This window comes from Dermacentor albipictus, chromosome 9 (genome assembly GCF_038994185.2).
Source record: "Dermacentor albipictus isolate Rhodes 1998 colony chromosome 9, USDA_Dalb.pri_finalv2, whole genome shotgun sequence".
Taxonomy (NCBI): Eukaryota; Metazoa; Arthropoda; class Arachnida; order Ixodida; family Ixodidae; genus Dermacentor; species Dermacentor albipictus.
Genome location: NC_091829.1, coordinates 14324977 through 14434623, shown reverse-complemented (window position 1 = coordinate 14434623; position 109647 = coordinate 14324977). Strand labels below are relative to the sequence as shown.

At 43.6% G+C, this 109647-nt stretch overlaps 3 protein-coding genes and 2 pseudogenes across 3 annotated transcripts; 1 reads left to right on the top strand and 4 right to left on the bottom strand.

Moving 5' to 3' along the window:
• Positions 1 to 1095: 1095 nt before the first annotated feature.
• LOC135903631 (sulfotransferase 1C2-like) lies at positions 1096 to 5893 on the bottom strand. Its single transcript, XM_065433939.1, has 3 exons — positions 5682 to 5893; positions 3867 to 4145; positions 1096 to 2000 (listed from the first exon to the last, which is right to left on the bottom strand). Exons 2-3 carry the CDS (start codon positions 4065 to 4067, stop codon positions 1245 to 1247), a joined length of 957 nt encoding a protein of 318 aa, XP_065290011.1. The 5' UTR covers positions 4068 to 4145; positions 5682 to 5893; the 3' UTR covers positions 1096 to 1244.
• A 232-nt stretch (positions 5894 to 6125) lies between these two features.
• rictor (rapamycin-insensitive companion of Tor) lies at positions 6126 to 81373 on the top strand. The gene is made up of 27 exons (XM_065433938.1): positions 6126 to 6277; positions 6360 to 6407; positions 6951 to 7107; positions 10663 to 10985; positions 13958 to 14127; positions 18076 to 18143; positions 19508 to 19575; positions 19728 to 19810; positions 22300 to 22387; positions 23167 to 23257; positions 31255 to 31321; positions 32474 to 32554; positions 33786 to 33886; positions 34501 to 35302; positions 43465 to 43629; positions 45023 to 45178; positions 46460 to 46569; positions 50565 to 50745; positions 51297 to 51403; positions 52392 to 52911; positions 53368 to 54002; positions 54653 to 54806; positions 59492 to 59678; positions 60872 to 60976; positions 62838 to 62973; positions 64173 to 64311; positions 73362 to 81373. The coding sequence occupies exons 1-27, from the start codon at positions 6223 to 6225 to the stop codon at positions 73440 to 73442; spliced, it is 4878 nt and encodes a 1625-aa protein (XP_065290010.1). The 5' UTR covers positions 6126 to 6222; the 3' UTR covers positions 73443 to 81373.
• Positions 81374 to 85362: 3989 nt separating this feature from the next.
• On the bottom strand, positions 85363 to 87927 carry ATPsyndelta (ATP synthase, delta subunit). Its single transcript, XM_065433937.1, has 4 exons — positions 87707 to 87927; positions 87335 to 87488; positions 86851 to 86939; positions 85363 to 85563 (listed from the first exon to the last, which is right to left on the bottom strand). The coding sequence occupies exons 1-4, from the start codon at positions 87839 to 87841 to the stop codon at positions 85441 to 85443; spliced, it is 501 nt and encodes a 166-aa protein (XP_065290009.1). The 5' UTR covers positions 87842 to 87927; the 3' UTR covers positions 85363 to 85440.
• A 6225-nt stretch (positions 87928 to 94152) lies between these two features.
• LOC135903628 (U3 small nucleolar RNA-associated protein 15 homolog pseudogene) lies at positions 94153 to 95810 on the bottom strand (annotated as a pseudogene).
• Positions 95811 to 107424: 11614 nt separating this feature from the next.
• Positions 107425 to 109078, bottom strand: LOC135903627 (U3 small nucleolar RNA-associated protein 15 homolog pseudogene; annotated as a pseudogene).
• Between the last annotated feature and the right edge of the window lie 569 nt (positions 109079 to 109647).

The window sequence follows — 109647 nt, the reverse complement described above, 5'->3', positions numbered from 1 at the left end:
ATCACTTACAGAGACCAATAAATACACACGGCTGTCTGATCGTCCTGCGAACAGAGCTTGTGGTGGTCGTGGTATGTATATCATGCGGCATGCCAGTTTCAGGGCCCCTTTAAGAAGGGCACTAACAAAGACAACAAAAGTTGGTTTCATGAGTTCTGCCTGAGTCGCCACTGATATCACGCAGTTGCTCGAGCACAAATTGTGAAACAATAGCGTATGAGCCATAGGAAACGAACAGTCATGTCGGCAAAAAAAAAGAAAAAAAGCAGGATATGTATTGTGATAGGTAACCCCAAGCGCCACAGCACAAGGTGAAGCTAAGTTGCAGTTCGGCACATAATAGGATCTCTTCTGCTTACAACGGTGCACGCACATGAACATTCCGCTTTACTACGATCTTTGCACTATGAACAGCATTGAAACGCAATGTAGAGACGAAACGTTAAAGGGACTGACAACTACACCAAATGTTCCAGGATAAGGTGCCAGGAGAAACAGCCGAGATGTGCTTGCACTTTTGCGACAATCCAGCAGTGCACGAACACTTTGCCTCCACGATCGATGGGTCCCGGAATGCGTCGGCGATTCTCACCACAATCTCGTGCGGGTCCGCTGTCACGCCGGAGGTTTGCACACACGCGCGACCACTTCTACTTAATTACTCTTTGTACCACTGGTGCCGACTAAAATGAGGTGCTCGACGTCCACTACCCGTTCTCCCCCCACAAAACAGCGCGAATTAAAATCGCAGTGCAACAAACTTAATGTTTTCACCAAGGAAAGCGTACGCGGGGACCTCCGTAAAGCCGCCATACTGCACAGTGTAGCCAGACCGGGTCAGGCTCCGCAGCGCCCCCTAATGTTGATTTGAGTTGCCAATACAGCAAAAATGCCGAAAAGAAACATGCTAATTTGTGAAACGAGCTCGTACTCACAAAATACCGCCAAAAACACCTGTACACCGTTTTGTGTGCAAGATTTTGTGCCCTCACGATAATTATCATCTGTCTTGCGTGCACTTGGGTAATACATTCCTGTCAGGATTCTGTGCCCGGCTCGCTGATACGTGCGCTTGCCGTTCGTGAGCTGCAAGTACGGGGGCAGAAACCACCGTGGCTGAAACTATACCGGGTTTAAAGAAAAATAATACATGCAACATAGACGTCGTTTATTTTGAAGGTGAGGGGCAAATGAAGCCCCGAATGGCGCAAATATAGATCTTTCTTCTGAGTCACCATGTCGCCTCAAGAATACGCTGCCAAGCACTTGTATCTGGACTGAAGTTTCCAGAGGTTCATCAAGTCCGATCCTTTCGTCTTCTCCGCTATCCTCACCTTCATCCTGTCTCGGTGCTCCAGGGTGAAAAGTTCTTTCCAACCATTCACTTTGCCCGACCGAAGAGCGCGGCAGAACCGATCGCCATCTTGCAGGAAGCCAGACGCGAAGACGCCTTCAACAGCCGCGGGAGGCGAAGTCGACGCAGTAGCAGACGACGAATCCAAACCCTGTTTTGGAGCTCCGTACACTCGTTTCATGTAGTCGAAGCTCGACTTCTCGCAGACGTTCGCGAACACACCACAGTTTTCCAGCGCTTCGCCGTACTCTTCGCCGAGGAAGTGGCCCAGCTTCAGTATGACGGCCTCCCTGTCCGCTTTCAAGTCTTCGAACGTAACGAAAAAGACATTGTCCTCGTCTCGGTGGTCGTAAGCGCTCCGAACGTGGTCGAAATAATCGCCGAAACTGAACTTGCCCTTCACGAAGAGATCGAAGAATTCGTCGAAATTCGAACGGGGGGCCACGAGCGCAGGCGGCTCTGTCAAGCTGAACTTGACGCGGTGGTATAGGGAGGCACAGCAGTCCCAAGGGTTCCGGGCGACGTAGACGTACCTGACTTTAGAGTGCGAAACACCCCCGCGAAGTATCTGCAGGTGAGTCTTCAGTGTCCTTGGCCCTGCAGGAACCATGAGGTCGGGATCGCAGCTTCGTCTGCCTGCAACGTTCTGCGGAAGCCGGACAAGTGCAATGTTCTCAGAAAATGTTTTTTTATATATACATATTATACTGAGTATCAATTAGAACGCCGAGTACCCAAAAAATGTCTTCGTTTCAGCAAACATATGATAATATTTATAATCATCATAAGACAACAAACAAGGACACCGGGGACAGCATAGGGAAAATTATATATATATATATAAAGAAAGTAGGTATATGAAAGTGCACGCGCACGTAAAAAGGAAAGATCTTAATGAAGGCCGGACCCTGGCCGAAACGTTGAAATTAAATCTTTGTTCTTGCCTTTTTAAGTGCGTCTGTACTTCTTTCTATCTATTAAACACCGCATCCGAAGAGCTACTTCCTTCACACACACACACACACACACACACACACACACACACACACACACACACACACACACACACACACACACACATATATATATATATATATATATATATATATATATATATATATATATATATATATATATATATATATATATATATATATACGTGGACCACCTCTAAAACGAAATGACCTGTATTATGAAATGTTCAGCATGTCCGGGCCAAATTCATTCCTATCTTTCATAGGTTTTGCAAGCGCCCTTACTGCGTAGACTACTGTATACAGTCGGCTTCCATTAGTTCGACTCTTACTGGACCGCAAGTTTTAGTCGAATTATACAAATCCGTATACTTGAATATCCGAAAGGTCGAATTTACTAACGGCAGCAAAATGAACGAATTCAAATCTTGTTTATTGGCCGAACTTATGAAGGAGAAGAAAGGAAACCGCGGTGCCCGATTTGTATTAGTCATATCATTACAATCCAACAACCAAGGACAGCATAGGGCAAATTGCTTGTACCTATTAATTGAATTAAAGAAATGAGAAATTGACGGAAATGAAAGGCAATGAAAAAACAAGTGGCCGAAGGTGGAGCACGAACCCACGTATTCGCATTACGAGTGCGATGCTTTAACCAATTGGGCTACCGCGGCGTGTACATAGCACCGCCTGTGTACATAGCAAAGACGTCGTCATTTCTACAGGACAGGTTGCTGCCGTCACTGTTATCACCTAGACAACCAGTTAACCGAAGCCGCGTGCTTTCGCGTACCTACTAAACAAGTTTCGCTTCCATATAATAACGTGTGGTTTCTCGCCGGTACATTCCAGTGCGTTCGAATTAAGCGAAAAATCGAATTAACGGGAGTCAACTGTTCAACGAATTTATCGGCGGCTTATTTGTTGCCCTTACAATGAACGAACGTAGCGCCGCCGCCTCCGAACAGCGGCGCGCGTGAAGGACGCCGTTCGACGCCGCAACAAAGACGCGGAAAATGCCGCGAACCTCGGTGCTAAAATTGAGGTCGGCTGCGGTCACACATTCCGTCGGAAGAGCAAGGTCACTGGCTTATTTCACTAAGTACCTCTTGAATTCATGTTAAAGGTTTTCTCTCGCTGCGTGGATGTACTTATGCCCCTCTACTGTGAGTGTATGCTGGTCGATGTTTTACAGCGAAGTAACCTGTATAACGAAGGGTTTCAGGTGTCCCAAGCGCTTCGTTACTTAGACGTTTGACTGTATTGCAAATACTTGTTCTTCAAAAGTTCCTTTTTATAAAGCTTCATGATTGTCCCTGCCTTTCATTCGGGTTTAAAATAAAGAAGGTGCTCCTTGGATGTGTGCGTAACCATTCCTTCTTATGCCCAATAAGTACACTAGAAAAATTTATGTATTTATCTATTTATTTATTTCAGGTCAGTTCGATTCTTTAAACTTAGAGTTGTATAGATTCCAGCTAGTAAGAGTATAATGTAAGGTACATTTTATACAGAATAACTGTTGAGTGACGTACGAGTCTATCCAGGAAGGGTGTGCGCCTCATGAACTCGGCGTAGTCCTGGGCGCTTTGACCGGAGTTGAGGATGAGCTGGACGATCTGTTGGACCCAGTGAACGCCGCAGCCGGGGTATGAGACGAGGATGACGTCACCGTCTTCGCCAACGTAGCGCTGCGATCCGCAACCGTAGTGCGAGTACAGGTCACGCGTCTCCATGACAGGCACCGGGGGTAGGGGACTGGTCGCCCAATCAGCTTGTTGCACCGCGTTCACACTGATCCTTTGGCTGGGTGCCTGCAACGAAATTCCATTGGTTTGTTCTACAGTGAACTAGAAAATTTCTAGTGCACTACAGTTTGTTCCAACGAGCATAATTTCGACGCGGAGGGTCCGTAACAGGGAGGGACACGTGCGGAGGACGGGGGCTATAGAGAAGTGTATTGAGAGAAGTGAGAGTGAAAGAAAAGTGAAAGTGTATTCAAGATGAAATAAACATTCATTCATTCATTCATTCATTCATTCATTCATTCATTCATTCATTCATTCATTCATTCATTCATTCATTCACGTGCAAAGGTATAACACTGCTCTCAGTTCTTTATTTTTTCATATGGTAACTTATATTTTAAAGTACTGAAAGATAAGACAATGAAAAACAAGAACAAGGAAGACAACGAGGCACTTTATTACGGCAGCTATGAATGTCGATACATGGAACTCGAAAGAAACAAACAAACAAGAAAAAAAAACGGTAATAAAATGACACATTACCGTAATCTACAGAAAAACCTTGAAGAAATTCTTGTCCTTTTTGTTGGGGAAAACTGACTATGTTATATATATATAAAGATTATTCATATAAAGATATAAAGATGTGAGATCAATATGGTGTTCCACGATCCAATTCGGTTTCCTTCGTTAGGTAAAAAAAAAAAAAATGATGCTGAAATGTGCGGCACTGCGATATAAGCACGCACCATATCTGAGCACTCATAGCAATTCCCATGTGACATTTGTGGTGCTCTTACTGTGTGTACTTTGACTTCTGTCGTGTCGCAATATTTGCCGACCATTTATAACCAAGCTAGCCGATTCAACTATGGATGCATTTCGTCAAGCATTTTCTAGAAATAATTTCATTCAGTGGCCGGAAAAAGCATGAACTGTGTTTTCACAAAAAGAGATATACAGGAGAAAAAAAAAGAATATGAGAGAGAGAGAGAGAGAGAGACCAATGTACCTGCGCCTTCCGCCTTTGTTAGCGTTCTCCTAACTTGCGTCTTCCTTTCGTTTGCTACGCGTTGCTTGGTGTGTTCGAAAAGTCACGAGAGTGCCCATTTTACTTCATACTTGCAGTCATATACTTGAGTGTCTCGATGAGCTATGAAGTGCAGCTCTTATGAGCACATGCGTGCGCCTATTATGTACTGTAGCACTCTCAAAAGCTGGTATCACCTGCATCACTATACAAAGCTAATACTGTGAAGGTTTTTAACAATTCACGAACAATTCACGTTTATTTTTCCTGCCTTTCGTCTTTACAGTGGACATAACTATATTTAAAATAAGTTGTCACTCCAATCTGACAGTAAGGGTTTCTCATCGCGCTGAATTGTACGTAATTAACATTTTATCTGGAGTTATTAATCGAATTAACCAACCAATACGGTAGGCACAAAAACCAAATGACAAGATAAAATCTGAATATTGTTATGAAAGCACCTTTTGTTATTAATGTCGGCCGCGTCTTAACAAACTAAGCGTAAAATGCTCCGAGGGAAAACACCTATACGGTATAAACTTGCCCTTGGGCAGTGCTTGTTAACTTACCGCTTAGGCGAGTTGTTTTGATCTACGGCGGTTTTTCGATGAAAGCCTGCTGCACATCCGGTCTCGTGCGTCAGTATATACATATATATACTTTTTAAATTTTGCTTTTCTTTTTGTTCTTATACATATCTCAGCCGCCAGATGAGCGCAAACGCTTGTCCGCGTATGTGCGACAAAAACCGAAACTGATTGTTCCCTGTTCGAACAACTGGCTTTGCAAAGGCAGAAACGACCATTGTATCAGATGTATTTCCGTCAAGCGGTGGGGTAGACATTATCTCACATCGCTAGTTCTTTAATTTATAACATGCTGTTCGCGTGACTCAGTAACTGATAACGTAAGGATAGCGTGCGCTGCCATAACGTATCTTATCGTACACGTACTCGTAATTTTTGTATCTCCTTCTTGGAACCGTTCTTGTGATTCTGGAAAAACACGAGGTGCAAAATACACAGGGTGCAAGTTTCCGTTATTTTACAAGTTCCCTGCTTCGCCGCATTTGGCGTCGCCGTGTGCAAACCGGAACGCCTCCCAAAGAACATGGCGCATGTCATGTTCCGACAACGGAGCTCTAGAGGTGGCCGTTCATTAAGAAGTAAGCTTGTTAAGATATTATTGGCGCTGTTTGTCGTCTACAATCTCTTACGATGAATCACGTGTCAATATTTTAATTCCAGGACGCCATGACAGCGAGGAAGAGACGGTTCACCTTGATTTAAGCAAAGGTTAGGCTTATCAGCTTATGAAATAAGTTGTCCAAAACATTTATGGTTGTGTTTCATCGCGCTGTGCTTGGCATGTTTGCTCGGTGATAGCTTTGACAGTAACGTTTTACGACTTCACAACTGACCCGCAGGACCGGGCCAACCGTTTGGTAGTCGTAAACGAAACTTGTTGCGTCTCGAGCGTTTGTTTATTTTCGAGCGTCTTGTACCGTTATGTTCGTCGGAGTTGATCCTGCGTTACTTTGGCATTTTGTCACTTGTTCGCGCTTGTATTAATTGAATCACCGATAAAACTTACAGCATCTCATTTTTTTCGAGTTGTACGAGGCCATTGATTTAGGTGAATCACTGAATGAGACGTTTTGCCTGTGTGCTCGTGGAAGTTTCCTCTCTTAGAAACTCGTGTTAAATAGTGTCACTAGCTCAGTTTGGTATGTCTCTTCTGTCGTCCGGTTTCTTAACGTCACGTAACAATGTTCTCGTGTTTTGTAACTCTCTCTCTATCTCTCTCTCTCGTTGCTCTAAATCGTATGAATCCCACAGGCGTGGCGGACAACCTGAGGGAGGTTCTCATCTATTTGGTGCGCCAAGACGGCAGCAAGCAGAGGAAGATAGCCTACCTTAACTGTCTTGTGAAGCTGAGCCCGAAGATAACTCCAGAAACAGAGCTCGGGCTGACTCTTGAAGATTTATTTTGTTGGTGAGTTTACTGCGTAACACCGCCATCATTTAGTTTCGTTCTCACACTTGTTTATGCATTATGCGGTGACACGTTGCTTTTCAATTGTGGAGCAGTGTTGTTGTTACGGTGACCTAGCGGGAATTAAATTGTTCCTGACGCCGATTGTATTGCATGATGTGGTATTAAAGCATTGCGATCGCAGGGCTTTCAGTAAACCAGGAACGATCTCTCATTACTACTGGGCTAAGGGAGCAGATGTGGTTTTCGAGCGTGGACACCAGCCGCATTGAAACCCTTGGTAAAATTTATAAGTGCCTTTCACAGCCATCACACATGTAGTCTCTCATCCATATTGGCCGTCGTCGCTTTGCTGTCTGTACTAGTATTTATTTTGTAACATCCTTATGCAGGATTGGACAGCTGTGAATACCCTGGCGGGTATTCAACGATAGCAACATGTTCTTGATTTTGCTCTTAGAATTCGTAAGTGAAGGCTGCTGTAATAATATGGTTCTGTTCTCTGAATAATGCCTATTGTTTAGCTCTTGTTCCTTGCTTTGGTTTCTTCATGAGAAGCTGCTGTAGTAGAGCAGTGCTAAATACTGCAAAGCTTTTGAGGTAATGCAAACTTTTTTACAACCGTGATCAGGCAGGTGCTCTTAATGAAAGGTGGTAACAAGACTAATGTGTGTCTCTGGACTATCTTGTGTATCACAGTGCAGAGGAGGAGCTCCAATAGAATTCACTGGCAAGCCGCAAGAAGTGCATTTTGCTCTGTTTTCATTGGTCACTGACTAGCTGACTATATGCCTCCTTGATAAGACATTCTTACTTTAATTTTTGTGCAATAGGTCGCATGACCTTGGTAAGAGTGTTAATCATTGTTTACTTTGTTGTGGGCGTGCATTATGGTGTTGAAGTAAAAGCGCTGTCTTCAAGGTAGTGCTTTTTTTTTTAGATTTCTTTGTTTTTCTTGTATACATATTTGGTGACCGTACATGGTCACGACATGCAGATTCATGGGAAGCAATCAAAGTTTCATATGCCAAACGTTGGGCATCGATGCTTGAGGAGGGCAAGGGGCAAAAAGATGTACTGTTGGTATCGTAGAGACATGGAAAAAAAAATGTCAATTTTTTTTTGTATAGATCAGGAAATATCTTTTAATTCAGTGGAGGAAATGTGGTTTTATTTCCCTTTACTTTATAATTTATACATTTCAATTACCACAATTAATTTACTCTGTGATTTTTTTTGGTTTCATTGTCTGCTAGTTTAATTGGATAAAAGATAGTAATATATGACTTCTTTCAATTATCTGTTAATGTTAATACTCTAAGCTGATTGATTTAGGGACATTTATTCAGTTTTTGCAGATTTGGTGCGGTCCTGTTGTGTTGAGCTCCTGGTAATATAAAGTAGTCTTTAAGAGCACTTTAGGACTGTCTTGAGGGGGGAGGGGGTCTATCTTATTGGGTTTGTTCATGAGTATGTGGAGATTCTGTCACATTTGCACGCTTGCTTTTTTTTTTTTGGCACACCTGTAATTGGAAAGCTTATATGGAACATTCTGTTGTCCTCTTGGAAGCTGAATGTGCTAACTTCCTAGCATGGAAATGTTGATAACCTGATCAGATTGCGAATTTGATTCCCTGCTTTAGTGGCTGCATTCCAGTGGGCGCAGAGTGCAATAGCAAGCTTCGGGTGTATGTAAAAAAAAAAAGAGACCCTGGGTGGTCAAGATTGGTTCACAATGTAGAGGGCTTGTCCATAAAGTACTGAGACTGCTTGCTGTGCGGCGCTGCAGTCGCCAGTAGCGCGCTTCCCGGAAGCGGGATTTGTGGGGAGGTTCTAAGCTAAATAATGCACTGGGTGGCAGTTGCGTCTGAACTCTGACGCAGTGAGGATTTGAAGTGGCGCAAAAGCTGTTTTGAGTTTTTGTCACAGCAGAAAAGGTAAAAATGGAGTGTTGTGATTAAAATTTGCTTTTGCCTGGGCAAAACTGCTTCTGGCATGCTTGCCTTGGTTAACGAGGCCTACAATGTCGACGCCCTTTCAAGGACCCAGGTTTATTAGTGGTGCACTGAGTTCAAGAACGAACGAGAGACCGTTGAAAACGCGGAGCGATCTGGATGCCCTTCAACGAGTGGTTTGGAAGAAAATGTGGCCAAAGTAAAAGGTCCCCTAGACTCCGACCATCGTTTGAGTATTAGATTAATCACTGAAGACTTCAGCATGTTCAAAACAATGGTTCACAAAATTATTTCTGAAAATTTGCACATGCAGAGATTTCTTCAAAATTTGCACCAAAAGTGTTGAGTGATGAACAAAAACAATGATGAGTTAACATTTCCTGGGAGATGTTGGTGCAGTTAGAAAGCAAACTGGGCTTTTTAGACGGTGTAATAACAGGCAATGAAGCATGGGTGTTCCAGTACGATCCCGAAACTGAGTGTCAAAGTGTGGTTTAGCACACTGTGAACTTTGTGCGCCCCAAGAAAGCGAGAATGTAGAAGTCCAAGGTAAAGGCGATGTTCACTTTTTTTTTCGACAAGTGTTGGGTGCTCCACAAAAAATTTGTACCCCCGGTACGAAGCTTGGTGCTCCACAAAAAATTTGTACCTCTGGGATGAAGCGTCAATGCCGTGTTCTACAAAAAAGTCCTTGAGCGCCTTCACAGAGCCGTCAAATGGAAATGACCAGAGATTGCCAATCACTGGAAGCTCCAACACGACAACACTCCAGCCCACGCTTTCTTCGTTGTGACCGCCTACCTGGCCCATGTAGGGGTTGCAACCCTACCACAGCCACCGTACAGCCCCAATGCGAGCCGGGCAGACTTTTTCCTGTTCCCAAAGCTCATGAGAAGCCTGAAAGGTCACCGTTTCGATGATGTTCCTGCCATCCAACGCGTTATCACAGAGTCTCTGAAAGAGGTTACAGCAGCTGACTTCCAGGGTGCCTTTGCAGAGTGGGAAACGCATTGGCAGCGGTGTAATAATGCCTAAGGAGACTATGTTGAAGAATTTTAGTAATATGTACCTATTGGGTCAATAAATTCTTTTTACCAGCCCCAGTCCCGTTACTTTATAGACAAACCCTGTATGTGTTGCTTTGGGACATTAAACCATATAAAACAATCTATCTGTCTGTCAATCAATCTACTGTAAAGATTGAAGTACTGGGCGAGCTCTTTTGTTCATTTTTGCTGCTGCAAAGTCTACATGCACACAAGCCTACACTAGCCTCGGCTATTGGCCCAACAGTTTTAGGCACACTGTGCATGTACGCGTTGAAGCAGTTGGAGCAGACTAATGATCTACAGAAGAAAAAAAAAACAGACAAGGAAAGGTAGGGATGACTTTAGCGCTTGTATCGTCCCTACTTTTTCTTTGTCGATGTTATCTTTGTTCTGTAAATCATGAATAAATCAAGGGTATACTGTAATAAACTTAAAGAGGTTTAAATAAATCCAGAATGCTGCACTGTATGTTGGTTTGTAGCCACTGTGTTGTTTTGGGATTTTAAAGCTCCTTTAAACCTATAATCAAAGCATTGACCTGATTTTCGCAGTCTGCGGGTGCTTCTTGTACATGATGCCAGTGAAGTGCGGGCAGGATGCCTCCGGGCTCTGCGCCATCTCGTCAGAGACATTGATGCCGCTCGGGCACTCGCGGCATCGCACATTCCACGCCTCGTGGCACGTGCACTGGATGCTGCCCTGGAGAGCCGCACAGAGCGGCTTCAGGCCTTGAGGCTGGTGCGACGTCTGGTTGCTGTGGCGCCACTTGAGCTGCCAGCTCAACTTGCTCGCAGCCTCGTCGCCGTGGCAGCAGATGGCGCCAAGGAGACTGATGACCTTGTTCGTGCCTGCCTGGCCACCATTTGTGAGCTAGGTATGTTGTTAAAGTAGCTACTGTGTACTGTTGTAGAATACAGAGGTGAGCCGGTTGGTCAATGATCACGATAAAACAGTGCGAAAAACAGGACAAGTGAGAGGACATAGATGGTCTGTTATACACTGTGTTGCACAAATAATAGATCCAGGTTTAAATGCCTCTTATGGCTAAGCAGCTGCCTCATTTGCTCTTGAATTTTGCACAGAGGCGGCATTGCATAGTGCATTCTGTTTAAACCATGTTTGAACATGATCCTTGCCTGTTTTATCTAGAATAAATTGGAAGACCTCAATATAACGAATACAGATATAACAAAGGTAATGTGTTGGTAGTGGCTCCATTGTAATGTTCGACTGTATGTGCTGTCTGAAGTGACAAACTGAAGTGAGAGGTGCTGATTTTATCATCAACAGAATGGTGGCACTGCCTTCAAAGTTCAAAGTTTATTTAAAATCAAATGTACATAAGTAAACGAAGTACTTCGATGGATCTACCACTGCTGAAGCACTGCAATGGTAGAACCAATGTGAAATATGTCATAATGAACAGGGGTACTTATGTAGGCACCCTAACTGTGTCGGTAGGTTCGGAGGTCTTGACAGGTCGAGCACTACTACCAGCCTCAAGTTAGAGGCTCACAAAGAGATTGCGCCACATTTATGCAAGTAGGCTGATGATATGTGGGGTATTATGGCGTAAGGGCCACCGATGAGCAAAGGGTGCCAAGCTATGGTATGATGTACTTGATGATGCAATTAATGATGAAGGGTCACGTGGCTGTATAGACCCTTTCCAAGGAGCAGCTTGCTCTAGAGGAATGATATGGTGCTTTTGGTGCCGTGCCGTGCGTTTCCTCAGTGAAAGTGCGTGAAGGTGAAACTACTACCGCTTCTGCCCTGCTATTGTGTGATCTGCTGCTAAAAATGCAACTGGGTGTTCACTAACACACTGTGCTCCATTCATGCTGCTAAATGTGGAATGGTAGAGGGAAGATGTGGGCAGTTGGCTGCAAAGAATAGTGAGTGGCATATTAAGGAATGGAACGAATCTGTGTGGCCAAGTTCACGAACCACTACCAAAGAAGGACTGGATTGCCTGTATTGCCGGCCCTTCACAATGCCTGGCTTTCCTCAAGGATAAAAAAATTCGCTCATCCACCAGTGCTGTATTGCCCTCCAAAGAAAGTACAACCCCGAAACTTTAGCAAGAGTGAGTACCACTCATTACGCAGTGGCAAAAGGAGTAGTGCTTCTTCATTCCTTGCATAGTAAGTTTGTTGTACGTTGTCTGTACACATTCACCCCAACAGCCTTATGTGAATGGGCACACTCTTGAATCAGTGTACCGAAGCATGGTTGATGGTGACTACACGAACAGCACATGAATTTACGAATACGAACTTTCCCCAACTGTCCATAAGTTAAGCAAGTACCGTAACTAGAAATAATATGTCTTCGCTAAATGTGAATGAAAAATGCAGAAAATCTATATTTCAAGCCATTGTGTTTGGCAAGAACAAATATATCGCAACTGAGCACACTTGCAAGCGATTAGGCAGAAAATAAACAATGAGATAGTAACTGCACCAGGGAATGCTACTGAGTCAGAAACATGACATGCCGCTGCTTCAAAGTTTTTGCCAAATAAAGAACGAAGAGTGAAACACACAGATTCTGATTTAATTCCTGATTCTGATTTTCAAAGAATGTGCATATAAGCCACCGAAATAACTGCATACAACAACGGTACAATCTTTGCAAAATTATTTTTGTGGGTGCACTACTCTCCACATCATATCTTCAGCAAACGGCTCTTTCCTCCCCCTCTTCGGCGATGCTGAATGCTGATAAACCTGGAGTCACACAATGGACGTGATTACTGATGAATTTGGCACGTGACATGTGACACGGATTGGATCACTTCACAGCTAGCATTTGCACGACAAAGGATGACAGTGCGGACGGAGCAGCCCTCGCATGGGCAACTGTGATTGAGCAAATGTGACCGAGCCGTATCTCGAAGCACTTGGCGCGGACCGAGGGAACACTTCGGGCATGGATGACGTACGTATGATCACGTGATATGCGATCCGCAAGCTGAAATGGCGACTTGCTCCATCGTGTGAAAGCTTTATCACCAGATTCTGCTGTGGCTAGGACAGCTGTTCAGCGCAGCTCATCGTGATTCAAGTTCTAGTTCACTGGCACATTAAAGTGTGGTTTCACTGCAGTGTGCCATGCTGCTATGGAGCTACACTACAAAGTGAAATTAGCATCTCATGTTGTCCTGAAGCCACATTTCAAGGCGAAATTCACATATAATTTGCACCCTTACTTCACTGTTCCACTTTTTACATTTTTCTTGCGGGTTACGTGTGCAGAAATACCGTATGTGTCCTCTGAAACTGTGGCTGAAGCTTTGTGTTGTCTGCTCAGTCACTGTCTCCTATATCTGCAGATACAAAGGTTTGCTTAGCTGCACTAGTCCTCATGCACATCCATTATTAACAGAGGCAAGCAATGAATGTGATCATGTGATCAAACGTGGTGGTACCAGTGGGATCACTGTGAGAAGGTCTATAGGGGACTAAACATAGTAGCAAAAAAATGTAAACATATTAAAATAATGACTAACTTGTGAGATGTGCTAATAACCTGAGGCCAATAGAGTGATTTGGCAGCAACACATATTTGTCCTGTAGGCAGATTCACCAAAGTTGACTGAACCGAAACTTGTTTTATGTTAAAAGGGGTTAAATTGAGTGAGACACAAAAGATTCTACTATCATCTCACTGTTAGCACACCAATCTTCCCTAAATTTGTAATTTTCTTACTTGCAAGAGCTTTGCTCATGATAAATATAACACTTTGGACACCTCAACGCAATAATAGATCTCTATAGCTTAACTAGTTGCCTACTTCAAAGTATTGCCTACTTTGAAGTAGTAAACATTCTGAATGCTGTGCAGCATTGCTGAACCCAAAGCTCTGCGTGGACACTGGTGGCTTTCGAACATTGCTCCAAAGTGTGCTTGACTGCCATCACCCGCCCCTGGCAGAGGCGATGCTGGGAATCATCTTCCACTCTATAAACGATCCAGCCACACGTCAGCTGCTCAGTCGTGATATTGATCTTGAGGTGAGTTGTGTTTTGAGGTGATTACTTATTGCTACAGTTGGCTTCAAGAGTAACTAGGGCAACTTTCTTACCATGTTGGGGGAATGATTTCTTTAGAACTCTGCATCTGTATGAAAGGGCACAAATGACATTCATTAAACAAAAACAATCTCAACTGAAATGCATCAACAAACACTGATACAGTTAACTGTATCAGCAAGAGCTGTATCAATGTTGTTGCTTGTGATGTCAGCGGTTATATTAATAGAGGCCAATGTTAATTGAGGCCATATTTTTCTATGTCACGCACTTTAATGATGGATCCCTCAGACTGATGGAAACAAATCTCGGAGGTCGTACCTTTGCATACTACAAGCACACGAAGTGATTTTAGGAACTGGAAGTATTTCATTGCCTTCGTGTTTACAAATTTTGTTGAGATATGTGATCTTCTGAAAGTCTTGGAGTTGCCCTTCAAAGGGACACACTAGAAGTAAATGCAAGATCAGACAGGATTGGTACTTCTCTTGAAATTTCACGCATGCTAGATACGGACACAATTAAGTGATGCAGGCGATGCTGTGTGTGTCCTTTATTAGTGGGGCAGCTTAAACTGGCAGCTGTCACATCATTGCCTTGCGTCATTGATTTTGGGCTATTATTTTGCAGGAAGAACCTACAGACATAAACAGCTTGAGGTTTGTATTGTTCTTGAACACAGCAATGCCCCTTCAGTCACAAGTTATGACAGACTGTCAATAAATATATCAAAGTTGCTCAATTTCATTGCAAAGTGTTTCAAACTGCATTGAAAGGGAAGATGGTAGGTTGATGGTTTATGCACTTTCTAGTAAGTATCATACCGTATTTACTCGCATAATGATCGCACTCGCGTAATGATCGCACCCCTGAATTTTGTCGTCAAAATTCGATTTTTTTAATTTCCCGTGTAATGATCGCACCCTGAACTTGCCGCAGCGATATGTCGTGTGCCAAGCCTAGCTAATAATGATCGTGCTTACCATCTGTCGAATGCTATGCGAACGACTCGTCTGCACGCACCAAACATGCTTAAGTAGATGCCTCATTTCATTACTTTCATCACTTTCCGCACTTCCATGGCAAAAAGAGGTACAACCAAACTTGCCTTTATTATGGGTAGGCTTTATAATGGTTGTAGTCAACAAAAACAAAAAAGGCACCTTTCGATTCTTTTCATCTGCACTCGTGAGCACGCAACAAACCGCGCGCGGCAATGATAGTAGCCACGTTTACACTGATACGTTAAAAGTGTACCCTATTCATACGCCAATGCTTGTAACACAGCTAAGATATTCGCCCACCCTTAGCGGAAACATGCCGTGTTAGGATAGTAGTGAAAACAGATGCCGCAGTTTCCGCAGCACGCCGGCCATGGGTTTCTGTCACTGGCAGCTAAGCGCGCCCATCTGTTTCTGTCCCCTCTAAGTGCACATGGCTACGTTATTGCCGCAAACATGCCGATATTAACTATATTATTCATCACTGACACGGAAGAAACTGGTTCAATGCACGTAATGTACTCACGAGAAGAAAAAAAAATAGAGATCGCGTTCGGCGCGTTCGGCTTGCTCCGCCGGCCGCCATTTTTGTTTTGGTGTCCCGCACCCGCATCCCGCAGCAAACGCGGGACGAAAAAAAAAAATTTTTTTTTCCGCGGGAACTTTAATTCGCGTAATGATCGCACCCCTGAATTTGGGTCAATCTTTTCTGACAAAAAAGTGCGATCATTATGCGAGTAAATACGGTACTTACAGGCTAATGAAATCCTGACTTATTGCACAGTCATTCAATTCGCATACATTTACAAAAAAAAAAAAAATATCACGAGCTCAAGGCACATGCACAAAAAGTAATTACTCTCTACAAGCATTGCGAGAAGAGAAAGTACTATACTTTCTGCATTGCTGGCAGAGTGTGGCATGCCGGATATTTCTTCAAATATGGTAGTGGTTTCAGTAAAATGGTCGTGCGGGGCAATGCTAGGCACCTGATGTAAAATAGATTCACATTAGTTAAGCTCAGGGTTGTATTTACCCAAACTTCAATGCCCTTGGTTTGTTCCTTGCCACCACTTGACCAAAAGGGAACATACAGATCGAATACATGACTGTTGTACACTTTGACTGAAGGAGATATATGTGTAAGAATTAGCAAGTGACTGTTACGAACTTGACTGGTTGACAGCCTTTATATTACTGTGTATGTTGTTCTGATCTTCATCCCATCAGCTGTGCTATTTGTTCCTGATTCTTGACTGGCTGCTGTCACAGCCTGTGACATCACGGGAGCTTATGTGACATGATTTAAGGTGCAAAAAAAAAAAAACAGACTCGACATGAACGAAAAGGGCAGATGCGGGACAAGTGCTTGTCCTGTGTCTACCCTTTTCCTTTGTGCGACATCCGTTTTTTTTTTTGTGCACTTAAATCATGTCATATATGCACCAACTAGGCCCTCTAAAAGTACTTTTAAATTGTCGGAGCTACTTGCAAAATTGGGGGTTTGGCGTTCAGTGGTTGTCATATGTTTGAAATAGCTGTCCAGGGTCGGTTTCTTTGTTAGTGCATGGTATTTGAAGACAAAATATTTCGATTGCACCATTTCTTTTTTTTTATTATTGACTGCTTCATAAATGCCTTTTCATTGAGGCACTTTTGGAATATGAAGCTGTGCTAGGCTTGCGACACACGGGCACTTTCAGTAGGCTGAAACTTACTGCTCGCCATATGTCATCTCAGCAGCAGACGAAGGGCCCTTCACCAGGTTTGTGGATTGGAAACAGACAAGTACGGTGTGCAGATCATCCATTGTTAATTGTGTCTGCAAAGTGTCATACTGTTACGTCGCATGAAAACAGCTGAAATTTCAAACCTGTGCATATTTCCTCTCAAGGGAGCCCCGCTTCCTGCCAGAGAATGAAGGACGCACGCATAAATGCCCTTACACCAGATGCAGTGCCTGCAGTGCCATTGGTTGTGGCACGTGACTTTGGTAAATTGTCCAGTGCAAAACTCGTAAAACCGCCACTAGAAGCGAGCAAGAGAAAAAAGAAGGGCGGTGCTCATGATGTAATGCGACGAGGTCCCGACGAGAAAGCAGGGAAGGAATGTTGCCTGTGGATGCTATTTGAGGCAAATGTAGAAAGTGTCAATGTTGACAGTGAAGCTCGCTTCCTAGCAACACGGTGACGCAACTTTTAAAGCGAAAGCTTTACTGGCCGTGAACTTGCGATTTCGCCATGGCCGTGCTCCGAGGAGGCATGTGACGTCACACCGCGTTCCTCATCACGCCATGTTCCTCGTCATTGCGTTCGCCTCCGCTTGCTTCTCCAGCTGCGTCGCATGCCTGATAACATCTCAGAGGATTGAAAAGAAGAGCTCACGTGCGCCGCAACCACAGTTGAGGCGGAAGTATGGACGGCGACAATTCTGATAAGCAGGAGGAGGCCTGGAATTGACATTGGAACGAGATGAAGAGGAAACGAATCGCCCAGGAAACAAGCGAATAGCGCACCAGATGACTGGCTAAACGCCGCAACATAGCTAGACAACCAGACTAACCTGGACTTGCAATCAAGAATAACCAAGGCTAACCATGCTATGCCTTAGCTTTCACTACGTATATCCTGGCATAGCCGAGCTAAGCCACTGCCAATTTTTCAATTTCTCGTATCTCCTCTAATAATGAACCAATTTGAAACGTGGTTGCTGTAAAACACCCCCTAGGTGTCACTTTGCAACTTCTAACGTATAACCAAAATTTCCAGTGAAGCCTGCTGACGGGCCCTTCAAGCTGCGGAAATGTGATATTTGCACTATAACTTTCAGTCTTTGTGTAAATCCATATTTGGTTGGCAAGTGTATGGAACATCCATAACTTACTTGTGAAATGTTGCTTGCATTATTTTCTTCCCCTATCCCCCTGCAGTACTTGGTCGCCCCATTCACGGACAGTCACTTCAAGTATGCACCGGACACACCAGAAAACAACTTGGGGTGTGTTCAGTTCTGTTGGCTACCTTGAAACAATAATCTGTGCGATGCTTGAGTCAATGTAGACCAGATTCAGTGAAAATGTACTATTGCTTCGCAACATCTTCAACTATTCTTGACTTCAGTCCTGCTATATGCTTGCAAATACTGCATGCTTCAGTTGTACACAGAGTGCCCAAAGCAAATTGACTTCAAAGATTTGACGTAAAAGATTCATGACTTCAAAGATGATTGGAATTGTCCATGTTGCGAGGCATTAAGTAGGCTTTCCAGATCGCTAAATAAAGGAAAAGCTTCATGATTTGCCAAATTAGCCAAGGCGTAGCTAATATATGCAACCGGTAATTCAGTGCAGTCAGATCTGGCAGTCCTAATCTCAGGCTTACATTGTGTTGAGCCTTGCTGCTAAAAGTGTTTGCATGAGCTTTTAGTCAGTTTATAATTTGAAAGTTTGTTGGGCAGTTGCACTGCTTCAATTGACATTTACAAGCAATGTAATCTGCATGTAACTTATTGCAGGGAATTGATCAATCCGAGTTGGACACAGGACATTATTACTACGCAGATGTTAGATTGGAGCATGGTGATATGGGAAGCCTTTGTCGATTAAGGCACTAATGCTTGCTTGAGCTATTGTCTTAACACTGATTAATCGTTAACTTTTGTAATTCAGTTTCTAATAAACATTTCACATTTATATTTCATGGTTTACTTTTTTTTAGATGTGAGAGTTTGTGTATACAAGTGTGAATGCTCAGAACTGTAATCTCCATTTGCCAACACTACTCAGAAGATGTGATGATAAACACCCAGCCACACCTGCTGGCAGAAAAAAAGAAAAAAGAACACTGTTGAATCTCAGTTTAACAAACATAGATATAATGAATTATCGAATATAACAAAAATAAATTGAAAGTGCTTCTCGCTAGTATCAGCATGTCGCAAATGTATGCTTATAACAAAGGTTGGACATAATGAAGGTATGATCTTGTTGTATGTGACTTTGTTATAGTGATGTTCGACTGTAAAATAAGAAACTATGCACATTTTTTTTAAATGCCACCTATTCTGCATTGTTGATGGACTGACAGCAAAAACAACAGTAAATGATTATTGCTTTGACTTTAGTTGTTGCTACACTTGATTATCTACATAGGTGATTAATTGATGAATTGCTAGTTTGACGAGTTGGGTTAAAATTTCGAACCAGTAGCCAGCCATGATCGTTTGCGATCCTGAATCACTTGTGTTTACTTTGTGTGCCTAACATGTAAATGAAATAGTATAATTGCCTTGTGTTAGTCATTATGACGCCTTCCATGAAACAGCTCAAACCTCAACCTTAATTTGTATCCTTCCGACTACAGGTATGACAAGGTGCTCAGGTTTCAGTCAAGTAGGATAGCCATGACTTCAGTTCTGAGGTCCTGGCCCGGTAAGCCTTTATGTTACTTTGCTGTAGTATTGTCCAAGGTGGCCATACATTTCTGTTATGAGCTTCTTGTATAATGGTAATTTGAAATGCCTGCATTGTGAGTAATCCTCACAGGTATAGTTAAAATGTGAGCATTGTCATTGTTCTTTTAGGGATGGTGTATTTCTGCAAGCCTCCACCGTCCGGTCTGCAATCTCTCGTAGAAGTTCTTTGTCTTCCTCTTCCTGACACAAGGGTAAGACTTCATTACATTAATGTGATTGTTAGAATTTAGGAGTTACAAGTAATTTATTTAATTAATACAGACGAATCTCAATAATCCGAACTCGAAGGGGCCTGAAAATTTTTTCGAATTAAAATAAGTTCGAATTAAAAGAAGAACTTGTTCGTGCACCATAGCACGATGCACGAACATTGCGAGACGTGAAATATTGTGACACGCAAGGGTGCAGTGAGCGAGGACTATGAAACTGCCCACACCGGCCAACGCGCGCTTCCTGATAGTGGCAGAAAACGAAACCTCAGGGAGTAGGTTAAGCTGGTGCAGGTCTGGTGGTGCCGGTGCGGAGGCCCGCATGCGCAGAGACTGTCGAAGGTGAGGGAGTTAAGAGGGAGCACGAGGGGAGCGTAGTTGCGAGGAAAGGCGGGAGTAAAATGGATTTGCTTTCCCACCAGCTCGATGGATGGCGCTAGTTACCTCTGCCACCTAATGCTACCGAAGCAGCGAAGTTGCCGAGGCCGGACTGTGCCTCCGCTGCTGCGTCCCCCTGCGTGGTCACGTGCATCTGCTGACAGATCGGCACTGCGTTTACGTTCTTTGACCAGCATTCTTAACATGGGTAATGTCTTATCAAGGTGATGAAGTCATTGCCACTGATCAAATATCACGTTGGTGTGATCCTTCTGTCGCGGCGTTGCCACGTTCAAAAGACAAAGAGAATAAGGTACTAGGTGTCACCTTCGTGTCCTTGTATTTTGGGTGTGTCTTGTCATACAGAATCAGATATGGCGCATTGTCTCCAACAACTTTTCTATTGGGACATCTCGGTTTAGACTCAGACATGTTTTTTTCCACAATTGAACACTCACAAAAGGAAGACACATAAAGAAAACACGGGTGGCCTTTATGACGATCTTTATGTGTCTTCCTTTTGTGAGCGTTCAATTGCGGCGAAAAACATGTCTTTTAGCAGCCACAAACTAGGCGAACAAGCAGTTCGATTTAGACTCATCATTGCAAAACAAAAAAACAAGAGCAATTGAGAGCTGACACGAGCAGACAACAGTCCAAAAGAACTGGTCCGGCTGAACAAGATGCGAGTAGGAACAGAGTGGTTGGGTGGGTTTGCATGACACAAGTTTCCTGTGTGTACGTCACTGTAGGGACCACTCTTATTGGTCTCCTATGCTTGCTTGCCGCCGCCGCGCGCCGGGAAAAATTGGCCCAGGATTGATCTCTCCCGTGGCGCGCGTTTGGCCGCTAGCATGGCTGGGGCATTATGGCGCGACGCAGAAACGGCGACCTTGCCATTTGAGAGGGTGAAATTTCCGTCTCGTTTTTTTTTTTTTTTTTCACGCGCAGCAGTGTTGAAGGGTCTCTCCTAAGTTCTTCCTCCATGGCGGGGTCAGAGCAATGCTGCTGAGAGCATTGTCGGAGCGCGGTATGTTAGAATTAACCGTCGAAAATGCTTGTGCGTTCGAATTTTTGGGCATTTTCACCCATTGGAATACACATAATTTTGACAGGACCACAGCGTCAGTTTGAATTAAGACTGTTCGAATTAACGAGATTGGACTGTACATAACTGTCTCATGTGCATTGTACCATTAGATTGCGTAGATGCAAGCCACTGTATGTTCATGATACAGAAAACTGAATAACAAATTAAAGACCTGCACTAAATGTGATGGCGTAATAGTGACTCCTAGTATTGTGTATCTTAGACAGAATCACTTGCCTAACCGTTATATCATAAGAAGCCAACAAACACCGACACCAAGGACAACATAGGGGAAGTTACTTGTGCTTAATAAATGAAATAAAGAAATGATAAATTAATGGAAATTAAAGTGGATGAAAAAACAACTCGTTGCAGGTGGGAACCGAACCCACAACCTTTGCATGTTGCGAAGGTTGTGAGTTCGATTGTATTCCTTTATTCACAGTTCAAGGATGTTATTGGTTATACTATATTAATCCATAGCTTGGTGTTCTTAAAAGGGGAATAAAATTCAATGAATCATTCATGGCTGCAGTAGCCTTGCATCATTAAACGCTACCAATAATAAACAGTGATTAGAATCTCTCAGCAGGCCCCCGTATGGGAGCCAAAACGTCTTGGTTTCTTTTCTTTTAATGTTCTTGGTCGGCGTCCATTTTATCCTTGACTATGAGCAATTCCGACCTGACAAATTTTCGTTGAGCACTTGATTTCATGAAAAGTGTTCGCAGGACAATGAGGTAGTACGTGATGATCACCTCCTTGTGTTCATTTCTTTGGTCTGGCTGGCTGTTTAAAAGGCAGCAAATGGAAATAATAAGAGTTAGTTCTATATCAGTCCTCCTCATTCAAACATACACAAAATGCTGTCAATTTTATTTGGTTACCACTGAACCAATTTGACTGAAATTTGTTGCATTTAAAAGTGAAAATTAAATATTTATACATCATAATAAAGTAAGCCGTATAAAACAACACTAAATTACTTCCTTTATCTATGCAGAAAAATATAATTGAGTTGCTGTACGACGTCTTCTGCCTTCGTATTCCGGAATGGACAAGTGATTTTGAAACTGCACTCAAGTCAGCTGGTGAGTTGCATCATGTTCTCACTGTAGTTTATTAAACAGTCGAATCCTCGATATAATGAGCACTGATATAACACATTATCAAATGTCATGAGGTAAATCTAAAATGTTGGCAATGCTTTATTCCAATGAGTATTCTGCTGCTATGACAAGTCCAAAAATGTAAGTTCTGAGACGTCAGTCATAGCCAAGTGACTATTTGTTCACTCTGCAGCTCAAACTATCTGTTCTGGTAGAAAAAATGTCAAATAGTTTGCAAGAGCAACTTGGAAAGGCACATTCTGGACATGTCTGCATTTTGGCCAAGGTTTGGGTTTGCTGGCCAACATGGCATGTTTGCTTGTTAGCCAGCATGCCAATCTTACGGGATTACACTGATTGCATGGTTGCGTATTACCATCTGTGCAAAGCGTGTTTACTATTTTGCATCACGTGCCCCACACTGGCAGGACAAGCTGCCAACACGCCTTCATCAAAACCTACTGGAGACCATTTGCTGGCCTGTTGCAGGCATCACAAACGGTTGCATTTTTCTCGCCTAGATGTGATTACAATTCTTTTTTTTCCCTGCCGGTATCATCATGTACACTAACAACACGTGTCAGGTAAAACTACCTTTGTGCCAAATGCGACTTCGCTAAATGATGTTTGACTGTAATTGTTGCTTTTATGAAGGCTAGTGAAGGAGGTTTGCAATTCAGGAATTCATGCCAGAAATGCATATGCTTGATACCTTGCAACACGTGTTCTGCTAAGCACTGTTATGCAACTTGTGTTTGCAGATCGAACGGCTATCCGGGAGTCATGGAAGCTATATGAGGGCTTTGTGGTTGCAGAGGCTTGTGATCTTTTACCACCACCATCAAAGCATAGGTGACTTTTTAGATCTTAACTTCTTTCTTTTATTGTAGTTTGGTTCTTTAAATTGTCGACAAGCTGTTATAGGCTTGTCAAGCTTGTTATGCAGTGTGAAATTTGAGCTTGCCATAGTATTTTGTGGCTTTAATTAGTAATTGTAGCACACTGCATAAACTTAGATCTTCAGCCCCTCTGTCTCTATGTTATGAAATTTGAATATGGAATCTTATTAAAACGTCTACCTATAATATGTGTGTGCAAGTGTGGAATACACTACCTTCTTTGTAAAACACATACATTCGAGCGCGACTATATCGAACTCGAAAAAAAAAAAAAACGCCTATGAGTTTGACATAGAACGTAATTCGATATAAGCGTGCTAAATAATTGGAAGTTTTAAAAGCACATACCAGTTATAAAATCATTTTATTGATGAAACCATCGTAGTTTTTCATGAAATAGTCCTGCACTTTCTTCTGCTTGGGCAATTTCGCTGCCTGCGACGCACGCACTTCTCCACATTGTCCCAAGAGTCGGAGCAGCTGAGGCCGCAGCCTTCTGCATTCACGCAGAATCACCGTACTAGTGCAAGCGCACCACTCACTACAGAGGGTGTGAACAAAGGAACGTCGTTGCTTTCCTCATTGTACCCACTTTCACTTGTGCTCGGTACAATGTCGGCAATGTAGTCTTCGCTTTTAGGCTCTCCCATGGTCGCGACACCAGCATTTGCACTCACAAACTCGTCCACCATTGATTCGTCAACAGCTTCCGGAAATTCTGACAGGTGGCTCCAAATTTCGGCAACACCGGCAATGGCTTCGTCGCATTCATCAAAATTTACAGTATCACCGAGCACGCGGGTGCCAGCACATCTGAAGCATTTTGGGATGAACCACTCGTACACGGTCGTGCGAGTGCGTCGGGCGCCACGGGTCCTGAGTGGAAAGTTTGGCTGCTTTAGCCCTAATCTCCCCCTTATTCTTCGAGATCGTGCTGAGAGTGTTCCTCGGAATCTTGCACGCTACGGGGACATCTGACTTCTCACCGCGTTAGACCCGATTTATGATTTCGAACTTCACAACGAAAGGCGAATTCTGCCGCTTCGTCACGGCAACGCTGCAGGAGAAAGCCCACAAGGCACACACACAATGAACCAGAAAAGCAGCAAAACATCTCGCACTTTCGCTATCTTGCACGATGAGGACACAAAAGCCTCTGATTGGCTGTCTGAGCAAGCACTGCTGGTGGGCCAGGATGATTTTTTGCAGGGGGGGTGTTGACGGCTCGTCCGAGGCAGTGCGGTCACGGTAGGGAGAGCGATTGGATGGAGCCGCGCCACCCCAAGTTTCCCCGCCGCCGTGAGGGAAAGCCAACTTTTGGGGGCATTTTTCCGCTGCTTGACGTTCGATATATCGGTAGTCCCTGCTATTTTAGAGCGCAGCTCTTTGGCGTCCGTTCCTGGGTTTCGCGTCGGCGTTGTCGTCGGCCTCGTAACCAGCTCCGCCCCCCTTTCATCCCCCCAGCGCTAGCAGCGACCGACTGATACCGCTGGATGCCGCTGACGCCGCTAGAGAGTCAAGATAACGTGACTGCATAGAACACCGTCGCCGCCATGCAGAAAGAGGAGGAAAGGGTCCCCCCCCCCCTGGTTCTTAGCGCTGCGGAAGCGAGGGTATCATATTGTTTGTGTCGGCATCGGCGGCGTTGTCCCTGAAACCAACTCCGCAGCTGGGGTTGACTCACTATCGGCGTCAGCGGCATCAGTCAGTCGCTGCTATCTCTTCCCTCCTCCCTTTATCGTGTTGTCCGCTTGCTGCACGCGCTTCTGCCCCCATCGTTTGCCGCTGGGTGTACACGCCGCCCCCCTCCCACCCCTTCCTGCGAGTCTCCGGTTGTCAAAGCGCCGGCTCGAACTTTGAAGTTGGCGAACTGTGCGCCGCAAAGTTGCCCAACGGCTTGCTGGTAGTAGCTGCCTACTTCGCCCCTACCGCACTCACGAAAGACGTCGTGCACTTCCTGCAACTCGCATTAACCGTCCATCGATCCACACCGATGTTAGTAGTGGGGGACTTTAATGTTGACATAAAGACAAACAGCAATTTCCTAACACTTATGCGGGAGAACATCCCGTTCCTCTCGCTCGTAACGCGTCCCACGGCTGTGACAACCTCGCGAGGCACTTGTATAGATCTCGTCTTTGAGAATCAAGCATTGGTGTACCAAGTCGAACATATATCAGTCTATTTCTCCGACCACAAAGCTTCCTTCATGACTGTCAAGAACTGTTAGTGGAGTCTTTGTTAAAGGAATACGTGTGAAAAATAAAAAAAAAATTCTGTGATAGCGCATACATGTGTTGCTCGATTTCTTTGCCTCAATCTATCGAAAAGGTGAAACAGCTTATTTGCTGCGCTCAAATTTCGCATTAGGAAGTAACGTAATCGTCGGTAATTTTTTGTTCGATGTAAGCGTAATTTTTGCTATATATACTCATTGTAACTATACCGTGTCCAGAAATTGTTCGATATATAGAATAATTTGATGTAACCGGGTTCGATATAGTCGGGTTTGACTGTAACGCAATGATCAGTTGGTATCGGAAGGTTATCTTGAGCATTAGAGACAACAGCTTCTTGTAGCAATCCTAAAATTGTATCTACAAACTTGAGTGTAAAATGTAGTGCCAACAGTTCTACATGAAAACACAGTTACTGGCAACCTCCTTGAACATGTTACAATGGTTACTGGCAACCTCCTTGATTCCATAACAACTGTCTCTTGAAGGATATTTTGCTGGGCTAGGCAGTGAAACATAGCTGCTAGAAATTAAGTGCAAATTGACACACGTACACAAAAAGGCACAGACAATACTGCACTGATCTGTCTGTCCATGTGTATGGATGTCAATTTGTGTGTCTCTTCTTACAACTGTCTGCTCAAACTTCAATAAAAAAAAAAAACTTTTCCATTGCATCTATGCTTTTGGAAGCTGTGAACAACTATTTGGGTCTGGAATAAAAGAGCTAAGAACACTTCAGTGATGGAGGTGCTGCACCAATTGTGCCAAACTGTGCAGTGAAGGAAATGCTGCTAAATGCTGCGCCCAATTATCGTTTATCTTATGTGTTGTGCCACACCTGCATCGACATGCACCTGGTCCATATATATGAGCAGACAATAAAAACAGAAAAAGGAAAACACATTCAATTTTGTTGGCGCTGAAGTGTATGGGCATATTTTAGGCAGGGCCCGGGACCCCCCCTTCCTTTCTGGATCCGCCAGTGTCTACGGAGAATGCAGCAGTACTGGGGGAAGTCGAATAATCAGAGCAGGTGCAAAAAGTCAATCAGGGACGGACATATTACAATAGCACAGATACTTCAGCTAGTTGGCTGAAATGCACTTTTTTTGCATGTATTGATGGCCTATGTGTCAGAGTGTGCTCTTCTGCGGCACCCAATTTCTGATTACTACGAGTGATAGATATTTGCGGTCGCTTTGTGATCCTTCAGTATCTGCATGCCTTTGATTAGTGTTTTACATCTGCTGTGTGAAGTTTATAAATTATTTAATATAACTATGGTGATGCATAACTGTGAGGGTACAGCTGCCTGACGTGCCTTTGTGTACGGCACATTGTATTAGGACTAGACAGCCCGGACGTGGAAAAATATGTGAAAACAGCACAAGGAGGTACACACGGATGCACGAGTTACAGAACACCAATGCTATTCCACATATTATCTATGCCTGCGAGGACAGCAACAAAGATAGCATCCTTGAATCGGGTAGCTGTACGTATCAACTTGAGAGGGGCATGAGTTTAGCAGATAACACGCTTAACATATCAAAGCTATAGCAGATGAAAGGGATAAGGAAGCCAGCGAACAGCTTGTGAGGAACAAACACTTCATTGAAATTTATAATTACCTGTGAATTAGGGTAAAACTGCATTTATCTTCTTTACTGTATTTATCATTTCTTTATATAAGAATTAAAAAAAAGGGAACATCAATTCAAAGAAAATAAGTTGCATCTTAGTATAATACCGTATTTCTCGCTGTATAAGACACATTGTTGTATAAGACGCACCTATATTCACGCACTTGCCACAGAGAAACTTCACAACGTGTGGTTGCGGAAATATTGTGAAATGCTCTACTTAACAATTACCATCTCGGAGTACTAGTCTCTCTATGAACATTGATGACGCAAATTTGTGGGACAAAAAGTGCACAACCACGCATTAAGAAACGTCCTGCATAAATGCAGGAGAAACATTTTATTACTCAAAGCCTTCAAAATCTTCTACTTCTGTCGCGCTTTCAAAAAGTTCGGCGAGTTCTGGCAGTAGCATCACTGAGGCGTACTCTTTGGAATCGCTGCTTTCCTTGAGCTCTGGCGCTGATGAAGCTAGTAGGCATGCCTCGCAGAACCCCGTACTCACTGTAGTCTCCGAAATCGCACTCCAGGCATCGCAGACCCACTTAGTAGCTTCGCTGAATGAAGCGCACACCTCAAGTGCCCTGTTGCTGTGTAGCTGTGCTCTCCTTCAGTCATCCATGCCTCCCACAGGCGTAGCAAAACAGCTTTAAAACTGTGGTTCACCGCGACGTCCAGAGGCTGTAGTATTTTAGTCATACCGCCTGGGATTACTGCAGGTGTGCAGTTTTTGGCTTTTACACGCTTGAGCGTCATCCCAGTTATGTGCGCTTGCATGCTATCCATGACCAGAAAGCCCTTCTTAACATTAAAAAAGCCCTCTGGTCACTTTGAAAAGCACTTTTCGAGCCACCTGCCCATCGTGTCCTCATCCATCCAGCCCTTCACATTTGTCTCTTATGACAACACCGGACTGGAAGGCTTCTTTTGGCATGGTCTTCCTTTCAAAAATTATCATGGGTTGAAGCTTCCTCCCGTCGGCATAGCACGCAAGCACAACTGTGAAATGTGCTTTTTCGTGGCCTGTAGTTTTAATCGTGATGGCCTTATTACCTTCCGGTGCCACACTCCTTTCCATAGGAATATCAACTGTCAGTGGCACTTCATCCGTATATATAATACGGCTGTCGGAGATGCCATAATTTTCAATTTCTTTCTTTACGAAAGACTGAAATCGTTGTAATTTCTCTTTAATATCTTCCAGGAGCTTCTGGCACATGCTTGTGCGGGCTCTAATCGCGAACGCTTTGTGGCACATAAACCTCGAGCACCACGATGGCCCACCAACAAAACCAACAGTGGCCATTTTTTGGGACAGAGTCTGCGCTTTCAGGTGCAGCTGCACCGTTGATAACGCCCTACCTTGGGCGTGTTGCTACAAAACCCACGTGTGTAGCATCCTTCAAGTTCTGGCCATTATGCCTTCTTGCCGCAGTCAGCCTTTTTTGCCGCTCTTCATGGCCTGGAGATTTTCTCTAGACTGCCGCCATGTGCGAATCATCTTTTCGGTGAGATTGAAATGACGGCCTGCTGCCAGGTTCCTGTGCTTCTTCGCGTACGCCACAGCAGTAAGCTTAAACTTTGCTGTGTCGCTCTTTCGTGTAGTAGGCGGCATACTACAGGTGAATGGTGAACAGTGAACAACAGCAAAGCAAACAAACTGAATAAACAAAGCTGCAAATGGTGACTGACTGGAATATGCGCAGCGTGCCGAACGGGCTGAATGCCAAACCATTCGGGCAAGCAGTTCAACTGTCGCCATCTTTTGCTATTTTAGCTCACCGCTTGCGGCTTCCGAGCCTCACGCAGCCTCCGTGACTTGAGAACTCGTAAAGCGACACATTTTCTTTTTTTTCTTTCATTCTACTGACTTTCTTTCTTGTTTTTTGTTATGGAACTCTAGTTTTTGGAGGTTGACTATTTGTTATTGCATTTATGACGCATCATTTGCATTGAGCTGTCATAATAGTTAAAAAAAGACCAATCAGCATCAGCACGAGTTCCTTCAAAGTTTGCCAAAATGGAAAAAAATATATATACATATAAGACAATCCGGAGCATTGTATAAGACACACCGCCGAAAATTTTGGAAAAAACTGCATCTTATGCACCACTGCATGTGTAACTTTCTCTTTGCACCATAGCAGTGAGTTATTGCTCCAAAGCATTGTTTCCTTGCATGAAAGGCCAAATTTTTCTGCCCCGAAAGCATATATTCCCACACCAAACTGATTTTTTCTGCTCCGTAAGTCTAAGTGCTGCTTCCATCACTGCACTTTAGAACGTGCATGTATCTCTTGCTCACGTGGCTACATACATATTTATACAGGACCTCCAGTAAAAACATATTCTGTTGTAGAGTGCCTAGCTCTATTATGTGAGGATTTCACATTCACACATTTTTGCTGCCTTCAGGACAGCCCATTCGCTGTGCCTTGCAGTTGCCTAGTGATGTCATTCTGGAGAACCGATTGGCCTAACATTCAAAAGCCAGTCTTTTCCTGGTTTCATACATCCTACAACGAGCACTGACCACATTGGTTGTGACCTTAACTGTTTGACTAATCATATTGTACGTGTATTGCAAATAGTGTACATTCTCGAATTTATGCAAGCATCAGCAATTGCGCTGAAATGTATGATGAGTCATGTATAAGTAATCGATGCACTTGACTCATGAATTCAGATTCAAAGACCAGCGACTGTGCTCAATGCTATCATTTTGGTTTGAGTGTTGCTTGTCTTTCTGGGTGCAAGTTTGCTCAGTGAAGAGATAAGATTCTTAACTTGCAGTATTGGCAGTGTTGTATTTTTCATCGGCACCATGACGTGACAGTATGTCAGGAATGTTTCAATGTTTATCCTGTTGGTTACAGGAAATTTAGTCAGCTCAGTAAAAGGCGGCAGAGCACCATCATAGATTATGCCTAAGGCAAGAAACTGATGATAGAATAATTAAATGGTATGGTGTATTCGGGAGCTACTCGTGAACAGCAGTAACCCCCATGTAGAAATGACACTCCGTTAAATGAAAAAGTAGTGGTAGTACTACTATGGTTTCACAGTCACCAATGGACATTTTGACAATCACCACTGCTATCGTACCTAACTGTGGCATTATGGATGCTTAAGGCTCATTCACACCGGTGACTGATAGCAGTCATGTGACCAAGTTTGTCGCAAAGTGACCCGTCTCAAATTGTCGGTTGTTCTCGAAAAACGATTATTTTAAGCTTGTCGTCCGATCCTCGATTTTTCAATTGCACGACCGTGGTCGCAAAACAGCTAAACCAGTCAGTGGTGCGCTGAAGGTTAGCACGTGTTTTCATCCAGCGTCCTCCTGTGTCACACCAAACACAATCTGCACCACCATGGCAAAGTGACAAAGTCTACGCCATCATGGCAGACTACAGGAATGTAATTGTAGTCTTGCCTTGTGATGCTGGGGTGCAGCAGTTCCAGCAACGTGTCGAGTGTATGCGGTAGCATTTGCAGGAGGCTACCCAGCAGCAAAAGAAAGCGCAAAAATTATGCACCGATTCCCATGCAATGCGAACTACAAATTGCAACATCAGCACAGTGATGACGTCTTCCTCTTTGCTCGGATCAAAATCCATGGCTGTTGCCGGAATGCGAAACCAGTGAAGTGCATGTGAACTGTGTAGATCCCTAGAGTTCTCGCTGAGAACGATAATCTCCAAGATTGTGACTTGCAGCTTGTGCTCGGCCAGGTTTGCCGGTATGAACATCAGTTACCTTCAGTCACTGTTTGGTTGCCTAGTCGCAAATGGTCTCGCGACGTCCTCAAGTTGCTGGTGTGATTAAGCCTTTACTTTTGTAGTTGGCGTCCTTGTGTGTCATACAAAAAGAAGCTCACTGTGGTGGTGAAATAATGAAGTTTTTTTGCAAGTTTGCAGTTGAACTTTTGTTTTCGAAATGTTCTCATGGTCATTTTTGTGATACATATTGTTTTTGTATTTGTTATTTTACTTTTGCTTTACTTGTCACTAGAAAACCAAGTGATTCATGCCCTCTTGTATGGTTTCTTTTTATTTTCCTGCTTTCAGGTCAAATTTAGTGGGAAACTACTTAGCTCTCCTTTTGTTAGCATTCGTACAGGCTGGAATCCTAGAGGTGAGCGTGAATGATATTTTATTTGTGGTGTTTTATGTTGCCTTCTGGTGTCAGAACATAAGTATCCTCATTGCTCAACTCTGCTTGGCTCTAGTGTTACAAATGTAATAATCAAATTTGGCAGTGTACAGCCAGCAAAGATGAGCAATAAAACAAGTAATTTTTATACGTTATGAGAGAACTTGTGCAGCCAACTTGCCATGGTTCACATTGGGATAATTCAGCATGCTGGATAACTCATACAAATCTGAAATTTCTGGTTGGCGGGCTTTTTTTTCAGTGTGCATCAAATCGCTTAATTTTAAAACGGGATTTTGGTTGGTCCAAACATTTTGGCTGGCCTAGTAATGCATCATTCTTTCCAGCAGAAAGTCAGTTTGAAGAACTTGAAAGGCTGGAAGGAGAGTGCTTTCATCTTTCCAGTCTGTCTTCTTGTCTGTTGAGAAATGAGACAGAAAGTGGGAGGTTGATCTAGAACAGGAGATTAAGGCCAAACTCCAGGTTTTAAAATATTCGTGTTGAAACTCTAGCACCAATAAGTTAGTTTGATGTCGTGGATTTCAAAGTATTTTCTAATGCTATTTGGGCCACTGAGGCTCAGTAAAAGTTATCAAAACTTGCCAAGTCCACTCTATTGCTCTGTTAGGATACAGTGTAGCGAATATTTATTTATAAAAATGAAAATTTACTATAAACATTTTTTTCCCTCTACAGTGTTCCTTTACGAATGTTAGTATCACAGTGTAACTCCTGCTTTTGCGCATTACTTTTTGGCATTGTAAATGGCTTTCAGGCTGAAGATTAAAGTTGGATCAAGCTTTGTAAGTACACACGGTCTCAACAGATAATGTTCGTATACAAAACTTGTCCTCATAATTGTTTGGTCAGCAAGCCTACTATTACTTTATCTGCAGAATTCTGTCATTTTTGTGCAAGTAAAGCACTAAATTAAGATGCTGTTTGACTTTGTTGTGTTTTGAGTGTCTCTGTTGTAATTTGAAGTGCGATGTGCTTCACTTCGAAACCTTTTTGATGTAAAGAGGAAAAAAATAATTACTCTTCATTGGGAGTACTTATAAAATTTTCTAAAGGGTTCAACAACCAAATAATGTGTTATCTTTTTATCTTTTTCTTCTTCTTGACAAAATGTAGGCGCTAGTTGAAGTGATAGTGTCAAGTGAAGATGCCTTGGCTATTCAAGCGACAATACTCTTGGCAGAACTGCTGTACATGGTGAGTTCCAAACTTTTTTTTCTCCTGATACTATTATAACTATAAGTTGTCTTGTTGCGTTCTTGCTTGGTGTCCTCGTACTTGAATGAAAGATAAATGAAAAAATATTTGTTGTTTCCTGCATATTTTCTTCACTGAACTTTGCAATGATTGAAAAATCAGCTTTGCTGTACTTTTTCAACTCTCTTAACCAATGGTTAACACTTTAATCCCCAAATTAATTCCGTAAGTAATGTACCCAGTTTCAGAAATTTTTTTGTTTTGTCATAATTTTTTCTGTCATTCTGCTTCTGAAAATGTATTTCTTGATTGGCTATTAGCAATAGCCAATCAAGCACACAAATAAATAAACAAAGATAAGCACACAAATTGGTTATCAGAAATAACAAAAAAGAAAATAAAGCTACTCTTGAGGGCAGCCTTCTTTCAATGCCATGCATAGCTCGTTATTGGCAGTGGGAGCAGCACAACATTTGGCCGAATGGGTATCACTCCTCATTGGTGGTAATGGTACAACCTCGCATGGCGGGTACAGCTCGGCATGGGGGTTAAAGGGTTAAGACTACATAAATATCACCTGCACAACCCCTTCCACCTGTTGACAGCCACCTGAAACATGTAAGCCTAAGCTGTAGTTCCACTGAATGAAATGTCTTCTAAGCAGTTACCTAAAATAAATAATATAAATAAATAGTTGTGCTCAGTGTGCATGGATTAGCCACTGAGCAGTTCTCAGTGCACTCATGTTTGTTAAAGTCCTGTGAAATTTGTGGTCTTAAGCCGTAAGGACTCCATGCTCATAGTATAGTCCTAAGAATAATTTTGCATGCGGTTTAGTTGATGCTATTAAATTAGTTGACAAATTAGTTAAATAATTGATGGAATTAGTTTGTAGTGGCTTATTTGATGCTATCGAACATTTGACTGTTTTGTTTTCAGGAGTTACTGAAAATGTAAAAAAAAACTTGTTTTTTTTTACATTCTACAAGTGTACAGTAGAATCCCTTTAAGACAAGCACGAAGGGACTTTAGAGCTGTGTTTGTTGTATCAGAACGCTGTCTTAGCATATATCTTTAAAATCTTCCTGATCCGAGCTTATGAAATTTTCTTGGAAGTTTTTTGTACATTAAAGCGACTCTGCTGTATGCTCTGTGCAGGGTAAAACACTTGAGTTGCTTGTTTTTGTTTGTTACAAACGTTTGTTTCTTTTTCTTCCTAAATGACTGGCAGGCCAGTATCTACCTGCCCTCTGAAGCTGGCCGACATTGCCACTGCCTGCCGACACTGATGTCACAAGCGGCTGCTTTTGGATCGCCCCAGGAAAAGCGCATGTGAGACAAAGTCACACTTTTGTATCCTCACTCTCACGAGACAAGTCTTACGTTAGGTGTCCGTACTATGCTGTGAAGTATTCATGAAAATGCTGTCTCACTGTTGCGACCACCGCGACTGTTCTAGTCCATCTTTTTCAACAGAGTAGGCATGCCAATACTGTACTACGTATGTAATGTAATAAGCATTGGAATGCTTCTGCATGCAGCTGCAGTTTGGGTTCATTTTGTCTGACATTGGGTGTAGCAACTTTTTCGGTCATATTGACTGTATGCTTGTACAATGCCAAGGACAGGATTCTTGCCTTGCAGTAAGTTGAATGTGGTGTTAATCTACATTTTGTAATCCAAAAAACCTGGCTAGATTTTCTTGGTTTTTTTAGCCTTTGGTTTTACAGGAAAACCCAGTTATACTTGCGAAAAATCTCACAGAATTGGGACAGCAAGTTAAAATATGTTGCTGTGGGTTGCCGAGCATCAATTCAAGAACAAAAGATCCTTTGCTGTAGAAATGCAGTTCAAATTTTTTACTTAGGTTCAGTTGTAGTTGGAAGCAGTTTTTTTTTAGTGAAAGAGGGTAAGCAAGGAAATTGACTATTTTTTTTTCCTTGCAGCCGTGCGAGCACAGCTGTGGCCCGTCTGTCGCACCTGCATGCAAACCGGCGGAAAGGCACAATGCCAAGCAGCCTCTTCCTGGACCAGCTTCTGCAGTTCTGCAGCCCGACCAAACACCGTAGCGGCAACCAGGACTTCTGCGAGGCAGCGGGCAAGGTGCGCCTCAACGCCTGCCTGCGTAAGGAAACGGATGAGAGTGCCATGCACAGCATCCGAGACTCCCAGGTGCTTGTCAGGGAGTACAACTCCTGGGACTGGTATCTTGTGAGTTCGTTACTCAAGTGGCCCAGCGAGTCGTTGCGCGCGCTCAGCGAGAGCACGCACCGAACTTTTATCCGTCGTCTTGTCTTCTTCTACAAACCTAGCAGCCGCCAGTTCTCGCTGATGGAAACCAAGCGTGAGTGTGCAAACCAGATCATCACCGTTGGCTGCCAGCTGTTTGAATTTCTGCTCGAGGCCGATGAAGGTCGAGCCACCGAGTTCATTGAGGACTTCTTGATCGACTTGTGTAACTGCCTTCACGAAGCGCAGCTACCTGGGGCTGCCATGTCGGCGCTTTTAGGACCTTCGAGAATGCTGGCAATGGTTTCACATGCCTACTTCCTTTTCATTGGCCGGCTCGCGAGTTCTAGCAAGGGCTCACGGCTCTTGGAGAGGCTTGGAGTGTACCAGCATATTGTGACGCTGGTCACACTGGAAGGCCATGACCTGTACTTGAAGCTGGCACTGGCATCCATGGACTACACCAAGCCAGGCTTTGCGAGGTCCCTGCTGACGACAGCACTGACAACAAAGTGCGAGGTGGGTTGTCATTTCACTCGAACCTTTTTACTCAAGTTAGTGTTGACATCGTGTGAGCAGTGTAGTATTCAGGAATTCAGAAGAATGACTCCATGTCTGTTGTTCGGCATTTGGCCGCCTGTTATATAAGTGCCAGTATTGTACGTAAATCAAGGTTGTCAAAGTCGTCAAGTATCTGTATTGAGAACAACTACTAGTGTGCTGCCTGTCAGAAATTTCGGACGCCAGTCTCTTCATCACCAGGCACATGTTTGTACCAGTGAGCTATAGAGTATGTACTAAATGTATTGTTTTCTGCATCTATAGTTATACTCTGTTGAGGCACTCTTTTTAGTCTTAACATATCCTGTTGCTTTATAAGATTGTTTCAAGTGGCTCCAACCAGCCTGCAGAAACAAGACCCAGTGGTGGAACAGCTGTGCCAGTTGCGCTAAACTGTGCTGAGAGCAGCCTTGTGTTCCATCCCGCGCCGAAACGGCATTTTAGTGGAAAATTACACCGAGCCTACGCTAAAGCATGCATAAGACTGAAACCCTCTTTCCATCAATGCTTTGCAGCTAGCAAAACTGAAATCAAAACGCTATTATCATCATCATAGAAGGGAGCAGACACCCGTCCATAGTTTCTCACTATATGCATTGTGAGAAGAGAAACTCTGTGGGCCTATTGGAGTCTTCTGGTTTTTCATTCGTGCATTTTTCTCTGACGGAAGCACAATGTAGTGCCGCTGTACTGTCTTACTGCCGCTTCATTTCAGTGTTCATCGAACCCGCTTGGTACCGCAGATTTTGGTGAAGGAGGGTGTCACGTTCTATTATTAAAGTTGAGCCTTTTCAATGTTTATGGGTGATGTAGGGCTTTGGAAAAGAGCCACTGCGATCAGAATTGCACATGGTGTATAGTTAGGAATGGTAGTAGCGAATGAGGTCGGATGTGGTACACGGCATGAGCTGCCACTTCAATAGGTTTCACCATGTTTTTTGACGAAAAACTTTTGGGTCGAGTTTTCGTCACTGCGCTATTTCAGTGGAAGTGCGTCGCCGATGCAAAATCCAAACCCTCTTTGCGTCTTGTGCATGCGCAGTGGCACTGATGCTACTTTTATTTTACTTCTTTTTTGTAGCCACACACCTTTGCGGCCCCTATTTGACGACTCCCTAATGTGTGTGGCATGACATGAGTATATTGCATGATATCGTGTTCAGTGCAGGTGCGCATAGTTGATTGATCTTGCGGTGAGCCTTTGCTCACAAGCTGTGACTGTAGCACTGTGTTGCATCCTGGTAGCTCAATTGGTAGAGCATCGCACGCAAAATACGAAGATAGTGGGTTCGGTTCCGACCTGCGGCAAGTTGTTTTTTCATCCACTTTAATTTCCATTAATTTATCCTTTCTTTATTTCATTTATTGAGCACAAGTAATTTCCCCTATGTTGTCCTTGGTGTCAGTGTTTGTTGGCTTCTTATGATATGACTAATAAAAATCGGGCCCCTTGGTTAACCCCCTTTCTTCTCGTTGATCCTGGGTTAAGAAACACTTGTTTGTTGACGATCTGTCGGTGGTACCTTCTCTGTGCCGTATCGATGAACGTGGCCGCATAGCACCCTTTTTGCATCGCAGTGTGGAGGAGCGCCGCATCCTTTCCCAACCGCATTTGCAAGGTAAGCCTTGTGCAAACCCGTCTCCACAACATATCGACTAGTATATCAATTAAAATTTGCATGGTATATGGCATACATGTGTTAGAATCTGCACAAAAAATGCTTGCTGCTGCACCAATTTGGCTTATTGCCTGTGCCAGGACCTGCGCCAAAACATGAAATGGCTGTTCCACCACTGAAGACCCTGCAGTATTTTTCAAGTTTCTCTCTTAGTTTTAGTATTGCTTTTGCACAGATGTGTCCAGGCTAATTTTATTGTTGGTATATTTAAGTAGCCAGCTGATATTGTAGAAACTTGTGTGCTTGATTATTTGAACTTTTACATGGCCCCACTATGTTACCATGTGCTACAGTTGCTGCATATAGGCGAGCAATTTTCGTTACTATGTGGAGTTTCTACATGAACTGCAGCGGCGATGAAATGGTAGAGCATCCACCTTATATGCGGATGCACTTGGTTCGAATCCCGGTGCCACAGGAAACCCGCCGTTTTTTTTCTGATCGGTAGAGGTGTACCAGGCCTGGTGCTAGGTTGTTTATATGGAGTCTCATCTTGAAAGGGGGCCCTATGAAGATTTGTGAGGGTCTTTGAGCACTCCGTGTCCCCACCACAGCTTTGGTGAAATAGTCGAGCATCTACCACTGTGGTATGGGAGGCAGACAAGTGCTGCCACCAGGTGTACCTATCTGTAAAATTGGCCCAAGGGCGCTCCCGGCCTGGTGCTCGGCAACTACTGTTTGAACCGCACCGATGGCACCCGCTGTTGGAATCTCAGCGCTGCCACCAGCTGTAGGAACCTCAGTGCTGACACCCGTTATTGCAATCGGACCGCTGGCGCCCGTTGTCGCAAATGGGTCGCAAGCCCCAAGGGTAGCGTTGGCCTGGCGGCCTGGGGCACAATGGAAGCATCCGAAGGTCCCAGGAAAGCATGAGGCGACTGCTAACAGAACAACTTGTTTATTCTAGCATCGCAAAGAGCGGGTGGTCAGGTCGACCGAAGTAGAGAGACGGGAGAGCTCATTACTCAACAGAAGAAATCGGAGCCTCTCTCCTGGCGTCCGGGGGCAGCTGCTCTTATACTCTTGGCGTCGCGGGCAAGAAGGAAGGTCACGAGATGACACCACGTGACAGCGAGGCACGGACGGACTGAGAGACATGTAGAGACAAGGAGGTGACGCATCAGCCGGGCCGGCGCCGGTCAGACCTCCTCGCTTCACACTTGGGGAGCTCCTCTCCCTGGCTGCCGCGCTTTGACAAGCGTGGGCACACACACACACACGCACACACAAAGACACGTGACACTGAACATGCCGGGACGCGCTCGGCGGGGATGCGTCGCGGCCGCTCCGAACGGGCCAAAATGTCCGCCGCTTTGAACGAAGCCCCGGCGTTCGTTGAATCCGCGTCGGATACACCGCGCGTCGTAGGCGAAACGTAACAGACCGCCCCGCCGGGGGAAGGAGATCCCGATGGTCAGGGGACTGCATCCGCTGTCCGGAGGGATCTCGCTCGATGATGCTCATAACCGAAGTCGGTCGTCCCTCGGCGTTTCTTGAGCGCAGCGCACCGAGAAGGCCTCGTTCTCACGTGCAGGTTCACACAGGACACTGCAAAGTGACTTCAGGAGAGTTGCCATTTTTGTTCTCTTTCCCAGCAAGCGTTAGAACTGCGCCGAAACTCAGCCGCTCAGTCAGCAAGCACGGCACAATCCTCACTAAGCCATGCCAGGCTCTTTCCCCTTTTATACTACTGCCTAGTTCCTTACAGTAGTCTAGCAGCACTCAGAACGCGTCCACAAATCGGAAAATTGCACTAGAAAGCACATCATCACTTTGAAACACTACACAAAAGCAATATGTTAAAAATCCTGCCTCAGGAAAAACCATCAATAACAAACAATTTTGAGGCTGATTCCCACGTTAGGGGCTTCGACTTAAGCCATCGACGTTACCGTTGAGACTCCCCTTTTTGTAACGCACCTCAAAGGAATGTTATTGCAAAGCGAGGCTCCAGTGCAGGAGGCGGCCATTTGTGAAAGAGATGGTCTGCAGCCATTGGAGAGGGCAGTGATCCGTCTCGATGCATGCGAAGCGGAGATCGCAGCGAGCGACCGTACACTAGCTCAGCTGGCGAAAACCCCGTAGCCGCATGCGGCGCGGTCCGTAATGCAAACATCACCCCAGGCAGACACAGCTCCCAGTCAGTTTGTTGTTCAAACCACAATGCTCTCAACACGCGCTTCATGACGGAGTTGAGCTTTTCTACGGAATTCGACTGGGGGTGGTACACTGAGCTGTGTAACAGCTCTACCCCGCACCTTTCGAGAAAGGCTGTCGTCAAAGCGCTTGTAAACACTGTGCCCTGATCTGATTGGATTTCTGCAGGAAAACCAACTCGCACAAATATGGACAGTAGTGCACTGACTATCTCAACTGAGCTGAGTTCTTTAAGCGGCACTGCTTCAGGGAACTTTGTCGCTGGGCAGATCACAGTCAAAATGTGTCTGTACCCCGTGGCTGTTACCGGCAGAGGTCCCACTGTATCAATAACGAGCCGTCTAAAAGGCTCCGTAATGATAGGTACCAACTTCAACGGCGCCCTCGATTTGTCCCCTGGTTTGCCCACCCGCTGACAGGTGTCACATGTCTTCACAAAGTGGTCTGCGTCCCGAAAACACCCTGGCCAATAGTACTCTTGCAAGAGACGGTCCTTAGTTTTCCTAACTCCTAGGTGTCCGGACCACGAACCCCCATGCGACAAGCGCAACAGATCCTGACGATAGCATTGAGGCACGATCAGCTGATCGAACTCCACTCCCCTGCGGTCTAGATACTTCCGGTACAGGACCCCACCTCTTTCCACAAAGCGAGCATTTTTCTTGGCGATACCTTCCTTGATAATGCAGCGTATGTTTTCTAGGCTGCCATCCTTCTTTTGCTCGGCTATCAAAGCCGACCGGCTGACTTTTAGCAACCTATTAAGCCCGTCTGACGTAGGCGCGATGAGCAAATCTGCAGATATCTCTTCTAACTTTCCCGCATCGGGCATTTCCTCTCCAGTATCTGGTGCCTTTAACGCTACAGGCTCAATTTTATTCAGTTCGGGCGTGCTCTGAATATCAGCTTGCTGCGCCTCTGACCCTTTCTCATCGTTCGACAACGTCGGCCCCGCAACTACCGCCTTTGCAGCGAGCTCCCGAACCTTCGATCTGGTTAAGGCCTGAACGCTAGCCTCGCCAAACAAAAGCCCCTTCTCGCGCAGGAGGTGATCGGACCTGTTCGAAAATAGGTACGGGTACTGGGGGGGCAGCATAGATGACACCGCCGCCTCCGTCTCAAGTGCTCCAAAAGGTCCTTCAATAAGCACTTTTGCTACGGGCAGACACACGCTATGAGCTTCCACGGCTTGCTTAATCCATGCGCACTCGCCCGTGAACGTATCGGGTTCTACGTAAGAGGGGTGAACTACATCCATCGTAGCTGCGGAATCGCGAAGCACTTGGCACTCTTTCCCGTTCACGAGTAGGTCTCGCATGTAAGGCTCGAGAAGCTTCATGTTTTCGTCAGTGCTGCATAATGACAAAAACACTACTTTTGTTTTTGTTTCCGGACACTGCGCCGAAAAGTGACCCGGCTTCTGGCACGTATAACACGTGCGCTTGCCTCGCCTCGAACCGCTTTCTGCGTTCGGCTTCGGCTGCCGCCGTCTCCTTACGTTCGGTCGGAATGCTTTCACTCGCATCCGTACTACGTGTGTCCCCCTTTGCTCTCATGGGCGTGAACTTCGGCCTCTCAAACTTGGAGCCAAATTCACCCTTTTGACCGTCCTTAGGTCCGCGAGCCCGACGTGTCACAAACTCCTCGGCTAGCTCAGCGGCTCTAGCCACCGTACTAACGTCTGGCCTATCCAAGACCCAGTACCGCACGTTCTGAGGTAACCGACTATAAAACTGTTCCAGCCCGAAACACTGCAGAACTTTCTCGTGGTCACCAAACGCTTTCTCTTCTTTGAGCCACTCCTGCATGTTTGACATTAGCCTGTAGGGAAACTCTGTATATGACTCACTTTTGCCTTTCTCATTTTCTCGAAACTTCCGACGGAACGCCTCCGCTGACAGCCTGTACTTTTTTAGCAGACTCGATTTCACTTTGTCGAAATCCTCTGCCTCCTCTCTATCCAAGCGAGCGACTACGTCGGCCGCCTCGCCGGGTAACAAAGTGAGCAAGCGCTGTGGCCACGTTTCCCGAGAGAACCCCTGCTTCTCGCACGTTCGCTCAAAGTTAACCAGGAACAAACCAATGTCCTCTCCAAGCTTAAACGGCCGCATCAGGTCAGTCATTTTAAACAATACTCGTTCTCCTGCACCGTGTGCCTGACTTCCATTACGAGCGCGTTCCATCTCTACCTCGAGATGCTTCATTTCCAAAGCGTGATCGCGCTCTTCTTTTTCTTTCTCTTTTCGTTCTTTTCGTTCAAGCTCCTGTCTTTTTGCCGTCTCCCTCTCCTCAATGGTCTCAAGGCATTCCGACAGCTCGTCATCCTCAGCTCCTAACTCAAGAATAGCCCTTAGCAGTTCTGATTTTCTGAGTTTGTCTGAGACATCCAGACCCAACTCTCTTGCAAGCTCCAACAATTTCGGTTTGCGCAACGACTTCAAATCCATGGCTGCTCTGAATGCTGCTTTCTCTACTGCCTGCTATTGTCTTGCTGCAAACTAACCCGGCAGCAACGACAACCACAATTACCAGCTCTGTTTCTGACACTAACAAAAGCCTGGCAAAACTCAGAAGAAGAAAGTCCCGCACTCACCAAACCTCGCAGCCAAGAATTCAGCGCAGTCGTTCCGCTGCAGGCAACCAGTCATCACACAGGGCTTGTTGCACTGCTCCCGGATGGTCGTTGTCCTGCTCAGCATACAGTCAACCGCATATCTTCGCTGCTGGCCTCCGTTGTCGCGATCTCACCGCTGGCAACCAGCTGTTTGAACCGCACCGATGGCACCCGCTGTTGGAATCTCAGCGCTGCCACCAGCTGTAGGAACCTTAGTGCTGACACCCGTTCTTGCAATCGGACCGCTGGCGCCCGTTGTCGCAAATGGGTCGCAAGCCCCAAGGGTAGCGTTGGCCTGGCGGCCTGGGGCACACTGGAAGCATCCGAAGGTCCCAGGAAAGCATGAGGCGACTGCTAACAGAACAACTTGTTTATTCTAGCATCGCAAAGAGCGGGCGGTCAGGTCGACCGAAGTAGAGAGACGGGAGAGCACGTTACTCAACAGAAGAAATCGGAGCCTCTCTCCTGGCGTCCGGGGGCAGCTGCTCTTATACTCTTGGCGTTGCGGGCAAGAAGGAAGGTCACGAGATGACACCACGTGACAGCGAGGCACGGACGGACTGAGAGACATGTAGAGACAAGGAGGTGACGCATCAGCCGGGCCGGCGCCGGTCAGACCTCCTCGCTTCACACTTGGGGAGCTCCTCTCCCCGGCTGCCGCGCTTTGACAAGCGTGGGCACACACACACACACGCACACACAAAGACACGTGGCACTGAACATGCCGGGACGCGCTCGGCGGGGATGCGTCGCGGCCGCTCCGAACGGGCCAAAATGTCCGCCGCTTTGAACGAAGCCCCGGCGTTCGTTGAATCCGCGTCGGATACACCGCGCGTCGTAGGCGAAACGTAACACTACATAGGAGTTCCAGACGCTTGGAAGGACAGCCACCTTTTGGGAAGTTGTGTGGCATTTTGTTCAATGCAAAGCATTTCTTGATGAACATTTGCCACTTTGACAATATCTATCTAGCCACCTTCGTCTTGGTGCTCTGATGGTCGTTTCGTTAACTTGGCATGTACCAAAATTGGCATGGTATGACAAGATTGTATGACGAACATAAATGATCGGTCATGAAATGAATATAATGACATGCGTGTCATGCAGGTCGTAAAATGGCCACCTATGTCTTGGTGCTCTCATAGTCGTTTTGTTAATTAGGTATGTACCAAAATTGGCATAGTATGACAAGTGTAGGATGAACATAAATGATAGGTCATGAAACAGCCACCTACGCCTTGGTGCTCTCATGGTCATTTCGTTAACTTGGTAGGCTCTCTGCACACTGCTTCGCATAACATTGATTCCCACAGGGCGTGCGACCTGCCGGCTTTTTTTGTCTCGGTTCTTTTATAGCAAGCTTGGCAGTCTATACGAACCTCTCCTAAGCAACACATCCCTAGAAAGCCAGACGCCTGGCCAAGGGTCTGCTTGTACCCTTATAAACCGGTGGGTGGCAGGTGATAGGGATCGAACCACGCACCTGCCATAGCCAAGCCGGGTGTCCTTCCCTCTGGACTACGACTGCAGTTCCCCTAAATGACACCAACATCGTTCACCTAAAGGAAGTTTAGGCCAACGTTTCAGACATGGTTCACATGCACTGCATTGTAAATGTTGATTTTGTGAATGAAATTGCTGCCATATTGGTTTTGTGATCGCCTTTGCAGGAAGCACGACTCTATGCAACAAAGTTCCTCAGAGTCCTACTTCGATTGGAACTCTTGGACTTCAGGAAGTGGGTCATGGAGCTTCTTGTGACTCAGCTCTGCGACCCAAACCGTGCAGTCATGCTCACTGCTGCCTCCATCTTGGATGAAGCCTGTGATGTCAAGGTGCGCATTTCTTTTATTGCTAACTGTGCAGCCAATTTAAGAGCTTTAACATAACGGAGATGTACTAGGATGTGCTTATGCAATGTGTTCTTTCATCTCGTTTCTCCCATCATCATCCCCCATTGTGACCCTCTTTCTTCCCCTCTTCCCCTTTCCTTGCTCAAAGTAGCAGGCCAGGTGCTCCACTTTCCGGCTGACCTCTCTGCCTTTTCGAGTCAATAAGCTTCTTCTTCTTCTGTAGGTGTAGCTCTAACAGCACTAGTAATGACTTCTTGTGGCACTAATATTTACCATATTTATTCGATTATAAGGTGAGAGTGGAGTAGGGAGACCTGAGAAAATGAACTTAAGTATTCACACTAATACAAGCCAATATAGAGTAGCCGATGGATTATTCAGACTCGGTGGTGTTTGTCTGAAATATCGAGTAATTGAAAGCCCATGGAATTATTGGTGCAGGCTATATGGAAATTTTGCCCTGAGGTGTGGCTTGTCGCTACCAGCACTGGTGTTTGATGACACATATTCCAGTGTTCAAATTTGTCTGTGCCAGTATGTTTCTGCTGTGCTATATCCTTCCCACTTTCTGAAGGCAAGTAAAAGCTTTGGGTTGCTTGCTGTGGTGATTCTAGCTCTGGGAAAAATTTGCCGTGAATGAAAGAGACAAAGTGTCTCCTGTAAACTAGAAAAAAAAAAAAAATGTAGCTGCGTTTAATGAAACCTGCTGGTCTGGTTAAGCACAAATGATAATGAAAAGCAAGACTGTTTTAAGGCAACTTAAGAAGACAAACTGCCTCACGGCTTCAGTTGCACACTGTGCGATTGGCTTCATCAACCTCCTTTAATTCTGTTGCCGTTGAGCTTAGGTGGCCATGCTAATTGCCAGCATAAAGGCCAGCATAACATTGAACCACATAGCTTTATGACTGAGCCTGGCAGGCATCTGAAGAAAGGCTGTTTCATGTTGTGGAACAATATGCAGTTGAGTCTCGTTTTAATGAAGTTGCATCTGACACAAAAATACCTTAATTTTATCCTATATTCAGTTCAAGCATACACGCAGGTAACGGTGAAGAAAATTTAAGTGCTCTGCTTCGCCCCGAGTACGGAACCATGCAATTAGTGTTAACACATTCTTATGTAAAGAAGGAAACATTCAATTTTTCCTGTGCTTTTTTTTACTTCAGTGTCTGTCGGCTTCATGTGATTGCCGCTAACAATAAAGCTCCTGCGTTCCCCTTATGCTTCTCGCTCAGGGCCTCTGGGTTTTGTTATGAAGAGCTTAATTCAAGATACTGGTGTGCAGTAGTGCATAAAAGTTTGGCAGCAATTGTTTTTTTTTTGTTTTCTTGTTTTCTTGTTTGTTTCAATCACTCATTTCCTTCCCTGGCAGGAAAACCTGGAAGCACTGATTGCGCTGCGTCCCGTGCTGCTGTCATTTGGAGACCGAGGCCTGCTCCTGCACATTCGTTTCCTCTCCGTGCCGAGTGGCTTCAAGTACATGCTGGAAGCCGAACTGCTGGGCCATCAGCTGCGGCAGTGGGACGAGGTGGGTTCTTCGGCTGGTTGGCCGGTTTCGTTTATCGCAATTGAATTTCTTCTTTTCTTTCCTTCTTTCTTTCTTTTTTTGTTGACCCATTCTCCAAAGTTTCTTCAGCCACTTGTCAGTGTTGTTTGAGCTTATTTATTAGCGTTCTGGCGTCTTTTTTTTTTTTTAACACAAGAACGGTACTTTCATGTACAGTGCAGTTCGGCGTTAAAGGAGGCTAAAGGGAGAGATAGGTTTCATTTAATTTCTTAAATACTTTTCTACAATGCCAAGAAAAGCCACTCTTACTGTCAGAGGAACTTTTGGAAGCCAGAAAAAAGGCACAAAGTCAAAAGACTGGTGGCGATGCCACCTCAATGTTCCCGCACCAGCTCGGTGCAACATTGTGGATTTTGACATTGTCTGCTTGGGGTCGAGTTAATTTCTTATTTGTAGAAATGGAGTACATTGTGTTCTAGAAGAGCCAGAGACTGAACTTGGCAAGTTCTGAGTAATGTTGTCATGCCACAATGGCCAACACACAAGAAAATATGTTGAAATTCTTTATGTACACTGCCGTACTGGCAGTTTTTATCACAAGATTTAAAAGAGAAATTAAGAAGTTCAGCATTTATTTTCTCTTCAAGCAATCAACCTTTTACTGCTAAATTAACAAAAATAAACGTTTGAAGGAATACTGTATCAGCCATAACTTATCTGATTTAGTGTTTCTTCTTAGTGTCCAAAAAAGGGAGCATTGCAGATCCCAGTTCTCATTGCACTCTAGCTACAAGTGCTGCTGGCTGAAGCTATAGCAATGCACTCACTGCCCAACTGCGTAGAAAGGTGCCAGTGCCACCCCCTGGAAGTAATCTGCTGCAAAGCTGGGTGATTGTATTCCTGTCAGAGGGAAGAATTGGCATGTGCTCTACGCCCATGTGTTCCTTTTAAGACTAGATTGGACTGCACATTCTCACTCTTGTGAGTGTTTCTGCATGGTCGGTTTTTTTAGGCGGCCAGCGTTGGTACATTCATTTGGATGCTTAACTCTTGTAGGAAGCAATAAGATTAGCGTAAATGTTTTGTTTAGTGCACTGTGGTAACCTAATCAATGGTAGCGACTGCCTTGCAGTTGGTTTGTTTATGTTTTTAGGAAACTTATCCATCACTCTGAATGTATGCTAAGATGTGCGGCCATCACTGATTACACCAAGGCAATTTCAACGACTGCTTGATGAGCCTGTGTGCCTGCCATGTCATACGAGGACATTTAGTTCAGAGTACCCTCCCCTTTTTGTGCAGGTTGATAATCTTCGGTATGTGAAGATTGTTGAGGACGCCATCAGCCAGGCTGTCACATGGCATCAGCGAGGTGAAGATGGAACCTATGGAAGGCGGAGCAGCAACACGAGGTTTGTGATTGCGTGTTTATGTAGTGTTATTTTAGGTGGTATCATTCCGCAGTCGTGATTCAGAGGTATGTAGATTGGTTGCACTACAGGCATTAGTTGCCTTCATTGCAAGAAATACTACCTTGTGTGCATTGAGCCTAGTGTTTTTTGCACGAAGTGTGACCTAGGCCTTCTGTTTTATGAGCCTATCCACTATTGAGACTCGCAGTAAACTTTATTATGTAAGGTGCTGTACTTAAGGTGGGGCGGCTGCATGCACATACTGTATTTACACAATTGTAAGTTGACTCAAATGTAAGTCGACCCCCCATATTGCATGTCAGGGATAAAAAAAAGAAACAAAGAAGGGCATTCCATAGTGAAACTATATTAGTTGCCTGACCACTCGTTCTCACTTGTCCTGTTGTCTTAATGGCTGCCACAGTCTCACAAATGAGCTCTCTATATAAACATTGATGCCCAAGCCCTGTTGGCTTTGAAGTTTGTCCTGGGTATTCCTGCTTTCGAAGTGAACACCCGTGTTTGTTGCATGACCATGTCGCACATCAGTGGCAGGGCCCGATTGCTTATTTCAGTGAAGTATGCCGCGAGCTTGGCCTCTAGCTCTGGGAAGTGTCCCAACTTTGGCTCATAGAGACCTCTTTGCTTGCCATCACAGCTGAAAATTCCTCCGCGCTGCAGCCGCCACTTCCACGCCACCCATTCAATACGTCGAACTTGCGATCCACCACACAGTTGTTTATCTGGCGTAAAGAACGGCAGCCCTTTTGAATGTTGCTGTGAACAAGTACTGAATGCTTATTGGACACAAAGCACTAATGAAAACTGAGGAAGTGCGACATTGAATCATGGCCGGCGAACAAGAGCCTAGGAGAAATGCATGAGCAGTGTTGGCTCTTCCGTCAACTATCAATCCTCCCCAGAAGCACTGCCATTCTGTGTGTCAGTGCCACTGTGATTGGTACAGTGGTCCTTCCATTAACTGTTGACACTCCCGTGGGTGCCATGTGTGCAGTAAGAATTTTTGAAAATTGAGAAATCCTTCCAAACAAATGCGCATAATAGCTGAATGCTGTGCCTAGAGCTGTAGAGCAAGCATTAAATTGTAGCATCCCTGATATCTCATTTGTCTCGCCTTTATTGGCGGTGCCGTGCTTTAGCTTCGATTGCAAGTCGACCCCACGTTTCGTACTTACAATTATGTCACAATTGGTCACAGTAGTTCATTCATTTGCAGCATGCATTGACAATAAGAGACAAATTGATGCAATATTTTTAGACTTTAGCAAAGCCTATAACAGGGTTATTCACGAAAAATTGATCAGTAAGCTCATAAATATTAAGCTTCCCGACATTTTAGTCTCTTGGGTTTCTGAGTACCTACATAACCAAACGCAGTTTGTTTCAATTGATGGTTGTGATTCCTGCAGTCTTCCTGTGACGTTAGGTGCGCCTCAAGGAAGTGGTCTGGGACCCTTGCTGTTTATTTTATATATGTAAATGACATTGTCTCTGTAGTTATTCTTGGAACTTAAATTAGGTATTTGCGGATTATGCTTTATTTTGTGAAATCAGTCGTGTACATGATCAGGTTGAGTTGAATTCTGATCTTGCTAATGTATCCAAGTGGTGCACAGATTTTGGCATGACTGTTAATACCGATAAAACTGTTTATCTTTGTGTCCACTTTACTCCACTTAAGCCTTCGAGGGTCGATTTTTTTATTGCAGATTCTAATTCTTAGGGACTTATTTTGCAAAAACTTTACCGTAATATTTCTAGGGTGACCGTAAAGTGAGAAAAAAATATTTTGCGTTGGTATGTATGTACTCTTCATTCATGAATAACAACAATAAGAAAGGAAATAAACTTATAAGAATTAAAAATTTGATGCATTGTTATACACAGTTTAAGGCTTGGAAAAATGTTCCTGCTCTACATATCTACATCCATAGTGTAATCGAACTGTGTAGGTGCACTCACTCAAGAAAACTGTGTGGTTGCATACCCGTCAAAAAAGCAAAACGTGTGACAAACTTCGCTAATCTTCACCTTATCGCCAACCAGAGGCAATTAGTTTTCGGGAGTGTAAAAAAAAAAAAAAAAGCAACGGAAAGCATGCACGGCAGCATCCTTCCTATGCGCGCCCCTGTGAGCACTAAACGAGCGAAACACAAGTGGTTGCCCTGTGAGCAATATTCCAAGGCCAAAAAACAGGTGACTACCACGAAGAAATGCACGGCAATTGCTTCGGAGCCAAGCTGCCACATGCACTGATGCATAAACACGAACAGAGGTAAGAGGCAAAGTTACTGTGCAACCCCCATGACGCCTTTAAGAAAATGTATCTGTAAACCTTTCTGTTTTCATAGGCGATCAAAATTTGTTTTGAGCAAGTTGGTTAATCACATTGCGGCAACAGCACAAGAAGCAAGGACAGGAAACACTGCGAGTAGGCAGATTGAGAAGACGAGGTAGACCAGTGAGAAAGGCTTTAATGAGATGGAAGAGGCCATCCCTGCAGTTTACAGGAATTAGTGCTTTGAATGAGATTGGTTAATGGAAATGTGTAAAAAGACCTTGCTGAAAGTAAACTAGCAAAAACAAATGCTAATATAAAATAAAAGGCCAGAAATAAGAGTAAGCTCAAACACATGGAAGGAGGCACGTATTCAAACACGGACGCGAGAACTAAGAAAATCTCAAATATAAAGAAATGTGGGAAATAAAGTTACACAAACTCAAGAAAATATACACACATTTACAAACAGGCGCGGGTAGAGGTATTATGAGTGGGTTCACAAGCTGATGTGCCTACCTTCTCGTATGTTCTTTTTTGCTTTTTACCATTCTCTTGTTACTGTTTTGGGAATTTTTAATTGCAACATATCACGAGAATCGAGAAGCAGCGCGGTGCTGTGTTGTGGGAAACTATATCGAGCGCTGGCAACACAACTTATGTGTGACTGTGCCACAGCATGCATTCTACAGCTTGTGCTTGCAGTGGGCACTGTTGGACAGCAATCAACCGAAGGTGCTACACAACACTCGAGCACCGCCGCTAGACGCTCGACTATCTCACGGCTGACAACGATCGTTCACGCTAACTTAACAGCGACAAATCTTTGCGTTAGAGGCTTCTTTTGCAAATATTTTCCATTGAGATACTCATAGGTTCGTTTCATGTGCGCACGCTTTTCTCATTTCTCCTTAAAATGGTTTTGCTCCATCACTTCACCCCGTCCGACGAAAAACGCAGCGACACAGTACACGAACACACCCACCGCTGACAGTAGGCACCAGACTTTGGCAAACTTTTCTCGTCTTAACTTTACTTGGGAGCGAAATTTAAAAAAAACATGGAACAAACGCGCAGGATGGTCGCCACGGGATCCTGTTTTCAGACAAAGTGTAACGCAGCGTCAGCGATGCTCGATGCAATGTTTTTTCACCGGATCACGGCTTAGAATAAACGCACGCGGCACAAATGCCACATTGTAAGCTCGCAGTAATATTTCCGGCATGACAAACCATCACAAACAGTTTGGGAATTCACTGTGACGAGGGGCTGACGCGCACAGCTGATGTGACTTGGCCCAGTTTGAAGCGCGGGTGGCCATCTTCTTCGTCGGCGGGGTCACCGGCCATCCGGCTCATGACGTCAGTCCAGAGTGCGCGCCCATTGCTGGATGTTCATGTGCATCCGCCTCAGAGTAGTAAACATCTCCTTTTTTCTAATGTTGTACCCGACTATAGTATTCTAGTCTAGTAGAGTGCCACTACCCTTGGGTTGTTTGCCACACACCTGGTCCAGCAAAATAGTTGTTTTTCATGCTGCCTCTTCATTCGAATGTGACTGGCACAGCCTGGAATTGAACACAAGTTGGTGTTCGAGCTCATGGATTGAGCTCGCAAGATTTTTTTTTGCCATTGAGCAGTGCAGAACTCTGGTGAGAATGATAGGTGACCTCACATTGGCATGTTTCTTTTTGCAGACTCAAAGTGCAAGATGTGTTTGCCCCTCCACATCTCTATGGCCAGCTGGTGCAGCACAAAGAAGGACTGGAATACCTGCAGAAGCACGGTTGCCTGGAGCGCCACTGCGAGACTGTCATCTCTGGGGACATGTCGAATGAGGAGTCCCTCCTGCGGCTGAAGGCATCACTGTGGACAGTGGTAGGCGTTTCTTGTGTCGTGGAGGTGCTGTTAACAAAAGTTGATTCACGGTCGACACAGGTTCAGCTTTTGAGGCACACTAAAGGGAGACACAAGATAAAGTGATACACTAGCACTGCAAAGTGACCAGAGCATCACTTAGACTTAGTAAAGAACCTTAGTAAGTTAGAAAATGATGGTAGCGTTAGACAGGATTGGTAAACATAGCACATAGTAAACATAGGTGTTGCTTTGAAGCATTAAACCATGTCATTAATTACTATGGTAATTGGCAGAACGTTTATTTATTTATACCTTTTCCTTTTACCCGCAGTGCCTCACTTAAAAGTGGTAAAATTAGTCCGCCTTCCACCTGACTCCTTGAATTTCTTTCTGTGACTAATCTTTTTCTCCTTTCTGCTAGGAAATTATAGCCCTGCTTGATAATTTCATCAAAGTGTCTGTAGTAGCGTGTCATAAGCAAAATCCATCTCCAGGATTGATGCCTCAATAGACGTGTACAGCAAGGAAAGGGGTAAATTTTGCAATTTGCTCGCCCTCATATTTTCCAGGGCCATGTTGGAACATCGCCAGAAGGCTTTGCACTTGTGGCAGACGCAGACGTGCTGCCCTCTATTGTCAGAATGGCTCAGGAGTCTCCGGTGTACTCGATCAGAGGGTGAGTTTTCCTTTTCGTTGCATTGTGCCCTGAATGCTGTTTTGGCACAAAAATGATTTTGCCTTAGTCAAAAGTTGTGAAGCTACTTCATGTTGCTGTATGGAGTAGGATGAACCTGGGTTCCAAATCGTCCAGTCCCATGAACGCAGTAATTCTGTGGGATGTAGTCATGTATCAGCAGTAGTTTGTTATATTCATGCTTACTGTAGTGTAGTTACTAATATTTATAGTGCAACTCAAATCTAGTGTCTATAAATGGGCTGGACTGTACTGGGGCTTCTGCTGAAATTTTGCTCTAGAGTGGCAGGCATGTTCGAGGAGCTCTGCTGAGATGGGCTGTCATTCACAGATAGGATTTGAGGCTTTTGATGAAGACTGTACATAAGTGTGGAGACAGTTCTGCCTTCATAGGCATAGTTTGCTCCTTGTTTCCTGATGGTCAGCACAGACAGTGTATGGATATCACTCTGATAATGCTGCAGTACTGCACTTTTCCTTTTTACTGAATAGAAAATTCATAACCTTTTACCATGCAGAGTAAAGGCACTCTTTCATGATCCAAAGTTATATTTCACTTGTGTGCAGCTTGGTTTTCAGTGTGCTCCCATAGAACTTGAAATGCAACATGATGTGGGGTGTAGTGCAAATGACAGACTGCAGTAAAGCCTTGTTAGTTTGGCCCCCGTTAATTCAGAAATTCGGTTAATTTGGACACAGTCTGGTCAACCTCTTCCTTATATGGAAGGCCGACATACTTCAGTTATGCTTTCAATATGGCAACAGCAGCGCCATATTTTCAGCGATTCAGTTTTGAGATAGCAATACAGCAAACAGAATACCATGTATCTTGTAGGGTTGCCTTGCTGTCCACTGCTTCATAAACCAATGAAAATAGACTAGTTTATTATTATTTAACACTTCTTTTTTTACTTATTGCCAGAGCAGGTAGCTTTTTGCCAATTTACATTGCATTGTCGTCCTTTTCCAGTGTGTGCTTCTATGTGCTGTGCTTACTGGCCAGCACTGGCGACTCTGTCGAGCACCTTAGTGGTCTTGGCTGGGACTGTGTCCAGCACAAGCACAACGATGCCTGGCCCGTGGCATCGGACGCCTTGCGTGCTGTGCAAACATCACCTCCACCGCTCCGGGCTCACACGTGGTCCATAAGCAGCGCAGGAAGCCAACAGAGTGAGGTGCTCACCGCCAGCGCTCTGCACCGTCGCTTCCACGGTTCTGCTGCATCGTCCCTGAGTTGTGTCGATGCTGGTGAGACAATGCTACGGAGGACGCTCAACTTTGTGTCAGAGCAGGCAAAATCTCAGGTGGAGAACAACAGTGGTGTGCGCCATTCACAGACTTTGCCGCGGAATGTGACGCTGTCTCCTCGACATGACGCTCTGGTTGCCTCGTCTCGTAGGCCACGGTCATCGTCAGACTGCAGGCCGGGCGAAGCAAGGCATGACGCTGAAGGACAGGCGCCACAGGGGCAAGCCCACAAGATTCCAGAGGTGTGTTGGTTGCTCCAGTTACGTGCTTGCAGGCATTGCCTGTAATGCTTCCCACTCACACTGAATGAAGGCACATGAATGTTTTCATCCAAGTTTGATTACCAGTGAGCAAACAAGGGCAACTTCAGCCCAGAGGCAGCATTTCAATCAGGTGATGACGGTAAATGTCATCTTCTTGTGACACCCTTTCTCTTGTTTGGATTTTCTTGTGTGCGTGCTGTGTTAAAGCATTACATTATTGGCTGTCACATTGCCCTCAATACATTTCTTTGAACTGTGGACAACAGCCACATGTCGTTGCTCATAAAACTTGCCTGCATTTTGTACCTTAGCTATTTATTGGATGTAATAGTACCCTCACTTCAGTCTCTTTTTGAATTCTTGTACTTATTCACAGGAATTCTTGGATTTTCATGCAGTGAAATCCTAACTGTAATCATACTATTTCAATTTCAGGCGGTTGCAATCCACCCCTCTGTTGCCGAGTGCAGACTGCTATCAGTACCTGACAGTACAAAGGAGCGCTCCAGTTCCTTTGGAGGGAGTCGTGACTCTGGAACCGAGACATCGTTCACTGAGAAAACCTCCAGCAATCCTGAAGTGAAAGGCGAGCGGAGCGACAGCAACGAGAGTGCCATCACCACTGGCACAAGCAAGAGCCGGTCTGACAGTTGCACGGACTCGACGACGAGTGGTGTGAGTTCGTGCGATGAGAACGCTGCCACGACGAGGACAGTGCAAACGCTGAGCCCGATTGCGAGCTCGACCTCACTGAGCACACTGGGTGGGAATAGGGGCGATGGTGCTGTGATGCCGCGGAGACCTGGGGGCTTTGTCGGTGGTGTGCGGGCGCTTTCGCGTAGTAGCACGTCCACGAGTCCGGTGTCTCCGGACTCCCCGGTGCTTATGTACACAAGTGCGCGTGATGTGGCAGGCTATGCGACACTGCGGGCAGTACGTGAGGCGTCGTCAATGCGGCGGCGGCGGAAGCGTGTCTGCTCAGTGGGCTGTGACGGGGCAGAGCAACATGGAGAGCTCTTTTCGCCACTGTCTTTGGTTGGCTGGAGCCTGGATCGCAGCGGATTCTACATGTGAGTGGCTTGTTAGATACTGTGCTAGATATAGTATGAGTGAAGGCTGTTATGGTCTACATCAGCCTAATCTTGTGTTGTCTATCACAGGTGTGACCATGATAACTTGATCTTGTGGCAAAAAAAGAAAAAAGAAAAATGTAGCCAGAAAAAGAAGGGCAGGGAACACACTTTCAGTTCCCTCCTTTCTTCCTGAATATTGGTTGCCAAGCCTGCAATATGCAAGCCATTTTGCTATCTATGACAGTGCCAACTTACGCTGTGATTGTTTTCACGCCAACATCACTAACGTTGTCACCATGTTCTTGTCAGGCATGTGCATGCATGGTTATTTACTGCGATGGCAGCTAAATGTTGCAGCATGTACCAAAAGCCACATGCTTCACTGACCATGCTTCATTACAGTGCGATATTGCACAATGTACTTAGCACATTCTTGTATTGTTGCGATGACCACTGTGTGATCAAGAATCTTAGCCATCAATGTGACCACCATCACTTGGGAATTGTACTCCTCTTTCATGGCCGCATGTCTGCCACATACATAGTTTCCAACTTTTTCTAACTGTGGAGCTCTTGGTATGTGCCCGCCACTTCCATGCAATGTGAACAGCAGAAGAGTAACGCAGTTTCATTGTCTCTGTTGGCAGAGGGGAGGAGCCATATCCAGATGATGCAACAAGTATTCGGACTATGTCCATGTCAAGCACTGCCTCTGCAGCAACAGCCCGATCGTCAGCTAGGCGGTCTGAGGAGAGGTTCATGGGACTCTGTTTGCCTGTTGACACTGCACTCATCTTTTCAGTAAGTTGATGCAGCTAACAATGTTTCTTATTGTCTGTCATTGCTCATACGCACAGGACTTTGTTCAGTCAGCTACGACATGTTATCATTTGGAGCCGCTGTTCCTAATGAGTCTCCTTCACTTCGTGTTGCCAGTCAGTTGCCCGTTAGTTCCTCCGGATCTTAGCACTCAGCTGTATATCTATATTGTGTTGGTACCTTTTCTTGGGCCTACATAGTTTTCACCTACCGGCAGGGCTGATTGTCATTGCTATTTGATGGCGAATCAGTTTTGCAAAAATCTGCAGGGTGGTGGAAAATTCACCAAAGGGAAGTATTGTTATTTACCCAACAGTAGCACAAAGTTCTTGGTGGTATAAAAAAGCTCATATTTTCACATCCACTGTGGGGCCTCAGTTGGTATGGCTTCCGATCCTGAGCAGAAGCCATATCATGGACTCGATTCCTGGTTGTGCAGACTATAAATTCTAATTGTGCAGACTATAAAAATACTTGTGTATCAAGCTTTTGTATGAAGTTTTTGGATAGGCTTATCTGATCTACTCTTTCCTCAAGTCTTCACTGACTTGTCAATCACTGGCATAATCTGAATGCAGGGTTTTGGCATCAAAACTCCCCTTGAGAATTATAATGACCCTGCTACATGGAGCAGTGCAAACAGGGTAGAATTCACACGGCTTTTCATTCGTGAGGCCTGTTTGACATTGGCCAGCAACCTTCGGTAATATATGTTTTCTGTTGTTACTGGCTAGCACATGTTCTTACGAATTGATCTGTAGAGCAAGAGCTGCTTCATGAATACTGGTCCAGACGAGCACACAAGGTAGTGGACAACAGGGAACCCTCCCCGTATGTTCATTATTATTATTATTATTTACATAGTCTGAACACCGGGACACTTGTCCCTATCAGGTAACAAGGCGGCCCACGCTGCAGACCCAGAACATGCTGTCTGGGCAGCCTCACTAGGAGACAGAGTGACAGTCTGTCCAGACGAACCCGTACCACACAGATACATGGACATACTCGCATACCACAGACTGGGGAGAAGAATCGATACCCCGCCACAACCAAAGAGGACGCTAGAAGTTAGACAACTACAAACCAACACTTTCCCACATGGCACGAAATACCCTCTCCTTTACCTTACACTTTATGAATATGACTGCTAATTCTGCCACATGCCAAACACCTTCAACCACATGGTATGGGAACGCGACCGAAACGCTGCCATCCACCCACCCCCACCCCCCCCATCCCCCATCCTCCACCCCGCACCGGAGCAGTGGGAGGCCCTACTCACTGACCTCATCCCTGACAACCAGCATCAGCTGGTGAAGAGGGCAAGGCAGGCAGCCAGGTCACATGGCCTTCTGGACTGGGGTAGCCATCCGCAAGCAAGGCGACCATACAACTTTGTCTGCACTGTTTTTTTCATTTGGAATTGTGGGGTCTCCAAGGTGCTCTTAGGACAAAAGAATGATTACAGAGTCGTGCAGACAAACACAAGGGCATTTATTGCACCTTTCATATACCAGTGCCAGCTAGCTGAATATAAATATAATAGTAATCATGCTGATGGCTGCGGACGAATCGACGAAGTCTGACTTGCCGCAACAGGATATCGAGCGAATATGTTTGCCCCCATGCTGGACGTGAATACCTAATCATTCACATGTACAGCCACGCAAACGGTCGCAGATCCGAACCATCGAGTTCATGTATCCTGATGCCCAGCTCAGAAGCATCATGAGATGGTCCCGCAGAGCGTGCCGACAGGCGTGCGACAAGTACGCGCACTCTGCCAACCCCAAGCCAAAAGGGAATAGGCTAGTCTCTTTTGCGCCTGAGTAACCTCGCCGTTAGGTGGCACTGGCAGTGCAACATTCGTGCCATTTCTCCTACTACCTATTCTGCAACTACACCGATTGCTGGTGTCGCTTAGCTATGCGGTGAAGTTGGATCACAGGAGATGCACAAGCCACTTGGGAAAAACAACATAAACGGCCGCAAGAAAGTCACGTGTCCCCACAGAATGCACCAACTCGCACGCTTTTCCATTCTCTGGAAATGAACTGTAATTACTGGACTTGAAATGTGAGAACCAGCATAGGGACAGGAGGACAGATGTGGATCTGCATCAAGTCTAGCAATGGGCCTCTTCGATTTTTGGAGTTCTGGCAGCCCGCTGGCAGCCAGACGGCAGCCAGCTAGTTCCGGTTCTGACAGGAAGTCACGTGGGCTGGGATCCCAAGACAACCCGAACCTGCCCGAAGTTTGCAAAATCGAACGCCGGTACAGCTGGCCAAATGTAAACATGCTACCAGCATGGCAGCGCCCGTCGTGGCCGGCGCGCGCTCGGCGTAGTCGGCCCATTTATGCGTTGCCAGCTTGAAAATATATAGTTGCATTCAGGGTTACGATCACTTTCGCGCGACTCGGCGCAGGACGCGTACTCGGATCAAGCTCGCATGGCGCAGCGCAACAGATGGCCTCCGACGAGGCGGATGAAAGACGCGAATTCGTGATTGTATACTCGAAAGCGATAGCTGGAGTATCCCTGCTCGCAGCGATCACGTCGAACACCGGCGACATTGATGAGTTGGCGTTGTGTCATCACAAGACATGAAAAAGCAGGTTATCGGGTACGTCTCATATGCATGAAATATCGCGCCGACCTGCTTGGGCTTCGATTTCAGAAAGTTTGTTGTGGCTGATGGTGCTTCTCATTTAAGGAGCTGGGGACGCGGCTGTCGCGTGCAAATGCACGTCGCCTATGACCAGCGAAACGTTTCACACGAAAAACAACATTGGTCGCAATCATGAGAGCATTAAGCCAATGTACGTGTCTAAATGTACCGAGTGCAATCATGGATTCTTAAATCATCGGCCTGCAGTTCGAACACGTATCGGTTTCGAGCTGCCACCCAAACATACGACGGAGAGACGGAGCGAACATGGGCTAGCTGCAAAGCCTTCGCTAACTGCAGAGAAAGGAGATGTACATACGCGAGATATGTGAAAAGGAACGCCACCAGAGAAAGACGAACCCAAAATGTACCGCAATGTGTGAATGAGCGTCAACAACTTGCGTGGAACACGATGCAGATAACATGCACGCATGAGACCGCGGCGCGCTGTTCACCGCCGCGAAGAAGCAATCAGGGGACACGCACAAAAACTTCAAACGGTTCACCACGGCTCGTATTACACCGCTTCGCGATGCGGAACGGAGCGTTAGCACCTAAAAAGATAAAGCTAGAAGTAAGAAAATCCGAAGATGACCGTAGATAGTTGGCTGAGCGAGGTAAATTTAAGTCCTCAAGCGCCCGCGTTGCAATCCGTGAAGTCCCCGTAAAGATGGCGGCGAGCGCCCATCGCCTCTTTTAGTCGTCTGCTAGCCAGAGAACTTCCAGAGAGCAGCCAGACCAAAATCGTCCTGGCAGGTTCTGGCAGCCCGCGGGTAGCCAGAACCGTCCAGCGCGAGCAAAACGAACGCCCGGCGGAAGTGCGTAGCGCGGTGGGCGGAGCAACCCGAGAAAAACGAAGACGCTCTGGCTGGCTCTGGCAGCCCGCGGGTAGCCAGAAGTGGAAAATCGAAGAAGCCCAATCATGGAATACCAGCCAGCCCATTCCCAGGCCTTGCCCTAGGAATGCACCATTCAGAAAAATATAGGGACACTAAAGGCAAATACTAAGTTGATGTGGACTGTTTAAATACCATTCTAGAAACCTCGCAATGCTTATTTCGTGCCAAGAAAAGACTTAGTTTACGAGAAAATTGCATCTGAAGGGTCTGAATACCTTTTTCGAAATTCATATCTCCTGCCACCTAACCGGGGGAGTGGTAAAGGGTGGCATTGCATGCGCCATCACCACCCTTTACTGCCATCGGTGAGCAAAACGGCGCCCGACAGACGGCGGTACCGAGCCAAGACAGAGGGATGGATTCGCTGCTGCAGCTGCTTTTTGGTCAAGTGGCGCATCCCACGACTTCTCATGAAAGTTGAATTCTCTGCTACTTGAAGTTTGTGCGAGTTTCACAAGCCAGCAAGACCAGCACAGCACTACGCGATAACAAAACTACTGAAACTCAAAAGTGTGGGTGGCGCATAGTCAAGTGAAAAGGAAACCTTTCGACTGCCCACGTCGTTGTTGCAGATAACTTCAATGAGTTCTTTTTTCATAAAATAAAATAGAACTGGGCAATTAGCATCTTATTTCATCTTATAATACAATATGACGTTTTTTTGCAATAAGTGGTTCAGTACAAGTGACAGAATTTAACTGAGGAGGGCTTTCATCATCGGGCAAGTACTTGAATGTCCCGGGGGTGTCTCTAATCATGTCCAGCATTTACCTCATTTTCTCGATTATTAAGGCTCCGTTCGTGATAATATTGACGCCTTATAGATTCTAGAGCACTCCTTTATCACTTAAACTGGACTTAATATTTGCCTTTAGTGTCCCTTTTTGAAAAGATAGCTGAAACCACCCCCAAAATAAAGATGAAACTATGCTACTGCCCATAATGTCGTGCTTGTCCAAATTGATTTGAATACATCAGGCATATTTGTGCCTAATAACTTGCATGCAATTTCCGAGTGGCCTTGGTGCATCGTTCATGCTGTACTGCCTAGTGCATGTTTATGCTTTTGTAGTCATTTGTTCATTTCTTGTTTCAGGTTTATGATCAGGTGCAGCCATCTATGGGGGGCAATGGAGAGGACAAAATTACTGAATTGGCTGAGAATGTTGAAGAGCGGAGTGATGGCTTTGAGCTGCACACGCCGCGAGAGTGTCTCCTATGCCACAGCATTGAGAGAGTTGCAAAGATGAAGCAAAGGCATATCGACAGCCCTGAAAAGCCAGGTTAGACCCTCAACCTTTTGGTTATAAATTTTTTATGAGCATTCAGTTAAGTTTCCTAAAGAAAACAGATAGCTGAGCAGGATCATAAGGCTTCACTATTTGTCATAAATCCTTACCAAGCTGCCAAACATGAAAAAGTGGTTTTATGTTCGGCAGGCTTTGTGTGCTAATTGCATCCGTCCATTGAAATAAATTACATCTGATTTGTGCCTTTGAAACGATGTTGTTGCCAAGATAAATTTCTTGATAAGAAAATTACACATCACACTGAAAGATGATTGTTCTGGTAAGGGCAAAGTATCTGCAGCCCTTGAAGAGGTTAGCCTGCAGCTTCATTCTTAACGAAAAGAAAAAAAAAAACTGATGCAAGGCTTGCATTGTGTGCTTACTACCTTTTTCTTTTGTAATATTTAGTACAAGATTCGGTGCAGTAGGTATATTTATTCAAATAATTTCAGTGAAACAAGTTTTAAAGAAATGTGCAGAGAAAGAGAGAGTCATTTATTATGGTAGAAAAGCTGAGAAGTCAGCCTGAATCAAAGTTCTTACCTACTCAGCATTAGGGAAGAGAGACAGGAGTAAAAAGAGAGGGGGAGTGTTGTTGATGGTAAAGGTAAAGATGGTGGTGACTGAACTTGAACTGCAAACACTTTGAAGTCTCAAATCTAGACCGCTTTTGTGCAAGAATTTGATGGGAGCCTTTACAATGTCACACTGATAAGAATATGGCCAAGGTCCCAATAGAACCTTTTCACACAAAGGTCGATTGGTAACTTGAGCAATCACTCTACCAATGATTGCCTTTGCACAGCATATCGTGGGCAAATGCGCAAGATGTGTTGAGAAATGTCAAGAAGTAAGTACATTGTCCTCCTGTAAAGCTAAATGTGAGACACCACGGAAGTTGGTTCATGATCGCAATCATTAGGGATACATTACATAGAGAAAGAAGCAACAGATTTTAATAAAGGTGGTGCCAAATTGCCGAATACTGGCTCATAACTTAGGTTTGTTTAAATGGAAGGTGAATCTTAAAAGAAAAATTAAAACTGACTTCAAGTGTTGAATAGAACTGTTGCAAACACCTACTCTTGTTAGTGTGCATTCTGCAGCATCTTAGTTGCCTGCTGTCACAAGCAGTTGGCCGTTGTTGAAACAAAACCAAACATCTGTTGCTGGTTTTGATGTTTCAGTTAGTCCGGTTGGCACAGTCAGTCCGACAATAGAGGAACACTGCAGTGTGGACCTTCGTGATGCAGCCATTGGGGCATTCCCTTTTTCCCGTTCTAGTCAAACTAGTAAGTATTGCTTGTCACTGTAGCCCATGTATTCTGATGATGAAGCTTTTTGTATGTATTGCTGTTTACAGTGGAACCCCGTTGATGCTTTCTTCCCTGTTGCATTTTCCCAGCTGCTACGTCGAGTCCCAACCTAAAGCCCATTCACTCCTGTGTATTACCATATTTACTTCCCTGTGTATTACCGTCTTTACTTCCGTAATGATTGCACTCGCGTAATGATCGCACCCCTGAATTTTGTTGCCACAATTCACATTTTTTTTTTCTTTCCTGTGTAATGATCGCTCCTCGAACTTGCTGCAGCAATATGTCGTGTGCCAAGTCTAGCTAATGATGATTGCGCTTACCGTCTGTCCAATGCTGTCAAATGCTACACGAATGACTCTTCAAGACATACCAAGCGGTCTATATGCACCAAACATTCTTAAGCAGATGCCCCATTTCATTCCTTTCATCACTTTCTGCACTTCCATGAAAAAGAAAGCTACAGCCAAACTTGCCTTGGCTTTATTATTTGTAGGCTTTGTAATGGTTGTGCTCAACAACAATAACAAAAAAGGCGCCTTTTGATTCCTCTCGTCTGCACTTGTGGGCACACAACAAATTGCAAGCGGCAATGATATGTTTGCACTGATTAGAAGTGTACCCTATTCATACGGGAACGCTTGTAACACAGCTAAGATATTTGCCCACCCTTAGCGGAAACATGCCGTGTTAGGATAGGAGTGAAGATAAATGCTGCAGTTTTCGCAGCATGCCTGCCATGTGTTTCTATGTCACTGGCAGCGAAGCGCATCCATCTCTGTTTCTGTCCCCTCAAAGTGGACATCGCTACGTTATTGTCGCAAACTTGCCGATATTAACGATATTATTCATTGCTGATATGGAAGAAACTGTTTCAATGCACGAAATGTACTTGCGAGAAGAAAAAAAATCACGTTCGGCACGTTCGGCTCGCTCCGCTGGCCGCCATTTTTGTTTTGGTGTCCCACACTGTTAGAGCCACAGCCGCCTGTTTGTTGACCTGTCATCCCACAGCAAATGCGGGATAAAAAATCGCGTTTATCTTTTTTCCCGGAAAATTATTCCGTGTAATGATCGCACCCCTGAATTTGTGTCAATTTTTTTTACATAAAAGTGTGATCATTATGCAAGTAAATATAGTATGTTCCCATTTGATATGTCGCCATTCTGTAATGTTCCCGCACCTTACATTGCATTTGAATGTGGCGGTTTCGTAAATTTAGTGGTGTAGAGGCAAATGTGGAAGTACGCAATTGTAATCTTGATAAGCATGTCATGGCATAATTGTACTAGTTCTTGCTGCCTCCCTAAAGTGTGTTTCGCCTTGATACAGTTCAGTTATGCGGTGAAACATACTAAGCATGAAAAGGAGCCACTGTCACTGAACAGTGTGTGCTCCTTAATTATACATGTGCACAGAGTTGTTGATGACATCGCTGTTGCTATTTGGGGCCTTCCTCACTGTTGCACATTCACAACTGTTGTATCTTTCTTATGTGATCCCTTAAAAGAAGTATCAGTGGCGTTCTTCTGTAGTTACTTGTGTTTGTATGATTTATTAATAAGCACTGTCTTGGTTGCTTTATTCATGATGCATAATAACATAAGAACTGCATGTTATTGATCAGCCTGATGTATTGTAACTCTTGCTTTATTATGCACTGTGCTGTCTTTTCTTTAGATGCATCTCATTTTTTTCTTATACGCACAGTAATAGATCCGTCTTCACTGTGATATGCATTATGTCCGTTCTTAAGATAGTTAATGAAAACTGACTGTGGTAGCATGCAGGCATGGACTGTCATTAACTATAGAATTTTGTTTGTTGCAAATGCAGGGAAAAACAGGAAGTCAGGCGAGAGGTCAGCTGACAGTGACTATGACCCCATTGCCGTTAGGCGGGAGTTGCTCAAGTACATTGTTAACCTGAATAGCTCAGTCGTCATGAAGGGATCCGAACAGGCCCTACTGACGTGAGTGCTTGTTTCTCAGTTTAATATTTCTCTTTCAGAGTGGAACAGACCCTTATAAGTAGGAAGCATGTATTTTGTTGTTAAACCACTTTGCTTTTTTTCAGCGGAAGTAGTGGAACTATGGGCTGAAAAAAATGTGTCTGTAGTGTCCCTTGTTTTGAGTGGAGTTCCAGTGGTTGCTATGCATCAAATTATTACTCATGGCACACACTATTTGAAAGCTTCCGAAAAATACTCATGTCAGGCTATTTTGTGTGATATGACTGAAAAAGGTTGTAAACATTCTTGCCAGAGGGGTAACATGTAGACGTGGGACTTGAATGACACAGCAATGAAAAACTAAACCTGTGCAGCTTGTAAAAACATATTTTTATCTCCCTGTGTGGTTACTGTAACATCCCGAGTTGTTGCCTACTCTAAGACATTGCTCACTGTTTTTCTCATGAAACATTGATTTCACAGGAAATGTGCCAAATTATTGTACTTACTTGTCTGAGGCCAGCACATCATTTTTAGTAATCATGGCAGGGTGCGGCTCCTACACAAGTTGGGCATATGACTACCCGCTGAAACTGTGTACGACATCGTGAATTCTTTTAACAGTGCAAATACTGGCAACATACTATGCACACATTTATGATTCAACGCTACTGATGAAGTTCTGCTTTATTTTTCATTGCCTCTGCGCGTGATCATCATTACCTCATCAGCTATGTCCCAAAGACTTGTCCTCGGTGCAGTCCATGCTTTTGGATGGAAGGTGTTTGTGGGCAATCAATTGTGTCATCAGAGAGTCATTTGATGGGGCACTGACTATTTTCAACGCTAACAATTCTGGCACCATGCGGTGAATGGAAAGCAAAGAATTTGCTTGACAACAGAAGCATTTTTTCTTAGACCTAACAGCATCAAATCTGACGATGTATTTTGAAAGCAGCAACGAATTGTCGTTAATATTTTGTCCAATGAGATGAGCGAATGCTGACTTTACCGTATGCCTTTGTGCAAATGTTGGTAAATAGCACTGCAGCTGTGGTGAATTGGGTCTAAAATGGGTGCCTTGTTGTCACAATAGCTACGCAAGCCACAAAGTTTCCTGTTGTCTTCTGTGCTTGCTTGCTGTGTAGCCACTGTGGTGTCGCATATGTTAAGCTTTTTCTGTAGGCCATTCAAATACTGTCTTAATTGTTTGATTTTAGCCTGAAGCAGAAGTACCCAAGCGCCTTTCAGGATGTGTGCCTTTACTCTGAGGTCTGTCTGCTGATGTCACGGTACCGGTACAGGCTAGGAGCCCGTACCTTGCTCCAGGAACTGTTCTTTGACCTCAGCCTTGAAAAGGTTTGTACTTCGAATACGAACAGGTGTCGTGACAGTTTGAGAATTCAGCTTGTTTATACTACATGTCCAACAGTGCAGGTGCTGATTTTTCATTTTTTGTTTCTGAGTCTTTAAAATCCGTTACCAAGCGACAAACAATGTCATCGTCGTTTAATTTTCCACAGAGGTCGAGCTCGTTGTCAGTGATGGTGAATCATTCAAACATTATATCAGTGGGAATGGAAGCACCTGAAGCCTGCAGGTTGTCACTTGATTGATTGTCACTTGTGCTTTCTATGCTTTGAAGCTATTGACAAGGATGACGAAGGCAGAGTCAGTGCCATTGCTAATGACAACAAATCCATTCAATGAAAATCATGGCACCAAACAGCAGGAATCTCGATAGCAAGCTTTGAAGCAGCTAGGTCAAGTGTTGTGGAGGGCACAACGTGAGAACAAAACAACTGCACGCTAAACGCACTATATGCATTATGGCTAAACACAAATGGCTACGGCTGGATACAGCCTCAGTTGCCACTGAAGTGCCATGTGAGAAAACTGGTTTGAGTCTGTGAGGTAATAAAAATGGTGGCATCGGTGGCTTTGATTAATGCCATTTTCAACCTGCGGTCAAAGCAAAAATTGGACGTCAAAGGGTTTTGGCATCCGAAATGTCAGATGTTATACATTGGCGCTATAGGCTAAGTGAAAGTGCTGCGAAGGTGTCGAAATTATCAGGCATGTTCAAAAAATGCATTGTTGACTGTATCCATGTTCATTACATTGAGGTTTCTCTATAGACATAAGGTAGGTGGCAGGAGGTGTTGTGGTGGTACTCGCTGACCTCAGAAAACCATCTTGTTGGAAAAAAACTCCTCAAAACTGACTTACGAAAAGATTTGTGGTTATTCTAATACCCCTGTCACATGGGCAAACTTAGTGCACTTGGCTACCATTGTCATTCGCAGGCTGCCACACGGGAACACTTAGTGTGTTCGGCAAACACACTTAACAGCGGCAAAGTGAGTAGTCTCCTAGCAATGAGTAAAACAGTAATATTGAAAGCAAGCAGAGTCAGGAGTAATTTTTAATATAATCTGTTTTAGATTGCTAACATTACAAGGTAATAAAGTGTGCCACACTGAAAAAAACGAAGGAAAAAACCCTACTTGCTCTTGGGCTGTTTATTTATTTATTGTCATACTGTCAAGGCCCGGGGGCATTACAGAGAGGAGTGGTGATTATTTCAAACAAATTCGTTAACAATATTCTTGAAGTTTGTGGCGTAAAAAATGGCAGTGATGGAGGCAGGGAGGCGGTTCCAGTTATTCGTCGTTCTTGGTAAAAAGGAATCAAAATAAACGTTGGTGCGACAAGTTGGAACTTCAACCGTAAAACGATGATGCGTGCGTGACGATATGTATGATGGCGGGGAGATTAGTTCATCCTTCATCCTTTACAGCCACACCAGGCAATGGCTGCGCAGTTCGGTGGAGTTTGCAGAGTTTGGTGGCAGTTGGGTAGTGGTCAAGTCTTGTCTTGGCTCATGATAGTTAATATTGTAATTGAGGTTGCAATGAATTATTTGCACTTAAGTTGATTGCAAATCCTGTGTCTAACAGCAACAAACTGTTTTTGTGCAGGCATCTTTAAATTAACTAATATGTGCTTTGCCTTCCAACTCCCGATCGCCATCGCCACCAATTTGAAAGAACACTTTTCTTTCTTGTGTAGCAGCACGCCCCTGAGATGACACTCGGCGCGCTGAAGTGCACTTTCTCAACATGCACTTTAGTTTGCCCGTGTGACAGGAGTGTACCTAAGTGCCATGTCCTTGTTAGGTGATGGGCGACTTCCTTATGATAAATGTATGTGAAGTCTATGCATGTTTGACATACATTGTCCCTGTAGATTGAAATGTGAGCTGGAAACAACTACCGTTTTTACTCGAATCTAACAAGCACCTTTTTTTTCTTATTTATTTATTATTTACAAATACTGCAGGCCCTATTCGGGCCCAAGCAGGAGTGGGTACATCAATAGTAACAAACAAGGCTGGAAATAATAATAATAAAATATAGAATACAGAACAATAATAAAGATATATAAAATATAATATACAGGAACATCAGCCTTTGAAATTTAGGCTTATCAACATAAATGCGACATAGGAAGAATAGTTGTAGTTTGCAACTCAACATCAAGTACTTACAAACCATGTACACATAACAGGTCACTCAATTCAGCATTTTCGCCTTATTTTATTACAAAACAAAGACAATGATTAATTAATTTATTTCCCTATGTACATGCTATTAATCAAAAGAAAAACCATTCACAAGATGAACGAACGATTGTGCGGTATTAGCGCTAACTATTTCTTGTGGTAACTTATTCCACAATGAAATAGCATGAGGAAACAGGGAATATTGATGCATGCTAAGGTGACTGAATGGTTGCCTAACTGTTTTGTTGTGTTGTGTACGGGCAAAGCGTATTGACGGTTCGGTTATGTGACGTTCACGCTGTATGTTAAAGTGACCATGGTAAAGCTGATAGATGAATTTTAATCTGGATACCATTCTGCGATGATCGAGTTTTTTAACCTTAGCTTTATCGCGAAGAACTGATACGCTCGAGAAGCGCGAATAGGTAGAATAGATGAACCTCAACGCCATGTTCTGCACCCTTTCTATTTTTTTAATTAAATATTGCTGATACGGACTCCAGATTAGGTATGCATATTCTAATTTTGGCCTAATGAGAGCTTTGTATGCTGTTAACTTTACAGCAGGTGACGCATGACGTAGTTTTCGTTTTAAAAATGCCAGCTTTTTCAGTGCGTTACTGCAAACATTATCTATATGGGGTTCCCAACTCAAATTACTTGTGAGTGTAACACCCAAATACTTCACCTGGTTAGTTTTTTTAATATAAGCATTTTTAATGGCGTAAGCAAATTGCAAAGGTTCTTTTTTGTTACTAAATGTTATGCTTGCCGTTTTCGAAGTATTGAGTTTCAAGCCCCATTTATCACACCATGCACTGATTGAATGCAATGCATCATTTAGTCTCACTTGATCAGCGTGTTGATTTATGCTGGAATAGAGGACACAATCGTCCACAAACAGTCGGATCTTTACAGGAGGTTGCACTGAAAAATAGATATCGTTGATATAGACCAGAAACAACAATGGACCGAGCACCGACCCTTGTGGTACTCCTGAGTGTACATCTAGTGTATCAGAGATGCAGTCGTTAACGGCCACGTATTGTTTCCTTGAAGCTAAGTAACATGCTATCCAGCGAACAATGTTGTCTTCAATACCAATAGCATGCAGTTTAGTTACTAAGTCATCATGTGGAACAACGTCGAACGCTTTTGAAAAGTCTAAAAACACTGCGTCAATCTGACCCTGCAAATTTAGGGAATTTACGAAATCATCGGTTATCTTGGCTAGCTGAGTTGCAGTGGACAGACCGGACCTAAAGCCATGTTGATTGTCATGAAGCAGTTGGTTATTTTCTAGATGTATCATAATCGCCTTAAATATAATATGTTCTAACATCTTACAAATTGTGGATGTTAGGGAAACTGGTCTGTAGTTGTTTAATTCTAATGGTGATCCAGTCTTGTGAATTGGGACTATCCTTGCGGAGCGCCAGTCATCGGGTATCGCACAAGATTTTAACGAGACTGTATATATTTTATACAAATACTCTGCTACCCAGGTCGCATATCTGTTAAGAAAAACGTTTGATATATCGTCAGGACCGGGTGATTTTTTTATATCAAGTGTACGCAAAAGGTGAAGAATGCCCTCTTTGCTTAAGTTCACTCCAGGCATCGGTTCAAGAAGTGCATAAGATGGCAAATGTGCGTGTGACGCCGTCAGCGTGAAAACGGACTGGAAGAATGAGTTGAATTTTTCAGAAATTATGGAGGGGTCATCGATGATTACGCCCGATTCTTTTATTTCTGTGATGCCGCTTTTATCTTTAGACAAATAACGCCAAAATTTTTTGGGTTGTTCTAACATGAAAGAGGACAGAGTGCAGGAAAAAAATTGGTTTCTTGCTGCGTGCACTTTTTCCTGAAATGTTTGTACAAGACTTGGAAGCTGTTGTTTGTCACCACGTTTACGACAGCGTTTAATCTTGCGTTTTAGATGAATCAAATCACGATTCATCCATGGGTAGTCCCTGTTGACACGTTTCTTTTTTAAAGGCACATAACTGCGCTCACAATGAAATATCATTTCTTTAAAACATGACCATAACTCCTGAACATCTCTTATTTCATTAAAATATGGGAACATGGATTCCATATAGCTGACTACGGCATTGTCATCCGCATGCGTGTAGTCTCTGATAAAAATGTCAGAAGGCTTGACGGGTGATCGTGAGCCAGAAATAGGACATGTTAACACGAGTAACTTATGATCAGATATCCCATCTCTGATACTAACAGAGCAGTTTGGGAGCGAACTGCTTGCAAACGCAAGGTCAAGAATAGAAGAATTGGAAATCCTGGTAGTTTCGGAAACAAGTTGGTTTAAGGAAAACGTAAACGCAGTTAGTAGTAGAGGCTCAGCATTTTTAGAATCCTTGCCGTCATGTGAAAGACTGGACCAATTAATGCCGGGTAAGTTGAAATCGCCAGTGATAAGGATGTTTGAACGTGAATTGATATTTTGCAGCAAGTAATCATATAGTGCTTCTATATACTCAGGGGGAGCATTCGGAGGACGATAGACACCACCCAAAGTTATATTCTTATCGAAAAATTTCAATTTGCACCATATGCTTTCGTGATTGTTGATACCATCTAAGCGAGTAAATTTAATGTTGTTTTTTATCGCAATTGCAACTCCGCCACCACGTGATCCTCTGTCTCTACGGATTAGCGTGTAGGAAGATGGAACTATCTCAGTATTTTGCACATCTAAATGTAGCTAGGTTTCTGTAATCACTAAAACATGCGGCTGATAAGTCAAAATTACATCTTCAAGTAACTGTACCTTATTAAGAACACTGCGTGCATTGAGTGAAACAAGCCGGAGCGTCTTGCTAGACACTTGTCATTTCTTAGCGCTCTGACGGGTGGTCGCACGAGTGGACTGAGAAGGCAACGGCTGGGATTTCGCAGACGCAGTGGATTGGGATAACTCTACTCTGCAATTTCTAAGTGTGTCCCATACATACAGCTTGCCATCGACTTTCAGCTTATCAAAAATGAGGGAAACTTTAGAACCACTGTCCTTTGCTTCAGCGGCAGACCGCCATAATTTCGCACGTATATCGTGAATCTTTTTAGAAAAGTCCTCTGAAATGGCTATTTCCGTACCTTTCAATTTGAAGCAGGAAGACAGAACCTTAGTTTTGTCGATGTGGTTATAAAACCTCAAAATGATAGGACGCGGGCGCTGTGCGTTTTTGGCGCCAATTCTGTGGATGCGCTCTATGGAATTGATTTCAACACCAAGGACGTTCTTGAAAATTTCTTCGTTTACTTTCCGTTCCAGTTCTTTTGAGTCTTCTCCCTCTTTTTCTTTTACGCCATAAACCAAGATGTTGTTACGCCGACTTCTATTTTCGAGGTCTTCGACCTTTGCAGTTAACTCAAGAACTAGTTTGGTAGTGTTTCTGCAAGCTTCATCGCGCTTCTCCAACCTTTGCTCGCTTTTCTCGATTCGGCAAAGTTCTTGCTCAATAGTTGTAATCTTTGCTTGAATACCTTCGACCGTTGATTCAACCTGTTTAAAGTTTGTAGTCAGTGCGACTAGAGTCTTATTTGTCTTGGTTTGCTCTTTCAAAATTTTTTTGAGTAATTCACTGTTTAAGTGCGTCTCGGACTCAGATTCAGAAGGACCAGGGTTTAGTTCTATATCGCCGGAGGTTACTAGCAACAATCTGATCACATGCACGCAATCAAATAATAAACAGAGCAAACACTGGGGGCTTGGCAACACCGTCAATGTGACTGAATCGTCTCTGATAGAAGAAATTAAATATTTGTCACCAACCTGGACAAAAAGAATTGGGATAAGCATCCGTCTGCCAGCGGTGTCACCAAGCCCACTGAAAGAATCTTCCAACAGGCTCCGGTATTTATACTTGAATTCGCCGGTATCCGATGATGTCACCGAGTTGATAAGATGACACGCCTGGTGCACATAGGGCGTCGGATCTTGAAGGTTGCTTGACGATGCCGCGATGATCCTGTCAGCTGGCGCATGCTCGTCAGAGGAAGCAATTTCCACGGCAGGGTCCCTCGATCCTACGGCGCAATGCGCCCACCAAGCAATCTGGACAAAAAGAATTGGGATAAGCATCCGTCTGCCAGCGGTGTCACCAAGCCCACAAAACGGGTCCTAAAATTCCGTGCGCATTAGAATTGAGTACGACCCTAAATCTGCATTACCATATCGCCATCGGCATTTCCAAATGGCCGCCTCGTACGCACTTCGAGCCTAGTTGCTGTACTTCCTTCATGTGCTGCAGTACGTATGCTTAGGCAATGCTTCCTTTGGCTTAGGTTAATGCACCGTCCGTCTTCCCGTTTTCTGCGTTTGCGGTATCAGCATGGAAGTATTGACTGCAAATACATGCAGAGATAATCACAATGCCGTGATTAAAAGGAATGTGGTCACGTGTACGGAGATGGACGGAAATCGGGCTGCATCACGGGCGTTTGGAGTTCCCGAAACTTGCGTGCGGGACTGGCGTAAACAGGAGAGGCATTCTACACCAGTGGCTGCTACATACAGCACGGCCGCGCAGCCTCAGTCTTGAAAGCGATCTGCGATGGAGACAAAAGTCTACGCATCTAGGCGCACTGCACTGTGTTCTTGTCGTTTAGTTTGCGTTGAAGCGACAGGCTGCACAAAGGTCAATTCCCTCGCTCCTGCTACTGCACTTCCTCGCTCCAGCATTTTGATGAAGAGTTTCCACAGTCATTGAGTGACACCTGTTCATGTTTGCTTGTGCGTGCGTGACACCATGCTTGTTAATTTAGCTAGTAAGCGAATGTTTAAATGTTTAATTAATTAATTAAATTTGGGGTTTTACGTGCCAAAACCACTTTCTGATTATGAGGCACGCCGTAGTGGAGGACTCTGGAAATTTCGACCACCTGGGGTTCTTTAACGTGCACCTAAATCTAAGTACATGGGTGTTTTCGCATTTCGCCCCTATCGAAATGCGGCCGCCATGGCCGGGATTCGATCCCGTGACCTCGTGCTCAGCAGCCCAACACCATAGCCACTGAGCAACCACGGCGGGTTTTAAATGTTTATAAGGCCAATAAAATTACCATCCTTACTTTTCGTATAGCTGTCTACTAATTTGCTATCGTAATCGACGCTTCGCCTCTCAGGCGAAACTGCGACTTCTTTTTAATTTATCGGTACTTTAGTCCATTCTGTTCTTTTCAAATGAGTGAAAGTTGTATTTCTGTATGAAAGAATGAGGTGCGCAGTACTGTGATGGACTTTTCTTTTTTAAGTCACGGCAAATGGGTGCACGTTACAATCTAGTGTTTTTTTTTTCCTTCTTCCTTCTTTTGGTCGCGGAAAACAGGTGCGCTTTACAATCGAGGGCGTGTTATAATCGAGTAAACACGGTAATTAAAATAACTTTATGCATAAATATTTGAGAAAGTGATGTACAGTGGCCAAGCAGCTTATCTTTAAATGTGCTGTTGTTTGTGTGCATGGTAGCTTGAATATGTAGTTATTGTCACTAATGCGCATAAGACTGGAAGCACAAAACATGTTTTAGCTCTGTGGGGAGCACACGTGCCAGTTTCCTCCCGTGTAGTCATGTTGTTGTGTTTTCACGTTGCGGATGCGTCGAGAGCCAGCGTAGACACTCGAGAGGCGCATTATGCCCTCTCCTGGATCTCCTTTGCTCTCACGACGTGCGCACCCCTCCTCCCTCCCATGCCAACTCGCGGGAAAAGGAAAGGTATTTGACATGCGTGGATGACATTCCTCTCGCAAGGGTAATAAGGTGTGAAAGAGTGTCACCGGGGAATCAAACCTCGAATATGACCAACGACCTAACAGATCGATACCTGCCACGACCCGTGGGTGACCTTGTTGCCCAACTATCATGCGCAATGAGGCAAGCCTATTTATTACCTATTACAGTGTTGACTTTCCCTCTGCAAGTGTTACTTGTTGCACGCAGCACTAAACGTTCCTAGAGTTGACACTGCTGGTTGCCTTATTTGTCTGAACCCAACGTAGCTGCAATTGCACACATTACGGGTTGGGGAGTACTACGGAACGAATGTGTGTGGCAAGAGCTGGAGCTTGCCTTCAGCCCTAGCCAAATGCGTACCTCCCACATTTGGCACCCAATGTCGGGTGCCAGATGCGGGCTCTCAAATGTGCTCTTGGGACAAAGGAATGACAACACAGTAGTGCGAGCCGTCACAAGAGCACTTATTGCACCTTTCCTACACCAATGCCAGCTAGCCAAATCACAACCAATAGATGGGTGCTGACGAATTGAGGAAGTCCAACTCACTGCGTTCGGGTGTATGGTCATGCGAACAGTGGCGTGTTCGAACAATCGTGTTCATCCATTCCGATGTCCTGCTCCTAAGGCTTTTGCAGGACAGTCCCGCGAACGATTGGTGAGCACGCGGAAAGTCCACGGAACTGGCCGACCGCAAGGAAAAGAGGAACGGGCTACTCCCGCGTGCACCCGAGTAACCCCGCCACTGGGTGGCATTAGCAGCGCAACACTTGCGGCCACTTTCGTACTAATCTGCAGCTACACTGACTGCTGGAGGCGCCCAGCTATGCAGGCAAGCTAGATTACAGGAGATGCGAGAGCCATGCGAGGAAAATAACATCAGGGGATGCTCAGGGGATGTGCGAGAGTCTAGCATCTTCACAGTTGACATCGCTTGTTCACATTTAGATTTATTTATATTTATTGATATATAAATTTATGATAATTTGTGATGCCAAGTTATAGCTATTTGTGTGCTCAAAGACCTGAAATGTAATCACGTTTTTAAAAATCGGCAATTGCTTTGATGCTTTCTTTTCTTTCAGCAATTTTTTGAGGAGGCAGAATGTATCCTAAGGATACCACATGTTGTAGTAATGCCACCTAAGGAGGAATCAGAGGCTTAAAAGAGCCTCCTTTGACCAAAACATGATTTGCGGCACCAGAAGCTCGGCATCTGCAAAGGGTCGGCACCACTGTCGCTGACATCATGGTCAAGCTTCGCTGTGTATTCCTTCAGTGTGTAAAAAAAATAATCTACCGATGTCAGATGCAAGATGTCTCCAAATCAAGTCATCTCAAGCCAAATGTGAAGACAGATGACTCGTGATCTAATGCCTGACAGCTGCAACGAGCTTAGCAAGTTAAGTCTGGCTGCCAAGTGAGAGAAGTGCTAGCTCAAACTGTGATGAGTGCAGTGTTGCTGAAATAAGCCAAAGCATTGTCGTAATCTTCTCAGTGATTGCATTCTTAAGCAGCAACTTGACACTCCTAAGGTGCACATTGCTTTGTTGATGAGAGGCCCAGATGTTTGTGGCATTTATTCCATAGACACAGTATGTGTTGGGGCCTGTTTAAACGCTTGTGTAAGACGTAAAAATGGGGGTGGGGTATTGAAATTTGACTATGTGCAAAGTATCATGCTGGGATGCCAAGTAATAGAGCTGAATTAGGTACTGCTAGAGTAGTACTGTGAGGGTGGAGCTGCACTTGTGTGTTGCACGCCGATAGGCAAGGAAAAGAACAGGGGGTGTTGAACATGCCGTATTTGCTTGAATATAAAGCTTTTCTTTAATCTTTGGCCAGAGTTACCACAGACTGAGTTAGCACCTCATATTCAGGAACACGCTCTGAATATATATGCGACCGCATGCAGAAATCTCAGCCATCATGCAAATAAGCTGAGTGGGTAAGTGGGTGTCACTGTATCAGTGACAGAAGATTCAAGTCTGCAAATAGTGAGAGCTCAACTTGAGGTGATGTAGGTGGATGGACTTCGAAGGTTGCAGATATGGTTGAATTATGCATAACTTGTTTGCATTACAGTGACTTGCTTTTTTATGCTAACAATTTTTATAAAGATTTTGCTTGTGCCCCTGTTTGTTTATCACTGAAATTTTGCAACACACTGCATTTCTAGGTCTGCATCATTTAGTAAAACACTTGGCAGTTGTAGTTTACCTGGCTTTTCTTGAATATAAATGGTAGTCTTTACTTTTTTCTGTACAATGCCAAGTATTTTATTAACTAATGCGAATCAAAGAAATGCAGTCTTGTTGTGAAATCTGAGCGATAAACAGAATAGTAGTAAGTGGAAAATGTTCTTCTAAAGTAGTTAGAATAAAATCACGAGTTGTATTATCGTGGTGTTTCCATATTTTCCTGCTAGTCGAAAGCGAGGGTGCACTTACATTTGTAGCTGCATTATATTTATGCAAATACGGTATCTCTTTCATGTTGTTATGTAAGTTAACTGTGTGCACTTTGACACTAAAATAAGAAAGTGAGCGAGGATGAATAGCAACTTGTAACTGTGACTTGTCTTTCTTTTTTTTGTAATTTTCTTTTTTGTCACTGTATAACCAAGAATTCAAAATGTGCCAAGCTGTTTGTGAATTGTTCTCAGGTTTGCTGTTTCTCTTATCCCGGTGTGGTGCTCTTACAGTTACCAGTACATGATGCCTGTAAATATGTAAAGGGTTTCCAGCATATGTAAATAGACCCAGGTGTGCCTTTTGCTGGTATACATTGGTAAACATGCTTGACTTTTTGTATTTATGGAAAAAAATTTATTGTTCTCTTTGTTGTGGGGATTCTTCTAATGTAGTGTTAGCCGGTGTGTTAGTTCTGGGTTACAAGAGGTGTTTTCTTTTGTTCTTTTATTGTGTGTGTGTTGCATTGTTGTAGCTTATTTCTACTTACATTTGATGAAAATAGTGGAACTTGTCAGTGCTGCTTTTTGTTGTCTGTTTGCTGGTTTATATGTATCACCAAGATAGAAAAAAGTGCTAAGTTATATAGGGGTAGACGTTTACTGCTGAAGAAACTGTGAACATGTTCTTTTGCACGTGATATTTTTTACCCATGTGGGGGACAAGAGCAGTTGGAAATTGTATGCAAATATTTTAGCATAAAGATGTGTCTGGTCATCATGGAGGCATACAGCAGACCCACAGTTATTAAAACTCAGACAATTTTAATAAGTTAAAGAATTCTCAAAATTTTGGCTAGCCCACTGCATTATTGATGCATTTTGAAACTGCCGAATTATAACAAGGACTTTGGTTAGCTCAAGTCCTTTGCCTTCCCTGGGCAGATGAAAGGGCCAGAAATGGCTACTTAGAGGACTTTCATCAGGCAGCAAAAACAGTTATTCACCTAGGCTATATTGGTAGATTAATTTACACTTACATTTACAAAGCCACCTTGAAGTTCCTTCTCAACTAACCATGTCAAATATTGGCAGTATCTGCTTGGCACTAGTCAAATGTTTGTCAGTGAAGTATTATGTTTTATTCTAATGCGAGTAATGACTCGTTACTACAACTTTTGTACACTTTTACTGTACAGTAAAAATTTAGATGCAGAAAAATATACCATGAAATCTGAGAAGTCACTCTGATGCCACTGATGCGATGGTTTGGGTGTGAACTGTTAAAAAAAGACTTGGCCTTGCCTTTGTTTCACTCTGATAGTTATCTGTGTTTGTCTGTTGGAGTAATTCAAATAGTGTTTTGGAAGAATAGTCTGCCATTCTATATTTTGGCCCTTTAAGTATAAACCCCATGAGTGCGATTTTGTGCACGACAGCGACAAGCGACGGCTTCAAGTGACGTATCGGGCCATCGCTTCTGCAAATCTAGAATTCGTCGCTCGTCGCCCGGAATTGCTATGAGCGACTAGCCAATAGTAGGCAGCCGGCACGGGATGTATATTAGTGACGTACTACTGGTTTGCGCACGTGCACGCTTCTCAGTATACAAACGGAACGAGCAAACTACCAAATTTTGATATGTTAACAAAACCCATTACAAGACCTTCTGAAAGACTTTATGCTGCTTTGTACAGCCAAACAAATCGACTTAAATAATTATAGCAAGTGCCACGCCAGGTTTGGCCCTAACTCGATCCCCTAATACCGGCAACACTGGAGAGATGTCACGTGAAGTGGTCGCTCGCTTGGAGTTTGACTTCTGGGCGACGAGTGAATGCGACAGCCATCTCCATCGCGTCGCTTGTCGCTGTCGCGCAAAAAATCGCTTGCGTGGGGTTTATACTTTAATGGCCAAGACTTGCCTGCACTTGATATTCAAGGTGCTGTGTATGTCAATGGGCACGACTATGAAATGGCACTATACGCCCATGGCATCTGCGGCGGTGAAGGGAAATCTACAGAGGTTAAGTGCTCTTGAACAGTCCCGCAGTTTAACTCACATTTATGTGAGCTGTTGAACAGATGAGATAACCATTATAATCCTTATAGGTGTTAAAATAGTGAAATACCCAAAACAAAATTACCTTCAAATATTGAATCGACCACCGAATATTTTCTTTTCATTTCTAAGTAAAGTGAAATAATATAAAAATGTTTGCGTCAAACCAGCTTCATAAAGAAAAGGTTTATTTGCATTATTTGGCTAATGCACCTAGGGCCATTCACAACTGGACAACTTGCATCTATAAACAACTGCTTCCACTTTCCTGGGGCACCATGACAAAGACAGTAAGGAAACAAGGGAACGGTATGTCACCACATGCACATTTGTTGATTAAAGAGAGAAGTGCGATGCTAAAGCATTGTATGTTGTGTTAACGGGTCTGGTGAGACTGCCTAAATCGAGACAACGGAATATTTAGGCTGCCTAAATGTGACGCACTCTTATTTAATGATAGGAACTTATTGAGCAGACCTTATCTGTCATCTGCATTCACTCGGGAATTGATGCCTCAAGCAACGACTGTGGCTCTCCCGCAGTAGAATCACTCCAAACACTCCTGATGAAGTAATATAGATAGGAGGCACCGGCTCTGCTCGTTCACAGATCCTAAAACACCTGTCGTTGGTTCACAGTGCATTTGCCAGACAGCACTACCCATGGGAGGAAAATGCGAAGGGAGGTGCTGCTTCAATCAATCGATTGCTTCCAGGAACTTCTTTTGTCACCACTGCTGCAGCAGCTGTGGATCAGATGGTGCTCCGAAGAGAGAAAACTTCTGTCCTTTGCCGTACCTGGATTCATAATGGGGCACAAAACGCTATCAATTGCTGTTCTGTCCTTCCATTTCAAGCATGAGTATCGACACTTTGGACATGATTAAACATGCTGCACAGAAACTGAACAATGTTCCAAACCTGAAAAATACATAGCACATGACCTCCACATCCGTGCAGACGTTCGGACGTGAAAATTGTGTACTTCTGCTGTGTCTTCTTGCACAACTTTATTTCTCGTCTGCTTTCTATAGGGACACGTACAGATGCTTTGCATACGTCCATAAAGAGCAGGGGCATATGTTCATTTGCATTTTTTTATTTGTGCGCATATAATTTTGTGTTCGATCGCTGTAGAATTGAGACACCGAGGGCCTGAGTTTCTAGCACGCAGTAAGCTCGACGCAAGCCACCATGCCAGCTCCAGGCTTCCGGTGCCCCTGTTCTCCACTACTATAACGCGTGCACAAATGGGAGCAAGCTGTAGTGCGGTTGCCATGTGCCTCTGCAGATGGCATTTGGCAAGGAGTGTAGTCAGCTGGGCTAGGGAGTGCTAGGTAGTGGTGGGGGAGAGCAGAGAAGTGAGCTACGCGCCCGGCATCCGCATTTCATGATTGGCCCCCACGTGAATGCGTTGCATGGTGGTAGAGTCTGCGCTCCTGTCTGTCTTACTCCATGCTCACGACTTTCACTGGCCTTTCTCCCCCAAGGCATTATCCTTTTTATTTGAACAGGAACGAAAATTCAACAATGTTAAATAGTGAATTCCCAAATAGAATACAAATTGAATATCCAAAATGGTTTGATTTGTATTTGAAATTGCAGAATATTAGCACAGCCCTAATAATTATTTCATTCACTGCAGCACTTAGTATGTTGAATAGGGTGTAAAGTACATCACTCAGTGCTAAATTAAATTTTTTTTTTCTGCTTTAGACTTGCATATTTTGGCAAGGTGGCAAGCTACACTAATTCACTATCTGTTCTGAGAAACCGAAATATAGAAAATTTTGCCAAATCCTGCCAACCTACTTGGCATAGTTCTGCACAAGCTTGGTCCCTGTAGCTTTTCCTTCATCACCACAGAAAGTTGTCCACGAGTATAGCGAGCAGGGGTGCATTTCTGGAGATTGTAGAGTTCTGCCATATTGTTTAATTCGCAGTTTTGTCAGCTCATTGGTTGACAGTGCGGCTATGCCCTCTGTCATTGTCTCAAGAGGTGGTGGAATTTGACAGTGTCCAGAGTAGCATACCTGGTCACTTCAGAAGTGGCTGTGTATTAGATACAGCAGAACCAGTCTAATATTTCCCAGACAAGACTGAAGTAAAAGAGAATGCATGATTACGCAAGTTATACAGAGTGTATGGACAACACTGTATAACTTATAATCATGACAAACCAAACTAGCCTGCTTGCATGCCCCTATCTAAAAAAGAAAATGCAGTTGCTGGGAAAATTCATTGCATGAACATGCTGAATGTGCTGTTACTCTGGTAACATGAAAGTTTCGGTGAGCGAGTTGGTGCCAGTGCGCGTGGTTACAGTCTACTTTTCTCCTGTGTGTGGGTTTTTTTTTCTTTTTTGTAGCACCACACAAAGAAATGTTGGATGCTGTTACTATCGTGGGGGTCGGCTTCAGTGATGTAACTGAGAAAAGGTATTCGTGAAAAATGCATTATCGAGAGTGCAGTTGTTTGCGTTGCTGTTCCGGCCACAGAAGATTGTTTCAGTGTGGCTGGATGGATATCTGTAAGAAGGTCATGGCCCTATTTGGAGCAGTGCATAAAGTTTGGATATTTTCAGATCTGCACACCTTGACAACTCGAAAAATACTAGTTAGTGCAAAAAAATGCTAGAATTTGGGGACAAGTACTACATAAAAAAAATTTGCTACTCAAGATTGTGACTGCCTATTTTTGAAATCGTAGGCTTGTTATGTAAAGACGCTGTGAACAGGCTGTAGAATTATCTGCGCGCAGACAAGCAGAAGTGTTCATAAGGTCTGTGAAATGTTCACGTAATGCCAGCCAAAATTTGTTTCCTTTACATACTTGAAGTGGATATACCTGAAGTGGATCACAATACTGCGGGTTTGTTGAAATATATTTGAGTGGGTCAGAAAAATCTTGATCCGAAAAATCTGTCAGCGACTGAATTTATAATCTTTTGAGGTCAATTTTCCCAAACTGGACACAAATTAATGTCTTAAAAATATTAGTGTTATTAGGGAAATCGTGAACAAGCCGTGAGAATTGGGCATGTCACAATAAAATCTGAAATGTTGGTAGGTATGTAGTTGGTTCACGTTCAACATTGTACGCACAGTGCAGAAGACAATACAGTAGCATGTATTGTGGATGGCGCAGGTGTATTGAACTGCACTTTATTGAACTTTGAAGCTGGAAATAAGTATTCCTCGTGAGTTTGATGTTAACATGCATCAGTTGTAGCTTATCTTGCTAAAAAAAGAAGATTAAGGACCTCACAGTTACGAATGGACAGCTATGTGTGATTGTTAAATTTGTGGGTATATATCTTTTTTCCAATCCTAACAGAATCTAGTGTGTCCAACCTTGTATACGTTGAGCAGTGCTTAACTGACATTCATGCAAAGTGTGCAGGGTAGCTTATTATTTATCCACTTTTGATGTCCGAGTCTTTCTGTACTGTTCAAGCTGTTGCTCACTCACAGTAAAATAGATGTAGTGGCATATTTCTAGCTAGGCTGATGGTCCTGTGTCCTCGGCAATAGTGGATTAGTCAAATTCAACTTGGTTGTCACATTTGTTTGAGCTCTGCTGTCAATGCAGTGACTAGTGATATTGTGCAACTTATTATGACAGAAATCCTAACAAAACAGGTTCACTGGAAGATGGAATCTTGAAGTGAGCAATGGTGAATGTCTCCAGCTGAGCTAATGTTTTGACAAAGGAACCTGTCAAAACTTATTCTGGCTTTCCTTGACGAAGACAGGTCCCATTGTCGAAATGTTAGCTCCAGCCTTTGAATCCCTTGTTCGATTTCTTACCTATGACAGAGTGTCCTTAGGTGGACAGGTTATATGCTTTCATGTAGACTATATACGCATAGAATATGAGTTTAAAAAATTTTCATAAGCAAAATTTGCCTTGTGGCAGTATTCTTCATTGCCCTGAAACTGTGTTGTGCTTCGACGTGGAACAACACTCGGAGTGGTGATGATTGAATATGTGCATATGAAACTTTGTGGAGCTTGGATTTATGCCGGTGATTGTGCGGCATTGTTTTTATATAAAAGTGTGAGCATTGTTTGTACAGATTTATTTGTCCTTTTTCACAGGGCTGTAAATTGTGTGTGTGTGGGGCAGGGGCACATATGTGCAAACATATAGTAGCTAGGACAGCAGACACATGTAGCCCTGTTTGCTATCTGTGACCAAAGAAGTGGGAGAGCCTAAAAGGAAAAATTGCATTGAAATCATCTGCAGGTAATGTGCTTCATTGCTCAGCTTGTACACCATGTTTGTTAGACAACCTAGTAATTTGCTGCAATTATTTGGCGTATAATGCATAGTGGTAAACTGAGACTATACTTTAAGAAACCTTGTTCCCAAGTGAAAAATAAGTAACCTGCATTAGGGTTTTGGTTTCATGTGCCTTCCCTGCCAAGTGCGACATTGACTTCCAGAACGAGAGCTGTAAATATATTTCTATTTTCCTATGTGTGTGGAGGTCCAAATATAGTAGTTCTTTTGGCCTATGTGGAAAGGTATTGGTTTACTTTCTCACCTCCTAAACATATCAAATGATAGTCTTGTTTGAAAAGCTCCTGTGTAAATATTAAAACTTCCATTTTAGTAAAACCAGCTTGACTGGGAGTGTTGTCTTCATCTTGCATGCTAAAGACCTGGAGTTCATTGCTGCTTCATTGTACAGCGGAACATGCCTTGACATCTTTTTTTTTTAATACGACGTATACTAAGGGTGTGCAAATAGTGAAACTTCAGCTTGAAGTTTCACTATTTGAAACTGAACGGCGAAATGGTTGAAGAAGTTGGCATGTGCATGTGTGGATTTTTCTCACTCACACATGTATCAAGTTACAGGCATTGCAAAGAGGCTAGTATGCTCAAACAAGTACATCAAAAAAAAAATACTGCAATTTATAAATTGAGGCTATATATTAATACAACATAGCAAGTATCTATTTAATGAGGTGAAAAAATGTATGTACTGGGCGCACGAGGGATTGGAGAACACAGCTTCGAATTGTCCGAAACATTAACATTCTATCTGTTTAAGCACTTTACTTCGTCTTCACAAATTCCTGTCACCTATCTAGCACATTTATTTTGGGATAGCAGCGTTCAGTATGATGCACGAGATGAAGCCTTGCAATGCCCCAGTATTTTCCATGCCAACTGCATTGGCTTGGAGATCGCCACCTCCTTGAAATGTCACGAACCACTTTGTTTTCAGGGTAATAAGTGATGCCAGTGGCCATACAGGTGGTTGAGTTTCTGCAGGAGGTGGAGGTCATGATGAGTGAGAACCTTGAAAACCCAATTATGGCAATTGCCAAGCAGCTTCCGATGGCATTTTCAAGCTTTTTGGGCATGGTGGCAGTAGGCGTCAGCCCTATGTAATTTACTTCCTTGCTCCCACAGTACCTGCGCAACCCAAGTTTGTCTGGTTGTGAATTTCTGTGACCACTGTACCTTCGATGTAGTGTCCTTAGTTTCGAATCAAAACATGCACGCCACTATGTATAGTGGGCTCTACTGAGAGGGAGACTAGCAAACAGATGCACGTTGATAAAAACTTGCTAAAGGCTGTTATTGTAGAAGCACTGCCCGACATCAACACGCAATATCCTGTTTGAGCTTGTCGCCACTGTTGAACCCAAATTCAGTCAGTAATTGATGTTGGTACTTGAGGCTGAAGATGGTTTTATTTAATAGTCATTTAAAGAATGACAAAAGAGACTACAACATTTTGGAACAAGTATGTCGAATCGTCTGAAATATTGTTGATCATCCTGCCTTAAGTGCTCAAATACTTTGTGCACCTGGTGTAGGTCAAAATCCAATCTAATTGAAAGACATATCCAAGAAGGGTCAATGTTTACAGAATTCTGCTTGCTTATTGTGCTGCATAAATGTTTTGCACAGCAATTTTTAGAATTTATGTTTGCAGCAGGTTGCATGCCTGTATGCCACTGCATATTCTTATGAGCCTGTCAATATGTTAGCTGCGTAGCAAGTTGGCTAAGTGTCACTACTGTAAATTAATGATTGCAACCTACAATACTCAGCTGGCACTCAATAGTTGAAAAACGGAAAGCCACCACCGATCTTTGTAGACCAGGCATATGGCTGGTGCATAAGGCACTGCAGGTGCAAGTCTGGTTACTTTTGAGCTTAGGTTTTTATTTTATTTGTGAAATGTAACAGCACTATAACTGTTGGATCTGACACGAGAATACCTTTGTGATGCTTGATACGTCCAGGGAACAAACTTGCAATCTCATTCTTGGCACCCTAATGACAAAGCATTGTGAAAGAAGCATGACCACAAAGCGAACTAGCGTAAACAGTTTTTTGCTATAAACTTCAGGAGAGATTGGTGTTAAGCTAGTTTGTACATGATAAAAAAAAGTGCAAGAAAGAAAATATGGGACTCCCTGGTGTCATTTCTTGTGCTGTTTGGTACCTTGTTTTCATGATTTTTGCTAATAGCTAACAATAAATAGGTTCATGGTAAGTAGACCAGAGGGAAACCTGATACTGGTGCATGCTGCAGTAAGTAGAAGTCACTCAGCTTGACAGGGGCTCTGAAAGTGTATTCTGGATGTCTGGGCAGGAGTCGAGGCTTATTTTACCAATACAAGCTTATTTTTTTCTTTTTGTTATTGTGAAACCACGGCTTAATTATTAGAGGGGGTTGGCCCTCAGTTCTGTGGCAGCAGTACTCCCCCCCTTCTTCCCGAACCTCTAAATGATGGGCGACACGTATACTAGTGTAAATTTTGCCCTTTCAGCATGGAAAGACCCTCCGATCTTATTTTAACCAAATCTGTCATCACAATACTATTGTAGGCCATGAGTAGTCTCAATGGGGTCGAACTCCTACCATAATGTTTTCAGGCCATTAAAAATAAAAATGGCTGTTCATACAATCGTCATGTTACTACTGCCTAAATGTTGACTAAATGTAGATGTACCCAAATTTTTTTACTTATTCATGCTGTTGAAATTGCTGGTCAATGCAGGGTGCCTTGTCCCTGAAAAGATGACAAATGGTAGAGAAATTTGCGCACTATGCGTCATCCCCTCTTTTCATCTTGGTATGAAACTTAATGGTGCACTGAATGAAACTCCAATTACTGCTTACTGCACACCAAAAATGGTTTTGATAAGAACTCTCACGTGTAACTGTGTGCTTTGTTTTTCGATGTAAAATTTTGTGCCAGAAGTGCATTCCCAAAGTCATTCCAAAAGTAAAGATTGGGCTGGAGGCATTAAACATGGTGCTCTTGAACAAAACGTTTAGTTTCTTGGTGTCATCGCTGCTGAAAATTCAGCAGCAGTTAATTGTGCATTTACTGGAGCTTCATATCTTTAATCTACGCCTATACTAACTGCATGGTAATGCTTGTTGTAGATGGGCTTCATTCTAGCATGTAAGTATAGCTTCTTTTTCTCACTTCAGAACCAAGTGAGAAGAATCTAGCTTTGCTACACTTTGCAACATTCATGTGCCTTCTGTACATTACGCGAGCACACTAGATAGCCAATATAGTTTTCTACAAAAATTACAGGAGAAAACTTGCGATTAGTGTCCATGGGAGCTCCACTTCAGCCGGCGTGAGAATGATGGGCATGGATTTGCCCAAGCATCATTCTCCTTTCTTTCAATGGCTCCGAGTTTATTGTTCACTTCAAAAGTGTCAGCGTATGTCATACTGTAATGCAGGTATAGCAATGACTTCACCAGTGTTTTGTGAACCCCTACTTTTATCTAAAAAAAAAAATATGGGGCTTATGTGCCAAACCCACAGTCGGATTATGAGGCACACCGTAGTGGGGGACTCTGGATTAGTTTTGACCGCCTGGGCTTTTTTAACATGCATGTAAGTCTAAGTACATGGGTGCTTTTGCATTTTGCCCCCATCGAAATGCCGTGGCCGGGATTTGATACCGCAACCTCGTGCTTAGCAGCGCAATACCAAAGCCACTAAGCAACCACGACAGGTCGTTTCTCTTCAGTGCTCCTTAAAGGGACTCAAAATGAAAATATTAAGTCAAGCTAGGTTGACGACTATTCATCTAGGAGCCTACCACCATTTTCTGCGTGCCAGTATGTCACTGTGTTGTACAGAAAATTGCTGCCAAAGGTCCCGCTGCTTCTCAATTTGAACAGTGCGAAGACAGAGGAGCTGATGTAATCTCCATGTGACCTTCTATGGCACTCTCCATGACTCAGCGAGTGCTGACATCACAGAAGAAATACCACAGTCCACAACCGGCAGCGTCATCCTGATTTTCCATTTTCGCAATGTTCTTGTGTACAAAAGCTCTATCCTCTCCACAAATAAATTCCTTATTACAGAAGCCAAATCTTTCAATCTAGCTTGACAGCTTGACTTAATATTTTGCTCTATGTCCCTTTTTAAGGCATCAAAAAAACAAGTTGATAGATTTGTTGTCAATGCTGATTGTATGTTTTCCACCTGGAAATTTCTTTCGTCATGCTTGCTACTAATAATTTACCAATGCTGTCTACTAATAATTTACCAATAGCCGATATCCTACAAGCAGACGTTAATCCCAGTGCTGGCATAAGGTGCCGTGACGAATGTGGAACTGCTGTTTATTGTAAACCTACAAAGTTGTCAGTGTAGGTGCTAATGTAATACAGATGTAGCAATGATCTACTCCAATGCCTTCACCAGCGCTTCGTGAACCTCAACTTCGATTTGTGCCTCTGCCCTTGCAGTGTCACTGGACGCAGAGTGGAGAGCTTGCTGGGCCTTGTTGAGGCCATCTCGGCACAACTGCAAGACAGGAAACACTGCCACTTAGGGCTATGCCTGCGAATAGCACTTAAAGGCCAACTGCAATGAAATTTCACTTTCAACAACAAAATTGGTTATAAAGAAGTAGTATATGCCACTGAAGCAATTTTCACAAAGCCACAGGGCTGGTAATTGCAGAATTTGCTTATTAGCAGCCTCCAAACAGCACCTAAGCAGACGATGTGTACACCTAGCGGTTAGTGGTTATGTGATGCCAGTCCCAGCACGTTGCCCTCGAGAATTTTCAGTGTGTCGCAGGCAGCCACGGGCACTACCCAGTCTTGGAGGTTGTGCGTCACTTCTAGCGAGCAGTAATGGCAGCATTTTTTGTTTTTCACTTTCAATAGCAAAAGCAGCTAAATTCTGCATGGAGGCTCCTCTATATCTGCACCATCTTAAACTAGGCGTTTTACACAGTCCAAAATTTCATTGCAGTTCGCCTTTAAAAGGACAGGGAACAAAATTGAAACATGCAAGCTTACATATATAAAAGCAGGGCATTTCAGAAAATGTGTTCGAAATTCCGTAATATTGGCGAAGATGGAGCTATTTACTCATATTTGCTTTTACCACAGGGGCAAATATCTCAAAAAGCCTTGAGCTACTAATTGCTCTCAGGGCTGATCTCGTACACATACACAAATACACAGTCTGGGAGGATGGCTGCCGTGGTAGCTTAAGTGGTAAAGCCCCGTATGTATAATGCAGAGGATGTGGGTCCTGCTTCCACCTACAGCAAATTTGTCTTTGTTGAATTTCTTTTTTACACTTCAATTAAACGTAATTTCACCTATGCTCTTTCTTAGTCTGTTTCCTTCAATAGTTGTAACTGTCATAAAAAGCGAAGCTTCTCAGATCCCCTTATTCTCGCAAATTATTAGACTAGTAAATAAGAAAAACGGCTAATTTAGGTTTAATTAAGAGTCAGATGATTGGTCCCAATGCAGACTTAGCCCATCATCCAAGGAGTTCATAACTGGTTGCAGATATGTAAAGAGCTAACGCTACTAATTCCTGTAGCACAACGAGTTCCAGAGAATTTCTGTCGCACCCTTAGAAGACGCCCATGAATGAAGTGACTAACGCCTCACTATCCGGCAAGCACGAAGTGAGCTTCCCTTTCTTTGTTATGAAGCTGCGATCTGGCTCGCCTCGTGCTTGTCCAATGGTTCGAATCAAAACAATGAGCTGCAAGAAATGATGCTCATGTACTCGTGGGTGAACCTCGATGCACAACTTTTAAGATTTCTGGAATTCTAGTCTCACCTGGGGATCAAGACGGTCGACCGGAACTGCTGCTTCAGCCAGCACTTGGACAGTGGAATCCTCATTGATGGAGATGGTTCCGCTGCTCACTGAAAAATAAGAGCACCGTGGCATTGTGGTCAGTGCATCATTTAAACTCATTGCACATTGTCTGTTCAGTACACTTAGTATATTCGCAAAGCTTTGTTGATACGATAACTTGCACGAGTATTTTGTCATCGGCATACATCTGCACGCATTAATTCCTGTCATTGCAGCTGTTCCACGAAGGGACATCGTCCTTTATTTACATTCGAGATGCACTAAATCACCTCGCATGGGTGGTGAGGAATGCACGTAGGTCGTCGCTGCATCGGCAAGTGCGCGGCCCTCGCGTTAAACAGGGCAACAGACTTGTCTTAGCAGTAAATATACGTGATTTTACAAAGTGACTACACGTAAGCAACGTAGCCGAGTGTGAGCGGGGGAAATGAAAGTTACTTGCCGAAATATTTCTTCGACTCTCCTTCCTTGTGGTACACTGTGACAACTCCCGGCTTGATCACGGCCAAGGAGGGTACGTGGTTCGGTAAGATACCGAAGTTTCCGCTGTACGACGGGACGTCCACTTGTTTGACATCCACTTTATTGTAGAAGGTCTGGAAAGGAGCAGAAAGGAAAGGCCGCACTGCAATTCAGCTAGCCGCGTTCCACGTGCCCGTTGAGGCAAATACAAGCAAATTACGAGAGGCCTCCCACTTAAGACTCTACGGAAAAAGTTCTATTAGCTAGAAGTCTGAAGTTAAATCCTGTTTGCAAGTATTGGCAAACTCTTCAGCAGTTCTGAACGTCGGCGGAGCAATGTGGCTGGGCTCACCTCTACCGGCGAGGCGAACGTGAGCGGCATCTGACCGTCGGCGTATGTTCTTGACTGGACAGATTGGGATGCTAGTAACCTAGTTCTTGGAAAAACATAACGGCAAGCTCCAACAGAAGCTCGAAAGAGGGACATTTTGACTGTTCAATGTAGTTTGCGTACTCCAATAACCTTCGTGCATAAATGGTGACCCGATCGGAGCGCCCCCTGATAATTCTGTTGCCCGCAAATGAAGTACAAACTCCGACAAATTATATATACATATATATTGTAGTAGTTGCAACAGTACTGTCCTTTGTACTATCACACTAAGTAAACATTATTATGGAGTAATTTTTTTTTCAGCCTTGAAAAAATGCGGTACTGGCGCAAATGAAAAGTCAGCACGTACCGCGTTTACTCAATTCTAACCCGACGTCTTTAAGACTCTTTCTGTTCTCTTTTTTTACTTGTACAGATCGCGAAGAATAAAGGAGAGACGTTTATTTGGAAAGTGCTAGTGACAGAGTGTTCAGAGCTTAAACACTTTCAACTACAGGCATCCTTTTTACCCCCCGCATTGAAGAATACACACATCAAGAATTGGGAGAGGGAAAGTGGGAAGGAGAACAGAGAGAGAGAAGAAAAAAAAGTTATATCACATTGTGACTGCACACTGCTCGAGCACGGACCCTGAACAATCATAAAAGATATACAAAAATGCAAATACAGAGCAATAAGCGCACATTTAAATGAATATGAAAGCATCTTCAGTATGATTTCTCAGAAGAGCCTTTTCTTTTTCTTTTTTACAGATAGTTTTTATTGTATTTTAAATGACTAGTGGGTGTGTCATTCCAAAGACAGGCTCCAGTAAACCATTTGTGCACGAGCCTATCATGATATATGGCTCTGAATTAATTTGGCTATATATAAATTATGTACAGATCAGGCTTCATATGCTAGAACAGTGCAATGGTAGTGGATCGTTACACAGCGTAATTCTATCCACAGTGTTAGCTACTTAATTTAAACTTGTATAGTGAGCTTAGAGGCAACATGCGAAGTAATTTATATACTTTTGGTTAACATAATCATTCTGACGGTGTGTTCTTGGACGTGAGTAATCTGCTGAAGGTCAGATTTCTATGTACCATCTCAGGCTCTCAGACAGTAACATGATAGGCTCTGTATGAGTGCGAAATAATAGCATTTTCGAGATGTTTAGTTAATACACTCTGTAAAACACCTTTGTAAAATGTTAGATCTAATATAAGCAAACTATATTTCACTCACTGTTAATTTGAAAATCCAAGTGCATAACTAATTTTATCTGCACACCCAGGATAGATGAAATGATTAAATTATTATGTATGTTTCAGATTTACAACTATATTGTGATAATTATGGTCTTTCTTTTTGAGTGGAACACATGTAACTGGTTTTCTTAATCCCTTTTAACAGGGAGATTATTATCTCCAATCCTGTCAAAAACATTACAAAGTTTGTTTATTTTACCCTAGAGGCACTCCACTGCAGCACACATGAAAAATAAAGCTGCGTCATCAGTGTACAATGAAGCCCCTGTAATGCAAAACTGATGGAAAGTCATTAGTGTAACAGGGAGAAAACCAAGTGCCTGAGCACAGGTCCTTGTGGAACATCCAACACAATGCTTTGCGACACTGAAACAAGTGATCATTCATGAAACACCGTCTGTTTTAGAAATACTTTTGAAACAAATTGGGTACTGTACCTCTAAAACCTTGCCCACTATCTGTTTTCTTGCAGAGATTATCCATGATAAACTTTAATGGCTCTTGTTATGCCAATAAAAATTACATGGCCAATTTTGTTAGTGTGTATTGTAATACTGATAAGTTACACAAGAACAAGAGCAGAAGATGTACAGTAGATCTGTGGTACCTGAAGACACACTAATTTAGGCAGATGACATATACACAGTCAAAAAAATACTACGTATATGCATCTACAAACTACTTTTTCCAACAATATATTAATCACACTAATAAATTATACTAGCCTACAGTTAAAAGGCCGAGATTTCTATCTTTAAGCATACATACTTTTGCTACCCTTAGCACATTGGGATATACACCACGCAAATTCAACCAAGAAGTTCAAAATATACAAACAGTGAGCCCCTAATATGCATGTTGATGCTATCTTTCATTAGCCTAGCAGGAATCATGTGATGGCCAGGAGATCTAACTCTGTTGAAGCTTCTAATTGTTAACAGTAGTTCCTCCATATCAATGGCACAGAATGCAAAGCTACTAACAAGCTATGAGCATCAGATGTAGAAAACAGTAGGCTGCTTATGAAGGTCCTATAAGAACTACATAGCTTAAGGGTGTCCTGACATGACAATTATGGCTTATGTTTTTTTCCATTTAACAAAGGTCCGAACCCTCTGAACCCTAGGAAGTATACTGGCAAGTGTCAGAGTGACCTAAATAATTTGCTATAATCCTTGTTTTCCATGAACTAATTTTGATACCCAGGGGGTTGGCGTGCCATGTCCTGATTCATTTACTTGTTCCCTTCCTGTGATTGCTGCTGCCTGTTGCTTGCAAGCGCAGTCTGAAAAAAACTACATGCAGCGTTTTATTTTCGTGAGATCATTCTCACTATATTATCACTTTGTGAGTCAGAAAATTTTGATCTAATTCACGACATCACAATAATGTTGACAATACCAGGCCCTGCATTTCGAGACCAACTATAAGGATCAGCTTAAACTATCCTATGTTCCCCAACATTTATACTAGCCAAGTGCGATCCTTTTACACTCAAGAAGTGTGGTAGAGTTTCTACAACTTCGAATACACATCTCACTACTCCTGTAAAGGTTTTGAGAAATGCACTGACACTTTCTTGTTGACAAGCTTGGCAAACTTCAGGGGTGAAAATTTTACATACATCTGTCTGATTGAGAACTGAGCAAACAGGACTAAGCTAGACTTTGAGAACATGCCTCATTGTGTACATTATAGATCTTGGAACAACTTTCACAAAAGTGGATAGAAAGCTTGAAAGCGCCACTGTGCCTCGGCCTATATCACCTCTCAAGGAATTGGATGAAAACCAAAATGGTTATAGTAGTTCAACGAACATTTTGTTTGGAGCTCAGTCAACTTCATTCCTTTTGACCAGCAATAGCAACTTAATCCTAAGTTTCTGTAAGGAGTTTCACTTATGCAGTACAGCAGTTATTTATTTTATTTATTTATGCTTAGTTATTTATTTTATTCACTTATGATCCCGTCAGGGATCATAACAGAAAGGGCATTCAAAAAAGTAGACTGACATACAAACATGACAATGAAAAATGGTTTAGAAATACACATTAATAGATAGAATAAACTTATACATCAGCAGGAGAAAAAATATATAATTAGGTTCATGCTGCAAGATTTGGGTTGGACAGATAATTGTGCCACAAGATGCAACACAAAGGTAGTAAAGTGATACTGACAATAAACAAAAATAATTATTGAGATGTAAGTAGATCGTTTTCAACAAGCGTGATAAAGGCAGTTGGTGATGAACTATTAACAGAGCTCACCTTCAAAGCGTTCCAATCACGTATAGTCTGCGAAAAGAATGAATACCTGAAAGTGTCAGTACGGAATGGATACTTGTTTAGTGTGTGTGGGAGGTTATGACATGTTTTCCTCATTTGAGATTTCGTTATGTATCGTGAGGTATCCAGATTTAATTTATTGTTTATGAGTTAGCAAGTGGTTTTAAGGCACGCTAGTTTTGCTCTGTTTTGAAGGGTTAGCATCCCGGCTTGTTTGAGTAGTTCTGTCGGTGAGTCTGCTAGCCTATGTTTGTTAAAAATGTATCTGAGCGCCTTTCTCTGAACACCTTCAAGTTTTTTAATCAGCTTGTTAGTGAAAGGAAACCAAACGACATTTGCATACTCTAGTACCGGTCTGACAAATGTTTTATACACTAGTAGCTTTATATCAGATGGTGCTAGTCTGAGGCGTCTATTAATGGAAAATAACTGTTTTAGTGCGTTTGTCGTAACTTTCTTAACGTGAGCATCCCATAAGAGGAATGCTGTTTAGTGTGTACTGAAAGAGTGATCTATGTTTCTTGCTAGTTACAGATAATAGAACAGATTTGTTAACATTAATATTCATCTGCCAATCTTCACACCACTTGGTTACTGCTGCTGTGGCGTTATTTAAAGCTATATGGTCGATGACAGAGTTAATTTCCTGATATAGCATGCAGTCATCGGCAAAAAGTCTAATGTTAAAAATGCTAGCAGGAAGGTCGTTCATAAAAATTAGGAATAACATTGGGGCTAAGACGCTTTCTTGTGGCACACCTGATGTGACATCAACTGGTACGGATTTCTCCTTAATTTCGACAAACTGAGTATGGTTAGTGAGGTAATCAATAATCCAGTCTAAAATTGGGCCAGTTCCTAAAGTTAGTTCAAGCTTCCTAATAAATTTTGGGTGTGACACATGGTCGAAGGCTTTCGAAGAGTCTAAGAAAATAAGGTCAATTTGTTTCTGGTGATCAATAGAGGTGGTTACGTCATGCACGAGTTCAATTAGTTGAGTAATGGTAGAAAGTCCCTTTCGAAAGCCATGCTGGAAAGCTGTTAGAATTTGGTTATCTTTTAGGTAGGTTTTTATGTGCTTTAAGATGATGTGCTCAAGTAACTTGCGTATTGTGCTGGTTAATGAGATTGGTCTGAAGTTTGAGGGATCTTATTTGCTTCCTCATTTATGTATTGTTGTTATTCTAGCTGTTTTCCATTCTTTAGGAAGGGTGCAGGATGACAGGGATTTGTTAAAGAGTATTACTAAAAACTTCGCAATCCACTCGGCATATCTACGCAGGAATGCGTTGGGAATGTTATCAGGCCCCGGTCCTTTTTTAGTGTCTAAATTTAGTAGTAGGTTTAAGACTCCAGCTTCAGTCACAGTAAGGGGCCCTAGTCGCTTGCTGGTGCAGGGCCTATTGCGAGGTGCATTTCCATCGTCTGTAGTGAAAATGGAACCAAAGTAGTTATTCACTGTGGTTGCAGTATTTCGATTTTCCTCCTAGGATGGATTACTTTCATTATGTACTTTGATATTTAAGTAACACCATAACTTCTGGGAATTTGTTAGTGTATTTGAAAAATAGAAAGTTTTAGCTATTTTGATTTTAGATTTTAAATCGTTAATGGCTATGTTAATTTTTCAGCTGTTCCTTCTGATGGGTGGCGTTGAGTTTTTTTCAGTTGTCGGACCTTCCGTTTGGCATGAATTACAGTTTGAGTAATCCAAGGATTATTCTTTCGCATTATTTTAGTCTTGGTAGGAACGAAATTAGTAATGCAATACGATGGAATATTTTTAAACCTGCACCATAGGATTTCCATGTCGGTATTAGTGTCAACTGAGAGTTGACGGAACAATGATAGCTCTTCAGATAATTTGTCAAGTATGCTAGTGTCATCAGCTCGGCTGTAGTCAGGATATGTTATTGTTGTTAGGGAAGAGGGTGTAATTTAACGAAATGGGACAGAACACATTATTAGTTTGTGGTCAGACAGGCCTTCTAGCATTTCTATGTTTGCGTCATGATAAGGGAAATGATTGCTCAGGAACACTAAATCTAAAACGTTAGAGCTAGTTTTTTGTATGCGGGTAGGTTGTTACGATATGCGCGAGGTTGAAAAAAAGCATCATATTGAAAACAACTTCTGCGCAAGGTGAATGATGTTGCAGTGTACTCCAGTCGATGTCATATGTCGACAGTTCACATAGTAAATTTGGGCAAGAAGAGTAAGAGGGATAGGCGGCCTTGATTTTTTATAGGTTACAACGCGAAGCTGGACAACTGAACTATTCGTTTTAATTAAAATGTAGAATGAGGAAACGGGGAATGGGATTGGTGGAAATGACAACTCACCACAGGAGGCAACCAAACCCACATCATCCATATAATTCACACAATGCAACATTATACCATTGAGCTACCGTGCCGGCCATTCTCTTCATTTTCCTTGTTAGTGCATGTGTACTTAATCTAGTCCTGGGAAAAAGAAAGGTTTGTATATCTTTAGGCTCCAGATACATCATTGAAATATAAAGATGTGTACCTGTCGTGGTGTCAGAGTGTCCTTGACAGTGCGCTGCTAAGCTTAAGGGTGCGGGATCAAATCCCAGCCGCCATGGCCACAACTTGATGGGGGCGAAATGCAAGAATGCCCGTGTACTGTGCTTTGGGTGCATGTTAAGAACCCAAGGTAATCAAAATTCATTCGGAGTTGCCCAGTATGGTGTGCCTCATAATCATACTGTGGTTATGGCAAAAAGAACCCAAGATTTTCACTGCTTAAAGACGCGTCATTTCTTTTGTACTATGCGACCGTTGAGCAAATAAAATGTGCTCTGCTAGAACCAGATGAAACACACAAACACTTTGAATATCATGATTAACAATTTATGTACATGAAGATTTATATACATAATGAGCACTCAAACAATAGCATAACTTCATTCATTACCTAAAGCTCATTTAGATTAGGCGCAGTCTCCTTCTGTATTCTGCTGCTAGAATTTGACAGCAGAATTTCAATAGTGCCTTTCAGTTCCATCATTTCCTGCATATATTTTGCTTCTTGGTGCGTCACCTTCTGCAAAATTTTAAGCCTACGACATGTCGCTTTACATGTTGTGACCTCTGGGTAATACACTTCAACCATCAAAGTGGCAACGTCTAACATGATCCTAGAGAAGCGAGGGTCGCTGACATTCTTCGTTACGAACAGCATGAGTTCGTCCAGGTCCTTCCCCGACCTGCCTGCAAGGGCAGACTTCAGGGCTCGCCTTCGAATCAGCTCCTGCATCACGGCGACGGCGATCTGCGGCTCCCTCGTGAACTTGGCGTCCCGCAAGGCTTGGGTGAGCGCTTTCGAGACTTGGAATTTTCTCAGGAACGTGTTGTACTTGGCCATTTTCTGCACCGTTCGCTCGGGAACCACGGCATCACCTTCGCGAGGCACAAAGCCAGGGTCGCTGTGAGTCTCCTGGAAGGATGACGATCGCTTGCGCTTCGCGGGTGCCACTTCTTTGACGTTTTCGCTCTTCCGCCTCTGTACGGATATGAGTCCCGACGTCATGCCGACAACGAGGACTTTGTCCTGCGGCGAGATGTCCAGGGAGAGTATCGGAGAAGGGTAGTCGAGCGTGTGGACCACCTGGTACGTGGCGACGTCGAACACCTTGACGTGTCGATCGAGCGAGCCGGACAGCAAGCGCTGCCCATTGCTGGCGAGCTTCAGGCACGTGACGGTCTTGTGGTGCTGCGTCACTTGGGCCAGTATTCGACCGGCCACCACGTCCCACACCCTTATGTGCGGTCCCCCCGCCGTGAGAAAGATGCCCCCCGTAGGAAACATGAGCACCGACTCGACGGGGGAGCCGTGGTTTACGGTAACGACGGGGTCGGCAGTCCTCAGGTCGAACACCTTGGCGGTGTGGTCGTACGAACCGGAGAGCACTATGTCCGGGTTGGCTTTGCACACGGAACCGGAGCGCACGTAGTCATCGTGCGCGTCGAGGGACAGCAGCCTGGTCTGGCCCGGAATGTCCCACAAGGCGACGGTAGAGTCATCCGAAAAACTGAGCAGCTGTGTGCCGCCGCGGGTGAAAGCGACGCGCTGCGTGGGACCCTTGTGGCCCGTGAACTGCCGCAGCAGAGACCTCGTCTTGACGTCGAAGATCTTCACGGCGCCGTCCTCGCCACCGGCGGCGATGAGGCTGCCGTCAGCGCGAAATATGCCGCCGCAAGCCGCCTTCGAGAACTTGGAGAACTGGCATGTGATCTCGCGGCTGACGGGGTTGAACACGCGCACCCTCGACGAACATGTGATAGCGAAGGCATGCGGCTCCTGGAGCGAAATGTCAACGTTGTTGACGGATCCGATGTCCTTGATGGTCACCGGCAGGGAAAGTCGCTTCCAGTACACATTGTCTTCAGTTGCTTTAACGCCCGCACGTGGATAGGAATGTATTTGTACGCCTCTGAAGTCCGCCATCGTTAGGCATGGAATGACGCGATGCCTATGCCAGTGCGCCTTTTCTGAAATTTAGGAGGTTAAGATCCGCATGGATAGATGGATGGATGGTAGGAGCATCCCCTTTGAAACGGGGTGATGGCAGTTGCCACCATGCTCAGCTTTTTATTTTGTCTTTTATTTTTATTTACCTGTGCTGTGTGTTATTAAAGTTCTCGATTTTCTTTTACTCACAAGCTTTTATGAGTACTATGCACTAAACTGTTTGTGGTGCACATATGATCTTATATGTGCCCCCCAAGTAGGATATGTATCCTTCTTGGTGCCCCCCTACGTAATACCTTTATGGCGATGTAGGTACTCTGTAAATAAATAAATAAGTAAATAAATAAATAAATATGTCGCCGATTTACTTTGGCTTCATGTTATGCCCACGCGGCCGTGCTTAATTGTCAAGCCATTTGCTTCTCTGTGGATGATTTCAATTATGCTTTTGAGGGTAGTATATAGCTACTCGAAATAGCATTTTGTGAATTTTGTTGTACCTTTTCATGCCACAAATTAGGCGCGTTACTCTTCACGGACAACAGCTTCCATAACTGAAAGGTTTACGTGGTTTCCACCTAACGAGTTGTCTCACGTGAAATGATCCATCGCTGCTGCATGTCGTTGTCTTCAATAAATTAAAATTTTCACAGTACAGAAGGCAAAAACACAGTCGTGAGCTTAATTGTTGATCACAGTCAGTAGTGCATATTTACAAGGCAAGCACGACAAGCATGCATGAAGCGCATGCCTGCAAGCACCCGCCGAAGTGCCATCCGACACTCGAGTTACTTCTCTTGGTGTACTTCGCTTTTGCATCACATTGCTTAGCTTCGAGATGAGTTCTTGAAGATCGGGAACAATTATGTCGCGGAATCGCGCCGTGCACCAGCTAGCGTTCATATTTCCGGCAAGGATTCAATACAACATTTGTTCTCAAAAATAAAAATATAGGGCATCGACCTCAACATGACGTTCACACACGTCAGACGTGCGTCATACTTATCTGTGATGTATTCTTTATTTCAGCAGAGCATGTGCTTCCATATATAAAGCTATCTGCCGTCGTCGCGGTGCGAAAAAAAAAAAAAAGTGAGCACCAGCATCAACGAGATTGGAGCAGCCGTGGGCAAAGCAGAACTGCATATGAAACTTCTTCCTGTTACGAGACGCCGGCACACTTCTGCGCGAACCTTTTCACCGGAAAAAACGCCACACAGCACACGACACCAACAACATGACCACAGTAGCTACCTACAAAGCCGCACCATCGAAATGAATGCAGAAGGGAAAGTAGAAGCGAAACCAGAAGTGACAAAAGTCGCGATGGCAGCGCCACTAGTTTGCGTGATGACCACTTCGGTCAGCTAAACGTTGACGCAGCCAGCCTTGCAGTGATGCCACGGCTGCTGATTTATCAGTAGATCTACTGATTTTTAAAATTTTCTGCTGATTCAGTGATAAAGCTCTTGAATCTGCTGATTTTCTTGCTTTTCTACAGAAACGAAAGCGAAATCTGCAACTTTTTCAGTACAGGGAATAGATGGATAGATGGTTATAGAGGTTACAGAGGTTATATTAATGTGATGTCACCTAGCGAGAGAAAAAAAAAAACGTGGTTGGCTCCGAGGTTAACATACACTCCTGCGTTTCCAGACAAAAACGTGGCGCTAACTCTGTCTTTGAGCAAAGTGGGGAAAAGGCATAGAGTTTCTATGCTCTATGGGAAACGGTGAGGCGGTGAATTTGTGAAAGTGGTTGCACTACCGAACTGCACAACTACGAAACGACAATTATCATCATCATCATGACAACCTATTGTTATGTGCACTGCAGCACGGAGGCCTCTATGGAGGCCTCTCCCAGCGATCTCCAATTACCCCTGTCTGGAAGATACTATACTCTAAAGCTTTCAGGTACTAACTACCATCTGACGCATTTGAATAGGCCATCGGAGGGCTTCGCTGTTTTTAAATTCGTGCTTGACAATGGCTCTCTGGATCCCGGGGTTTTTCAAAAGTATTTCTAAAAATCTCGGGGTCAATTTTTGTACTATTTTCTGGAAGCTACAATACTTCAACAGAGTACTAATATAAGCGCTGAATTCGTGGGCTCATAAACTGAGTGCAAAAATTGAAATTAAAAATCTACTGATTTCTACTGATTTTTCGCAAAAAAATCTACTACTATTTTTTAATGTGTCGTGGCAACACTGCAGCCTTGGCAAGCGAACGCTCCGTGAAGCCGAGCCCTTTGCCAGTAATGGCCCAACATGTGGTCACTTGCGTCGAGATCACGGAGCAAGAATCGTGATTTGTGGAGACATTTGGTTCCCAGTAGCTATGCCAGTAACTTTCATTCGGTGCGCGCTTGTTCGGCTGCCCTGTCGTGGCTCTGCCTGCAGAGCGGGAACACTAAACTCAACCGCACACTTTGACGTGCAATCACATGGTGGGCCGAGAAGTTTGGCTTCAATGGCGTTGCGAGATGCGCTCTACTAACCTTTTTCTTCCTCCATGGATGGGATTGCCTTTGTTATTTTCCCGCGATGGTGCGTCGAAATAGCAATTTTCGTGTATTCTGTTTGCATCGTGTGCATTTCGCCTACGTTTCAGCGTTCTTCTAGAATATTTTGCTGATCCAGTTGGAACGGCGTTACTTAGGTTCGTTGCGAAACCCAAGCGTAGTCTGTTACGGAAAATCACACAGCCCACAAATGTTGTCACGCAGTTTTTGACCGGTGTACGTTTTTGTAAGCCTTGGGTCTGGTATGTACCATGCATATGAGAGCAGTCGAAAGGTGCTTGAGTCAGTTTTTCGCCACGCTCATTTCCGTCCTTCGCCAATGCATTATGTTCTTTGCTACGAAACACGCGCTGTTACGAGGAAGCTTTAGCTCAGGCGCAACTCCGACGCAGCCTATTCAAGTACATGTAAAACGCAAAAACGTTTTTGTTGACCGATTTTAATGAAATTTGTTGCTTTTAAAAGAGAAGGTAAATTCTAGTGACTGGGGGAGCGGAACTTCAATTTAGGGCCTGAATTTTGTTAAACATTTTCATATATTCGAAAGTTTGAAAATGAAATTTGAAAATGAAATGAAGTTTGAAAATGAAAATGAAATCACAACTCTGAAAGTTGTGATTCAGACGACCTGCAGATAAAACCCATAAAATAAGTCATACACGATATAGCCCCCATTCTAGTTCATATCTATAGTACCGCTATTGCTGAAGGCATCTTCCCATCAAAAATGAAGGTTGCTAAAGTCATTCCAATATATAAGAAGGCTGACAGGCTCAATATTCAAAATTATCGCCCCATATCAATTTTACCGCACTTTTCCAAGGGACTTGAAAAAATAATATTGATCCAGTTAACATTTTTTTGTGAAAAATATCGTGTTGTCACGAAAGCTCAGTACGGCTTTCAAAAAAACAAATCAACACAGTTAGCACTACTGCACCAGAAAGACCATATACTGCAAAATTTTGAAAGGAAGCAACTGACAATAGGTATATTTATAGACTTTACTCAGGCATTCGATCATATTAACCATAACCTATTAATAACAAAGCTTGATACGTATGGTATCAGGGGCCTCCCACTGCAGTTAATTAAGTCATATTTAGAAAAAAGACGGCAATATGTGCACTTAAATAACTTTAAGTCGTTTTCTGGAGAAATAAAAACAGGAGTCCCCCAAGGAAGCATTCTTGGTCCGCTACTTTTTAACTTGTATATAAACGATATCGTTCTCATTTATCCCAAGGCAAAATTTATCATATATGCAGACGACACTAGTGTGTTTATTTCATCGGCATCTTATACTAGTTTAATAAACAGCGCAAATCAGTTTCTCCACAACATATCCTCATGGTCTATAGAAAATTATCTAAAATTAAATTCAAATAAGACAAAAGCCGTAATCTTTCATGCGAAAGGCACAAAAATTCCACGAAGCCACACTTTAGAGATGAACAAAGGGAGCATAGAAATAGTAAATGAAATTAAAGTATTAGGTACATACATCTCTAGTACGCTAAACTGGGATCGACAAGTAGATTCTGTAGTACAAAAGCTTAGCCGTATAACAGGAATGCAGAACAAGAACAGATATCGCCTACCAACATCCGTAAAAATATTAATTTACCACTCACTATTTGCATCACACATTAATTATACACACCTTGTGTGGGGCACAACAACTGAAACTAACCTCAGGAAAATGCACTTACTACAGAAAAAGATCGTACGTATCATTGCAAATGTGCCATATAACAGTCACAGTGAACACCTCTTTAAACAATACAACATACCTACAATCTACTCTCTATACAACCGCTCTCTCCTTCGTATATGGCACTCAAACTCAAACTCTGAAAACAGCGTATTTAATGAAATTGCTTGTCTGCAAAGGAATACAGCTACCTATATTACCCGTCACGGAGAATATTGGTCTATACCCCCTTCAAGAACCAACTACGGTTTGCAAATGACCAAAAATAAATTACCCAGACTGCTTAATACATTACATGACGCTGGCATTGACATCATTAACATAACACGGTCAGAACTGTCGCTACTTATTAGAACCTTCTCCTAAATGATGAATCAAGCGTAATTTCTTTTTCACCTGTATTCACATGTGTCTTGCTAAATGTTTGTAATGAGATAATTTTTGCTCCTCCTTTTCTTTCTCCTAATTATTCCAATATTAATCGACCATCGTATCTTTTCACTTTTAATTATGCATCGTCAAGTGTACGCGATATTCACTTTTACTTACGTATTGGCAAGTGTATGTAATGTTGTGGTGCGTAATATCTGAATTACTTTTATCTGTCCTTATCCCATTTCATTGTTACTTTCTTGTTTGTTCTGTTATAGAAAATTCTCTTGAATTGATTGATGATTGTAATTATTATTTATATGCATTGTTCTTTGTGTACGGCTGATTGCGCTACTCACTGCCACCATGTAACACGGGGGCTAAGGGCACCTCAAGCTGCCTCACTGCAGCTTTTATCTTAGCCCCCGTCATTGTATTTAGCAATGGAAACAAATAAAGAAAGAAAAAAAAAAGAAAATAGAAGCACGAAGTTTACAAATTAATAGCTCTGCATCAAGAAAAGATATCGTGGTTCCGTAAACGTCATCCAGTAGATCATTGAAAGCGGACAAATTTGACATGTCATTATACAACTTACGCGAATTTGTTACATTGTTTACAAGGGTTCCGCAAAAGCTGTATTTCCATATTACTGACATTTTTTTAGATTAATGTGCAACATATCAATTTTGTCCGCTTTACATGTACTATTAGATGCAATTCACATAAATGTGATATAATTTTTCATTGCTGAGTTACAGAATTTTAAGCTTGATAGTTTCGTTCTCCAAAAATTTTCGATTTTTGCCAATTTTAATAAGAAATTGAGGACCTACATGAATAATTCGAAACGAATAGTCACTAGATTTTAAGTTTTTTTTTAAGTGCAACAAACTTCGTCAAGTTTGGTGGAGGGGTTGCCTAGAAAAACGAATCCTCCTTTTACATTAGATAGGAGCACCCGAGCTGAAGCTTCCTCTTAAATTACGACAACCTTAAGCCTGGGATACATGGAGCGGAAAACAGGCGTCCAGGCGGCGAAATATCTTAACTCCACGGTAGTCAACAAATGCAGAGCACGTGCATAATGTTACGACGTGGGAAGCTCAACTTGAACTTATTATGCTTTTAATGAGTAATAAGGAAGTAATTAAATTACATAAGCAGCGATCTCTTGTACACTGACGTACTACGTATTAGTTTCTCGTGATTCAACCTTAATCAAAATACACTCCACCATTCGAGGCGCAGTTTAAACGCTGTCGCGCAGTGTTGCAGCAATGCATGCAGCGTTGTATTAAACCAATGTATCACCACTTGAATGAAGTGATCAATCGTCTCTGGCTGGAGCCAGCGTTTTGGCTTGAGGACATGGCGAAAACAAGTACCCCTGTGAAAACGTTGGTAGACACCTTGTGTGACTGCTGTTCACTTCAAGCCTCCATTTTCCTGTGGTCCTGTTTCTTGTTTCGACCATTTGAGATATGACTTGGAACCTAGATGAAGAAACTCATCACGAATGAGAGAGTAGTGTGACCTTTATAAACTTTGTGACAAGTAATTATACCTATGTTAACACTGCATGTGCACATCTTGTACATCACCGACAGCTACTGCACCTGCGAATATTTCTCAGTCAGAGGATGGACTATACGCTATTGTGGACTGTACGTCAGTGGTAAATTCTGCATTGTCTTTCAATACTGAAAAGTTAGAAAACCTCATGACACCGTGGGAGCTGTGGGATGATTCCAGATCTAATTTGGACTGCTTAATTAGAGCAGATGATTTGAATCTTAATTGAGAATAAAACTTTCCATAGCAGTCCGTCCTTCAAATTACATGCAACATAGCCACCATGCCAGCTCCACGCTTCTGCTGCCCCTGTTCTCCACCACTATAACGCGTGCACAAATGGGAGCAAGCTGTAGTACGGTTGCCATGTGCCTCTGCAGGTGGCATTTGGCAAGGAGTGTAGTCAGCTGGGCTAGGGAGTGCTAGGGAGTGGTGGGGGTGAGCAGAGAAGTGAGCTACGCGCCCGGCATCCGCATTTCATGATTTGCCCCCACGTTGAATGCGTTGCATGGTGGTGGAGTCTGCGCTCCTGTCTGTCTTACTCCATGCTCATGACTTACACAGGCCATTCTCCCCCAAGGCATTATCCTTTTTATTTGAACAGGAACGAAAATTCAACATCGTTCAATAGTGAATTCTCAAATAGAATACAAATTGAATATCCAAAACTGTTTGATTTGTATTTGAAATTGCAGAATATTGGCACAGCCCTAATAATTATTTCATTCACTGCAGCACTTAGTATGTTGAATAGGGTGTAAAGTACATCACTCAGTGCTAAATTAATTTTTTTTTTTTCTGCTTTAGACTTGCATATTTTGGCAAGGTGGCAAGTTACACTAATTCACTATCTGTTCTGAGAAACCGAAATATAGAAAATTTTGCCAAATCCTGCCAACCTACTTGGCATAGTTCTGCACAAGCTTGGTCCCTGTAGCTTTTCCTTCATCACCACAGAAAGTAGTCCATGAGTATAGCGAGCAGGGGTGCATTTTTGTAGATTGTAGAGTTCTGCCATAATGTTTAATTCGCAGTTTTGTCAGCTCATTGGTTGACAGTGCGGCTATGCCCCCTGTCATTGTCTCAAGAGGTGGTGGAATTTGACAGTGTTCAGAGTAGCATACCTGGTCACTTCAGAAGTGGCTGTGTATTAGATACAGCAGAACTAGTCTAATATTTTCCAGACAAGACTGAAGTAAAAGAGAATGTGTGATTATGCAAGTTATACAAAGTGTATGGACAACACTGTATTGCTTATAATCATGACAAACCAAACTAGCCTGCTTGCATGCCCCTATCAAAAAAAAGAAAATGCAGTTGCTGGGAAAATCTATCGCATGAACATGCTGAATGTGCTGTTACTCTGGTAACATGAAAGTTTCGGTGAGCGAGTTGGTGCCAGTGCGCGTGGTTACCGTCTACTTTTCTCCTGTGTGTGTGGGTTTTTTTTTTTCCTTTTTGTGGCACCATACAAAGAAATGTTGGATGCTGTTACTATCGTGGGGGTCGGCTTCAGTTATGTAACTGAGAAAAGGTATTCATGAAAAATGCATTATCGAGAGTGCAGCTGTTTGCGTTGCTGTTCCGGCCATAGAAGATCGTTTCAGTGTGGCTGGACAGATATCTGTAAGAAGGTCATGGCCCTATTTAGAGCAGTGCATAAAGTTTGGATATTTTCAGACCTGCACACCTTGACAACTCGAAAAATACTAGTTAGTGCAAAAAAATGCTAGAATTAAGGGACAAGTACTACATAAAAAAAAACTTGCTACTCAAGATTGTGACTGCCTGTTTTTGAAATCGTAGGCTTGTTATGTAAAGACACTGTGAACAGGCTGTAGAATTATCTGCGCGCAGACAAGCAGAAGTGTTCATAAGGTCTATGAAATGTTCACGTAATGCCAGCCAAAATTTCTGTTTCCTTTACATACTTGAAGTGGATATACCTGAAGTGGATCACAATACTGCGGGTTTGTTGAAATATATTTAAGTGGGTCAGAAAAATCTTGATCCGAAAAATCTGTCAGCGACTGAATTTATAATCTTTTGAGGTCACTTTTCCCAAACTGGACACAAATTAAAGTCGTAATAATATTAGTGTTATTAGGGAAATCGTGAACAAGCTGTGAAAATTGGGCATGTCGCAATAAAATCTGAAATGTTGGTAGATACGTAGTTGGTTCACGTTCAACATTGTACGCACAGTGCAGAAGACAATAGAGTAGCATGCATTGTGGAATGCACAGGTGTATTGAACTGCACTTTATTGAACTTTGAAGCTGGAAATAAGTATTCCTCATGAGTTTGATGTTAACATGCATCAGTTGTAGCTTATCTTGCTAAAAAAGAAGATTAAGGACCTCACAGTTACGAATGGACAGCTATGTGTGATTGTTAAATTTGTGGGTATATATCTTTTTTCCCATCCCAACAGAATCTAGTGTGTCCAACCTTGTATACGTTGAGCAGTGCTTAACTGACATTCTTTTTTCTTTATTCAATACTGCAAACCTTGTACAGGTCCAAGCAGGGTGGGTCAAATGACAACAAAACAATAAACAATAATAACAAAGTTAAAAAAAAAAAAACATCAAAGTGTGGCGAAAGGCAATAAGGAATCATTCCAGTCCGTTACCGTGCGAGGGAAAAATGAAAACTTGAATAAATCTGTTCGCGCAAAATACGGTGTCAGGGAATTAGGATGATGGTGGCGTGTATGCCTTGACGTTGAAAGCGACAGATATGGAGAAGGGTTAATAGCTAGATAGTTATTCCAAAGCAAGAAAAGAAATTGCAAACGTAAATTTTTTCTTCGTTGTTCAAGACATTGTATACCGTTAATCTGCATTAATTCAGAGGGTGAGTCATACGGGGAAAATTTAGAGTAAATAAACCTTACAGCTTTTCTCTGTACCTTTTCTAGGCGGGTGATATTGTGTTTATTAAATGGGTCCCAGACAATGCATGCATATTCAAGTTTAGGTCTAATTAGTGAATTGTAAGCAAGTAATTTTACGCTAGGGGGAGAACTTCTTAGCTTATGTCTTAAAAAGTACAGTTTACGGAATGCGGAAGAACAGATGTTATCTATATGTAAATTCCATGATAAAGTATTAGTTAGTGTGACACCCAAATACTTATATTTAGTCTCTTCCAGCAAAGGTGACGAACCAAGTCTGTAGTTAAAAGAAAGAGGAGCTTTTTTGCGAGAGAAGCGAAGAAGAACATTCATGCAAAGTGTGCAGGGTAGCTTATTATTTATCCACTTTTGATGTCCGAGTCTTTCTGTACTGTTCAAGCTGTTGCTCACTCACAGTAAAATAGATGTAGTAGCATATTTCTAGCTAGGCTGATGGTCCTGTGTCCTCGGCAATAGTGGATTAGTCAAATTATTCAACTTGGTTGTCACATTTGTTTGAGCTCTGCTGTCAACGCAGTGACTAGTGATATTGTGTAACTTATTATGACAGAAATCCTAACAAAACAGGTTCACTGAAAGATGGAATCTTGAAGTGAGCCATGGTGAATGTCTCCAGCTGAGCTAATGTTTTGACAAAGGAACCTGTCAAAACTTACGTCATGCACAAGTTCAATTAGTTGAGTAATGGTAGAAAGTCCCTCTCGAAAGCCATGCTGGAAAGGTGTTGGAATCTGGTTATCTTCTAGATAGGTTGTTATGTGCTTTAAGATGATGTGCTCAAGTAGCTTGCATATTGTGCTGGTTAGTAAGATTGGTCTGAAGTTTGTGAAATCTGATTTGCGTATTGGGGTTATTTTAGCTGTTTTCCATTCTTTAGGAAGGGTGCAGCATGACAGGGATTTGTTAAAGAGTATTACTAAAAAGTTCGCAATCCACTTGGCATATCTGCGCAGGAATTTGTTAGAAATGTTATCAGGCCCCGGTACTCTTTTAGTGTCTAAATTTAGTAGTAGGTTTAAGACTACAGCTTCGATCACAGTAAGGGGCCCTAGTTGCTTGCCAGTGCAGGGGCTATTGCGAGGTGCATTTCCATCGTCTGTAGTGAAAATGGAACAAAAGTAGTTATTCAGTATGGTTGCAGTATTTCGATTTTCCTCCGAGGACCGATTACTTTCATTATGTACTTTAGGACTTAAGGAGCGCCAGAACTTTTTGGGAATTTGTTAGCGTATTTGAAAAATAGAAAGTTTTAGCTATTTTTACATTTTAAATCGTTAATGGCTATTGTTAATTTTTCGGCTGTTCCTTCTGATGGGTGGCGTTGAGTTTTTTTCAGTTGTCGGACCTTCCGTTTGGCATGAATTACAGTTTGAGTAATCCAAGGATTATTCTTTCGCGTTATTTTAGTCTTGGTAGGAACGAAATTAGTAATGCAATACGATAGAATATTTTTAAACCTACGCCATGGAATTTCCATATCGGTATTAGTGTCATCTGAGAGTTGACGGAACAATGATAGCTCTTCAGATAATGTGTCAAGTATGCTAGCGTCATCAGCTCGGCTGTAGTCAGGATATGTTATTGTTGATCAGGAAGACGGTGCAGTTTAATGAAACGGGACAGCACACATTATTAGTTTGTGGTCAGGCAGGCCTTCTAGCATTTCTATGTTTGCGTCATGATAAGGGAAATGATTGCTCAGGAACACTAAATCTAAAACGTTAGAGCTAGTTTTTTGTATGCGGGTAGGTTGTTACGATATGCGCGAGGTTGAAAAAAAGCATCATATTGAAAACAACTTCTGCGCAAGGTGAATGATGTTGCAGTGTACTCCAGTCGATGTCATATGTCGACAGTTCACATAGTAAATTTGGGCAAGAAGAGTAAGAGGGATAGGCGGCCTTGATTTTTTATAGGTTACAACGCGAAGCTGGACAACTGAACTATTCGTTTTAATTAAAATGTAGAATGAGGAAACGGGGAATGGGATTGGTGGAAATGACAACTCACCACAGGAGGCAACCAAACCCACATCATCCATATAATTCACACAATGCAACATTATACCATTGAGCTACCGTGCCGGCCATTCTCTTCATTTTCCTTGTTAGTGCATGTGTACTTAATCTAGTCCTGGGAAAAAGAAAGGTTTGTATATCTTTAGGCTCCAGATACATCATTGAAATATAAAGATGTGTACCTGTCGTGGTGTCAGAGTGTCCTTGACAGTGCGCTGCTAAGCTTAAGGGTGCGGGATCAAATCCCAGCCGCCATGGCCACAACTTGATGGGGGCGAAATGCAAGAATGCCCGTGTACTGTGCTTTGGGTGCATGTTAAGAACCCAAGGTAATCAAAATTCATTCGGAGTTGCCCAGTATGGTGTGCCTCATAATCATACTGTGGTTATGGCAAAAAGAACCCAAGATTTTCACTGCTTAAAGACGCGTCATTTCTTTCGTACTATGCGACCGTTGAGCAAATAAAATGTGCTCTGCTAGAACCAGATGAAACACACAAACACTTTGAATATCATGATTAACAATTTATGTACATGAAGATTTATATACATAATGAGCACTCAAACAATAGCATAACTTCATTCATTACCTAAAGCTCATTTAGATTAGATGCAGTCTCCTTCTGTATTCTGCTGCTAGAATTTGACAGCAGAATTTCAATAGTGCCTTTCAGTTCCATCATTTCCTGCATATATTTTGCTTCTTGGTGCGTCACCTTCTGCAAAATTTTAAGCCTACGACATGTCGCTTTACATGTTGTGACCTCTGGGTAATACACTTCAACCATCAAAGTGGCAACGTCTAACATGATCCTAGAGAAGCGAGGGTCGCTGACATTCTTCGTTACGAACAGCATGAGTTCGTCCAGGTCCTTCCCCGACCTGCCTGCAAGGGCAGACTTCAGGGCTCGCCTTCGAATCAGCTCCTGCATCACGGCGACGGCGATCTGCGGCTCCCTCGTGAACTTGGCGTCCCGCAAGGCTTGGGTGAGCGCTTTCGAGACTTGGAATTTTCTCAGGAACGTGTTGTACTTGGCCATTTTCTGCACCGTTCGCTCGGGAACCACGGCATCACCTTCGCGAGGCACAAAGCCAGGGTCGCTGTGAGTCTCCTGGAAGGATGACGATCGCTTGCGCTTCGCGGGTGCCACTTCTTTGACGTTTTCGCTCTTCCGCCTCTGTACGGATATGAGTCCCGACGTCATGCCGACAACGAGGACTTTGTCCTGCGGCGAGATGTCCAGGGAGAGTATCGGAGAAGGGTAGTCGAGCGTGTGGACCACCTGGTACGTGGCGACGTCGAACACCTTGACGTGTCGATCGAGCGAGCCGGACAGCAAGCGCTGTCCATTGCTGGCGAGCTTCAGGCACGTGACGGTCTTGTGGTGCTGCGTCACTTGGGCCAGTATTCGACCGGCCACCACGTCCCACACCCTTATGTGCGGTCCCCCCGCCGTGAGAAAGATGCCCCCCGTAGGAAACATGAGCACCGACTCGACGGGGGAGCCGTGGTTTACGGTAACGACGGGGTCGGCAGTCCTCAGGTCGAACACCTTGGCGGTGTGGTCGTACGAACCGGAGAGCACTATGTCCGGGTTGGCTTTGCACACGGAACCGGAGCGCACGTAGTCATCGTGCGCGTCGAGGGACAGCAGCCTGGTCTGGCCCGGAATGTCCCACAAGGCGACGGTAGAGTCATCCGAAAAACTGAGCAGCTGTGTGCCGCCGCGGGTGAAAGCGACGCGCTGCGTGGGACCCTTGTGGCCCGTGAACTGCCGCAGCAGAGACCTCGTCTTGACGTCGAAGATCTTCACGGCGCCGTCCTCGCCACCGGCGGCGATGAGGCTGCCGTCAGCGCGAAATATGCCGCCGCAAGCCGCCTTCGAGAACTTGGAGAACTGGCATGTGATCTCGCGGCTGACGGGGTTGAACACGCGCACCCTCGACGAACATGTGATAGCGAAGGCATGCGGCTCCTGGAGCGAAATGTCAACGTTGTTGACGGATCCGATGTCCTTGATGGTCACCGGCAGGGAAAGTCGCTTCCAGTACACATTGTCTTCAGTTGCTTTAACGCCCGCACGTGGATAGGAATGTATTTGTACGCCTCTGAAGTCCGCCATCGTTAGGCATGGAATGACGCGATGCCTATGCCAGTGCGCCTTTTCTGAAATTTAGGAGGTTAAGATCCGCATGGATAGATGGATGGATGGTAGGAGCATCCCCTTTGAAACGGGGTGATGGCAGTTGCCACCATGCTCAGCTTTTTATTTTGTCTTTTATTTTTATTTACCTGTGCTGTGTGTTATTAAAGTTCTCGATTTTCTTTTACTCACAAGCTTTTATGAGTACTATGCACTAAACTGTTTGTGGTGCACATATGATCTTATATGTGCCCCCCAAGTAGGATATGTATCCTTCTTGGTGCCCCCCTACGTAATACCTTTATGGCGATGTAGGTACTCTGTAAATAAATAAATAAATAAATAAATAAATAAATAAATATGTCGCCGATTTACTTTGGCTTAACGTTATGCCCACCCGGCCGTGCTTAATTGTCAAGCCATTTGCTTCTCTGTGGATGATTTCAAGTATGCTTTTGAGGGTAGTATATAGCTACTCGAAATAGCATTTTGTGAATTTTGTAGTACCTTTTCATGCCACAAATTAGGCGCGTTACTCTTCCGGACAACAGCTTCTATAACTGAAAAGTTTACGTGGTTTCCACCTAAC

What these genes read in the sequence shown, in the direction of transcription:
- LOC135903631 (XM_065433939.1), bottom strand. Translation starts at nt 4,067, where the DNA reads ATGGAGACGCGTGACCTGTACTCGCACTACGGTTGCGGATCGCAGCGC. An exon ending in CACCCTTCCTGGATAGACTC is followed by an intron (nt 2,001 to 3,866) that starts GTACGTCACTCA and finishes CGGCTTCCGCAG; the next exon opens with AACGTTGCAGGCAGACGAAG.
- rictor (XM_065433938.1), top strand. Translation starts at nt 6,223, where the DNA reads ATGGCGCATGTCATGTTCCGACAACGGAGCTCTAGAGGTGGCCGTTCA. An exon ending in AGTTCTGAGGTCCTGGCCCG is followed by an intron (nt 19,576 to 19,727) that starts GTAAGCCTTTAT and finishes TTGTTCTTTTAG; the next exon opens with GGATGGTGTATTTCTGCAAG. An exon ending in ATGAAGCCTGTGATGTCAAG is followed by an intron (nt 43,630 to 45,022) that starts GTGCGCATTTCT and finishes CTTCCCTGGCAG; the next exon opens with GAAAACCTGGAAGCACTGAT.
- ATPsyndelta (XM_065433937.1), bottom strand. Translation starts at nt 87,841, where the DNA reads ATGTCCCTCTTTCGAGCTTCTGTTGGAGCTTGCCGTTATGTTTTTCCA. An exon ending in AGAGTCGAAGAAATATTTCG is followed by an intron (nt 86,940 to 87,334) that starts GCAAGTAACTTT and finishes CTTATTTTTCAG; the next exon opens with TGAGCAGCGGAACCATCTCC. An exon ending in TCGACCGTCTTGATCCCCAG is followed by an intron (nt 85,564 to 86,850) that starts GTGAGACTAGAA and finishes CCTGTCTTGCAG; the next exon opens with TTGTGCCGAGATGGCCTCAA.